Genomic DNA, 144,179 nt, shown 5'->3' on the forward strand with positions numbered 1-144,179 from the left:
TGATGCCTCAACACATGTCATACCAACCGATCCCTTCTTCTAGTCAAGTTGTGCCACAAACTCCTCTTCTCCCCAATCCTATTCAATACTTCCTCATTAGTTATGTAATCTACCCACCTAATCTTCAGCATTCTTCTGTAGCACCACATTTCAAAAGCTTCTATTGTCCAAATTATTTATCGTCCATGTTTCACTTCCATACATGGCTACACTCCATAAAGATACTTTCAGAAATGACTTCCTGACCCAGTCAAAGTATCACAACCTTAAAAAGAGGGAGTATTAAAAGAGGGAGAAACGTCCACAGCCAAAGTTCTACGACATAGTGTGCTCTTGGTATTGCTGCATAAATATCATCAGTGTCTTAAACTTCAAGTTTAGTGATCGCTGGATGACATATTTCATATGAATGAGCATAACCAATGAACGGTGAGGGAACGTATGACAGAATGTTGGCAAGTAACAACAGATTGCTCAAATTCTTCGGTAATTCAGAACGAAAGTCAAGATAGTACATTGTTCATCATAGTAATTATAAAGTATTTTCTTCGCTGAATCAGAAAACTGTATCGTAAAAAGAAATCTAAGATGTTAGATCTGCACAAACAGTTTCGTAAAATTTTCTGGCATATGAGAATGTTATTCCGTCGAAGCAATAGACTTGAAAATTGTACAGAGACATTACGAAGTACGAGTGGGCCCTTTGAATCCACTGAAACACAAATTCTCACTGCTTTCTTGATTATTAAGGCTTTCCCGAGATATCTTAAGGGATGACCCATATTTTCTCTCACTGAAGTAGGACAGTCTCTCCTTTTTTGGATTCCAGAACTAGTTTTACAATTACAGTAGCAAAAATTTCTTTAATAACATATAAATACACTGGAGTGGTAACAGCTAAAGAGGGTAACACGTAAAACATGAAAGTATGTGCGTTTGCAGCTGATGTGCGAATAAGTTATTTGTTTCGTGGCTCGCTAGTTAGCTCATTTGTAATGACAATTTTAAAGTCACTATACGCCCACCGTACAACTGACCTTAAATTTTGCACTTTAGACACCCACATGGTGGCATTAGACCTAATGGCCTTACTCGAGTAATCAACGTGCAGGCAACTTAAGATTGCGAAATGGCATCTGAGAACTTATAGGAGTGTCTTACGCAATACAGTAAATACCATATCATGTACAGATAGAGCAGATAAGCAGTATCAGGTAGCGGAGAATGCAATATACGTTTACTATTGCATCATTTTGTGCCACTATTATCATTGCCGCCACAGTTGCTACCTGAATGCCCCTGCTCTGAGTATTGGATTTTGTGAAACATGTTGAGAAATTAATTGAGCGCGCTGGATCAACAGGATAGTAAACTCATTGCACTAACAGAGCATCTAGGAGGGATGTTATACTCTATAGCAGAATGGAAGCTGTAGCGATAGACTAAAATTGTGTGTCAACCTTGGATTCCGTGAGCAGCAAAGGTTCGTAACGTTTAAAATTCACAATCACACAACGTTATAGAGTTCGCTTCATTTCTTCAAGCGACAAACATTTCTTTGCTACTCATCTAGACATTGTAAGCGTACCACATACGCTCCCTCTCGTACACTAGGTTTTATCGCTGGAAACATTCTCTCAGCTGCCGTATGGCGGTTGTGAGCTATTGGTATTGTCTTTGAAAGTGTGAGTCAGTGATACGTAGTAACACTACGAGGTCAACATATCGGTAATGCACATACGAGCTAAGAGTGCTGGTGTTATGTAGAAATTTGCGTTTCACTAAAGCCTAGTTTTCTGCTGAGAAGGACTCTACTAAGAAATGGGATGTATTGTGAATTATTGTGGAAACACAGTTTTTGGAATTGCTTGGAATTTCATTGATGCGTTTAGATAATAATCCTGAGTGTTGATCGTAATATGAATACTTACAATAGAACTTCCGGAGGTAATCAAATTATTTAGAGACGCGAATGTTGTAGCAAGTAATCTGGATGAACAGCTAGATTTATGTATCTAGTAAATAATTAATTTGCGTGAAAGGCCTAGAGCGTTCCGAGCTGCGAACTAGGAGAGAGAGCAGCAGCAATAAGTTAAGTAACTTTTGTTATTTTCGCAGAGAATAACGCCATCATTTTCATGAGAAATGACTGTGGGAGGACATGTTTACTAATCAACATCCATTACATGTTCTGGCTTTCTTTAGACTGATACTTAATTGATATACCTGTCAGTTCAGCGGGGAAGCATGCTAATAAGTTGGCGTAGATTTTCTTCAAGGAGACCACCAACTGGCCTCCCCTGTCCCTTGTAGGGTAGGCCCTTCTGAAAAACAAAACAGTGATTTACAAATCGAGTGCGCCTGGACTCAACCCAGTAGAGATATTAACTTCGCAGTACTGAAAATGATAAACTCTTATGATTCCGTAATCCCCAGTAATCTACTGTAGTAATCTGTTCTGGAATTCTAACCGGGATCGTATTTTGTTTGATTCAAACGAGTCACTCTTCTATGCAAACAAATTTCAACAATTTGAGGCTCTCTAGCAGTTAATCATCCGAAGCCTAAATTTCACAAACTGTGATTTGAAAGGACGCCATACACGGCATTGACAGTAGAAATTGTTTATTTCGGCGTTAAGGCTATTATCAAGTGGTAATTGTGCTTCAGAATATGTTAAACTTTAAAATTCTGCGACATGTAGACATGTTATCATGAGAATTGAGCCTTTTCACAAAAAGAATACAGCAAGATCAAACGAGTGTAAAGCTCCATACTTCGTGAAATGGTGTAAATTACATGACAGTACCAGTGGTGTAAGTGACATTTCATAAGAAAATGACCTAAGTACACATTTGTAGTACTGAAGTGTAGATTTCTTCACAGTATAAGAACTACAAGGCATTTCCTGTGTAATTCTGCACTGTTTAGTTCTGGCTCTAAGCCAGTGTCTGGACTGCATTTAGAATATAACTAGTGCAAGTGAAATGGAGGCGAAAGGAGAACTGTTGCTATCTTCGATGAAGCTTCATATATGCAGTTTTTCAAAGTAGAGCAGCACCCTAATGTGTATGCTCTTAAGATTATTTACAGTAATATTTAATGAATATTTACATAGGCTCTGTTTTGATATAATCTACACCCATTATATAATGGGTGTAGATCTTTATGCAAAATCAGCATACTGACAACAGATCACAATTTCCTTGAACATGGCCATACCTACAAGGAAAGTGATAATGCAAAGGAACACTTTGTACGCCAAGACAGGATGGAAGCAGTGAAGATGACCTACCTAAAGTTGTCCTTAGTGGAAATAACAGGAAACCTTCTTTGAATTAAAGCTATGGAATATTTAATGAATATTTAAATAGGCTCTGTTTTCAAATAATGGGTGTAGATCTTTATGCAAAATCAGCATACTGACAACAGATCACAATTTCCTTGAACATGACCATACCTACAAGGAATGTGATAATGCAAAAAAACACTTTGTACGCCAAGACAGGATGGAAGCAGTGAAGATGGCCAGTCTAAAGTTGTCCTTAGTGGAAATAACAGGAAACCTTCTTTCAATTAAAGCTGTGGATACCACAGCAGGGACAAAGTTGTAAAAGACTGTTAAAAAATCACAATACAATGGAGAAATATTAGTAGAATCAGAATCAGCAAAGAAAATCCTCTAACAATACAATTCAGGTAGTCACTAAAATATGCTCTTGAGTTTACTGAAGGGGATTTTACGTGACACAACACTGGTCTCCTATCAGTACTTCTGCTGCGGGCTTTGCAGATGAGTACGAAATATCTCTGAGAAGCGGAAAAAATCGTCAGGAAGTAAGGAACTACAACCGTCCAATTTAACATGAGTTCTACAATATATTCCGTCCCAGGCAGCCGTTACTATGTGTGTAAGAAGAGAGAGTGGAGAAAGAAGAAAACGTGCTTAAGGAAGGGGACAAAGTAGGCTGAGAAATGCACAACGCAGTGGTACAGCACCGATTATTACCCGAGGATGGACGTTCTGCAAGAGAAACGACGGCAGGAGATCATTCCGATTCTATATTAACGCACTGACTGTGAGAGACTTATAGAAAGCGGCAATGAACAATTTGTCGTAGGTGTTCGAACCACGACAGTATAGTTTCATTTTGGTATTTTTATTTTATTTGCTATTTAAGTATTTCAATTTATCATAACAAGTTTGCGTTAGTTATACACTTACTATGTGAAAAGCGCAAATGTGAAACAAATAAATTGTACAGTCAACGGGGGCTGTGATTTCCTTTAAAAAATTCTACATGACTGTGAACCCCAACCATGAGGAGTTAATAGATGACAACTGACAAACTGTAACAGTGTTTTTTGGGAAGGGAGCTGACAACTTCTCACTGCACTTTCCTGAGTTAGCTTGTCTGCGAGTTCATGGCAATGAAGGGTTGGACTACATCCTAGTGCCTGTGGACCGATAGAAACCTTCAGCCAACAGCGGAGTGTTCGTTGTAGTGAAAATGATATACCTGATTAAACTTGTGTAACGGGAAGCTTCTTCTACAAAAGTATTCTTTCACACATCTGAACACGTTCAGTGTAAGTGATGTATAAAATAATTATTTTGTTAAAGTAAACTGAATGAAGTAAGTGTCCGTCATTATCAAGGACTGACGTATCGAGGAACATAAATGCAGAGGAAAAAATTTTTATTTTCCCGCTGATACATAATCGTCGGGAAAAGTCTCTGTACTTCAGTTCGCCTATCTTATGTTAGCTGCAGAGACATATTTGGTTATTTGTTATTTATGTGGACGTAGCAGACTAGGGCCTCAAAAGCAAAGTCGTAAGGTATTGCTGGCTGGGAGACCCCAAACGGCAGGTTCAGCAGCCGAAATGGAAAGATTTGAATTTCCTTCACTCTCAATGAGACCTTTTCTCCGCGAAGTATGAGAGCTGTGTGTCCAAGTCACAATAATGTGTGTGTGTGTGTGTGTGTGTGTGTGTGTGTGTGTGTGTGTGTGTGTGTGTGTGTGTGGTACCATGGCTGCATTTGTATGAAGATGAGAGGAGGAAGAGGGTGAAACCTGGTGCTGGCACATAACCTATTTCTCTAGAGTAGCAGCGAGGTGGCCGCTGAGTTTAACGTCCCCATTCGACGAATGGATCACCATCAACAGTATCGCCCCACGAAATTAACAACACACAGCAAATCGATGAGCCTGTGGAGACTCTCACAACTGCCGTCCAAGACGCAGTGACTGACGCCATTCCATATACAACACCAAGACAACTATCGACGGCCCTGCCTCAGGAGATCCTGGGCCGTATCTCAATGAGGAACCGCCTCAGGAGATACTGGCAGCGTACCAGGCGCCCGTTCTATAAACAACGGACTCCAGGGGATAATACAGAATAAAATACAAACATTCAAAAACGAACAACGGGGACAGAAACTCGGTGAGCTAGATACCATACGTCCTGGCGTGTGGAAGCTACCCAGACACTTCACCAGGGAGAAACATTACATTCCCACGCTACAAGGACCAGACGGCCCAGCCTACTCCGCGATGGAGAAGGCAGAGCTTATGGCCACAACACTTGCAGCGTCTATCATGCCGAATCTGGTTCCCTCAGACCCAGTATTCACACTTGAAACGGACAAGGAGGTTACACGACTTGTAGCCCAGACCGTGTACAACGAAATTAGACGCACTAGCACAAATGAAATCACATGGGTTATCAAGCACACCGACGCTAGGAAAGCCCCTCGGCCTCATTGCATTCAAAACCGTGTCCTCCGGAGTTTACGAATAGAGCCGTAGAATACCTTACACACTTAATGATGATGAGGTCCCATACGCCGATGCGGAAGACCCGCACCGCTGTACTAGGCAAGGTCCTAGTGGAGGTGGTTTGCCACTGCTTTCCTCCGACTGTAATGGGGATGAATTATGATGATGAAGACTACACAACAACATCCAGTCATTTCGAGACAGGAAAAATCCCTGACCCCGCCGGGAATCGAACCCGGGACCCCGCGCGCGGGAAGGGAGAACGCTACCGCAAGACCACCAGCTGCGGACTGGTCGGAGCGAAAAGAGTGGGGATAATATGTTGTACTGTAGTCTTGAATAAAACTAACCTGCTTTCACAAAAAAAAGTGCTGCAGTACTTACTGAATGCCCGTGGTAGTGGTATAGAGATGATTCTGGTGTTATGGCCGTTGTATCGAGTACAGAAATACGCCCCACCGCTCGCCACGGTGCTGTTCGGATAAGGGTGGGGCTATTGTGCAACGAGCGGAACAGCCGCGTGAGGCAGTGAGGTGCTGCGGATCGTGTGAGGTTTATGGCCGACACGGCTCGCCGTCAGAAACGACGGCCGTGGGGAGGCTGAGCGGGGGTCGCAGCCCCACTGTGCGGGCTGTCTGGCGCACCGCCAGGTACCGCCGGGCTGCCAACGCAACGGCTTATTGCGTTGCGCAGCACATCCCTTCACATGGCGCCAGGATTAGCGGCGAACAGAATCCCCGGCACGGACGCAGGCTGGCAGCCGGCCGCCGTGCTTCGTGCTGCTCTATTGGATCCAGATAAGCTTGGTTTATGAAGCACCTGATTTCTTTAACACTGGTTTGGCACTTCCGTAGCTATTAACAACTTTTCGCAGAGCATTACGTGAAATAGGACCCCATTCAGTCGCAATGAGACGCTTGTAAGTGAGCGGAAACGGCCGTAAGTTCAAATATCACTCTTACAGAGAAAAAATCTATTTCTTATTCCCGGAGAGAAATGTTGTGCCTCCGATATCAGCTTCAAATATCAATCGAAATAAATTCGTTCTCGGCCTTGATACGCCTGGGCATTGAGTCAAACAGAGCTTGGATGGCGTGTACAGGTACAGCTGCCCATGCAGCTTCAACACGATGCAACAGTTCATCGAGAGTAGTGACTGGCGTATTGTGACGAGCCAGTTGCTCGGCCACCATTGACAAGACGTTATTAATTGGTGAGAGATCTGGAGAATGTGGTGGCCAGGGCAGCGGTCGAACATTTTCTGTATCTAGAAATGCCCGTACAGGACCAACATGCGGTCGTGCATTATCCGGCTGAAATGTAGGGTTTCGCAGGGATCGAATGAAGGGTAGAGCCATGGGTCGTAACTCATCTGAAATGTAACGTCCACTGTTCAAAGTGCCGTCAATGTGAACAAGAGGTGACCGGGACGTGTAACCAATGGCACCCCATACCGTCACGCCGGGTGATACGCCAGTATGGCGATGACGAACACACGCTTCCAATGTGCGTTCACCGCGATGTCGCCAAACACGGATGCGACCATAATGATGCTGTAAACAGAACCTGGATTCGTACTGTTTTTCCATGGGAGATATGTCTTTATGCAATCTTTCCCTGTGCTGGTGTGATACTTAGTTAAAACTCTATGGGAAAATGTCACCGAGACAGACCAGGAAATGTACACTGCACAAAAGAATTAAGGCATCACTTCTTCTGCGAAAGTGCAAAAGCATGGGGCCCTGCGATGTCATCCTAAGGCTCGACCAGGCTTCAAACTGCAAACTCATACGAAAGAAAGCCACAGCTTAGAAGTTCATGTGACGAGTAAGTGGGTTAATGATGTAACATCGGCACCAAAAATGAGGAACGCGCCTACAAATTTTTCCCTAAGGGAGGGGGAGGGGTAGTAGGGGTGGCATATATAAAAAATACAACGCCTGAAAGGCAACAGAACAGCAACCAGAACTAAAATGTTTTCTAGAAAGTACTCAGAGTACAAGGGAGGTGGAACAGGAAGCCGGAAATGCTACGTAGACTCATGAGGTGTCACGTGAGCTCAGTAGGCGCGGCACTGCGTTGGCGGTGAACACACATGGTCACAGACTAGGTCCCCGCAGGGCGGATGCCGGAAGTGCCAATGTGGAAGCGGCGCGTGCACTACTGCACAGTTATGGCGTGTATGGTTTGATTGCTTTTTGTACAATTTGAGCAAGATTACAATAAAACTAGTTACTTATTATTAATGTAACATGTGGTTTTATTTAATCACTGCTTTTCTCGGCTAAAGATCGTTATTTTGTTACAGAAATCTCCACATGGGAATGTGTAGCGATGTTGTTTGTCCAGCACTGTTAATGACACTGAGTTCATACACAAACTTTATCATATATAACCAGCAAACAAGCTAAATGTATGATAAGTAATCTGACCTAAACAAGAGTAATGATACGAGGTGCAACAATAAAGTAATGAGACTGATTTTCTTTGCAAGATGTGGCAAACATGCAGGCCTGCATAGGCACAATATCTTTGACCTTGGTCTATAAGCTGCTTCTAGTCCAAGCGGCACATGGATGCAACTTGTTTGTGTCTCTCGTCGCGGAAAAGGAACCGCATAATATTGCGCAACGATATGCCATTTCTTTTTGCATTAAATTTAGTAAGCTTCAGAAGGCTTTTGGAGAGGGGGTTATGTCAAGAGCTCAAGTTTTTTGTTGGCATAAAATGTTTAGTAAAGACAGAACGAATGTTGAAGATGAAGACCGCAGTGAACGATCATCAACCTCACGGACGGACTCGGCCAAGGTGCGTGAACTCGTACGATCTGATCGAAGATTATCTGTGAAAATGATTGCAGAAGAACTGAACACAAATCGAGAAACGGTTCGTCTAATAATAACTGAAGATCTTGTTATGAGAAAGATTTGTGCAAAAATGGTCCAAAAATCTCACTCCACAACGGCGAGAAACACGGAAAAATGTGGCAGCCGATCTGTTAAAGCAAACAGAAATCAATCCAGAATTGTTGAGCCGTGTTATCACAGGTGATGAAAGTTTTTTCAGTGCGATCCAGAGACAAAACGCCAAAGTACACAATGGTTCTCAAAGGGATCCCCCTGACCAAAAAAAGCTCGCATGTCAAAGTCAAAAGTGAAATGCATGCTTGCCGGCCGCGGTGGCCGTGCGGTTCTAGGAACTTCAGTCCGGCACCGCGTGACTGCTCCGGTCGCATGTTCGATTCTTGCCTCGGGCATTGATGTGTGTGATGTCCTTAGGTTAGTTAGGTTTAAGTAGTTCTAAGTTCTAGGGGACTGATGACTTCAGATGTTGAGTCCTATAGTGCTCACAGCCATTTGAACCATTTTTTGAAATGCATGCTTGTGTGCTTATTTGATTTCAAGGGAATTGTTCATAAAGAGTGGGTGCCTCCTGGACAAACAGTTAACCAATATTACTGAAAAGAAATTTTAGAAAGACTTCGTAAAAGAATTCTTCGTGTCCGTGCCAACATTGCTGATAATTGGATTCTGCATCACGATAATGCGCCATCCCGTACTTCTCTGTAAATACAGCAATATTTAACCTCAAAATAATTTCAGTACTACCACAGCCACCTTATTCACAAGATATCGCTCCGTGTGACCATTCTCTATTTCAAAGAGACAAAACGGCAGTCAAGGGACACCATTTTCAAACAACACAAGATGTCCAAAAAACTGTGACGAGGGTCTTGGAGGATATTACAGAATATGAGTTCTAGAAATGTTACCAGCAATGGCAGAAGCGCTGGAAAAAGTGTGTGTAATCAGAAGGGGACTGCTTTGAAGCAGACAACACTAAACTTGACTAAAACGGTAAGCAACATTTTTTTTCACATCAGTCTCATTACTTTATCATCGCACCCCGTATTTATTAATTTTCAGTGCTGCTGTATAATAGTCTCTTTACTGGTTGCAGATATGAAACTTCCTGGCAGATTAAAACTGTGTGCCGGACCGAGACTCGAACTCGGGACCTTTCGCGGGCAAGTGCTCTACCAACTGAGCTACCCAAGCAAGACTCACGCCCCGTCCTCACAGCTCTACTTCTGCCAGTACCTCGTCTCCTACCTTTCAAACCTTCCGAGTCTCGGTCCGGCACACAGTTTTAATCTGCCAGGAAGTTTCATATCTGCGCACACTCCGCAATCTCATTCTGGTTGCAGATATGTTTATCGCATTTAACGCTACTGTTATTCGTGGTGGCAACCCTTTTCTTTAAGAAAAATCTAAACTTTGTCACACAATACCACACACACACAACATTAATGTATGTTTTCCTGTCAAAATATTTCATAAAAGTTGTTACGAAATAACCAGGCTTCATACATCAGCAGATAAGAATTTATATCACGAAAGATGCTGTTTGCATTCATAGAAGTTTACTGTTTTCACAGTCTAACTGGAATTTATTACCTCACAGTGGGTTCTGGGCCACTAATTCACCATTATTAGCGCAAATATGACCAACAACATTTATGTCTGTATAGAAAATCATTTTAAAACTGCCGCTGCAATATTTGACTAAGATGTCGGCTAACATAAGACAATCACTTATCGATTCTGCTACAGGCCCTGTCTTACTACTAACAAATAATATATACTAAATCTTTTTGCACTTTCACTATATGCATTAGTAGATAGCGATAATGGCTGCGCTCTTTTGAAGCTGAGCAGAAAACTTAACATTTATATGGGATGAGAATTACAATTAAATAAAACTCCAAACGAAGATTCATCTCAGTGACATAGCTACATAATACAGTTTTTTACAGACCTCTGTGTTACAAGACACCAATCACACCCTATCACTACGATAGTTCGAACAAGAAGAAGTATTTTCCTAGAAGAGCCATAGATAACAAAACATTGAGATTTTCATTATCTTTTTCCATGGGTATTGTCTGAGATATAATTTTTCACAAAATACTAAATTATGTCATTGACAATGACCATTTATTTTATTAACGATGAAGTCCTTTTTATTAATATCACCAGAATACGATCAATGTTCACTCACATTCCACGTACAATGCTGTCGTGAATATTATTCTGAATGAAATATAGGCGTGGATATTACACGCTCCAGGAGGGACACCTGTTCAGGTCAGGTCCGGAGTCTGGCTCTGCTAGCGCTCGTGTATCCGCGGACCACCCTCCGTGGGATTTTCCAATCAGGAACAGCGTAGTTTCATTCAAGTAGTTATTCAATTCTTGCTCAGACAACAATTAAAATTGCTGTTATTCAAGTCTTGTCTTTGATCGATTGTTTCCCGACCGAGTTACATAACTCTTTCAAACTTCTAGCTAGCCATCTCCACGTTGGCTGCCTGGATGGAGCTCTTCCAGTCTCCAGAGTCATTGAGCGTCTAGACCGCTCATTGGACGCAACAGACTCAAGTCAGCTTCACCACGTGCCGAGGCCGTGCAAGAGCACACGCCAGAGGTCAGATAACACATAGAGAGGCTATATAATTTTGGGGCGATCTAATGTTTCAGTTTATAATATTGTAAGCAAAGATCGCTTGACGTGGAATACTTTATTTCATGACCAGTTTAGACAGGACATAGCTGTCATCCTCAGACTCTCAGGTCTACAACGCACAGATAGAATAATGTTAATATAATAATCTGAATTACAGTGCAACAGTTATACACAAAGAACCATATTATCTGAATAATAAAAACTACTTACATCTCAAAAATAGTTACACACTGTGTCGTCGACATACAGAAAACATGCTCCAGGTGTAATACACTACTGGCCAGTAAAATTACTACACCAAGAATAAATGCAGGTGAAAAACGGGTATTCGCTGGACAAATACACTCCTGGAAATGGAAAAAAGAACACATTGACACCGGTGTGTCAGACCCACCATACTTGCTCCGGACACTGCGAGAGGGCTGTACAAGCAATGATCACACGCACGGCACAGCGGACACACCAGGAACCGCGGTGTTGGCCGTCGAATGGCGCTAGCTGCGCAGCATTTGTGCACCGCCTCCGTCAGTGTCAGCCAGTTTGCCGTGGCATACGGAGCTCCATCGCAGTCTTTAACACTGGTAGCATGCCGCGACAGCGTGGACGTGAACCGTATGTGCAGTTGACGGACTTTGAGCTAGGGCGTATAGTGGGCATGCGGGAGGCCGGGTGGACGTACCGCCGAATTGCTCAACACGTGGGGCGTGAGGTCTCCACAGTACATCGATGTTGTCGCCAGTGGTCGGCGGAAGGTGCACGTGCCCGTCGACCTGGGACCGGACCGCAGCGACGCACGGATGCACGCCAAGACCGTAGGATCCTACGCAGTGCCGTAGGGGACCGCACCGCCACTTCCCAGCAAATTAGGGACACTGTTGCTCCTGGGGTATCGGCGCGGACCATTCGCAACCGTCTCCATGAAGCTGGGCTACGGTCCCGCACACCGTTAGGCCGTCTTCCGCTCACGCCCCAACATCGTGCAGCCCGCCTCCAGTGGTGTCGCGACAGGCGTGAATGGAGGGACGAATGGAGACGTGCCGTCTTCAGCGATGAGAGTCGCTTCTGCCTTGGTGCCAATGATGGTCGTATGCGTGTTTGGCGCCGTGCAGGTGAGCGCCACAATCAGGACTGCATACGACCGAGGCACACAGGGCCAACACCCGGCATCATGGTGTGGGGAGCGATCTCCTACACTGGCCGTACACCACTGGTGATCGTCGAGGGGACACTGAATAGTGCACGGTACATCCAAACCGTCATCGAACCCATCGTTCTACCATTCCTAGACCGGCAAGGGAACTTGCTGTTCCAACAGGACAATGCACGTCCGCATGTATCCCGTGCCACCCAACGTGCTCTAGAAGGTGTAAGTCAACTACCCTGGCCAGCAAGATCTCCGGATCTGTCCCCCATTGAGCATGTTTGGGACTGGATGAAGCGTCGTCTCACGCGGTCTGCACGTCCAGCACGAACGCTGGTCCAACTGAGGCGCCAGGTGGAAATGGCATGGCAAGCCGTTCCACAGGACTACATCCAGCATCTCTACGATCGTCTCCATGGGAGAATAGCAGCCTGCATTGCTGCGAAAGGTGGATATACACTGTACTAGTGCCGCCATTGTGCATGCTCTGTTGCCTGTGTCTATGTGCCTGTGGTTCTGTCAGTGTGATCATGTGATGTATCTGACCCCAGGAATGTGTCAATAAAGTTTCCCCTTCCTGGGACAATGAATTCACGGTGTTCTTATTTCAATTTCCAGGTGTGTATATTATACTAGAACTGACATGTGATTACATTTTCACGCAATTTGGGTGCATAGATCCTGAGAAACCAGTACCCAAAACAACCACCTGTGGCCGTAACAACTGACTTGACACGCCTGGGTATTGAATCAAACAGATGGCGTGTGCAGTTACAGCTGCCCATGGAGCTTCAACACGATACCACAGTTCATAAAGAGTAGTGACTGGCGTATTGTGACGAGCCAGTTGCTCGGTCACCATTGACCAGACATTTTCAATTGGTGAGAGGTCTGGAGAATGTGCTGGCCAGGGCAGCAGTTGAACATTTTCTGGATCCAGAAAGGCCCGTACAGGACCTGCAACATGCGGTCGTGCATTATCCTGCTGAATGTAAAGTTTCGCAGGGATCGAATTAAGGGTAGTGCCACGGGTCGTAACACATCTGAAATGTAACGTCCACTGTTCCAAGAGCCGTCAATGCGAATAAGAGGTGACCGATATGTGTAACCAATGGCACCACATACCATCACGCCGGGTGATACGCCACTATGGCGATGACGAATACACGCTTCCAATGTGCGTTCACCGCGATGTCGGCAAACACGGATGCGACCATCATGATGCTGTAAACAGAACCTGGATTCATCCGAAAAAATTACATTTTGCCATTCGTGCACCCAGGTTCGTCGTTGAGTACACCATCGCAGGCTCTCCTGTCTGTAAATCTTTAACATCATGCAGCACGTCAGCAACCGTATATGTATAGACAATAAACAATTTTTTCAGCCTTCAGTTGGAAGGTAATTTTTGCTCGTTTACCTAGGTTTCGACTCCAGTAGTGGAATCTTCTTCAGAACAAAAAAAATAAATTATTTTGAGAGCCAAACACTGGCCAAGTCACAGATTAAAAATTAAAACAATAAAGACGCATAATCATAAGATTATGTCTGTCAAGATTAAAACCATTAAAGCGAACGTAGACGGAGCTACGCCGGCCAGAAATAAGGACCACATGTCAGCGCCGAAATTGCAATAGTGGAAATAAAATGTTTAACAGTCACTGGCGTAAAAACGACGTCTTTCAAATATTTTTACATGACTGTGAATCCCAGGTATGAAAAGATAATTAGTATCTGCAGAATCCCCCCTTTGTCGCCCAGACCGAACTCCCACGAGTGCAATGATCTCTCTGGAATGTTTTTGAAAGCTTTCGCCCAACAGCAGCTGCAGCGTAGACGTTAAATTTAGCTTCCATAGTAATGGCACGTTGTCCGTTTTGTGTAACCATTTCTTGTTTAGTAATTTATTAACAATGCCTGTTTCCCCGTCCACCTTCTCAGAATCTTAATTTATCAATTTAGCACCCACTGCAAGTAGGGAAGAACTCGACTGCAACTGCAAATAAAATATTTATTGTGTTTATGCGTAAGTGCGAAGCGTTTTTCCATAAAATTGACAAACACGACAGATACGCATAACAGAGACTTTAGTCATCAACGACATCTACACTCTGCCAACACCGGCGTAACTTTTCGATTCCGCGACCGTAGAAATAACGTAGTTTTGAGGGGAAGAATTCCTACAACCATGTTCGGAGCGTATTTTCAACCGGGAAAGAAGTTCCCTGAAGACTGTTCGATAGAGGGTGGAAAAGGTGATAATTTGAGGGCGCAAGATCAGGTGAATAATGTGGGTGCGGAATGACTTCCCAATCCAACTCCTGTATAGAGCTTTTTGTCAGCTTAGCAGAAAGTACGTGGGCGTTATCGTGGAGTAGCATCACTTCACGCACTCTTCCTGGTTGTTGTTCTTTTACTGCGTCTGCGATTTCTCAGTTGTTGACAATAAACGTCACCAGTAATGGTTACATCTCGGGGAAGCGATTCGTAGTAGGTACACCATACCATCGCTGTTCCACCAGATGCGTGCCGGCCGAAGTGGCCGTGCGGTTAAAGGCGCTGCAGCCTGGAACCGCGAGACCGCTACGGTCGCAGGTTCGAATCCTGCCTCGGGCATGGATGTTTGTGATGTCCTTAGGTTAGTTAGGGTTAAGTAGTTCTAAGTTCTAGGGGACTAATGACCTCAGCAGTTGAGTCCCATAGTGCTCAGAGCCATTTGAACCGCCAGATGCGTAAGATTATTATTTGTGGATGCGCCCGAGTCTTTTTATGCGGAGTTGCTGCTTTATTCAGGCTCAGCCATTCCTTTATTTCTCTTACGTTAGCATGAATGGTTCAAATGGCTCTGAGCACTATGGGACTCAACTGCTGAGGTCATTAAGTCCCCTAGAACTTAGAACTACTTAAACCTAACTAACCTAGGGACAACACACACATCCATGCCCGAGGCAGGATTCGAACCTGCGACCGTAGCGGTCGCGCGGTTCCAGGCTGTAGCGCCAGAACCGCTCGGCCACCAGCGGCCGGCGTTAGCATGAATACACCATTTCTCGTTACAAGTAATGACACACGGTAGGAATGGTCAGTGTCCTTGTAACAACAACAACGCTGTACTATTGTACATATAAGTAATTTTTTTTCCATCTGAATTTTCGATAAACTTGAGTAATTGATGTTCTGCTTTCATTTCTTTTTTTTCATGTCATTATGTTAATGAAACTGTAAACAAATTTCAATGTGAATATTAATGCTTATGTCAAATGTCAAGCAATATTGTAATAGAATTGAAATGTAACAAATGTTGAGACTGTTGTAACATGTTTAAAATTGTAACTGTGCGTCTGGTCCATACGTAGACAATGTGTTAGGATATGTAGAATGCAAAACCTCGGGTGAATACTCTGTCTGTAAGGAAGCGGTAAAAGGTGGATGGATGGTGAGCGCGGAATAATGCACGCGGGCACTGCACGGCATAACGGGCTCAGCAGTAGTAGTTGGAGTTTGGCATTGGTCTGAGCAACACGTTCTGGAGCGAGGAGGCTCTCCTGGAAGACGTAGTTTCATTGAGCCTCGGGTATGCCGTTCCAACGCCCATACAGCATGGCAAAATTCCATAGGCACTAAACGGAAAAGTATTGCGACGCTATGAAGAAATAAAGTGCCGGTTCGTCAAGAGCCATAGCTGTGGTTGTATGTGTGCTCTGTGCCTCGCCATCTCGCCTCTTGCCAACCGCCGCATCGATCCAAACAGGTTGAAACTTTTAGTACTGTATTCGTATGGACCAGTGTTACTTTTGTTCCATACTGTTCAATAACAACTTAAATTTTACCAGAACTTTCCTATCATTTAATTATCCTCACAACTAACCTAGATAGAGTCCTTTCCAAATGTTGTGCAATCCGAGTGTCTCGAAATGAAAAATTAAGTTTTGTGTTAATAATAATTACTTGCAGACCTAACTATGTAAGAATGGTGTTCAAAGAACTGTTTTGTTAATGAAACAGTAAATGAATAACGAAGGTTTGATAAAGTTGGAAGATGACTTTAATATTGATTTAGTAATGAATTATTTTGAGACAGATATAAAGGTATTTAAATGAGTAGGAAATAAGATAAAGAGAGTAGTAACTCATATATTGGAAATCTTGAGCGCATAATGGTGTCAGTAATTAGTTTTTTTAATACAGTTATCATAACAGTTTCAGGGTCCACCCCCCTTTTAATTCATTTGAATTCTGAAGTGTTCTAAATTGATTTGACCAGCAAAAGTTAAAGTCAATATAAAAGCCAAAATTTATCAGTGTTTTATCTTTATTAAAATTGACATTTTGTTTGTGGCTCGAAATTACTATTTCTAGGGTAACCTATGCCCGATTTTAATCAGATCAATAGACAGTACGAAGTTTTGTAGTATACATTATAGTGTAGTGTTATGTACTTATGGTTTTTCCATATCAGTACAGAACGTGAGACTATCAGTTCAATAGATTTTCTGGTTCTAAAATTTACTATATTATGCAGTGTTACTACGTGTTGTTTTGCATGAATATACACTAACTTGTACAGGAAAGAAACTTAGTTAATGCCTAATTAGGCTGGCGACCGTATTATTAACAAATTGGTAGCATCTGCTGTGCTTTCTTTTGTCCGTCCTGACGTGTAGTTGCATTTCGAACTTACTTGACGTATCATTGTTATTACCGAGTGGGTGTAAGTCTGATTTGCCTCCATTCAGGTACACGCGGTCAATATCTATACAAAAATCCTGTCTCGTAAGGTAAACCCCACTCGCTTACCATAGTACAGGCTTTAATGAGTATTGTGTGCCCCACGCGCACGTTACATCCTCATGGAGTCAATTGATGTCGAGCAAACAGAAATGCATGTCACCCGCTGATTTTTGTGATTTTGCCTTAGAGCGTGCGGTGCCCAGACACCTCATTTTTGATGTTGATGGGATGATCACAGTTCATCACATTTCCCATTTACCAGTTCTCGAGTACGCTGATGTGGATCATTGTGGATTCATGTGTTTAAACGATCTCCATCAAACACCGAAGGTTTTTCTGAACGTGCAGAGTCACTTAAGTCAAAACGATCCTCCTTAAAACGAGAAACCTATTTTCTTGCCGCGCTGTGTGCAATGGAATTATCCCCATACGCTGCGCAAATGTTTCTAGTTGTCCCCGCTGCTGTCACCCCTATTTCACACACAAACAGAAGGTTATGTCGGCAATGTTCTGATTTCTCCACTCGACACTCCATTTTCTAGCGTCCACAGTTATACTCACTATCGATAAATGGCAAAACGATAGTCTGTAAATTCATATAGCGACAAATGTAGCGACAAATGAAAAAAAAATATAGTCGATAAATAAACCCTTAACAACAGGAATACCAACATGCAAAACAAAAGGGTTCGAACCACCATAATAATTTTTCCACGGTCGGGGCACAAATTGAGACATTCCCCTCCCCTCATTTAAACAGAGAAGCTCTCTGTTCAAGTCAGGTTACAAGTTTGAAACGCCACAGGCTGGCCAAAAATGGTTACGGCGCGTTTGGCACTGGAAGATATGCCCATTTCACTCACCGCCGGGACGAGGCAGCTGGCTACGAAGCTGAATCCTTCTCTACATGCGAACGATCCACGCTCACGAATTCCGTGCGATTCAGCATTCACTACTCGCGAGTTTTGAACTATGACGGGCTTCGACCACAATAACTTCACTTTGTACAAGAACCAGTAAAACTCGGGAATACCCAATGCTCGCTCGCTTCATGAGAAACTGGACGAGGATGCAATTGTTTGGTGGTAATCGTGGATGCTATAGTCCATGATTGGCAAGATCTGAGTTAGAGTTGTTGCGCAACATAAGTAGTTGCTAGCTCAGTGCCTACAGCTGGGACACCAATATGGCTTATATCAATTGATTATAGAAATTAATTAATGAAACCATAAATATAATAAATCAAAAAATGTTATAAGTAATACAAAATGAAAGAAAGGCTTACAGATGTACAATATAACTACAGGTTGCGTGTAAGAGCTCGTGTTGTACTGTAGATGAGCTGCAGTGCCTCGTCGACGTTATTATCGTCGGCGTTTGCGGCACTTTCTGCCAGAGTATAGGTCTTTGAAAGCAATAGACATTGACCTTATTGGCCAATTCAATAAGCAGCAGCTTATTGGTGGTCCAAATGTCTTTCGTGGACTTACAATGCAGTTCACGTGTGATGTTTCAGCTGTGTTTGGAGTTAACACATGGTTCACCTTGGCTGTTGTATGGGGGAATCATGCAGACTAAGGTGGCCTTTAAGGTTTCCCCGATGCGAATATTCTCGCCTGGAAGAGCTGGAGTATAACAGAGAGTACGGGACTGTTGGCTAAGATTCCGTATGGTACCTTGGTTCTAGATAAGCCGTTTATTTTGTCTACCGGGAGAAAGAAGAAGTTGAACTCTGATGAGTACTTATTTATGATAAAGTATTATTTATGATAAAGAACGAGTCAGGCTGATTTAAAAAATTATGTGCCCAATGACATCTGGGGAAAAATTAACATGTCAACATCATAAAAGCTACACAGTTCAGTGCATTCAAAATATTGACATGTTTTTGCCATAAGATGATTAGTGTCAGGACATTGTATGTTTTACCAATAACAAGCTAAAAATAATATTTGGTGGTTTAAGGACCACTTGAAAATTGTCTAATGTAAAAGCCAGGTTACAATGTAATTCTCAACAAAAACTGGAGCGTTTAAATTAATTAAACAAGCAGTTGCGGAATCAGGAAATCAGCAAACCCCCACAACATGGAGAAACTAAAATAAATGTCGTGTGACTGGGGCCTCCCGTCGGGTAGACCGTTCGCCGGGTGCAAGTTTTTCGATTTGACATCCCTTCGGCGACTTGCGCGTCGATGGGGATGAAATGATGATGATTAGGACAACACAACACCTAGTCCCCGAGCGGAGAAAATCTCCGACGCAGTCGGGAATCGAACCCGTGCCCTCGGGATTGATATTCTGTCGCGCTGACCACTTAGCTACAGGGAGCGAACGTGGAGAAACTAATCGTTAGGGATAGTCTGACTGCCTCTCCCCATGAACCATGGACCTTGCCGTTGGTGGGGAGGCTTGTGTGCCTCAGCGATGCAGATAGGTGCAATCACAACAGAGGCGTATCTGTTGAGAGGCCAGACAAACGTGTGGTTCCTGAAGAGGGGCAGCAGCCTTTTCAGTAGCTGCAGGGGCAACAGTCTGGATGATTGACTGTAAAACTAACCAGAAAGGCCTTGCTGTGCTGGTACTGCGAACGGCTGAAAGCAAGGGGAAACTACGGCCGTAATTTTCCCGAAGGCATGCAGCTTTACTGTATGGTTAAATGATGATGGCGCCCTCTTTGGTAAAATATTTCGGAGGTAAAATAGTCTCCGGGAGGGGACTACTCAGGAAGACGTCGTTATCAGGAGAAAGAAAACTGGCGCTCTATGTATCGGAGCGTGGAATGTCAGATCCCTTAATCGGGCAGGTAGGTTAGAAAATTTAAACAGGGAAATGGATAGGTTAAAATTAGATACAGTGGGAATAATGAAGTTCGGTGGCAAGAGGAACAAGGCCACTGGCAAGGTGAATACAGGGGTGTAAACACCAAATCAAATAGGGGTAATGCAGGAGTAGGTTTAATAATGAATAAAAAACAGGAATGCGGGTAAGCAGCTACAAACAGCATAGTGAACGCTTTATTGTAACCAAGATAGACACGAAGCCCATGCCTACCACGATAGTACAAGTTTATATGCCAATTAGCTCCGCAGATAACGAAGAGATTGAAGAAATGTATGATGAGATAAAAGAAATTATTCAGATAGTGAAGGGAGGCGAAAATTCAAGAGTCATGGGTGATTGGAATTCGATAGTAGGTAAAGGAAGAGAAGGAAACGTACTAGATGAATATGGAATGGAGGTAAGGAATGAAAGAGGAAGTCACCTGGTAGAATTTTGCACAGAGTATAACTTAATCATAGCTAACACTTGGTTCAAGAATCATGGAAGAAGGTTGTATACATAGAAGAAGCGTGGAGATACTGGAAGGTTTCAGATAGATTATATAATTGTAAGACAGAGATTTAGGAACCAGATTATAAATTGTAAGACATTACCAGGGGCAGATGTGGACTCTGACCACAATCTATTGGTTATGAACTGTAGATTAAAACTGAAGAAACTGTAAAAAGGCGGGAATTTATGGAGACGGGACCTGGATAAAATGATAGAACCACAGGTTGTAGAGAGTTTCAGGGAGAGCATTAGGGATCGATTGACAAAAATGGGGGAAAGAAATACACTAGAAGAAGAATGGTTAGTTTTGAGAGATGAAATAGTGAAGCGAGCAGAGAATCAAGTAGGTAAAGAGAGGAGGGCTAATAGAAATCCTTGGGCAACAGAAGACATACTGAATTTAACTGATGAAAGGAGAAAATACAAAAATGCAGTAAATGAAGCAGGCAAAAAGGAATACAAACGTCTCAAAAATGTGATCGACAGAAAGTGTAAAATGGCTAAGCAGGGATGGCTAGAGCGCAAATGTAAGGATTTAGAGGCGTATATCACTAGGGGTCGGATAGATACTGCCTACAGGAAAATGAAAGAGACCTTTGGAGAAAGGAGAACCACTTGCATGAATGACAAGGGCTCAGATGGAAACCCAGTTCTAAGCAAGGAAGGGAAGGCAGAAAGGTGGAAGAAGTATATAGAGGGTCTATACAAGGGCGATGTTCTTGAGGACAATATTATGGAAATGGAAGAGGATGAAGATGAAGACGAAATGGTAGATATGATACTGCGTGAAGATTTTGACAGAACACTGAAAGACCTAAGTCGAAACAAGGTCCTGGGAGTAGACAACATTCCATTAGAACTACTGATAGCCTTGGGAGAGCCACCCCTGACATAACTCTACAATCCGGCGAGCAAGCTGTATGAAACAGGCGAAATGCCCTCAGACTTCAAGAAGAATATAATAATTCCAATTCCAAAGAAAGCAGGCGTTGACAGATGTGAAAATTACCGAACTGTCAATTTAATAAGCCACGACTGCAATATACTAACATGAGTTCTTCACAGACGAATGGTAAAACTGGTAGAAGCCGACCTCGGGGAAGATCAGTTTGGTTTCCGTAGAAATGTTGGAACACGTGGGGCAATACTGACCCTACGACTTATCTTAGAAGCTAGATTAAGGAAAGGCAAACCTACGTTTCTAGCATTTGTAGACTTGGAGAAAGCTTGTGACAATGTTGACTGCAATACTGTCTTTCAAATTCTGAGGATGGCAGGGGTAAAATACAGGAAGTGAAAAGCTATTTACAATTTGTACAGAAACCAGATGGCAGTTATAAGAGTCGAGGAGCATGAAAGGGAAGGAGTGGTTGGGAAGGGAGTGAGGCAGGGCTGTAGCCTCTCCCCGATGTTGTTCAATCTGTATATTCAGCAAGCAGTGAAGGAAACAAAAGAAAGAATCAAAAAATCGGAGTTTGAATTAAAATCCATGAAGAAGAAATAAGAACATTTAGGTTCGCCGATGACATTGTAATTCTGTCAGAGGCCGCAAAGGATCTGGAAGAGCAGCTGAACGGAATGGACAGTGTCTTGAAAGGAGGATATAAGATGAACATCAACAAAACCAAAACGAGGATAATGGAGTGTGATGCTGAGGGAATTAGATTAGGAAATGAAACGCTTAAAGTAGTAAATGAGTTTTTCTGTTTGGGTAGCAAAATAACTGATGATGGTCGAAGTAGAGAGGATATAAAATGTAGATTGGCAATTGCAAGGAATGCGCCTCTGAAGAAGAGAAATTTGTTAACATCGGGTATAGATTTAAGTGTCAGGAAGTCGTTTCTGAAAGTATTTGTATGGAGTGTAGCCATGTATGGAAGTGAAATGTAGACGATAGCCGGCCGCGGTGGCGGTGCGGTTCTAGGCGCTCCAGTCCGGGGCCGCGCTGCTGCTACGGTCGCAGGTTCGAATCCTGCCTCGGGCATGGGTGTGTGTGATGTCCTTAGGTTAGTTAGGTTTAAGTAGTTCTAAGTTCTAGGGGACTGATGACCACAGCAGTTGAGTCCCATAGTGCTCAGAGCCATTTGAACCATTTTTTTTTGTAGACGATAAATAGTTTAGACAAGAAGAAAATAGAAGCTTTCGAAATGTGGTGCTATAGAAGAATGCTGAAGATTAGATGGGTAGATCATATAACTAATGAGGAGATAGTGAATAGAATTAGGGAGAAGAGAAATTTGTGGCACAACTTGACTAGAAGAAGGGATCGGATGGTAGGACATATTCTGAGGCATCAAGGGATCACCAGTTTAGTATTGGAGGTCAGCGTTGTGGGTAGAAATCGTAGAGGGAGACCAAGAGATGAACACACTAAACAGATTGAGAAGGATGTAGGTTGCAGTTGGTACTGGGAGATGTAGAAGCTTGCACAGGATAGAGTTGCATGGAGAGCCGCATCAAACCAGTCTCTGGACCGAAGACCACTTCAACAACTGACTGAGCTTGGTTTGCAATGGAGTGTATAATGTTCTTGGAGTGATAGAAGTCGTCCTGTCAGATCAGACAAAACAATGATGGTCAAAGCACACGCTTGTCTCCTACGTCTTTGACGTATCTTGCCACAGTCTTCATAAACGGTGATATTACTTTCAGACTGAATCGGGGTTCAACGCTTTAGAATCCTACAGTGTTAATTTGTTTGATTATCAGAAAGTTAGTTGTGGCTCCGTTTCTTTACAGAGGCCAGAACAAAGTAATGGGTTTATGACCAATTATAAGCCCATTTTCGCCAACTCTTAGCGCCAGCGGCTCGAGTTGAGGGCAAAGTTGGACCTCATACAGCAATCGCCAAAGATGTTGACATGGGGGCATTCTGCAGCCACACTGGTGGTTTTCCTCTGCTCGTTAAGAATGGACATCTTTAGAAGGGCTTGGTGGACAAAGAGAAACATGCCGATAATTCCTGGACCCCTGTAGCCTTCAACATAGAGTGCAGACACAAAAAAGCGAAGAATTCACACATGTAGGTGTGTGAAACTACTGAACAGTGGAAGAAGAATTATCCTCCTTAAAAAGTGTTTGGCGGACCACAAGAAGGTTCTTGTGAATCACGAACGACAGCAAATTCTTAGCCGAAGCGCCAACGGAAGACTGTTCAGGTCTCATGCAGACACAGCCACCACAAAAATGTGTCACAGCAATCAGGGCATGCGGAAAAAAACTGGGACAATGTTCGACCAACGTTGGGAGCAGCTTTGACAGTGAACATGTGATGAAAACGCAAGTTCTTGAGACACACACCAGCTCACGATGGAAAATTTCCATGCTTCTCTGGGAGGGATTGTCAAGAAACTACGATCAGTCATTGGGTGGAAGTGGAAATTTAGTCGCCAGTGGCAACGCCAAGAGGACGAAAAATTAGAGGCTGCTATGAGATAATAAAAATGATGGGAAGTGAAGCGTTCGTTGGTGAGACGGCGCGAAAACAAGAAGACGTGGAGGCTCTTCCACCCGTCGTCCACTTAGTCCCCTGAATTTGATTCTGATCCTACCATCCTAATGTTCACCCCACTTTGTGACTTCTCCTTTTCCCTCCATGTTAAATGACGAATCTTTTCGTTCCAGGAACCGCAACCCACGGCGAGAACTCACTGTGGAGTCCGGTCCAGGACGCCGCCGCAAAGCCGCGACACCGATGGGAACCGCCGACTCCCACCGCTCAGCCACGAGGCGACACACAACAGCGACCCAGTGTCTGCAGCTGACACCACCAGAAGACAAACGACTACAAAGAATGCGGAGACGTAACATTCCTCTCCCCCCTCCCCTCTCTTAATAAATGAGTCCTCTCGAAGCCGAGACAAATCGTCTCCGCGATTGGTTATTTTGCGAGAAGATCTTGTAATGAAAGGAAACATGCCACGTTTTTGTCCTCTAGCTAATCTGTTCCATTCACATACAAATCTCTTAATCTCATAACCATTTTTTGTATAATTTCACTCTACGATAGTGGTAGTTACTTATTTATTGACTCCCAGGATGCGGCGATTTCATTAGTAATCTGCATGTCATTACATGTCAGAGGTGAGAATTTTCAGTTCACTACAGTATGCGGCCGTAACAAGTAACTCAGATAGGTAGGAGGCGAGGTACTGGCGGAATTAAAGCTGTGAGGACGGGGCGTGAGTCGTGCTTGGGTAGCTCAGTCGGTAGAGCACTTGCCCGCGAAAGGCAAAGGTCCCGAGTTCGAGTCTCGGTCCGGCACACAGTTTTAATCTGCCAGGAAGTTTCATATCAGCGCACACTTCGCTGTAGAGTGATAATTTCATTCTAGGAACTCAAATATAAATCTTCGTAACTGTGCTTAAGCAGTTCCTCCTTTCGAGAGGATATCATAGCTCTGCAAACGTCTGTGGAGTTGGTAAGACTAGGAAATAAGTACAGGCAGGTTATTATTTGAGTCAAGATATGGATGCCTTTCTCGTTCTCACAGATGTGGACCTGGGAACAGCTCGTTCGCCGTTGATCTTCTGCAGTATCGTAATCTCCATGACAAAGCACTCTCAAACAATCTAAGGGACAGTTCAGGCTCGGATCTCGATCCAACTGAAAGTGCAGAGTCGAAGAATTGTCCGAGCCACAGCCCATACTCTGAGATTACGCAGTTTTTGTCTGAAAGGATAATTTTTTACAGATACAGAAGGAAATAGCGATCTGTCTGATAGATAGAAGATAGGGTAATTAGCTTTTACTGTTTACAATATACGAGTACATACTGGTTAGTACGCTTTTTCAATCTCATTTTATTCCGTCCAGAGTTTGCAGTTTTTGTGTGTATGACGATTAACATATAATTTGTCTGCGGCACCATTTAAGGACGGGATACAAAACTGGTCTCACTTCGCAGACGAAATTAATTGAACGCGATAAGTGAGTTAAGCGCTACAAGAAGTCAGGCATTGTTAGTGTGTGAGTGTGAGATATCTTATGGGACTGCTAAGGTCATCAGTCCCTAAGCTTACACACTACTAACCTAAATTATCCTAAGGATAAACACACACACCCCTGCCCGAGGGAGGACTCGAAGCTCCGCCGGGATCCGCCGCACAGTCCATGACTGCAGCGCCCTAGACCGCTTGGCTAATCCCGCGCGGCCATTGTTAGTGATAATGTTAATTAAATACTGATAACTGCATGTAACAACAAATCTCTCACAAATGCAAACGACGGGTACAGCAGGAAATGTGCTCGAAAACTAAGATAAGCTACTATAGTGCTGATATCTGACGACCGAAAGTGTAAGCTCATCGTAGCTTCTGGGGTATCGTAGTGTCGACAATGCGTGTTTTTCTTTATTATTTTAGCGTGTGTGTGTTTTCTAATATAGCAGTGAGCTGGGAGTACGGAGTACAATTTTTAAGTTGATCAGAGCTAAAGAAGTAGCTTTACGTGGAACATTAATGAATTTGAATTTGAAACGTGTGACTAAGGACAACGGCGGGTAAGGCGGCAGAAAAGGGTGAGACGAAGACATACAATTAATAAGAAACTCCTACTGCCAGAATAGTGTCAGAAACAGAAGTAATTCATCCACTATCTGCCAAAATGTAAGTGGCATATCACTTAACCAAAGATATCTATACCAAAAATCAGTTTCCTCAAACTTTAAATCTGGAAACTACACAACAGCAATCATTCTGGCAGGTTCTCATGTTACAGATTGTGATTTACGAAACGAGAAAATGACAATGGAGGATTGGGAAATCACTGAATGAAGCATATTAACAAAAATATTAGGCCCACTTCAAGATGGAAGGTCATACGGAAGAAGTCATTATTGAAACAATTTCTCATTTGCCCTGACTAGTGGGTCCTATTCTAGACCATTCTACCACAGATTAGTCTGACGTCGTAAGAGTCTGGACCATCATGTAAGTAATCATTACAACCAACTAAGTAGTTCACGGGGTGGAGAAGGGTATTCATAACATTTCTACAACCATACAGAATTCTCAATAGCCAACGATCTGAAACATGTGTTGCGTCTCATTCCTGTCCTTGCCGGTCCGTTTGCCTATAAAGTGAACTATACCGAAATAGATGACAAAACATAGCGATATTGTGTAACAGACTGAAATCTTAAAAAAAAATAGTGTAAGGATCTTGTTTTGAATTCCTGTGCTCTGGCGTTCATAATTTAGCGGTTCGTGAGAAACGCTCATATCACACGAAATAAACAGGTTTGAATTTGTGTGTCTAACTGTACAGTTCTGTATTGCGTCGTTTACTTAATCCAGTTAACCCACTGAGCCAACGGCCTTGCCGCAACTGTAACACCGGTTCCCGTCAGATCACCGAAGTTAAGAGCTGGGTGATCATCCCCACTGCCGAGCGCTGTTGGCAAGAGGCGTGGACTCAGCCCTTGTGAAGCGAAATGAGGAGCTACTCGATTGACAAGTAGCGGATCCGGTCTCGTAAACTGACATACGGCCGGGAGAGCGCTAAGTTGACGACATGCCCCTCCATGTCCGCATCCGGTGACACTTATGGGCTGAGGATGACACGGTGGCCGGTCGGCATCGTTGGGCCTTCATTGCTTGTTGGAAATTTGTGGTACGGTGTTATGGGACCAAACTGCTGAGATTATCGGTACCTACACGGTATGTTCGGGGGAGTTGGGTTTTCTAGTTTTTTTTTTTTATCCCCATCAACTGCCATGATCTCCATTTGGGGATTGACTAAAATATAGCGTTTGCTTCAAGGTTATTTCATTTTTTTGTTTTGTTTTATATTCATTTTCTCAATGTCTATGTCAGTCAGGTAAACCGAAAATAAATGTAGATTGAAGAACAATAATTTGGTCTCTATGTCAATCAGGTAACCCAGCAACAAATGTAGGCTGAAGAAAAATAATTTGGAGTTTCTTAGTTATAGGGGACGTTTAATCAACGCCGAAAAGAGTTTCACCAGTGTGCTTCGCATTGTCTATTGCTGTTTCCATTGGATCATGTCACCAGACATGAGATATGCCAATGACTCACGCAAGTAAACCACGTCATTATAAGTAGCGATGTTAATTCATCTGCAGTGTTTCGAAAGCACAAGTACAGACTTCACTTTTCCTATTTGTCCAAGTATACCCTGAGTATTGCAACATTACATTTTCGGTCTCTCACGATTCTGAAGCGTTTTAACCCTCGTCGCTTCCATTTGCAAGCATTACATTCACTGTTTTTCGCAGATGGTACAAATAAAATGTAATTGAAGGACATTCGACTGTAAGTAGTTGGAAAGCGCAAGGCTCAGCAAGTAGTCTGTGTAGATATTCCGACTGAGAGCTTAGTGGTCACGCCGCTGAGCTGAGCTTGTTACGCCGGTGCCTGGAGGCTAGAAAGACTTTCCCTTTTCGTCGGTGGCTTGACATCCGGGTCTGGCCGGCCGTAATGGAAAGAAAATACGGCAACTGAATTATTCATGTAGCCTGTTTGCATTTAAATCTCGCGCAGCTAACTCGACGTCTGACCTCAGTAACGGAACCCCACGGAGCGCACTCAAAGGAAGTAGCTTGGAAAAGTATGAAAAACTAATTTGCGCGGAAAAACCACCTACCACACTTTTTTCCAGAAGTTCTACGGCCGTGTAATGAGGGTGAGGAAAGAGAAGAGGCAAGGTGGAAAAACAGCACGGCACCTGTCCGCTTCAACGTGCCTTTAGTAAAATAACCCGTGTTCCACCGGTACCGATTGCTCACGTGTGGTGACAAATTCTTTTGCGTTTTCAAAGTGCGTATCAGGTTTTATTATACTTCGCCCCGCCCTCCCCCCCCCCTTTCCGCTCCCCCGTAGCAATCGACATGCCGCAGATCCGAGTAATCGATGGGCGGATTTATAGCACGCACCGCTCATCCAACTCACTTCTCATATCGTTCTCCAAATGACTTGAGGCACATGCCAAAATCCTTCATACAGCACAGTTACGACCGATGCACCTCGTGATCCCGTGAAGTTAATGAACATTAAGTTTATGAGGCTACACACATAATAAGAACATACTGATCTACAAATTCAAATAAGGAGAACTTATGTAACTTTTTATTTCGACCACACACAAACTAAACGCGAAACTATGAGAAATTTCAGCACTATAGGTGGCCACATAAAAATGTTTTCATCTACATCTACATCTACATTTATACTCCGCAAGCCACCCAACGGTGTGTGGCGGAGTGCACTTTACGTGCCACTGTCATTACCTCCCTTTCCTGTTCCACTCGCGTATGGTTCGCGGGAAGAACGACTGTCTGAAAGCCTCCGTGCGCGCTCTAATCTCTCTGATTTTACATTCGTGATCTCCTCGGGAGGTATAAGTAGGGGGAAGCAATATATTCGATACCTCATCCAGAAACGCACCCTCTCGAAACCTGGCGAGCAAGCTACACCGCGATGCAGAGCGCCTCTCTTGCAGAGTCTGCCACTTGAGTTTATTAAACATCTCCGTAACGCTATCACGGTTACCAAATAACCCTGTGACGAAACGCGCCGCTCTTCTTTGAATCTTCTCTATCTCCTCCGTCAGACCGATCTGGTACGGATCCCACACTGATGACCAATACTCAAGTATAGGTCGAACGAGTGTTTTGTAAGCCACCTCCTTTGTTGATGGACTACATTTTCTAAGCACTCTCCCAATGAATCTCAACCTGGTACCCGCATTACCAACAATTAATTTTATATGATCATTCCACTTCAAATCGTTCCGCACGCATACTCCCAGATATTTTACGGAAGTAACTGCTACCAGTGTTTGTTCCGCTATCATATAATCATACAATAAAGGATCCTTCTTTCTATGTATTCGCAATACGTTACATTTGTCTATGTTAAGGGTCAGTTGCCACTCCCTGCACCAAGTGCCTATCCGCTGCAGATCTTCCTGCATTTCACTACAATTTTCTAATGCTGCAACTTCTCTGTATACTACAGCATCATCCGCAAAAAGCCGCATGGAACTTCCGACACTATCTACTAGGTCATTTATATATATTGTGAAAAGCAATGGTCCCATAACACTCCCCTGTGGCACGCCAGAGGTTACTTTAACGTCTGTAGACGTCTCTCCATTGATAACAACATGCTGTGTTCTGTTTGCTAAAAACTCTTCAATCCAGCCACACAGCTGGTCTGATATTCCGTAGGCTCTTACTTTGTTTATCAGGCGACAGTGCGGAACTGTATCGAACGCCTTCCGGAAGTCAAGAAAAATAGCATCTACCTGGGAGCCCGTATCTAATATTTTCTGGGTCTCATGAACAAATAAAGCGAGTTGGGTCTCACACGATCGCTGTTTCCGGAATCCATGTTGATTCCTACATAGTAGATTCTGGGTTTCCAAAAACGACATGATACTCGAGCAAAAAACATGTTCTAAAATTCTACTCATTCTTATGAGATTTGAATATCAGCGAGGAAAAGTCATTACTCATGAAACGTTAACAAAATATTTCTGTTAGTAATTGTACAACAGAAACATTGCTTCGCTCAGTGCATGTAGAACACGTTTTTATTTCCGGAGGTCAACAGGGAAGTAAAAACTGAAGAAAAAAATTTCACATTACGCCTAAAAATAAATGGCAGAAAATTTAAAGAATTTAATACGGAAACATATGTCCCAAAAAAGTAACGTTGCAGTGTTCCATCTGAATTTCATTCAAATCTTCCGAAGAAAAATACACAAGTGGATAAGTTACCAAATTTAAAAGAACGCAAAACCCTCGAGATTAGCGAAATTTTACAGAAGGTCGAAATATAGCACGAACTTCAATACGAGATGGTTTTAATACTTTCCACAACGAAAATATGTCTCGAACTCTGGAGGTTCTGGAAGAATGTAAAATACACCTGTGGAAAGACACAACCAATACCTTCACTGCGCGATAAGAATGGTGATGTTACTGAGGACAGTGCCACAAAAGCAACTTCGAATTTGAACCAAGAACAAGTGCCAACATGAGTAACGTAGAAGCGGGTATCTTCAGTGTAGTAAAGCAGCCTAAATCACTCAATAAAGGTAAGGCCATCGGCCCTGGTTGTATACAAGTCAGGTTCCTCGCAGAGTATGGTGATACAATAATTCCCTATTTAGCAATCATATAAAACCGATCGCTCGTTGAAAGGTCCATACCTAAAGACTGGAAAGTTGGACAAGTCACATCGGTACCGGAGAATGGAAATAGGAGTAATCCGCTAAATTACAGACGCATATTGCTAATGTCGATTTGCAGTAGCATTTTGGAACATATGTCTCGAAGAAAACGATTTATTGATAAACAGCCAACACGAATTCAGAAAATATCGTTCTTGTGAAACACAACTATTCTGACGAAGGAATGAGTGCTACTGGCAAGGGATGTCAAATTGATTTCACGTTTTTAGATTTCTGGGAGGCTTTTGACACACAAATGGCTTCTAATCGAACTGCGTGCCACAGTTGTGCGACTAGATTCGGATTCCCTGTCAGAAAGGTCACAATCCGCAGTATTTGACAGAAAGTCATAGAGTAAAACAAAAGTAATATTTGGTGTTCCCGAAGAAAATGTTATAGGGTGTCTGTGGTTACAGATCTACATAAACGAGTTAGGAAGCAATCTGAATAGCGATTGGAACGAGGAAAAATTCCGGAACCGCGCTGCTGCTACGGTCGCAGGTTCGAATACTGCCTCGGGCATGGATGTGTGTGATGTTCTTAGGTTTAAGTACTGGTAGTTCTAAGTCTCGGGGACTGATGACCTCAGATGTTATGTCCCATAGTGCTTAGAGCCATTTGAACCATTTGAACCAAGATTGAACCTGTGACTTCCTGGGCTAGAGTCTGGTGCTCTCCCTGTTAGAGACCATAACAGACAGCTATTACGTGGAATATTCAGTATGCCCTACTGCTTATGATATCGTTGTCAAATGTTCTTCCACCCTGATTCAAGAAACGAACTTAAAATGCTGTATATAGAATGTAGATACCTAGAATATTCCCGCTTTAGCCCCTACAGTTTCATAAAGTTTCGATAGGTACCGGCGCTACACGTAGTCTCCAAAATGGAGTCTGTAACGGAGGTGCTTACCAAGCAGAGAGCTGTTATTGAGTTCCATTTGGCAGAATATCAGAGCTTCAGAGATATTCGCAAGTACTTGCAGAATGCCTATGGAGACCTGGCAACGAACAAAAGCAGCGCAACAAGGTCGCGCAAAAATGTCCGATCTCCAGCGTACCCGCCGGACGCACACAGCTGTGACTCCAGCAATGTTGGGACGTGCGGACACTGTAATTCGAGGTGATCGGCGGATCACAATAACACCTCGCTGCACACCTGCACGTCTCTGTTGGTAGTGCTGACACACCTATTCACCCGTTGGGGTACTCAAAGCTGTGTGCCCACTGAGTTCCTCCCCCCCCCCCCCCTCCCCCAACAGGAGACTACAAAAGAGCAACGAAAAACCATTTGTGCTGAAATTCTTGCGTGTTACGAGGCTGATCGAGACCATTTTTTACCGAATACTGCTGCAGGCTATGAATCACGGGTTCATCACTTCGAACCAAAACGAAAAGAAAATTATGGAGTGGCGCCACACCACCTCTCCTCCGTCCGCCCCCAGTAGCTGAGTGGTCAGCGCGACAGAGTGTCAGTCCTAAGGGCCCGGGTTCGATTCCCGGCTCGGTGTTGTGTTGTCCTAATCGTCATCATTGCATCCCCATCGACGCGCAAGTCACCGAAGTGGCTTCATATCGAAAGACTTGCACTCGGCGAACGGTCTACCCGACGGGAGGCTCTAGTCACACGACATTAATTAGCCTCTCCTCCGAAGAGAAAGTGCAAAGCCGCAAACACATCCGGTGAAGTCACGGCGACGGTATTCTGGGGCTCTGAAAGGGTTATTCTAGTTAATGTCCTCCATCATGGTACAACGATCAACTCTGAAGTGTATTGTGCTACCTTCAGGAAATAGAAGAAACGACATCAGCATGTTCGTCGTCACAAAAATGCAAACGAACTTCTCCTTAACCGTGAAAACGCAAGGCCTCACAGAAGTACGCGCACTCGAGAGGAGCTTACGAAATGTCATTGGACTGTTCTTTCTCATCCACCGTACATCTCGCATCTCACACCTTCTGACTTCCATCTGTTTGGTCCAATGAAGGACGCATTCCGCAGGAAGCTTTAAGTGAATGATGGGGAGGCTACTGATGCGGTAAGACGTTGCCTTTGACGTCGACCAGTGGATTGGTAGCATGCCGCCATACAGCCCCTCTCAGTAAGGTGACGTAATGCTGTCGTATTCAAAGGAGATTATGTTGAAAAGTAGAGTTTTGTAGCCAAAAGAATTGGGAATAATATGGGGTAGTGGAATCCTGAATAAAACCAACCTGTTTCAAGAAAAAATTGTTGTAAGATGGACATGTCGTTTTGTTTATTTTATATTAGCGATGGGCATGTCAGAAGGAGAGCAAGTTACGTTACTGTTAAACAATCTTTCGTTTTGTTGTGGCACAATCTTGACCCCTGCGCAACCTGATATATTCTTTAGTTGAAGTGTGGTGGGTGATGGACGTATTTAGTAGTGCTGTGTTGACCTGTGCTGGTATGATGGTATCTGTTAGATAAGGAAAGATTTATTGTAGAGGACAGCAAGGATGAGTACGATGTTGTAAGACGTGTATATTTCTATTGTTTATTGTCAAATCACAATTTATGGAAAGATCTTAATATTTTATTAATAGGATTAAGTAGGAATAATTAATATTTGTCATGTTGGAAATAATTGTGGTAGCAGGAAATGTTTGCACCAAAGTATTGATGACAACAGAGACCGCACATTGATATAATTTTAAAAAGGGCGGGAGAGACCGCGTATGGATACATTTTAAGAAAAGAGCGGGAAAGACCGCTCATTGATACATTTTGTAATGGTAGCAGGGATTGTCTGCACCAGAAAGCATTGTTGGCAGGAGAGACCGCACTTTAGCGTTCGTAGGAAGTCAGTAGTAACCGAGATGTGAAGCGAGTCCGTAGCAGCTCTGAAGCGAGAGGTTGAGAGGAGCGGTGTGCCTGCCAGCCACTAGCTATGATTTACAAGAGATTATAAACGGATGTACAGAGACATCAGCTAACTATTATCATAAGAGGAACTAATATTATTGAATTATTTTTTTGAGAAACTCAAGACTACTGAAGGTATGTTTGCGCAATGCTAGTTGTAAGATTGTTGTAAAAAGTAAGTCCCATTTGAACGTTTGTAAAATCGTTTCATTACCAACAGGAAATATTTGAAGCGTTTTCAGAATATAATTAATTTTTGCCGGCAATGTTGCGTTACTGATTATAATCCATCCCAAAAACCATCAACGTACAATTTTATTTTTGTCAAGAAAAAGTTTAACTATGAATTACGTAACTTCAGTCAAATTAATTAAAGAATAACCTCAGCTTTGCTGTTAAAGAATAACATCAGCTTTGGTAATAAATACAGCCACTTATTATGAAAGTCCACCAGCAGCTAATAGAGTATAGTAAACCAGAGTAAGTATATTCATGTCGCAGTTCGATGTAGCAGTCAGATGGCGATCCCGTAACAGTAAAAAAGGTAAGGAACAGTTTTGGGCTATTGCAGATAATGACTGAGGGACACGACGACGACACATTCTATGTTTCATCGAAATAATCAGAAAATCACTTTTAATAAGCTGCAATTAAATTTGTATGCGAAGATAGAGAAGAGAATAAATTTCAAATGGAAGATTTCATTTGTTATTATTAAGCAAGAGAAAGAAATCCTAAGAAAAGGTTACATAGTTTGTTCTAAAAGGGAAGGTTATCAATAACAAAAGAGGTATAGAGGAGACGGGAAGGTTTCAATGTATATATTGGAAAACTAAGGGAAAATAAATTTTAAATAACGATAATTTTTTTTGAAGAGAAGAAATTTTCTGGTAATACTGCAGCACTGCCCATCTAATTTGTAGAAATGATTATTTGGAGCTGGTTAACTTGGTTCACTTGCTCAGAGGTAAAACAAAGACCACCCCACGTCCCTGACTCATGCATTAACATATTAATTGATTAAGCTGTCTGATTTTCATAGAAAATCTCTGTTGTAGTCTTTTTAAATCATTGCTCACATTATTAAGTATAGTATTCTTCAGTCCTATGTTATGTGTCAAGACCACGCGAAGTTTTATTGTGTCATTTTGAATACATACTGCATTCTAAAATGTTTGTCATGGAATATCATTGCATCGGAATACTGTCCCCACCCCTCCGTTTATCATTACGTATCACCACATACGCAACAGTTGGAAGTTTTATTTAGAAACAGAAACCTAGCTTAGCCGCTGCCTGCTTGCTGTGTGCTATTGTGCTTTCGAGAAATCTGCAACAATGTTGTCAAGACGCGAGGCAAGTGAAAATTTTGTTTAAGGCGAGATAGTGGTTTTACTTCGGTTGCGCATTTAATGTAAGACAAGCTGCATTCGAATCAGTTACAGTTGAGTTCAAATTAGGTCCTGTTTAGTCAAAAGTTGGAAAAGGAGTTTAAGTCTGATAATGATAACAGTTTGTGGGGTCAGAGTTGTGGTAGTGTGTAGACTTTTATAGGGGGGGGAGGTGAAGTTGTCCAAATTCCATACGGAAATAAAATACCGGGTGATCAAAAAGTCAGTATAAATTTGAAAACTGAATAAATCACAGAATAATGTAAATAGAGAGATACAAATTGACACACATGCTTGGAATGACATGGGGTTTTATTAGAACCAAAAAAATACAGAAGTTCACAAAATGATCGACAGATGGCGCTTCATCTGATCAGAATAGCAATAATTAGCATAACAAAGTAAAGATGATGTTCTTTACGGGAAATGCTCAACGTGTCCACCATCATTCCTCAACAATAGCTGTAGTCGAGGAATAATGTTGTGAGCATCACTGTAAAGCATGGCCGGCCGTGGTGGCCGAGCGGTTATAGGCGCTACAGTCTGGAACCACGCGACCGCTACGGTCGCAGGTTCGACTCCTGCCTCGGGCGTGGATGTGTGTGATGTCCTTAGGTTAGTTAGGTTTAAGTAGTTCTAAGTTCTAGGGGACTGATGACCTTAGAAGTTAAGTCCCATAGTGCTGAGAGCCATTTGAACGATTTGTAAAGCATGTGCCGAGTTATGGTGAGGCATTGGCGTCGGATGTTGTCTTTCAGCATCCCTAGAGATGTCGGTCGATCACGATGCACTTGCGACTTCAGGTAACCCCAAATCCAACAATCGCACGGGTCTGGGGCCTGGGAGGCCAAGCATGACGAAAGTGGCGGCTGAGCACACGATCATCACCAAACGACGTGCGCAAGAGATCTTTCACGTGTCTAGCAATTTTTTTGGTTCTAATAAAACCCCATGTCATTCTAAGCATATGTGTCAATTTTTACCTCTCTATCTATATTATTCGGTGGTTTATTAAGTTTTCAAATTTATACTGACTTTTTGATCACACGGTATAGTGCGGGGTTACAATGTGTTGCATTGCTTATGGAAAAACTGTCGTAAAAGTTGGAGTCAGGCAAGGATATGAACAGCATCACTCTTATTCAACATAATAATACAGGAAGCTCTCGATGCAGCAAGTGATGTAGAGTGAGTTAACAGAGGAATAAAAATGAAAGTTCTGGGTATTGAAGAATATGGAGCATTAATCGCTGTAAATCTAGATGACTTGAGATTACTGGCTAGAAAGCTATTTCAAACAGCAAATGAAGTTCGATTAGAAGGAAGTGACGGAGAAACAAAAGTAATAAGGGTAGAAAGAAATTAAAGACGAAAATGCGCTGCCTTCTGACGTGAGTAATCTTTCGGCAACTTGTCTTACAATAGACAATGTATGTATGAGTGTTATCTTGACGAAGAACCCGTGACGTGGGTGCCGTACGAGCTGCAACCTTGTGTGGTCCTTTTTTTTTTTTTTTTGGTCATCAGTCTACTGACTGGTTTGATGCGGCCCGCCACGAATTCCTTTCCTGTGCTAACCTCTTCATCTCAGAGTAGCAATTGCAACCTTGCAACCTACGTCCCCAATTATTTCTTGACGTATTCCAATCTCTGTCTCCCTCTACAGTTTTCGCCCTCTACAGCTCCCTCTAGTACCATGGACGTCATTCCCTCATATCTTAGCAGATGTCCTATCATCCGGTCCCTTCTCCTTATCAGTGTTTTCCACATATTCCTTTCCTCTCCGATTCTGCATAGAACCTCCTCATTCCTTACCTTATCAGTCCACCTAATTTTCAACATTCGTCTAAAGCACCACATCTCAAATGCTTCGAATCTCTTCTGTTCCGGTTTTCCCACAGGCCATGTTTCACTACCATACAATGCTGTACTCCAGACGTACATCCTCAGAAATTTCTTCCTCATATTAAGGCCGGTATTTGATATTAGTAGACTTCTCTTCCGTCCGTCATTGGTTATTTTACTGCCTAGGTAGCAGAATTCCGTAACTTCACTGACTTCGTGACCATCAATCCTGATGTTAAGTTTCTCGCTGTTCTCATTTCTACTACTTCTCATTACCTTCGTCTTTCTCCGATTCACTCTCAAACCATACTGTTTACTCATTAGACTGTTCATTCCGTTCAGCAGATCATTTAATTCTTCTTCACTTTCACTCAGGATAGCAATGTCATCAGCCAATCGTATCATTGATATCCTTTCACCTTGTATTTTAATTCCACTCCTGAACCTTTCTTTTATTTCCATCATTGCTTCCTCGATGTACAGATTGAAGAGTAGGGGCGAAAGGCTACAGCCTTGTCTTACACCCTTCTTAGTACGAGCACTTCGTTCTTGATCGTCCACTCTTATTATTCCCTCTTGGTTGTTGTACATATTGTATATGACCCGTCTCTCCCTATAGCTTACCCCTACTTTTTTCAGAATCCTAGTGCGTGCGAATTATTGAGGCGGCACAGCTGTTGCTGTAGTCGCGCAGTGCCGTCCAGACGGTTATGGGGCTAATGTCCATGTCACGAAGTGTTTGGCGCAGGGTAGTTCTGGTACCACTGACTGACATCCCTCACCCCCTAACGCTGTTCCATTTGCGAATGGCGTGTGGGAACAATGATTGTGGGTAAACGTCTGTATTAGCTCCAATTTCCCTAATTTTCTCGTTGTACTCATTTCGCGATCTTGGAGGAAGTAATATATTACCTGACTCTTCCCAGAACGTACTAAACCTAAGTAGGGAAGCTGTCCTTGCTTCACACTACCCCTCTTGTACCATCTGCCACTGGATTTAGTTACGCGTTTCTGTAACGTTCCCGCGTCGACATAACGATCGCTTGCCGATGCGCCGTCTTCTCCGTTGGGTCCTCTCTATTGCCTTCTGTTGGTTCTACCTAGTGAGGGTTCCAGAATGATCAGAAATATTCAAGAATATGTTTTGTAAGCTACTTTGCATTGGTGAGTTACATTTGTTTAATATTCGTCCTATGAACTTCAGTCTGACATTTGCTTTTCCTGGTAATTGTTTCACGTGGTCATTCCACTTAATGTCGCTGTGGGTAGTTAATTCTAGATAAATTAGGATGGATACTGTTTCCAGCAATTTGTCGCCAATAATGTAGTTGTACAGTACTGGATTTCTCATCCTATGTACGCGCAATATGCTACAATTATTTACGCTCACGGACAACAGCAACTGCCAGTACCATCTGTCAAAACCATGCAGGCATTTTTGTAAATCTCTAGTCTTCCAGCGTTGCATCATCTGCGGACAGCCTTACAGAGTTTTCGACATTTTATATTACGTCATTTATTCACGTTATTGATAGTAACGAACGGTCTTATCACACTACCTTGGGATGTTTCTGATAATACCTGTACGTCTGCCTATTTTGTTTCGTTAAGAGCAGCGTGTTCAACTTTATAAGCAAAGAACTTTTGAATCCAGTGTCATAGGGCCAATACTCAGAAAGCTAGCACGTTTTCCTCTAATCGGCAATGAGGGACGGTGTCAAGTTCCTTGCGAAGTCAAAGAACGTGGTATCAGCCTGGATGCCAGTGTTTACAGGACAGTGGGTTTCATGGAGAATCAAAGAGAACTGAGCTTCTCATTATATCCCTTCGTGGAATCAATGTTGATTTTTATAGGAGTGATTTTCGTTTTCCACAAACGTAGGTGAGCAGATTTACATCGGCGATACAGACCTATAATTATGTGCATCTGTCCTGCGACACTTTCCGAAAACGGGTATCCTTCTTTGGTCTAGCTACTTACGGTAAATTTTTGCTAGAAGGGGAGTAAAACATAATCTTTACACAGTCTCGTAGGTTTCTCATCTGGTCCCGACGTCTTTCCGCAACTAAGAGGTTGTAGTTGCTTACATCTACTCACTCTTACAATTCTGTACAATATGTGATGTCGTGGAAGACCGGTTCTGTATTACGTGGTGTATATTTCATAAATACGATAATGGAAATGAAATGTACAACAGAATTTACTCTTAGCTGAGTATTGGGGCTTCAATAGCAACCTACTCTGATTGAGTGTCACCAAACAGTTTTGCCCAGTGAACACAATACACCTGATAACTGCCAGAAAAGTTACTTTTGTTTGAAGATCGGTAGTTCTTCTGAGCTTTTTCTCACTCGTCCTGGTATATCGTAAAACATGAACATCCCGCTCAATTAAACTTAACGTTAGAACTAGAAGAAATCAGCCTGGGAGAGCTAAACACATCGCAAATGCGAATGAGATTGTCTGCTTGCACACTACAACTTTTGTGTTTATTTACATTATCAATCTAGATTGCAGGCGGTTTTGATTTTGAGGCATCTGCTCTTGAAAGTAAACCAGCATGAAGAAGGACACAGTGATACACAGAACGTGCTAGTAGCTTATCTGTCTATGTGGAACACTTAACATCTGCAAAGAAACCACACCTGCGGTCAGCTAGCCGAGAACAGTCTACAATTTTGCCTTCTAAATCGGACGAAACTAATGCTCGCACACCTTTAATTGATACGTAGAGACATGGTATATCCTCCATCTCAACCTTTCTTATAATTTGTTTTAGCTACGGCTTAACCAATGTAACTGGGTAAAGATTTTGCAACATTTTGTTTACGATTAACTGTTGTTATAAACCCTAAACTACTCTCCCTTAATAATGTAGTTCTGTGTGATTAAACGTTATTATGTCCGTGACTGATAAGACACACCACACGAGTTTCCCACAACGAATCCGCTTTGGAAAGCTGTTGCTAATCTCTAAATACCGAACATTTTCTTCGTAAGTGCGGAAACTGGATAAGGTGACAGTTTTCCACACAGTAAATTCACGCAAGGCATGAGAAGATCCAGAAACGATGGCAGAGGGCTCCGAAGGAAGTCTGCAGATTACAATGGAGCAAAGTTCAGAGCGGCGCGGGGATGCTCCTTCATATCTGACTCCGTTCGCGTCCCGCCCAGCGGGAAGATTTAATTAAACTCCGGACGCTTGTTGAGTGGCTCTTGTATGCGAGCATCTGCCACCAGGCGGCCATGCACCGGCTCCAGGGACAGAATGACGAAGAGTCTCACTTGTAGTTGAGATGCACGTTGAAAAATGGGCCAGCAGCGCCGCTCGCTTATTTAACCCTTCAGTTACGAGTAGTTGTGAAGTGTTGTTCTTGTCAGCTATAAAAGGTGTTTTATGACTTTACCTACAAAGGTAAAAAAAAAATTAGGTCCCTATCAGAGGCAAGGTAGCTAGCTCAGTTCGTTGTTTATGAGTTGATCTTTTGAGGTGCATTTCTCATGATGTTCAAACGTTGTTTCTTTGCTTCTGTATCGCTAATATTCCTAACAAGTCGTCATTCGATTGTAAAGTTCTCAATTCAACCTGCACCACAAATCGTTTGAGGTCGCTGACATGGTGACGTGTTTGGACAAGGAGAGGATAATTAGAAAATGCGTAAGTTGTATCCAATTTTTCTTCTTCTGAACCGTGAGTGTGCCTAACTAGTCGTCGTTTAATTATAAGGTTGTGAATTCAGCATCCATGAAAAATTAATCTCGCTGATACGGTTGGGTCTTTTGACAAGGAAAGAACAACGAGGAAATGCATCCATGCTATCTTCGACCATACATTTCCTTACAGAGAAACAGACTCTTCGTCCTGAGCGTCTTGGGAACAGGCGCACTGAAATTACAACAGATCTATAGAATGCCGTGATAGAGGGACTTCACTTTCAATTTGTACGTAAACCGTGGCACCTGACATCGGCGTAAGTCCCACAACGGTTTGGACGGCACTGCAGGACCACTGCCAACAGTTGTGCCGCCTCAGTAATTCGCACTCAATGGTACCAAGCAAGGTTTCACACCGTAAGGCACCTGCGTCACGGTTTCTTCATCAAGATAATGCTCATACTGCAATCCGTACACATGTGTAGTTCACAGACGTGATCTATTGTACACCTGTTGTTATTTTAAAACTGGAAATTATAGTAACTGGAATTACTGAGACGTCAAAAGCGGTTACTGTTGGGTGTCACCAACGAAGTTTTACAGTGAAATCGCAGTGGTTTGTGATTGTCTTGAAGGACAACTACGTTTCCCAGATGCCTGTCCGGACCAATTTTTCTTGCACACTAACTTAAATCCTCGAGACATTACCGCATATTTCGGAACTGATGCTTAAGCACAACTAACAGTAAACGTTAGAGAATAGTGGATAGGTTCAGCATGGCGATCTTCACTTGTCAACACTGACATCTGTTTTGTCGTCTCTCTGTATTTGGCATTTGTTACTGGAGGATTGTTATGAGCGCAGCGTACATTACTTACTGTACAAGGTAATTTTTTCCACCCTAGGGATTGATCAATTATATGATACAGAACAAAAAGGGTCTAATGAACTTATGTCGGGAGAAGCACGATTTCCATGTTAGGGACCATTTATTCAATCATACATTATTACAGAGACTGCGGTCTAATACACGCTGTACCATGCAGCCACAGTTGCATTATATGTTGAAAATTGTTTCCTTGTGCCACAGCGCATGCTTGTATGCGCAATAGCTTCTTCTATCTCAGACGTTCACATCGGCCAGGTTGCATCTGAACAGTGTCAAGGGTAGCATGAATTTTCTGCTCTAGTGTCCAGATCTGGAATGGACTCTGCATACATCTGAGATTGCACCATAACCACAAATCACACGGTTTGAGATCCGGTGAACGAGTAGGCCATGCAACTGTACTCCCTCGTCCGATCCGACCCATCATCCAGGGAAGACACGATTGAGCGTTAACGGTGAAATGGGCTTGAGCACCATTACGTAGCAACCATATAACCCTTCGAATCATCAATGGCACTTCTCCCGGCAGGGGAGGCAAACTCACTAGTAACAAACGCCAAGAGTTCCGGTCTGTTAGGCAACGTAGAAGAACAGTGGTCCCAAAATACGGTTGACATTTATCCCGGTCCACACATTCCTGCTGCACCGATGATGATGATTCGCTGTCACCATACCATGGGGCTTCTGCATACTATCTCACAGATGACTGTTACGAACGTTGAAGATACCACTCCACGTAAAGGTGGTCTCATCTAGGAATAGGATGGATGACACAAATCCCGGAATCGAGGTTGCCTGGTGAAAAAAACCAGTGATAAAACTGCTCAGTACCACCCTCTAGCTGGAAACCATGCATACTATAACTGTGGTTGTCTCTGTAACTGTCTCTGTAACAAAAGTATGAGTGAATAAACGGTCTCTAGCATAGAAAACATGCATTTTCGGACATAAGTCCATTAGACCGTTTTGTTCCTTATCCCCTCATCAACTAATCCCCAGAGTTTGTACATGGTGGAAAAAATCTCGCTGAATATTCACTCTAGAAGTTGCAACATGTACAGCGCAATTATTATTATGAACGAAACAAACGAAGTTTTTTCTTTAATGTGGAATAATTTTCATCACCATCCTATCCGCTGCCGCCACCATCCCTCCAGGCACACATACATCTCCCTCAATTAACAAATTGACTATTATTTTATGCCACAGAATTCTCCATATCGACCGATGCAAGATGACCGTAAATTTCTCTCTGATAACGTTTTAATAGTGCCTGTGAAAAGAATCTTTAAAATTTTGTGACGTTATTTACGTATTTTTTGTGTAATTCTGTTTCATGTAATACACAGTATTTCATATTTGGTAGTTACAACGATACAGAGTTCTGGAAAGTCGTATCATCCCTGGTCTTCACTGAAGTACGATACATGGAAACTTAAGTAGAAATAAGTGTTGGAAAAAATTAATATGTGCCACTATGTGGATGCAAATCAGGTTTGCTTTAAATTCAAACTGTAATGGTAGTGAGCGTTGGCTACTTTGAAATGGGACACGATGAACTGGTGTTAGACAAAAATGCCTTTAAAGCGACAAACACACCATTAACAACACCTCACTGAGTATGAACGTGGTCGTGTAAAAGGGCTATGAGAGGCTGAATATTCCTTCTGTGATACTGCACAAAGACTTGGCAGGAATGCTCAGTCGCGAGGAGACGACCCCGAGACAGTATCGAGAGAGAAGATCATCGTGTACGGCTTACGGCTGTGGGGCTCCGTACTTCATTTTCAGCAGTAATTTCAGCAGCAGTCGGCGCCACAGTGGCACAACGAACTGTTACATCTGTTACTTCAAGGACAGCTCTGGGCCAGACGCTCTGTAGCGTGCATTGTACTGACCCCAAAGCGACGCCATTTCCGACTTCATTGGTGTCAAGCGAGATCTCACTGGAGGACAGGGAGGAATTTTGTTGCGTTTTCTGATGAAAGCTGGTTCTACCTCGGTGCCACTGATGGTGATGTGCTGGTTAGAAAGAGGTCAGTTGAGAGCCTGCATCCAACCTGTCTGCGTGCTGGACACACTAGAGCTACACCTGGCGTTATGGTCTGGGGTGTGATTTCGTATGACAGGCAGGAGAACTCTCTTGGTTATCCAACGCATCATGACTGCAAATTTGTACGTCAGTCTGATGATTCGACCTGTTGTGCTGCCATTCATGAACGGCATTCCCGGAGGTGTTTTTCAACAGGATAACGCTCGCCCACATCCCGCTGTTGTAACCCAACATGATCTTCGGAGTGTCAACATGTTGCCTTGGCTTGTTCGATCACCAGATCTGTCGCCTCTCGAGCACGTAAGGGACGTCATTGGACAACAGCTCCATCGACATCCACAACCATCATTAACAATCCCTGTATTGGACGACCAAGTGCAACAGGCATCGAACGCCATCCCACAAACTGACATCTGGCACCTGTGCAACACAATGCATGCACGTTTGGATGCTTGCATTCAACATTCTGGCGTTTACACCGGTTATTAATGTACCAATATGTCACATTTTCAAGGCTTATCTCGCTCTTATATTAACCTGTGATCCTGCAGTGTTAATCACTTAAATACGTCACCTAGAAATTCCGAAATTTCATTACTCTACATTAATTGCTTTTAGTGTTGCGACTTTTTCATCAGTGTATGTATTCTGCTCTTTTAATGTTATTATGCGATACGACAAAGGATATGTGTTTGTTAGTATGTTGGAGAGTAGCGGAGGCAGAAGGACGAGTCTTCGTGTCCAATGGTTGATTTCGTCGCCGGTTTCCGGTTGATCCCGATTCGACAGCCTCTGCCGCGCGGAGTGGCCGCGTAGTTTGAGTCGCTATGTCACGGACTGCGTGGCCTCTCCCGCCGGAGGTTCGAGTCCTCCCTCGGGCATGGGTGTGTGTTTTGTTCCTAGCATAAGTTAGTTTAAATTAATGTAGGCAGTGTGTAAGCATAGGAACCGATGACCTCAGTAGTTTGGTCACGTAGGAATTCACACACATTGGACATTTGACAGTCTTCTACCGCGGAAGACAGCTACGTATGATCTAATTTTCACCGAGCTGTGTTACTTGCCAATGACACATCATACGAAAGATACTTTTGTCCTTCAGTTTTGCACACCAGTGTATTTGCTAAGGAGTCTTATAGTGCGAGAATAAATGAGATTACTGTATACGTTTATGCATTACGTTTTGTTTCAACAATGAAACTCACGACTCTACGACTTTAACCACTTCACTTTGTTACACTACAAATATACTATTACTCGTCAAATCAAAGTGGTAATCTGGCTTTGGTGGCAGCACCGTCTTGCTTAGACCCGAGATGGCAGATGGGGACGAAGGGGTGCGGGGGAATGGAGACAGGACGAGTTTAACCACAATGTACAGTGCTCCTACAAACGGAAGCTTCTTACACGGTACGTGTCCTCACGTGTCACTGAATGATGTGCCTATTTACAAAAGCAGAAAGAGAACGTACAGTATATATCACCCTAGCTGCTCATGATTCTTCTCTGGCAGCTAGTAAAAACTACCTTCGCAGGAGATAGCGCTATTTTCAGCAGCAGTTTCTGTTGACTCGTCATGTGCTGTTTCAGTCGAAGATGATAATGCCGACTCTTTGCATCCATTCCAGCTGATGTTATATGTTCAGTTTCCGCGTGCGGTGATGGTGATGATTCGGGTTTTAGGCTACTACATCTGAGGTCCTGGAATCGATTCGAAGAATCCATTTCTTTACCTGTTGCAAATCTCGGAATGGAGATACACTTCACCTTGCGAGGTGTACTGGGAAGTATCTCGAATAGTGATGTGCAAGTGACAGAAGTAGCGTTACACCGAAAAGCCTGCATCACGCAGGGTGACACAGGATGGTCGTTTATTAGCAACAAAAGCGTCGACCATTATTTATCCAGCTTAGAGACTGAAATGCTTAACGTATTAGGGCTGTCTATACGATTCTTTTGAAGATTCCAGACCCGTTCTGTAGGATTCAGCTTTAGATGGTACATCAGCATTAGGCAAGGAACTATCTTCTTACGAAACATTGTCAATGGAATAAATAGGAGAGGGTTTTGGAACTCCTTAATTAATACCCAGAATTTCATCTTTAATGGTCTATATGTGTTTTTAATTTCATTGTGTCTATTTCTACACGACGGTCTGACGTGACGTTTTCTTGTTATAGCCATGGAGTAGAAACGATCACGAACCGAACCTGTGCAGTCATAGCACTGAAATTTTGCCTGGCACTGTTGTTTGGCAATGCGTGTCGGAAGCTGTCGTTCTTCAACACTTATTCACAGTGTAGTGTGCATGAAAAATACACGACTCGTCTATTCAGGCACCTTTTACAAGCAAATCCCACAGGTGGAATAGTTTTTTCCATTTTCTTTGCTACCCTCTAAATCCAGTTTAGTGCGGCATCCTGTCTCTGTTTCCGTAATGTGCACACCATTGAACTACTTAAGTTTTGCTTGTGAGCATTTGCTTACACTTCCTGTCCCACAATACCAACTAATTTTTATCGTTCTCATCGACAGTAAAATTAATTACGTTAACATCAAGTTCACGTGGTTGCCCATGAACGTATTTTCCCCAACCGCTTTTCGAGCTTAGTTTATCCCTCTCACACCGCGAGGTAACAACGTACGCTACTTTGAATTTGAAATTAACTGTACCTAGTCACATTACCGAGTTAGTTCCTGCTACAGCCGAGTTACCACTACACCTAGCCGACAGTGGCATATCGAACATAACTGGTACCCGATGCACGGCACCTCATTGATGCCCCGCCCCATCCACCAGAAACACATATAGTAATATCATATACAGAATTTACTCTAATAATAACATGTTTTCCGCAAAATCTTATTTGTCTTGGAGATCATTTGGCGCCCCTCAGCACGTGGCACTCGGGGCATGATAAACACCCTGGCTCCTCCCTCGCCACTGCTTGTCGAGTAATACGTTTATATTTGTACGCTGAAGTCACCGCACACTGAGTGGTGAAACGATATATACTACTGGACATTAAAATTGCTACACCACGAAGATGACGTGCTGCAGACGCGAAATTTAACCGACAGGAAGGATATGCAAATGATTAGCTTTCCAGAGCATTCACACAAGGTTGGCGCCGGTGGCGACGCCTACAACGTGCTGACACGAGGAAAGTTTCCAACCGATTTCTCATACACAAACAGAAGTTGACCGGCGTTGCCTGTTGAAACGTTGTTGTGATGCCTCGAGTAAGGAGGAGAAATGCGTACCATCACATTTCCGACTTTGGTAAAGGTCGGATTGTAGCCTATCGCGATTGCGGTTTATCGTATCACGACATTGCTGCTCGCGTTGTTCGTGATCCAATGACTGGTAGCAGAATATGGAATCGGTGGGTTCAGGAGGGTAATACGGAACGCCGTGCTGGATCCCAACGGCCTAATATCATCAGCAGTCGAGATGACATCCATCTTATCCGCATGGCTGTAACGGAATGTGCAGCCACGTTTCGATCCCTGAGACAACAGATGGGGACGTTTGCAAGGCAACAACCATCTGCACGAACAGTTCGACGACGTTTGCAGCAGCATGGACTATCAGCTCGGAGACCATGGCTGCGGTTACCCTTGACGCTGCATCACAGACAGGAGCGCCTGCGATGGTGCACTCAACGACGAACCTGGCTGCACGAATGGGAAAAAGTCATTTTTTCGGATGAATGAAGGTTCTGTTTACAGCATTATGATGGTCGCATCCGTGTTTGGCGACATCGCGGTGAACGCACATTGGAAACGTGTATTCGCCGTCGCCATACTGGCGTATCACCCGGCACTTCGAACAGTGGACGTTACATTTCAGATGTGTGACGACCCGTCGCTCTACCCTTCATTCGATCCCTGCGAAACCCTACATTCCAGCAGGATAATGCACGCCCGCATGTTGCAGGTCCTGTACGGGCCTTTCTGGATACAGAAAATGTTCGACTGCTGCCCTAGCCAGCACATTCTCCTGATCTCTCACCAACTGAAAACGTCTGGTCAATGGTGGCCGAGCAACTGACTCGTCACGATACGCCAGTCACTGCTCTTGATGAACTGTGGTATCGTGTTGAAGCTAAATGGGCAGCTGTACCTGTACACGCCATGCAAGCTCTGTTTGACTCAATGCCCGGGCGTATCAAGGCCGTTATTACGGCCAGAGGTGGTTGTTCTGGGTACTGATTTCTCAGGATCTATGAACCCAAACTGCATGAAAATGTAATCACCTGTCAGTTCTAGTACAATATATTTGTCCAATGAATACCCGTTTATCATCTGCATTTCTTCTTGGTGTAGCAATTTTAATGGCCAGTGGTACATATATGGCCAGTAGTACATATACGGTAAAAAAATCGCAACACCAACATGGGTTTGTGCGACATAAATGATTCTTGATAGGGGTGTTTCTACATGTGAAACACAATTTTTATTCAGATTGCGTCTCAGTGGCGTAAGAGTGGAGATGGTGGTGCCACTACGAGTATGCCAGTCAGGTCTGCTTAAAATAGACGCTTTGAGATTGGACGTGGTTAGTTGATGTCAAGAATGCCTTTATGGCAACAAAGACGCCATTATCAACAACTCATTGAGTGTGAGCGAGGTCGTGCAACAGGGCTATGAAAAAAGACTTGGCAGGAATGTAGCCACTGTACATGACTGCTGACTGCGGTGGTTACGAGAATGTACGGTCGCAAGAAGACCGGGCTCCGGGCGGTCGCATGGCGCTTCCGACAGGGAAGACCATCGTGTTCGGCGTGTGGCTCTGGCGCATCCTACTGCATTTGCAGTGGAAATTTGGGCGTAGTGACACAACGAACTGTTGCAAATCGGTTACTTCAAGGTTATCTCTGAGCTCTGTAGTGAGAATTTCACTGAGCCCAAACCACCACCATCTGTAACGTAAGTAGTGTCAAGTGGGAAGTGGCAGGGTGATGGTCTGTTGTGTATTCTGATGACAGTTTGTTCTGCCTCGGTGCTAGTGATGGCCATGTGTTCCTTGGAAGGAGACCAGTTGAGAGACTCAGGCAAACCTGTCTGAGTACTAGACACACTGGAGCTACACCTGGGGCTGTGGTCTGCTGTCGTATGAAGGGAGGTGCACGCTCGTGTTTATCCCATGCTGGCTGAATGCAAATTTTTGCTTCAGTCTGATGACTCGACCGGTTGCGCTGCAAATTGTGGTGTGCGTACTGTAAGACCTTCGGTACACACACCATCAGGTTATTTGACTTGTCGTTCTAGCGAAGTAGGCGAGTGTCAGCAATATGTCTCGTGGTCTTATCGTGGCGTGTTTATCTTCTGCCGTTAGGTCATACGATAGAAATGCCACTTGCACGCATAGAGTAGCAGATTGACGGTGACAAACTTTCAACAGAACTTGATTAATTTTCACAAACATTTATTAAAATAATAAAAATCATATACATTACGTAACTTGATTCTGGATGCTGTTTACAATTGACAATCTGAAATTCCTTTGGTCTTGATACGTTAATTTTACTCTCACATATCTCTGATACTTGACAAAGTGTCTATACATTTCTCTTCATGGCTATGTACAGGAATATGATAACCTTATTAGGCGCAGACTGAAACTTGACTACAGACTAATGCAGACTAATGCAGACTGACTAATCGGAGGTCTGTACACTCGTTTTAATACCTCGCGCGTTTATATATCACTGCGCGAGTGTGATCCGCGAGGAGAAAAGGTTCTACGTTAGCAGCAATCTCATTGGCTGCGTTACATACTAATACGCGGATCGGTGGAAGCAGAATTTGGTCCGTCTTTATGGCAGCGCCATCTCGTAGTGCGGAGACGGACGAGCGCTGCGCCTGCGCTGTTGTTCTTAGCGGGGCGCGCTCTATTGGGAAAGTTGTGTGCGCGCTGACTACGCTGAACTATGTACACAACACAAATCGTGAAAAGCGTTCCAGGGGTGCTTTGCAGTAGGGTAACGCTTAATCATATACCGCTATTTTAACCCAATACGCTCTCGATATGTTGCCTTGGCCCGCTATATCACCTGATCTGTCTTCAATCGAGCACATATGGGACGTCATCGGACGATGATTCCAGTGTCAACCACAAACAGCATTAACCGTCCCTGCATTGACGGATCAAGTGCAAGAGGCATGGAACTCGATCACACAAACTTACATCCGGCACCTGTACGACACAATGCATCCACGTTTGCAAACTTGTATTCAAAATTCTGACGGGTACCCCTGTTATTAACGTAACGCAGCATTTGACATTTGCAATCGCTTATCTCGAGCTTAAGTTAACCTATGATGCAATCTTAATCACTTAAATATGTTAAACAGATAATTGTATTCCCGAAATTTCATTACTCTATATTAACTATTTTTTGGTGTTGCGATTTTTTTCGTCATTGGGTAACACAATAACTGCTGGAATCTTGGTGAGGCAGATGAGTCGAGATTTACCGGAACCAGTCCACAACAGTTATACAACCAACAGGAGTATTTTGCAACAGCCCTTTACGAACGGAGGCGACCAGCGCTTCTTTTAAAAGAGCAAACGATCTATTTTCTGAGTCGTCGTGCACGATGAAATTAACTGGATGGCCTCGTCGCTAACGAGAAACTTGAGGAGCGGTGCGCTGCTAACGATAAGTCTCTTTAACAAACGCACCTCTACCTCCCAAATTAATCGACTGCAACTGCGAGTATACAAAGCAGAACAATAAACTGCGTTGTAAACTGTTTGCGTCTAAATGACAAAAAATTGTATACACCGAGCCCAGTGATCAACTAAACTACACCGCTGCACGGAAAGAGTTAACTGCACTTCAGAAGTCAGTCCTTATTAAGTACAGAGTATTAAAGCAGAAAGGACGATACCGTCAATGCTGCACAAAAGAAATTTGCTGCTACAACAGGGATCGATAATGTACAAGTCGCTGAAGCGTGCAGCATGGCTTCATACAGACGATGATTCTACCACGACAAATGTACGCTTATGATCGATCAAAGTAATTGGTGTGACCGAAAGCTGTCAGGATCTTTTTTTTTTCTTTTAAGTCATCAGTCTTCTGGCTGGTTTTAAGTTGCCCGTCACGAATTCCTCTCCTGTGTCAACCTCTTCATATCAGAGCACTTGCAACCTACGTCCTCAATTATTTGGTAGATGTATTCCAATCTCTGTCTACCTCTACAGTTTTCACCTTCTGCAGCTCCCCCTAATATCATGAAAGCTCTTCCTTGAAGTCTTAACAGATGCCCTACCACCCTATCCCTTCTTCTAGTCAGTGTTTTCCGTATATTCCTTTCCTCACCGATTCTGCGGAGTAACTCCTCATTGCATACCTTTTCAGTCCACCAAATTTTCGACATTCTTCTGTACCACTACATCTCAAATTCTTCAGCTGTCTTCTGTTCCAGTTTTCTAACCGTCCATGTTTCACTACCATACAATGCTTTACTCCAAACTCACAATTCCAGAAATTTCTTCCTCAAATTAAGGTCTTTATTTGACTCTAGTAAACCTCTCTTGGCTGTACTCATTTCTACTACTTCTCATTACTTTCGTCTTTCTTCGGTTTCATTTCAGTTCATATTCTGTACTCAGACTGTGTTAATTACATTCAGAAGATCGTGTGATTCTTCTTCTCTTTCAATGAGGATAGCAATACAATCAGAGAATCTTATAATTGATATCCCTTCACCTTGAATTTTAATTCCACTCTTGATCCTCTTTTTAATTTATTTTTGTCACCGCACATTCGATTTATAGATTGAACAGTAGAGATATTAAAATGTTTTGATTTTAATGCACGGGGTTGTTTGGAAAAAGGTAAAGGGGATTTAAGACAATGTTGGCGTTGCTTGCATATACGCCGACGATAATCCAGGTTCCTACGCAGGCACAAATATTAATAAAAATGGGTACAGTTTGGTTTCTAATGGTTTAGTTACGTTATCTAAACTCGCGGCTAGCTCAAATGTAATCATAAGTACCACGAAATTATTATTGTTCTTTCTCGTTAAACTAAATCTTGCGAAAAGAGTTGCGATATAACCATCCACATAAAGATTTCTACTAGCGATAAATAATTTCATTGATATTACACTGGCTTCATTTTAGTTTAAGCGTTTCTTTGACGGAAACAAATTTAACTGCAATCTCAAACATACCGCGAAGCAAACTTAGCCTTGTTGCATGCAACAGCTAAATCTGTTTACGCATTTCCACAAAAATTCTGATAAAATGAACTTTGCAAATATTTATGTTTGAAAATTGTTATCAATATTCAAAGTATTTATTGTGTTAACTTCAGGGTGAGGCCCAATATTTAATATTTCTATTAAGTTCCACGAAATGGCCGCCTGTGCGCCATTACGACAAAAGAAACGCAGATGGTCAATCTGCTACACAGCTTAATCTAAATAATTATTTATCACTTAGCTACTTCCACGGGGAGGGAGAGGTTTTAAATAAAAACAGGATAAATACCCTTTTCACTATATATTGCAACAAAAAATACGTTCATCAAAAACTTAGTGCGTCAGAACAACTAAGCGACTTAATTCTTCGACAGCAGAGACAAAAGTAGTATTCGATCTTTGAACCAAGTCTTTTTTTAACCCGAATTAGATAAGACGCTCATGGTTGCAAAGAATGTCTTTACATTGTATACTTGCTCTCTGCCACTAAAATACATATTTTATTAACATTTGTAACACAAGAAAATCATATTAACGAGTTATAGGTCCTATTGTTTTCTGTTGTATTAGCTACTGTCTTTATCGACAGAAAGACGCTCTGTTTTGTACTTTGTTTACACTTCACACTTACACGTCTGGTATATGTTTAATTTTTATAGGGCTCTCTGCCACTAAAATACATATTTTATTAACATTTGTAACACAAGAAAATCATATTAACGAGTTATAGGTCCTATTGTTTTCTGTTGTATTAGCTACTGTCTTTATCGACAGAAAGACGCTCTGTTTTGTACTTTGTTTACACTTCACACTTACACGTCTGGTATATGTTTAATTTTTATAGGGCTTTCCACGAGACGTTACACCTTACACCCATTTTGATCCGATGCTTTGTCTTCCTTTGTCTTTCATTCTTATTGTTCCCTCTTGGCTCTTTTACGTATTATATATATTACCCGTCTTTCCCTATAGCTAACCCGTGGTATAGGAACAGCCGGCGCGGTAACTCAGCGTGTTCAGTCAGTGTGTTAGCTGCCCTCGATAATAATAATAATAATAAAAATCTGAGTGAATGGATCAATGACGAATTTCAGCGGGTGTCATGAGACGGCGCCCCGAACAAAATCAACGAACAATAGCGAACAAATTAAGATTAATAGAAATAAAAAAAAGTAGCGACTTCGATTAGTAATTAAAATGTCCTCGGTCCCGGATTCGAAACCTGCCACCGCTTAGATTTTGATTAATGATTGGCATTGGCGGCCGAAGACTTCCGGCATACAAAGTCACTCTCATTCTGCCAACGGCTTTGTCAAAGACGGCAGAGTAGCTGAAGATGAAGATAGAGAGAAAGTATACGTATAGGGAGATGGAAACCTAATAGTCATGGAGGACTGGAAAACAGTTCTAAGGGAAGGAACAGAAGGAAAGGTTACAGGAGAATATGGGCTTGAGGAATGAGACAGGAGGATGACGGATTGAGTTCTGTGACAAATTGCAGATAGTAATAGATAATTCTCTGTTTAAGAATCACAAGTGGAGGAAGTATACAGGGAAAAGGCCGGGTGATACGGAAATATTTCAATTAGATTACACCATGGTCAGACAGAGATTCCGAAATCAGCTACTGATTGTAAGGCATAGGAGCAGTTATAGACTCAGATCACAATATAGTAGTGATGAAGAGTAGGATTAAGTTCAACAGATTAGTGAGGATGAATCCATACGGAAAGAAGTAGGATACAGAAGTACTAAGGAATGACGAGATATGCTTGAAGTTCTCTAAGGCTAAAAATACAGAAATAAGGAATACCTCAGAAGGTATCACAGAGATTGGAAAGAAAAACATAACTACAAAGAAGGTAACTGCGAAGAAACCATAGATAACAGGAGAAATACTTCAGCTGATCGATGAAAGAAGGACGTACAAAAATGTTCAGAGAAATTCGCGAATACAGAAATGCAAGTGGCTGAGGAATGAAACAGGAAGGACAGGGAAGCTAAGACGGAATGGCTGCATGTAAAAGGTGAAGAAATCGAAAAAGAAATGATTATCAGAAGAACTGACTCAGCATATAGGAAAGTCATAATAACCTTCATTGAAATTAAAACCAAGTGTGATAACATTAGCCGCGCGGGATTAGCCGAGCGGTCTCAGGCGCTGCAGTCATGGACTGTGCGGATGATCCCGGCGTAGGTTCGAGTCCTCCCTCGGCCATTTGTGTGTGTGTTTGTCCTTAGGATAATTTAGGTTAAGTAGTGTGTAAACTTAGGGACTGATGACCTTAGCAGTTAAGTCCCATAAGATTTCACACAAATTTGAACATTTTTTTGGTAACATTAAGAGAGCAATTGGATTTTCACTGCTAAAAACAGAAAAGGGAGCGGATGGGTAGAAAGAGTACATTGAAGGCCTCAGTGAGGGGAAAGATTTGTCTGATGTGATAGAAGAAGAAACAGAAGTCGATTAAGAAGGGACGGGGAATCCAGTATTGGAATGTAAGAGAGCTTTGGAGGACTTAAGATCAAATAAGGCCTATGGGATGGAAAACATTCCGTCAGAATTTCTAAAATCATTGGGGGAAGTGGCAACAAAACGACTATTTACGTGCGTGTATAGAATGTATGAGTCTGGCGGCATATCATCTGACCTTCGGAAAAATACCATCCACACAATTCCGAGCACTGCGATATCAGACAAGTGCGAGAATTTTCGCACCATGAGCTTAACAGCTCACGAATCTGTGTTGCTGACAAGAATAATGTACAGAAGAATGGAAAAGAAAATTGTGGACGTGTTAGATATCGATCAGTTGGGCTTTAGGAAAGGTAAAGACACCAGAGAATCAGTTCAGACGTTGCGGTTGATAATTGAAGCTAGACTAAAGAAAAATCAAGGCACTTTCCAAGGATTTGTAGACCTGGATAAAAGGTTCGACAATGTAAAGTGGTGCAAGATGTTCGAAATTCGGAGAAAAATAGCCGTAAGCTATAGGGAGTGACGGGTAATATACAACATGTATAGGAGCCAAGGGGGAATAATAAGAGTTGACGACCAAGAACGAAGTGCTCGGATTAAAAAGGGTGTAAGACAGGCGTGTTGTCTTTCGCCTCCACTGTTCAATCTGTATATCGAAGAAGCGCTGATGGAAATAAAAGAAAGGTTCAGGAGCGGAATTAAAATGGGAATGATATCAATGATACGATTCTCTGATGGCATTGCTATCCTGAGAAGAATTACATGACCTGCTGAATGTAATGAGCAGTGTAATTTGTGCAGAGTATAGACTGAGAAAGACGAAAGTAATGAGAAGTAGCAGAAATGAGAACAGAGAGAAACTTAACATTAGGATTGAAGGTCAAGAAGCAGATAAAGTTAAGAAATTCTTCTATATTGCACCAGAATAACCAATGACGGACGGAGCAAGGAGGACACCAAAAGCAGACTAGCACTGGCCAAAAGGGCACTTCTTGCCAAGAGTAATCTACTAGCATCAAATATAGGCCTTAATTTGAGGAAGAAATTGCTGAGAATGTGTATGTGGTACAGGAATGTATGGTAGTGAAACATGGACTGTGGGAAAACCGGAACAGAAGAGAATCGAAGCATTTGAGATGTGGTGCTACTGATGAATATTGAAAATTAGGTGGACTGATAAGGTAAGGAATGAGCTACACAGAATCGGAGATAAAATCTCTGGCCAGGAGAACGGACAGGATGATAGGACATTAAGGCATCAGGGAATGACTTTCATGATACTAGAGGGAGCTGTAGAGGGTGAAACTGTAGGGGAAGACACAGATTGGAGCACATCCACCACATAATTGAGGACGTAGGTTGCATGTGCTACTCTGAGAGGAAGAGGATGGCACAGGAAGGGAATTCGTGGCGGGCCGCCTAAAACAAGTCAGATGACTGATGACTCAAGAAAAATCCTATTTTTCTCAGAATTTCGAACATCTTGCACCATTTAACATCGTCGAACTCTTTTTCCAGGTCGACAAATCCTATGAACGTGTCAGCATGAAGCAGACTATGAAATCTTCAACTATCAAAACAATTTATTTTGGAAAATAAACTTTATCTTCTGTGAATATTATGTTCTCTATTAATCACTGCTGATTTAATGTGTTTAGTTATTAGTGCGCGTGAAAGTACTAATGCAAAGTCAGATGAATAATGTATAAATTTTCAACAGGCAAGGTGGCTAAAATCGCTTATTCATATAGATGATCGGCTCAAGTAGTTCACTGATTCCATCGTCGGTTCTGCAAAAGATGGGACTGAATGCTAGGGTACAGCACACATAATTATATCCAGACTTTGCAACACACGAAATAGAGATATATCTATGTGTCTATTGAAACTTCTTTATTTAAATGAGTGTGTCTGTACTAAAATTGCAGAAGGACGGAAAAGATGAAACTTCTACGTTTTTTGATTATGAAAAAGCTGAGTAAAACTGAACGTACTGAGCCTACTTCCTCTTTACTTTTTCTTATCATGTCAGCACTGACCCACAATGTTCTAGCGCAACGCAGTCTGACCGCTCAAAAAAATTGCAACCTGACTTCAAATAATTAATTCAAAAGAATGGCCCTGACTAAAAAGAAATCTTAACAATCATCTATACATTTCATTAAGCACTTACCTCACAAAAATCTTCATTACGCGAACCATTGCAATACATCGAGCGTCAATACAGCCAGCTAAGTAAAAGATTCTAAGTACTAAAGCCACTAACTACTGATAGTCATGTGGTTAGCAAGGGAAAGATTTAGTTGCAAACCAAATAATGTATTTTTTTACTTTAATAATGTGACATCCAGTTCCGTCACGAATATAAATCGTCATTGACATCAAGTACAAAGGTATATAATCATGAATAACATTCAGTCTCCAAGTCGAACATATACAGATCGTTAGCCTACGCTAACACTTCAGACCTCTACCCTCCATCAATGCTAACTTCTCACATCTAACATCCATCACTGCTGGCTGTTCACCTCCAACTGCCCAACAGTACTTCCATCACTGCTGGCGACTAACTTCCATCTGCCCAACAGTACTGGCGATAACTTTCAACGAGTCCAACCAGCCAAAAGGTGTCTTACAAAGAAAACGCAGTCAGAGATCCAATGCAAAGCGCTACACAGCGCTGCCAACACAGAAGCAACCCACTTACACTATCCTTACACAATCTCCTACTTCCGTACAGTAAGTGGTGCTAACGAATGGATGTCCATGTTGGTATCGTCAGTTATAGTATAAGTTGGCGTCTCAGTTTAAAACAACAACTATATACACACATATTATTACGTCGATTAGCTCACATTCATCAGCAATTAACGACTGACAGACCCCAGCGTAAAAATTCTTAGTGACACATAAGTACATCAGATGTCGCAATGGGGATGCAAATCGATACTACCATCTCCCTACGTTAAATATGGATCTACGATTCCATATAATAGCTTATGCCTAAATTGTTATCGTAACAATAAAACAAGAAAGTACTCTACATTTTTAAAAGAACTGTCTGCAAAAGCATTTGTAACATTCATAAAACGTAATTTATACTTAAACTTTTTATATGAATTAAGATTTTTTAAAAAAACATTCAATTTAAGGTAATAAATGAGTATTATTATGCGTGTCAACTGAGTATATGGCAGCGTGGGGACTGCGTCTGTAGCGAGAGAGTATCATATGCCCCGGGGAAATTTGTAATGTGTAATTCGCCATTTTATTTTTCTCAGAAATTCTGAGAAAAATAGGATTTTTTTTTTGGGAAACAAGAAACATCTTACGTAATTCACATGTTACAAAAGAGAGTTATTTTGATATTACTGGGTTTTCTAAATTTGTTTGCTTAATAAACCTCTCATAAAGCTATCAAGTAGTGATTGGTGCAATGTAACAGACGGGGGAAAGCGCGGGGTTATGCTTATAGATCATTGGCTGGGATGTTTCGCAGCCAATGGAAAGAGAGTACATTAGCGCGTATTATGTGGGCTAAGAGATTGCTTTGCCAAGTCTAGATTGAGTTCGGACCTCAGCTTTCACCATGTTCGGACGCGTTCATTACATATTCTGAATAAATGTGAACTTGCCTGTGGAGTCCCATAAAGTGAACGCGAACGAATGAAAAAGACGAATATGGAAATTCCAATTTTTCTGTGTAAACTTTGAGAATCGATTTCACTAAAATCAGCGTGGCATGTTAAGTAAATTTTGATGGAGAACTAAAATTTGAAAAGGATTTGGATAAAATTAGAGCGAGCATTCTGTCACAGACAAGACGATTTCAAGTCTTTACGGTATCAGATTCGGTTTAATACCACAAGTTGGCTCTAATGAGTGACGGTGTTTGCATGTAAAGGTCGGAACTGCAACTTCAGACTGGCATAGATTTGGCAGTGTTACGTTTAAAAGAAGTAGTGTTATATCGAAGTTTCCACTCAAAAACTACCTTTGATTTAAAAACACAGTAATCGTGTAACTACAATGAATCGCCAAATAAATTGTATAGTCATGCGTGTTCAAATACAGCGCTGAAGTCGGCGATGGGACACACCATCTCCTAGGTATTGATTAAGTGGGGATTTTTCCGTACGACCACCCTACGAGTGTACAGTGAATATCAAGAATCCAGTAAGACATCAAATCTCCGTCATCTATGCGGCCGGAAAACGTGACAGAAGTGCATTCCTTCCGCAAATTGCTGCAGAGTTCAATGCTGGGGCATCAACAAGTATCGGCGTGCGAACCATATGGATTGTATCCTGGTCGGACGAGTCTCGTTTCAAATTGTATTGGAGACGGTCGCTGTGACCGAGCGGTTCTAGACGCTTCCCTCTGGAACCGCGCTGCTGAAACGGTCGCAGGTTCGAATCCTGCCTCGGGCATAGATGTGTGTGATGTCCTTAGATTAGTTAGGTTTAAGTAGTTCTAAGTCTAGGGGACTGATGACCTCAGATGTTAAGTCCCATAGTGGTTAGAGCCATTTAAACCATTTAGAATTGTATCGAGCGGATGGACGTGTACAGGTACGGAGAAAACCTCATGAATTCATGGACCATGCGTGTCAGCAGGGGACTGTTCAAGCTGGTGGAGGCTCTGTAATAGTGTGGGGCGTGTGCAGTAAGAAAATTTTTAAAAACATGCAATGTAAGGCAATAAGTGAATATTGTTATTCCTATTAACTGATACACCGAGATACGAGTCTGACAGATGGCTCGTATGTAAGCGTCCTGTCTGATCACCTGCATACTTACATGTCCATTGTGCACTCTGACGGACTTGGTCATTTCCAGCAGGACAATGCGACACCCCACACATTCGGAATTGCTGCAGAGTGTCTCTGTGAATACTCTTCTGAGTCAAAACACTTCCGCCGGCCACCAAACTGTTCCGGCATAACGTCAAGTGCCGGCACATCGATCAAGAACATCAGAGCAGAGAGGGGTCAGCCAATAGTACGCTGAACGACCACTGTCAAGGACGACACCGAGACGGTAGCGCCTTTTAGACGAAGAGGACATAAACTTCACGCCGCCTGGCCGCTGCCCATTTGAAGTCTAGCCGTTCTACGAACGCTACAGCAGCGGCTTAGGATATGTATTGTTTCACTGTATTGTAATTCCAGAATGAGATTTTCACTCTGCAGCGGTGTGTGCGCTGATATGAAACTTCCTGGCAGATTAAAACTATGTGTATTGTAATTGTTTACAGGGTTGTCCATTGATAGTGACCGGGCCAAATATTTCACGAAATAAGTATCAAACGAAAAAACTACAAAGAACGAAACTCGTCTAGCTTGAAGGGGGAAACCAGATGACGCTATGGTTGGCCCGCTAGATGACGCTGCCATAGGTCAAGCGGATATCAACTGCGATTTTTAAAAATAGGAACCCCCATTTTTATTACATATTCGTGTAGTACGTAAAGAAATATGAATGTTGTAGTTGGACCACGTTTTTCGCTTTGTGGTAGATGGTGCTGTAATAGTCACAGACGTATAAGTACGTGGTATCACGTAACATTCCGCCAGTGCGGACGGTATTTGCTTAGTGATACATTACCCGTGTTAAAATGGACCGTTTACCAATTGCGGAAAAGGTCGATATCGTGTTGGTGTATGGCTATTGTGATCAAAATGCCCAACGGGCGTGTGCTATGGATGCTGCTCGGTATCCTGGACGACATCATCCAAGTGTCCGGACCGCTAGCTGGATAGTTACGTTATTTAAGGAAACAGGAAGTGTTCAGCCACATCTGAAACGTCAGCCACGACCTGCAACAAATTATGATGCCCAATTAGGTGTTCTAACTGCTGTCGTGGCTAATCCGCACATCAGTAGCAGACAAAATGCGCGAGAATCTGGGATCTCAAAAACGTCGGTGTTGTTACATCAACATAGATTGCACCCGTACCATATTTCTATGCACCAGGAATTGCATGCGACGACTTTGAACGCCGTGTACAGTTCTGCCACTGGGCGCAAGAGAAATTATGGGACGATGACAGATTTTTTGCACGCGTTCTATTTAGCGGCATAATATGCACTATTGGGCAACGGAAAATCCACGATGGCTGCGACAAGTGGAACATCAGCGACCTTGGCGTGTTAATGTATGGTGCGGCATTATGGAAGGAAGGATAATTGACCTCCATTTTATCGATGGCAATCTAAATGGTGCAGTGTATGCTGATTTCCTACGTAATGTTCCACCGAAGTTACTATAAGAAGTTTCGCTGCGTCACAGAATGGCGATGTACTTCCAACATGATGGATATGCGGCACATAGCTCGCGTGCGGTTGAAGCGGTATTGAATAGCATATTTCATGACAGGTGGATTGGTCGTCGAAGCAGGAGAGCTTCTGTAAGGTTTGGAAGGTAGGAGACGAGGTACTGGCACAAGTAATGCTATGAGGACGCGGCGTGAGTCGCGCTTGGGTAGCTCAGTTGGCAGAGCACTTGCCCGCGAAAGGCAAAGGTCCCGAGTTCGAGTCTCGGTCCGGCACACAGTTTTAATCTGCCAGGAATTTTCATATGAGCGCACACTCCGCTGCAGAGTTAAAATATCATTCTGGGAGTTGAAGGATATTTGCTATCGTGATCGACCGACAACGCCTGACAACATGCGTCAGCGCATTGTCAATGCATGTGCGAACATTACGGAAGGCGAACTACTCGCTGTTGAGAGGAATGTCGTTACACGTATTGCCAAATGCATTAAGGTTGACGGACATAATTTTGAGCATTTATTGCATTAATGTGGTATTTACAGGTAATCAGGCATGCGTTCTCAGAAATGATAGGTTCACAAAGGTACATGTATCACATTGGAACAACCGAAATAAAATGTTCAAACGTACCTACGTTCTGTATTTTAATTTAAAAAGCTACCTGTTACCAACTGTTCGTCTAAAATTGTGAGCCGTACGTTTGTGACTATTACAGCGCCATCTATAACAAAGCTAAAAAAGTGGTGTAACTAAAACATTCATATTTCTTTACGTACTACACGAATATGTAATTAAAAATGGGGGTTCCTATTTTAAAAAAACGCAGTTGATATCCGTTTGACCTATGGCAGCGCCATCTAGCGGGTCAACCATAGCGCCATCTGGTTTCTCCCTTCAAGCTAGACAAATTTCGTTCTTTGTAGTTTTTTTCATTTGACGCTTATTTCGTGAGATATTTGGCCCAGTCACGTTGAATGGACCACCCTGTATGCTGAAGAGACTTCTTATTTGTCTGTCGCCATTTGCTTGCGACACCATTCTAAATTGTCGAAGTTAAGTATTGTCATTTTTCTTATTGTAACAAATATCCATTAAAATGATTTGCATGAAATGTGTAGCGATCCGAGGAAGCAGGTTTCCTGGGCACCCTATATTAGACGAGTGGGCAGGACACAACACGAACTCCGCAGACATGAACATTATTGAGCATATCTGGGATGCCTTGCAACGTGCTGTTCAGAAGAGATCTCCACCTCCGCGTACTCTCACGGATTTATGGACAGCCCTGCAGTATTCATGGTGTCAGTTTCCTCCAGAACTACTTCAGACATTAGCGGAATCCAACCACGTCATGTTGCGGCACTTCTGTGTGCTCGCGGGGGCCCTACACTATATTAGGCAGGTGCACCAGTTTCTTCCCTCAGCGTAACTCATACCATGTGTTCCGGTCTGCACTCAGGTCATACCTTTCCATTTTACTAATGTTATTGACCACAAACCACTACATCACAAATGTTGCTCTATGGCAGGGTGCATTGTCATGCCGATGAAAATAATCGTATTCTCCGAACTGTTCCTCTGCTATACCCTGTACAATATACTGTAAAATGTGTTCATATCATTCCGCATTTAGTGATTTCTTAAGCGCAGTAGGAGAACCGTACACTAACGACGAAAAACAACCCCTTTTTGCAGGCTTGCCATCTGCATACTTCAGCATTGGCATGAAACATGATGGCAGGTAAAGGTAACCATACATTCGCCAAAACCATTCCGTCGGATCACTACGGGGTATAGCGTGATTGATCGCTCCCAGTCACTGGTTGACATCAACTTCTGTCCAGTGACTTCGCTCTTTACACACACGCACACAAAAAGCGTGGCTTAGCGCCGACTACAGAAATGTGTGACTCATGAGAAGCTGCTTGATGGATTTACCCCATTCTTTTTAAAAACCTACGCACAGACATTGTGCTAGCTGCTGATAGCACTTTGGAACTCACGAGTTATTCCTTCCAGTGATTTCCCGTGATTTTGTACTACCAGTCACTTCAGTGCATGATGGTCCCTGTCCGTTAGCACAGACATCAAAAAGGGTTTTGCATCACCTTGGTTCCGAGAGTTCCGGAACCTCTACAGGAAATTGGAATAGAGATCGACATAAACATCATTTCCGCCCTTTTTATTCCTCATGAAGACTACACTTTGTATGGTGTACCACCGTTCTGCGAGACCTTCAGACGTGGTGGTCCACACTTGTACCTCTAATACCCAGTAGCACGTCCTCTTGCATTGATGCATACCTGTATTTGTCGTGGCATACTCTCAACACGTTCATTAAGGCACTGTTGGTCCAGATTGTCCCACTCCTCGACGGCGATTCGGCGTAGATCCCTCAGAGTGGTTGGTGGGTCACGTCGTCCATAAACAGCCCTATCCAATCTATCCCAGGCATGTTCGATAGGGTTCCTGTCTGGAGAACGTGCTGGCCACTCTAGTCGAGAGATGTCGTTATCCCGAAGGAAGTCACTCACATTTGTGCACGATGGGAACGCGAATTGTCGTCCATGAAGACGAATACCTCACCAATATGCTACCAATATGGTTGCACTATCGGTTGGAGGACGGCATTCAGGTATCGTAAAGGCGTTACGGTGCCTTCCATGACCACCAGCGGCGTACGTCAGCCCCACTTAATGCCACCCCAAAACAGCAGGGCGCCTCCACCTTGCTGCACTCGCTGGACAGTGTGTCTAAGGCGTTCAGCCTGACCGGGTTGCCTCCAAACACGTCTCCGACGATTGTCTGGTTGAAGGCATATGCCACACTCATCGGTGAAGAGAACGTGATGCCAGTCCCTAGTGGTCCATTCGGTAGGTTGTAGGGCCCATCTGTACCGTGCTGCATGGTGTCGTGGTTGCAAAGATCGACCTCGCTATCGACGTCGGGAGTGAAATTGTGCATCATGCAGCCTATTGCGCACAGTTTGAGTCGTAAACACGACGTCCTGTGGCTTTTCGAAAAGCATTATTCAACATGTTGGCGTTGCTGTCAGGGTTCCTCCGAGCCATAATCCGTACGTAGCGGTCATCCACTGCAGTAATAGCCCTTGGGCGGGCTGAGCAGGCGCGTCATCGACAGTTCCTGTCTCTCTGTATCTCCTCCATGTCCGAACAACATCGCTTTGGTTCACTTCGGGACGCCTGGACACTCCCCTTGTTGAGAGCCCTTGTTGGCACAAAGTAACAATGTGGACGCCATCGAACCGCGGTATTGACCGTCTGGGCATGGTTGAACTTCAGACAATACGAGCCGTGTACCTCCTTCGTGGTGAAATGACAGGAACTGATCGGCTGTCGGATCCCCTCCGTCTAATAGGCGCTGTTCTTGCATGGTTGTTTACATCTTTGGGACGGTTTAGTGACATCTTTCGTCAAAGGGACTGTGTCAACGTCTGTCCGGAGGTCTGGGAACAGGGGCGATGCAAAACTTTCTTTGATGTGTTAATATGAGGTCTGCTTAAACTTGGTTTGGCTGTGGTTGTTCATCCTGGTTCGCATTTCACAATCGTGTCACCAATCGTCAACTCCGTCACCTGTAAAAGGGTTGAAACGTCGCTGGTAGATTTGTTACTCGGCTGACATTCAGTGCCTGCCGTACATTCCCAGTCACTGAACTCTCCTGTTGTTGTTGTTGTTGTTGTTGTTGTTGTTGTGGTCTTCAGTCCTAAGACTGGTTTGATGCATGCTACTCTATCCTGTGCAAGCTTCTTCAACTCCCAGTACTTACTGCAACCTACATCCTTCTGAATCTGCTTAGTGTATTAATCTCTTGGCCTCCCTCTACGATTTTTACCCTCCACGCTGCCCTCCTGTACTAAATTTGTGATCCCTTGATGTCTCAGAACATGTCCCACCAACCGGTCCCTTCTTCTTGTCAAGTTGTGCCACAAACCCCTCTTCTCCCCAATTCTATTCAATACCTCCTCATTAGTTATGTGATCTACCCATCTAATCTTCAGCATTCTTCTGTAGAACCACATTTCGGAAGCTTCTATTCTCTACTTGTCCAAACTATTTATCGTCCATGTTTCACTTCCATACATGGCTACAGTCCATACAAATACTTTCAGAAACGACTTCCTGACACTTAAATCTATCCTCGTTCTTAACAAATTTCTTTTCTTCAGAAACTCTTTCCTTGCCATTACCAGTCTACATTTTATATCCTCTCTACTTCAACCATCATCAGTTATTTTGGTCCCCAAATAGCAAAACTTCTTTACTACTCATTTCCTAATCTAATTCCCTCAGCATCACCCGATTCAATTCGACTACATTCCATTATCCTCGTTTTGCTTTTGTTGATGTTCGTCTTATATCCTCCTTTCAAGACACTGTCCATTCCGTTCAACTGCTGTTCCAAGTCCTTTGTTGTCTCTGACACAATTACAATGTCATCGGCGAACCTCAAAGTTTTTGTTTCTTCTCTATGGATTTTAATACCTACTCCAAATTTTTCTTTTGTTTCCTTTACTGCTTGCTCAATATACAGATCGAATAACATGGGGGAGAGGCTACAACCCTGTCTCACTCCCTTCCCAACCACTGCTTCCCTTTCATGCCCCTCGACTCTTATAACTGCCATCTGGTTTCTGTACAAATTGTAAATAGCCCTTCGCTCCCTGTGTTTTATCCCTGCCACCTTCAGAATTTGAAAGAGGGTATTCCAGTCAACATTGTCAAAAGCTTTCTCTAAGTCTATAAATGCTAGAAATGTAGGTTTGCCTTTCCTTAATCTATTTTCTAAGATAAGTCGTAGGGTCAGTATTGCCTCACGTGTTCCAACATTTCTACGCAATCCAAACTGATCTTCCCCGAGGTCGGCTTCTACCAGTTTTTCCATTTGTCTGTAAAGAATTCGCGTTAGTATCTTGCAGCTGTGACTTATTAAACTGATAGTTCGGTACTTTTCACATCTGTCAACACCTGCTTTCTTTGGGATTGGAATTATTATATTCTTCTTGAAGTCTGAGGGTATTTCGCCTGTCTCATACATCTTGCTCACCAGATGACTGGCTCTCCCAAGGCCGTCAGTAGTTCTAATGGACTGTTGTCTACTCACGGGGCCTTGTTTCGACTCAGTTCTTTCAGTGCTCTGTCAAACTCTTCACGCAGTGTCATATCTTCCATTTGATCTTCATCTACATCCTCTTTTTCATAACATTGTCCTCCAGTACATCGCCCTTGTGTAGATCTTCTATATACTCCTTCCATCTTTCTGCTTTACCTTCTTTGCTTAGAATTGGGTTTCCATCTGAGCTCTTGATATTCATACAAGTGGTTCTCTTTTCTCCAAGGCTCTCCTAACTGACCCATTCCGCTCTCACTGCTTCTCTACTGGCAACACAGCACTCACTACCTCCTTTTATAACGGCGGGTCCGCCTCTCAGGACATCTGGTGGTCTACTTGGCAGTACATAGGGGTATTCGGATACTTCTTGTCGGACAGCGTATGTGCCAGATTGGGACTCGATCCCATAGTTCCATTAGTTCCATCTTTTGCTGGGAACGATCTTCCAGCGAGAGCCTTGTAGATACTCGTCAGCATCAATTCTACCGTAACGAAGGTTGGAAAGTACAGGAGAGGTACTGCTAAAATTGCAGCTGTAGCGTGCCGGTTATGAGTCGTATCTGGATAACTGACTCTGTAAGAGCACCGCGCTTAAACGGCAATGGTCTGGGTTCGAGTCCCGGTCTAGCCCACAGCGTTTATTATTATAGTTCTTACCGTCAGGATGCCAACGTTTCGGCAGAATTTGATTTAGTCACGTAATGCAGGACGTAGTCTTATGTTACCTAGCAGTTCTGTCGATTCTGCACATATTTGACACGATATACAGTGTGACCACAAGCACTGTATCCTTGCCGACGTGATGAATTTGCGAGTGCTACTATCAAGTGTAGAACCTAATCTGCTTCAAACAAGTTAGGTCAAAATGGTTCAAATGGCTCTGAGCACTACGGGACTTAACTTCTGAGGTCATCAGTCCCATAGAACTACTTAAACGTAACTAGCCTAAGGACATCACACACACCCATACTTGAGGCAGGATTCGAACCTGCGACCATAGCGGTCGCATGTTTCCAAACTGTAGCGCCTAGAACCACTCGGCCACCCCGGCAGGCTAACAAGTTGTGTAATATGATTTTACAACTAAACGTTATTGACGGTGTTTCACTCGAACTCTGTAGTTATCTGTTATCTAGGCTTCTGTTCTAAGCAGTAACGCACGAAGCATATGATTCTGTAATCTTCTCAATCTGTAATCTTCACAAATATCAAATATATTCATTTTTATTCCTTACACGTGTCTCACATTCTCGCCCTGCAATATATTCCAGAGATAACGAAGTTTCGTGTTGAAGTCGCCAGTGCATTTCATTACATGCAGTTACATAACAGAACACTTACATCTGACCCCGGCCTTGTGATAACGAAATCGTCTTATGTATTGAATTTAAAAATTATGCCTATGGCACTAATTATAATGTTTTCATAACAGTTTAATTAGCTTACTTAATAATTAGGTTATTGATAGGCGCTACTGAGCGGTAATTAAAATGTCAAACTGGTAGTTAAATTTTAAACACATATCTGCAGCCGCCGTTTGGGGAAATGCACGCAAATAATATTTTGTTGTGACAATAAAAGGACACAAAATTGCATGTGACGCTTCATTTTAATTTGTCGAAACCTCTACACCACTAAACCAATTGCGAGTGCCACCAGATTCTCAACCACCGTATGTTGCCTGAGATGGAATGTTGTGTTATGTAAGTTGTCTCGTTTCCATATTCTACCATTCACAACACTGAATCGAAATTTATTGATTTATTTGGGTGCCTGTCTTTTATAGTTTCGTCTCTTTGCTGACTGTTCTTAAATAATAATAATATTAGTAGTAATAGCTCAGTAACCGTGTCATTAAGAGGAGGGCCTAATTGCATCAACTGGTAGTAGTGGCTTTCGGTTTCTTTTTTTTAATGGTATGTGTCTGATATGCAAAATCCAAATTCTCGGCTTCAGCAGCCCCCGGATAATTTTGAGTATTTTAAAAGCTACTACATTTTCGCACTTTTTGGGATTTTTCCCAATTTGTCCATGAAGACAGAGACCACTTGAAATATTTTTCAACTAGACTGAATTTGCTACAATTTGAGACTAAACTGGGCTTGGAAGACCTAATGGTTTTGTGATATAGAGTGTTCAAAGTTTGGCAAATTTACAAACTTGAAATTTTAAGTTAACATTCATTCCCAGCATCGTCTGTAAACAGGCAGAGTCGCGAAATGCGTGGACCTTTTATTTCGTGTACGCATGGACAAACCGTAGCGATGTAGGAAAATGGGGAAAGTACGTCATTCTAAAATATTTTGGAACATTTTTCTAGGAAAAGAGCAATCTAATAGTATTATAATTTATCTAGTAATCACAGTCGTGGTCACACGTAAGTTGTTATTTTTTATTTTTAGATGACCGGTTTCGATCTACTACAGAGATCATCATCATTGGTGACAATAGGAATCGCTAGCATGGGGCAGGCCGTCCACGTCAGCGATTCCTACTAACACTGAAGTATCTTGATCTGCTGATGATCTCTGTAATAACAACTTACATGCGACCACAGTTGTGTTTACTAAATAAAGTACATCATTCTGTTACTCGATTTACGCTGTCACCTCAACCGAGATATTGAAGAGAGCACAAGATTTTAAATGGAAAGATATACATTTTTATAGAAATTAGAAAGCTCTAGAACAAACAGAGTGATATGGTTCTTTTTGGTTTTGTTTTGGGGTCATCAGTCTCCTGACTAATTTCGTGCGGCCTCCCACGACTTTCTCTCCTGCGCCAAACTCTTCATCTCTGAGCAGCACTTGCACTCAACGTCCTCACTCATCTGTTAACTTCTCGAGGGTGGTTTGGTAAGTCTGATAAACAGCAAGAAAAATGTTTGGTGAGCAACTCATCTTACTTCTCCAGATATTCTTCTTTGAGGAATATACGCTTGGTTCAGCGATTTTCTTGCTTTTTCATCCCATCGGAAAAAAGGTTCTGTCAAACTCCGCAAAATACTCGTTGACTGCAAAGATGACTTCCTCATTTGATGAAAACTTCTTCCCAGCAAGCCAAAGTTTCAAGTTAGAGAACAAGAAGAAGTCACTTGGGGCTAAGTCAGGTGAGTAGGAGGCATGAGGAACCAATTCAAAGTCCAGTTCATGATCTTTCTTTATTGATACCCTTGACGTGTGGGATGGCACATTATCCTAATGAGACAGCACTACTAAACGAGCCAAAGTCCGCCCCCGGTAGCTGAGTCGTCAGCGCCACAGAATGTCAATCCTAAGGGCCCGGGTTCGATTCCCGGCTGGGTCGGAGATTTTCTCCGCTCAGGGACTGGGTGTTGTGTTGTCCCAATCATCATCATTTCATCCCCATCGAGGCGCAAGTCGCCGAAGGGGCGTCAAATCGAAACTCTTGCACCCGGCGAACGGTCTACCCGACGGGAGGCCATAGTCACACGACATTATAGCGTGCCAAACTTGTTTTTATTTTTTTTTTTATTTTCAGCCAACGCGAGTTTCGAACTATCAATGAACCATAATAGAGCCGAGTTATGGTTCTGCATTTTTCCAAGTAATTGATGAGGATTATTCCTTGGGAATCTAAAAAAAACAGTGACCACCACTTTACCAGCTGACAAAATAGGCTTACCTTCTTCGGTACACTTTTACCAGCCTTTTTCCGTTGTCTTGACTGCCGTTTCGACTCTGGTGAGTAATGATGGATCCACGTTTAATCAATAGTCGCGAAACTGCGAAAAAATGTTGCGGATTGCGTCATTCTGTTGACCCCCGTCCGGTAATCATGATTTACGTTTTTCATGATTTCCCTAAATCGCTTCATATAAATGGCGGGATGGTTCCTTTGAAAGTGCACGGCTGACTTCCTTATCCACCCTTCCATAATCCGATGGAACCGATGATATCGCTGTTTGGTCGCCAACCAACACTGTGCTGAAATGTTGTGCTGGATGCGCTTTTGGTCGACTGAGAGCAATCGCGGCTACCACTGCACACACACCTTCGTCGTGAGCCGCCTATTGTCTCAGAAGTCTCAGCAATTGTTGTTCGGCAGTCCTGCCTCACCACATCGTCAGTGGTTTCCTTCGTGGTGACAACTAAACTCCCAGAGCGCATTGTTTTATTCATTGTTGTTCCAACCAACTTTAAAATCATTACTCGAAGAGTAAGCAGTCTTCATTGATTATGGCAGAGGCCTCGCGAACTTCATCAAATTCTGTTCTGACTTGTGAAGCAGTCCAACCCTTCGAATGGAAAAGTTTAATAACTGCAGGAAACTCTGTTTTCTCCATTTTCAATTACATTCGAGACACTGACCATTTCAGACGGCTGTCGACAATCAACTGTACGAGTACACTATTGAAATTATTTGTACTTATACAAGCCTTAGAACAATGAAGCTTACCAAACGTGAAGGCGCGACAAAAGTGTTCAATTCTTTCCTGGAGATTTATTAGAATGGTTCAAATGGCTCTGAGCACTATGGGACTTAACATCTATGGTCATCAGTCCCCGAGAACTTAGAACTACTTAAACCTAACTAACCTAAGGACATCACACAACACCCAGTCAGTCATCACGAGATTTATTAGACTTGTCAAATCATCCCAATATTCGAATGACTGGCTCCTCCTGCAATTTTTGCCATTTACAGCTATGTTTCGTACCATGGAAGTTATTTCCCAAGCTGGAATACATCTCGTATCTTCCTACCTCTTGAAAGTGTTTCACCCATGTTTCTTTCCTCACTGACTGTGCAGAAAAACGCCTCCTTTTTTACCTTGCCAATCCATGTAACATTTAACATTCTTCTATAGCGCCACATATTAAACGTTTCTATTCACTTTTGTTCCGATTTTCACAATGACGTACATTCTCAGAAATTTCTCCCTAAGAATAAGGCCTCTTTTTAAAACTGGCAGACTGCTTTTGGGCAGAAATTGCTACTTCTGAACTGTAATTTATTCTATTTTTTCGCTTTATACATATGTATACTAGCTTAGCGTCCACCCGCTTCGCTCACATAGATTGTATGGTCTGCACGGATTTTTCTGTTTTTATTTCATCGAATTTTTATATAGTTCACAGACTGCAAGACTTTCCAAACTTTTCACTCTAATTAAGGTCATATAAGCATGGTCGTTTCCAAATGTACTTATGACCAACACGCTATTCTGGTAGCTGAGTCGAAGGTTTTTGTTAATCATGCCTTTTGCGTTCCTGTGGTGATATTTCCATAGAATCTTTCATCTTCTGAGCCATATTTCGTTATACCTAACCTTGAAGTGGAATGCCACTTTTCGTAGATTTGCATAAATAACGAATTATTTTCTTAAAAATTTTCATCCTCTGTTTCATCCCTTAGGGCTCGAATTTTCAAAACCACTGAAACGCGTGTCTTTTTATTTCTAACTGAAAAGTCAAGTACCAATTTTCATAGATGTATCTTTAAAAATGATTTCGTATTTATTCAATAATGATTTATCAAAAAAAACTTTCACCTACTATTTTGCCCGCTTAGTGGTTGAATTTACAAAAATTTTGAAACACGAATTTCTTTACTTCTGACCGAGAACCAGTTTTCGTAGGTCTAGTTTCAAGACTGTCTTAATAGCAACATATTTTTAAGAAACCTTTCAGCCCCAATTTTATCCCTTTAGCGGAGGAGTATCAAAAAACCTCGTCTTAAATGACGCTTGCAGTATAAGATCAACACCATCTGAAAATTTTAGGATTCTATCCTTAGTGGTTTGGAATGTAGGGGGCGAGGTACTGGCAGAAGTAAAGCTGTGAGGACGGGGCCTGAGTCGTGCTTGGGTAGGTCAGTAGCCGGCTTTTCAGTCTGCTTTCGGCTGCGGTGGGGCGAGGACGTCCGCTGCGCCCCGCCGTGAGCGACCGTGAGTGCTTGCTTGTGTTTACCTTCTCGCGGCGCGAGTTGTATTTGTTCCAAGTTCAGTGCGACTATGGCACACACATGGCGCCACGATACGATCAAAATTACTTTCCAACCAGATCACGCGCGTCCCCGAGCCTATGAAATAGAACAGTTCATACGCGACGATCTACGTTTAGATCCGGCGACTGTCGTCGGAATACATTTTTCTATAACGGCGAGCGTGGTTTATGTTAAAATGACCAGTGCAGAGGTCTGCGCGACAGTGGTTTCTAAATACTCGAACTCTCTCAGATTCAAACATTATGACGGGTATATCGGTGCAGTGACGGTGGATCATGCAGGCATGGGCCTAAGGACTGTAAGGGTTTTTGAGCTCCCCTTCGAGGTCCCAGAGGAAGTTGTCAAGGACGCCTTCCGGCCATATGGCAATGTTATCAGCCACGTTGCAGAAAAGTGGCAAACTTTCTCGACGTATAAGGTCCACAATGGTGTGCGCCAAATTAAACTTGAGCTCAAGAAACATGTGCCGCCCTTTTTGAACATCGGTGGCTGTCGTGCAATTATCATGTACGACGGTCAACCGCGTACCTGTTCCGGATGTGGGCAGGAAGGCCATGTTCGATCGAACTTCTTACAACGTAGAATTACGCCGATACCAGTGGGAGACTCCGTTTCCCCGACGGGGACGACAATCCTGTCCCGCCCGTACGCTCAGACGACGATGCGCACCATAGTTGAGGACGAAACGGGCGATCAGACACATCCATCGACGCCAGAAGTACCAAGGGAGGAAGAGGAAGGAGCCTCGGTGCCAACCCATATGTCACCCCCTCCACAGCAACAACAGCAGCAACAGTCCCACGGACTCCAGACGCAACATAACATTCAGAACGCGATGGACGTGGACGCGAACATTGTCCCGACCGCGGCTTTCCTAGCGGAAGGTGATACGACGCTGGATTGCCTCCCACATTCGGATACGGATGTCCACGTTCTAAAGCAACGTTTGCCTCGACGTCGGCGGACCCCTTCTGACGATTGCCTCCTACACACGGCCGGTCAAGAAGGTGACATCTCATCAGACGGCATGGATGCTGCGCCTGCTGAGGATCTAAGTGGTGTAGACGGTTCACTTGCCCATACTACGAGTGCCCAGTTACTTCTTGCAGGTCGCGTCGATGGATGGCGCTCCGTCTACCTCTACCAAAGACGACGCACGTGAGAGAGATTTTGGTGCCGATCAGCTACACAGCATCGTGTTGCACCCACTGTGGTCGGACGATGTTGAGGAACTTCCTGAAGAGGGCACGGGTGAGAGGGGAGGGGGCGGCATTGGGGATGCCACTACTAGCGTGAAAGACTCATAATTTGTAACGGGTTTGGTGGGTCCGGCATCTCTTGCGGTTAGCTTTGATTGCCACGGCGTCTACCCTAGGTGAAGAGGCTAGGCAGCACACCTTTCGCCTTGCCACAATCAATATCAACGCGATAATGGCACCACACAAACTGACAATGCTACAACGCATGCTTGATGCGGCGGACATCGACGTGACCCTCTTACAGGAAGTATGTGTCGCTAGTTTCCCTGACTTCTACGTATATACCGCCCACATCTCCCACGCCTCTTCTACCGATTGTGATGTGGCTGTTCTGCTACGGGACGGTTTGGCGGCTACGGACGTACTGTACTTACCGAGTGCAAGAGCCATGGCAGTAACTGTCAACGGTGTACGACTCATCAATGTATATGCCCCTTCAGGATCAGGGAGACGGAGAGATCGGGCCCGCTTTTTTTCGGAAGATATTACGCGTCTATTTATGGGCCGCATAGACGATATGGTGATCGGAGGAGATTTTAACTGTACATTATCTCCGTCTGATCAGCAGCCACATCACGTCCCGTGTGCGGAATTGGAAATGCTAGTGCGTGACCTCCACCTGATTGACACGTGGCGCCACATCCATGGCCCAGCTCCTGGTTACACCCATTATACAAGCCATTCATCAAGTCGGTTGGACAGGATTTACGTCACAAGTACAGTTTCGACGGCGACGAGAGGAGCAGAGCTCTGGCCCACTGCATTCACCGACCACACAGCCTATATTTGCACCATTGCCCTCCAACCTGCAGGTGTGTGGCGCAGTAGGCCCCCCTGGAAACTGAACGTCGCCCATCTGGACGAGCCGGCATGTAAAGGTGCTGTCGAAGAGTCGTGGAACGCGTCCTTACAGCGTCGTGGTCGTTACCGATCAACCCTCAGATGGTGGATTGAACGTGCGAAGCCTGCTCTTAGGCGCACCTTCATGGCTTACGGCCGGGAAGCAGCGGCATGGAGGAGGAGCACGGAAAACTTTTATTACACCGTCCTACGGGAATGTCTTGCTATGGAGCCCTCACCTGACAGGCAGATCATAGTCAATCGCGCGAAAGCGCAGCTCGTCTCCTTAGCACGCCATCATTTACAAGGCGCTGTTATACAGTCGCGTGCTCCAGACATGATACAATCAGAAAGGCCATCTATGCACCACGTGCTCCTAGAACGCAGGAGGCGCCGTAGGGCACTGGCAACCGACATGATAACCGACGACGGTCGACACGTGGTAGAACAAGCAGATATAGCAGAAGCCTTCTATGGGCATTACGCTCAACTTTATTCAGCAGTGCTCCCTGATATGGCGACGGTAGACACCGTTTCAGCACATGTCCACGGTACAGTTCCACCAGACTTTACTGGGAGAAGTGACAGAAGAGGAAGTGCTCGACGCCATTGGTAAAGGTGCTCCCCATAAATCACCAGGAATCGATGGATTACCATTAGAGTTCTATCGAGCCTTTAAACAACTGTTGCTACCGTGTTTGATTGAAATTTGCCAGGAATTGATGTCCGCGGGAATAACATTGCCTGCACCATTCTTGGAAGGTCTGATTGTCCCCATCCATAAGCCGAAGGGACGGAATAATGTCCGCGATTGTCGTCCCTTAACGTTATTGAACAGTGACTTCAAGATCTTTTCGAGGCTGCTATCAGAACGTATTCGCGGCACACTATTGCACGTCTTGTCCGGCGACCAGACGTCCTTGGGGGGACCCAACAACATCAGAACTGCGTTATGTCGTTACAGAGATCTCATCTCCCTTGCAAGGGTGAGATGTTTCCCGGCAGCCCTCGCGTCTATCGACTTTAGCCAGGCTTTTGACAGTGTGGGTCATACTTTCCTCACGGCCGTTCTACGGCGCATGGAATACCCCGACCCCTTTATCACAGTGTTGACACGCCTACTACATGGTGCAACTTCTCGAGTTCTTGTTAATGGAAGACTGACGGCACCCATGCCGATCCGCCGATCAGTACGACATGGATGTCCATTATCAACATTGTTATTTGCATTGGCCTTAGAACCTTTGTTGTGTGGTCTCCGAGACAGGCTCACTGGGATACAGTTCGGCGGCTCCATCTATCGTTGCACCGCATATACGGATGATTTGATGATCGTCATACGTGGAGCTGACGACATGGCCGCGGCTTTGGACTGGATTGCAACCTACGGTACAGCTTCTGGTAGCCAAATCAACGTTGACAAGTCCGTCGCCTTGAGCATCGGGATTGGGCTACCGCAGGAACACATTGCCCCCTTACGCTTCAGTGATACTGTACGCTGCTTGGGCTTAGATTTCATGAACGACATGCGACGCGCCACGACGCTCAATTATCGACGCCTTCTTAACCAAATTAGGGCCGGAATTGCAAATCTGCGCTTGCGATCCCTCAACATCGTTCAGCGGGCGTATTATGCCAATGTATACCTTGCATCCCGCATTCCGCATGTCGCCCAAACGCTACCCATTCCGAAGCCCTTAGCTCGTAGCATTATGGCAGCGCTGGGATACTTCGTCACCGCTGGTATGTTACTGAAGATCAGATACGTATCTCTTACCCTCCCCAAGGAAAAAGGTGGTCTCGGCCTAGTTAACGTCCATGATAGGGCCATTGCCCTCTATGTTAGCTCACATTTATGTCTGCTGCGCCGTTGTCCTACGAGCCTCACGAGTCTGCTTCTGCTACGACCTGCTTCACTAAGAGCGCCGGTGCCACTACAGGACAGCCCAGCGACCCTCTTTTATATAGGACGTTTCTATTTAGAACAAAGTTATTGCAGTGTCGCGCTCACGACACCACAAATAGCCACAACTCGACGCCTATATCATGACATGCTGCAACGCCGCCCCCTAAATGTGGTCGAACTAAAATATCCTGACGTACGGTGGCGCGTGGTGTGGAAGACTGTACACGATGCCATGCTTGATTCCGATGTCGTTTCCCAATGGTACGTAGTCGTTAATGGAAAGCTGGTGACGCAAGAACGTCTCTACAATATCCACATGGCAGAATCTCCCATTTGTGTGGGTTGTAATACAGTAGATTCTGACGAGCACCGCCTCAGCTGTGGAGAGGCGGAACCGGTTTGGCACCTAGTGCGGCAGATGCTGGCTTATCTCTTGCGAGTTAGGCCGGAGCATATATCTGCACGCACGTTATTGTTTTCGGATGAGACAGTTTACCCCAAGACTCTAACCAACTCTGTCACCTGGATACGTGGACATGCAGTCCATTACTTCTGTCGTGACGGACACAAGAATTTCCTTGACTTCTGGCACTATTTGCAAGAAAGACATCATGCTATTTCCGGGCATACCAGATATCGACAGTGCTTCGCAAACTACCTATGGAGTGCCTTTCACAGCCCGCCGTGTAGCTGGAATGTTCCAGGCAGTGGCAGATGAGGTCAGAACGAACTGCAAACGACCATATATTGAACAATCTTATCAGTGGGCGCAGTCGCTGGGAAGCCTCACTACGACGTGGTAGCTTTCTTTCCATGTTATTTATGTTTCATATCTTCGATGGCGTCTTCATTCTGTTTTAGTTTTCCAGGCTTGATTAACTATGACTGTTCGCACATTGATACCTATATAAACAAAAAAAAGATTTAAAAAAAAGTGGGCAGGAGACCTGCGTTCGACTCCAAATAAACACAAGAACAAAATAAGAACAAAATGAACGACAAATAAAATATAGTAAAGTGTTATACCTGTTCCTTTCTCCTTTTATTTAATTTTTTTATACAAAGTTCAGAGGCACAGTTAATTTTTGTTCGTTGGCGGAACCTGAAGTAGTGGCGAACGGCCGTCCTAGTTAGCTTTAGGATGAAAGTGGCGGTTTTTGTTTTTAGGCTAGATAGGTTTTTGGGGGTAGTATGGGTGATAGGGGCCAACGCCTGAAGTGGAAGAGGTAATTTTCTTTCTTTATTAAAAAAAAAACAAAAAAACGAAGAAAACGAACAAAATGAGATTTTTTTTAAAAAAAAGAGTGTTTGGTAAAAAAAGAGTGTAGGCTGAGGCGGTGGTAAATTTATTACAAAAAAGGGGGTAAAAAAAAGGAAAAATAAGAAAAAATAGAAACAAAAAATATAAAAAAGAAAAAACAAAAAAGAAGAAAACAATAAAGAAGAAAAAAGTGGTAAAGAAAAAAAAAGTTGGTACAGCACTTGCCCGCGGAAGGCAAAGGTCCCGAGTTCGAGTCTCGGTCCGGCACACAGTTTTAATCTGCCAGGAAGTTTCATATCAGCGCACACTCCGCTGCAGAGTGAAAATCTCATTCTGGGAACGTAATAGAAGCCTCGCCATGGGTTTAACCTAGCATTTTATGAACCTCAACCGCTGAGTTCTTCGTGTTATAGCAGGAAATTAAAACTTCCCGCAAATGACGAGAGCTAGGCTAGTAAGTCGACACATTCAATCGAGAATAACTTCATGATCCAATAACAAAACGACTTATGTTTTGATGGCGTTGTGTTTCCAAATGTCTAAACTTATTGTATAACGCGACCCACCACCTGCACCAACACTTGCCTCTACTGCCATCTATTGGAAAACAGCGGAAGCAAAGTTGTAGACGTAATATTACCGCCCAGCGGGTCCTGCACCAGGCAAAAGAATGTGGCAGTTGCAGATAATCAGTGACGGATCTACGATAATCTCACTGTCACCATCGTCAACCAGCCTACAAAGTCGCGCACCGCCTCCCACGCACAGTTAAGAAACTTTAATTGAAGCTCTATTTTTATCCCTGTCAGGACACGAAAAGCTGTTTCATTCAGTTCAAATGTAATTTCATTTATTTTTGTTGAAAGTTCTATTCAGTGTTTGATATCTGTGGATTAATGTAATTCATAGCGAGTGGACTGAAAATTTCCTTGGCATTGTTTGTCATAGCATTATTTCTCTACCGTTACTGTTTGCAAACCCGCCTTTCTCTTCCTTGTCATTTGGTAGCCGTTGAATGTATTTTCTGCGTGTCTTTCAGGGGATGAACTTTAGCATATCCGTGTGCAGTATTTCTGTTACGTAATTTTACGTATGCAAATGTAGGTAGGACGCACAAATTTGGCGGCCGCCATTGGTTTCCATGCTCCAACCAATAGGAATAAACCAAGTCATTTCTCATTGGCGCAAGGGATAATGCCGTGAGAACATTCAAACTGACAGCTGCAAGACAACAGGAACTACGTTTACATTCAGAAACTTTTCATATTACAACACTCTCAACGCCATGAACGAGTTTACTGGGTTTGTAACTGATATTGGGAATTCTGAAATCTGTTTGACCATTTCTTCAGAAGCATTCATAGCGAATTGTGTAATTTATATTCTTTGCGGCTTTGTTTATAAAACTCGAACGTGAATTTAGAATAAGACTGGTAGCAAGACGATTTCTTCTAAATCTAGACTCATTGAACTTAACATTACTACGTTTCATGGTTACATATTTAGATGCATTCATGGTCAAAATACGATATTTAAATCTTTTCAGGACGATTTTCTTTACAATGTGAGCTAGTCTGCTTTCCGTATCTTCATTCATCATGCGTTGATTTGCTTGCAAGGCGCGAGAATTACTTCATCTTGTCTACTTTGTGGTCCCCAGTTTTTATTTTAAGTTCACCTTTAACTCACTCCTGTTACTTTTTACTACATTTACTGATCCTTCGGTTTAATTTATTTAATATTATGTTGTTCTGGAAGAATATCTTCAAACTGGTTAAAGTAAGTGCCGAATTTTGTCACTAGTGGTAAGGTAATGGAATTAGCGGGAGTATACGTATTCTGCGAAGTTATTAGCCCTGAACCCGCCATTTGACGTTTCCTATTCATGCTAAGTTACTGAACGTTGCTTCATTTCACCTTCCCTTTGGCGACATGAATGGTTATCGGCTCGTCCTTTTTATAAAACAGTCCTGGATCTCGTCCCTAATTTCTGTAACTTTTATGTGAATAACTTCATCATTGCCCTCTAAATTAGATTCTACATGTTTAATCTTGGTACTAATTAGTACTTTTTCCTTAGTTTCTGTCAGTGTTATGTGAATTACAAGAGAATTGTCCTTGAAATTAGATGTGCTTCAGAAAGTTTCTCTGTTTAGTATGCTTCCTTTAGTGCTTTGCTGTGCATGTTTCAGTGGCTACAATTTCTTCCTCAGCTACACGTTTTGTTTCAGTGTGTGACATGATAATGCTGACCTTATGATTTACAAGCCGTTAATTACAGATACTTACTCTTACAGCTAGCTCAGAGTGAATTTAGTCTTACTGCCTATAACGTACTAGAGATAATATTTAATTTCTACACAAATTTCATCTTTTAGTTTACTAACTCTATTTTTTAGTTCATATCCCAGCTGGCAAATACTTCTGTTAGTCGTTCCGATAGCAGAGCAGATTCCGTTATTACTGGTTTTGTTAGTATTTAGCATCCCATTCATTAGAGACTCGAATGTGTTCTATTCAGTGTGTTCTCCAAAGCTATTCTGGTTGGTGTTAGATTCAACAGGTATTGTGTTAGCTGAAAAGGTGTTATGGCTTAGCGTGAATGAATTATCGAGAGACTCATTTGTAATGGCGACATCTACGTTGCTTCCCTGAGATCATCACCTGAAAGAACAGACATCATTTTGATCGTGAAGCAGCTATGTATCAAGGCACAAAGGATTAATGACTTTAGCTGCCAGTAGGCATTAATTTAAATCAATGGGGAAAGTTGAACATTTTGTGCCAGAAGGGATATCAAATCAGATGGCCTGTTTACTAGGCAGATGTACTGACCACTGCACCACCCGGACACAGCAGTCATCGGAACTGCACAGACTATCCAAGGACACCTCCCATCAGACCCAAATTGTCAGCTTATCCTACTGATGTAGTGCCCTTGCCCATTACCACTGTTACTCGTTGCATTTAGCTGATACCCGTAAGAGTTCAAATGTGGTATGCATCCGCGCTGAAGTGATCGTTGGCCATCCTCGTCTAATTACACGTGTGGTCTCCGTGAACGTCCGAAAAAATAGATCATACAGCCGCTATGTAGCAAGACACATGTTCATCAGTAGTCATTGCCATCTGTCATCACGCGCTGCAGTGAGTGACCAATTTTTGTTGGCCGTTTTTCTTTTTCTGTAGTTTGGGAGGCCGTGTTGTGGCGGAAGAATCTGCACAGTAACTTCAAACTGACATCATACAGGGTGTTTGGGGAGCAAAGGTCAATATTTTACACAGTGATAGTATATGTAATTCTGAACAAAAAATGTTATATGAACATAGATCCGCAAATGCTTCGTTAGGGAGGTATGGGTATTGAGAGGAACTTTAATTCTGCAAAACTGAAGCCGGCCGATGTGGCCGAGCGCTTCTAGGCGCTACAGTCTGGAACCGCGCGACCGCTACGGTCGCAGGTTCGAATCCTGCCTCTGGCATGGATGTGTGTGATGTCCTTAGGTTCTTTAGGTTTAAGTACTTCTAAGTTCTAGGGGACTGATGACCTGAGATGTTAAGTCCCATAGTGCTCAGAGCCATTTTTGAACAGAATTGAAGTCATTGGGGATTGTCGCCAACGTGGAGATTAAGGACACGCTGTATGTGAAACTGATACAGGCTTTCCGCATTTAATGTTTCCCATGCACGTGTCTGTGGGACATTCATACGCGGGGACATTCTTCGTATGCCATTACCGGGACTTCGCTCAACACTGGCGATAATTTCTTCCTGTTCATGCAAAGTTTGTTGACGTGCACCCTTAGACGAAAAATGTCTACTTGCAAGACAGCGAGTTTCAAGCAAAGTGGTAAAGACGTTGGTAAGCACCCTGCGATCTGTCAATCGTCGAGTCGGAAAGCGCCTGTGGTATTCTTCTATTGCAGCGGTAGCACTACCGTTGCAGAAGCCATAAACATACACCATATCTGCGTATTCCTCATTACTGTAGACGTGTGGCATTGTTAGCAGCGCTTGTACGAACTGATTTAACACCATTCACGACACAGCTAAACGATCCGTCGCCGGTACGCTGGACTATGCGGCTTACACGGCACAACTGCGCAAACAACGAGTGATTGTATTACGTACTACGTACGTCACATGACCATACTACGTGGTAGATAGCATAGCGTGAACTAGGCATGTACCAGTGCATTGTTTGCAAGAACACCACGTTACAGCCCAGTTGTATTGCGTATAAGTTCACGTAGTGCGCATCAATTTTGCAGAATTATAGTTCCTTTCAATACCCATACCTCCCTAACGAAGCATTTGCGGACCTATCTTCATATAACATTTTTCGTTCAGAATTACCTATAATTTCACTGTTTAAAATATTGACCTTACCTCCCCAAACACCCTGTATAAGCCACAAGAGCCTGCACACCTATCACAGTTCAGAAGTAACTGTAGGAAAAAATATTTATGCCCGACGAAATACCCATCCTGTAGTTCATCAGGGCACAAGTTGCCATGTTCTAAGGCAGTGCTATTACAGTGTGATATCTGTAGACGATATGGTCATGAAGCATGGCAGTGAGTCTTGCTAGGCTATGTTACGGAGAAAAGATTAGTATTGCCGCCCAGAGTGGCCGAGCGGTTCTACGCGCTTCAGTCTGGAACTGCACGAACGTTACGGTCGCAGGTTCGAATCCTGCCTCCGGCAAGGATGTGTGTGATGTCCTTAGGTTAGTTAGGTTTAAGTAGTTCTAAGTTCTAGGGGACTGATGACCTCAGATGTTAAGTCCCATAGTGATCAGAGCCATTTGAACCATTTTTTTACATTAGTATTGTTATTTTTGCTTGTTGATATTGTGGCGGTATAACGTGATCCCACTTGTTCTGAAGTGCAGATCAGAATAGAGGATAAACAACGACCAGAATTTTTTAGTGAAATATTTGAAGTTCTGAAAAACGCGGTTGCTAGATTACTTGAGGAAATAGAATGGAGTAGAGCTGGTGCAGGAAGGTAAACGGAACTAGACGCATTACATGCAGCAGCTGGGCAGATGCAAGCTCAAAGACGGGATACAAAGGTAGAAATTAGTGTAACTGTTCCATCTGTTGATCCTATGGCCACTAGTTTCATTATACCTTTCCCTGGGAAAGCATCTAAGGCTAAGTCAGCTTTTCTGGATGATTGCAAGGAAGCAGCCCTGTCAGGGAGTTGATCAGATACAATATGTCCTTCTATGGCTAAGGTATGGTTGATGGTGATACTGAAACGTATGTCACATACCATGAAACCCTTGGTGAGTCACAAAAGTTTGAGCAGCTGGCTGAAGAACTAACTGAAGACTATCGTAAGCGAAATAGTATTATATTGTTTCAGAGAAAAGCTGAAAGAGTTATAAATATGATGGATCAGCTGACGCATTCTTCGACAGGATTCGTAAGGTGAACTGGCAGATCTATGAATTAATGCCTAAGACAGATAGAGTCTCCTTGAGGGCAGCACGGAATAGGGACTTGGACATATTTCTGAAGGGTATTTCAGCTAATATCTTATACAGAATAAAAAAGGAGAATGCTAGTGATTTTTCCTCTTTTATCAGAACTGTCACACAGTTAGAGGATATAGATTTTGTGACTCGGAAACAGAGTGACTGAGGTGTTTTCTTCTCTGATGTATAATGCTGCACATGTGGACAAATGGGTCACGTGTAGAGGCAGTCTTAGCAGAAACAGTGCTTTGAATGTGGTAAGACTGGACATAAGGTTAGTGAACGCAGAAACAGTAAACAGGAGAAGTACAAAAGAAGAAGCATTCACTAATGCAAAAAAGTAAACAGCAAGGACGAGTGCAGAGACGGATTGTTTCTTGATTGGAGTTGTAGGGAATAAGAACCATAAACTCTTGGTAGACATAGGTGCACATGTATCAAGTGTTAGTCTGGGCCGCTTACTTAGGAAGAGACTTCAGTCTACATGATAAAGCTTATGTGGTGTAGCTAACAATGTGGTAGAATCATTGGGAACAACACTGCTCACTTTTAGCATCGGGACTGAGGAGGAGGATATGTAACTGTTGCCACAAATTGGTGAGGGGTACTGTACAAATCTCAGAGTCAGTTTTCCGAATATACATCGCACATCATTGATCTTTCGTGCTGTACAATTGAACTTGCTGGTAATTTATTTGTATTAGAGGAGAAAGCTGTCAGTGAAACAATAAAGCAAGATGCACATGGCATGAAGTTAGTTCCAGTTCAACTGAGTACACGTATACTAAAGCTTCATTCATGGCACAAAGCATCAGAAGATACAGGAAAATTAATCTTGGTTAATGTAATATGGAATTACCAAAGGAATAGCTGTGCATGGTAGAGCCATTGTCATGCAACGAAGAGTTAGATAAGTCACATTGTATGGTTTGCAGGAGTGTAGTTTTTATTATAGATATAGATGGACAATTTATAGTTCTCGTGAATTTAGACAGTTTTGGCATAAATGAGCCAAGTCTACCCAACAGCCTAATTGTAGCCAGTTTGAGTGTCTTGGGAGAAAACGATACTGGCATATCGGGTTACGACCATAACCGTAAGCTTACCGTGAACAATTCTCCACTATGTGACAAAGTTAAACACATGCAAGGGGAAGATAGATTTGTTGAATCCAGTGGGTCCATTACGAGTGACACTGTATACATCAATAGGACACCAATAGGAAGCAATGCTCTCGTATATAAGGAACCATACAGGGTAGTTACAACCACTAATGAAGTAATTCATTGGCGAGCAGTTTACTAATGGAATCACTCAGGACAGTGAACAGCCTGGAGTGCAAATATTGTCATTATGCACAAAACTGCATCAGATGGTATCAAGAAAATATAGGTTCCGTTGTGGTTATCGCTTCCCAAATGCAAAATCTATCACTGATGCATATCCCCTCCCGAGCATCACAGAGATATTTAGCAATATGGTTAATGTAAATGCTTTTTTACTATGGATTTGAAGAATAGCTACCACCAACCTGAAGTGGTTCTGGAAGACAAGCCAAAGATAGCTCTTTCCACACCATGGGGACATTTTCAGTTTTGTACAACGCCATTTGGACTAAAAAATGCACTGGCTACGTTTCAGAGACTCTTAGATGGAGTGCTTCACAGATTGAAACCTAAGAAAAAAGTGGTGTATCCTGATGACATAATAGTATTCTCAGTGGATATGGAAGAAAACATGAAATAATTGGAAGGTGCCTTAAAAGGACCGCAGGCAGCACACTTAAGATTCAGAGCTGATAAACGCCATTTTACTGAAATAGAAGTAAGTTATTTAGGATATGTAATTAGCCAGGAAGGAGTAAAGACCTGTCCACATTGAACATCAGCAGCTTGTGATTTTGTACCACCACACAATCGTTTGTATGCTTTTGCAATTATTACAGAAAATTTATAAATGATTTCATGAAAATTTATGACCATTTGAATTGTCTATTAAGGAAAGGAGTAAAATTCGAGTGGTCAATAGAGAGTCAAGTCATGTTCAAGAAATTGAATCATATTTTAGTATACAGTCCTGTGATGGTATTTCCTAGCTTCAGACAAGAGTTCATTATATCCTGTGATGCAAGCAACAACACAGTTGGTTGTATTCTGACCCAATTGTGGATAATAGTATACAGTCCTGTGCTGGTATTTCCTAGCTTCAGACAAGAGTTCATCATATCCTGTGATGCAAGCAACAACACAGTTGGTTGTATTCTGACCCAAATTGTGGATAATAAGGACCATCCAGCGGCTTATGCATCGAGAAACTTGAATAAAGCAGAATGCAATTATTCAGCAATAGAAAAAGATACGTTACCTGTTATTTATGGTGTAACCTAATTTTGATTTCAATTGTACAGACTGATATTTAAGGTAGGGAGTGATCATCTTCCCTTATGTGAATATAGGGCTTCCAGTAGGTTAACGTGGTGGGCATGTGAGTGAGTTTAATTATGAGGCAGTTCATAAACCTGGGGAAGTGCACACTAAGACAGAAGGGCTAAGTAGAAAAACTGGAGCTATACAAGCACTACACAAAAGCTTGTCAGAATGACAGAAAGCATAAGCAATGGACAAAGATTGTCGAAGGTTTTCGGTCACATTTTGTGACACATGACAGTCTACTGTGCAGAAGTACAAAGTGTGGGCACATGTGGTAGTTCCTTTGTTGTTTGGAAACAAAGTGTTGCAACAGGGCCCTGATCACTTATTAGTAGGTCATGGAGGAGATAGAATGAGAGACAGATGCGCAGCAGAACAGTTCTGTTGGAAAACCAGAAAGTAAGATGTTGATCAGTATGAGGAACACTGTGTGCTATGTGTGCAGAGAGTAGATCTGTGTCACTACAAAGATTACCAGAAGTGAAAAATTTTGAAATGCTTGATTTCGATACTCTTGGATATTTGGAACTTTCAATAGGATAGCGGAGCTGCTGACACTTTGCCATAGATTCCAGCACCACAGGTGATACGGAAAAAATTATAGGAGGACGAAGAAGCCAGTTCAGGATTCACGTAGTATGCCATATGCATTGAAATCATATGTTTAGGTTCCTTATGTTAATTGTATACTTTTTTTTTCAACCATTGGGGTCAGCGTTACTTTGTTTAGGAGGTTTTCTTCTTGTTTATGCTAGGTAGATTCAAGAGTTTGTATTGTGCAGTATTCAGTTGGTTTTTTTTTGTGCACAAAAACGCCTGGAAAGGGGGGGGGTGGAAATGACGAGAAATTTCTTTATCTCGCATGGTGTTCCACCATGGGCAGCCTCATGCAGTGGAGGGATGGAGGGTTAATTACAGAATCAGCCTTTTGAATCTGGAGTTGTATTCTCAAGACAACCTGTCACAGTGTTAACTAGTCATCAGTGGATGCTTGGTTTAACTCTGAATGTATGGAAGATGAGAAGTAAGGTGTGCATGCTAGGAGGTGCCTTTGGAAATTACTGAAAGAACCAGCGAAAAATGGAATTCTAGCGAAATATTTAGGAGAAATACATTGGATTTTAGCTCTCTTATAATAAGAAATTGGGGGAAGAGTAATCGACCTGGTGTCAAGAACATTGATTCTGAGAAAGAGAGGATGAATAAACACTGATGGAAAACGTTGGAAGACAGTATTTGGAACAGCAGATTATGAAGATATTTGAAATTTAAATAATACACTAGTAGTAGGGCACTGTGGGTTCTGGCAAAGAATGTGCTGACATCAGGTCAGCGCTTTCTTGACTATGGATTCATATTACAGCTGAGACAACTGTGCATGTTATATTTTGTTGACAGCAGCATCAGCACTTCCTCGCCTCCTAGGCCATATCAGGAACCACGATCCTAGGTTAAGAAGGGGATGGGAGTGTCTGGGCGTCATCCCCCTCCCTGCACTTCTGCTATTTGTATGAAGAACCTCATACCCCAGTAGCCACCAATTTCAGCCAATGGCATTGTAGTTCAACTCCCACTCCTTGAGCATTTTCTTTTTATAATAACGCTTTTGTGTGTGCAGCATCATTTGCTGACCAGAACGGAGCGCTGCAAGCAGAAGCAACAGTAGTCAACTGGGAAGAAGAAGATGGTAAGTATGTATTACGTCAATCCATCTCTAATTATGGTTTTTGTTATTATTAATTATGAATTCCTCATTACACTCTTTTTACTATTGTTGTTACAGACTATGATTCAGTGCTGGATGAGGGCATTCAGCCATTTCCTGCAGCACCACAGCAGCCGCAGCAGACGAGATAACTTTACCAACTTGTTGGACCTAGTGTCGTTTCCAGAATGAAATTTTCACTCTGCAGGAAAGTGTGGACTGATATGAAACTTCCTGGCACATTAAAACTGTGTACCGGACCGAGACTCGAACTCAGGACCTTTTCTACTGTTGTTTCACTCTGTCATTGTGTTGTCACAGCAGCAGCTGCAGCAGCCAGAACCTGAGTCTTGCAGCTACTACTGTTCACCAATACATAAAATTTAACTGACAGTGGGTTTGAACATGAAACTGTCGGCGTAGCACCTCACAATGACTTTGATGTTGTGATATAAGTAGAGAACATTCAGTGTCTTGGTACCAAGGTGCAGCATTCATAACATGAATTGGACAGTCTGTGTAGTATGATAGAACTCATAGAGAGAAAGATGACAACTGAATACTTTCCATCGTATATTCCTATTGAAATTAGTATGTTAAAGGGTGAGGCATCATTTATCGAAGCCAGTTTTTGAGTTAAAATCTGAAGATGCAAGCATATACCGTACACATTCTAGAGTGGCAAATTTAAGTAATCGGTACAATGCTTTATTCACTGCTGCAGACAGACTGAGCTGCTGATGTCCAAGTGTGAGAGGGACATACTCTGAATTTGTTGAGTATTTGTGCAATGACAGTGTAAATATAAATCAAATGGAGAAATGCATAAATATGTGTACTCCTCGTTGCACCAGAGTGTGAAGGTAGTCAGCCTGTAACTATAAAATCTGTGGTGGCTGAATGTACTGAAGGAATGCCCATGAATGTAATTGCAGCTGTAGGCTTGAAAACGATTCGTGCTGAATTCAAAGGATATAAAAAAAACAATTATTTGGATACTTCTGTAAAACAATGATTGTATGTGAATATAAACAAGTGGTATGTCATTGTTCTTATTTCCTTCCCCTCTTAGATAACTTAAATTGTGACAGGATCAAATAATAGTATCGCAGATACAACAAATTAACTCATTATTCATTATCGGAAACAATAAATTTTTTCTCAAGAAAAGATGGCACAAATGGAGGATTATATTATTTACAAAACAGCATAACAAATACCGATAAAGTATACACTACTTTACAGCAGCCGAGATACATTATACAAGTAACAACATATTTTTGTTTCCAAAAACAGATTGCATAGCGATTTTATTTAAATAACAGCAACTCATATGAGTTTATAATATTTACTGCAGCAGAGATATGTTATACTAACAGAGGAAGAGAATGATTTTATTTATTTACAGTATTTACAGTTTAAAAGGGCTAGCAGCACCAGGGAAAAAAAACCACATATGTACACACACACACACACACACACACACACACACACACACACACTACTCAAGCGAGTAGTGTTCCAATACAATCTGCACATATGGACTAACCATCAGAAAACCGACTCACCTCACACTCTTCTATTGTCAGTGCCACACGATGCTCATCCTCTGACCCTCTGTCGGTGCACATGCATCTACACTCCTGGAAATGGAAAAAAGAACACATTGACACCGGTGTGTCAGACCCACCATACTTGCTCCGGACACTGCGAGAGGGCTGTACAAGCAATGATCACACGCACGGCACAGCGGACACACCAGGAACCGCGGTGTTGGCCGTCGAATGGCGCTAGCTGCGCAGCATTTGTGCACCGCCGCCATCAGTGTCAGCCAGTTTGCCGTGGCATACGGAGCTCCATCGCAGTCTTTAACACTGGTAGCATGCCGCGACAGCGTGGACGTGAACCGTATGTGCAGTTGACGGACTTTGAGCGAGGGCATATAGTGGGCATGCGGGAGGCCGGGTGGACGTACCGCCGAATTGCTCAACACGTGGGGCGTGAGGTCTCCAGAGTACATAGATGTTGTCGCCAGTGGTCGGCGGAAGGTGCACGTGCCCGTCGACCTGGGACCGGACCGCAGCGACGCACGGATGCACGCCAAGACCGTAGGATCCTACGCAGTGCCGTAGGGGACCCCACCGCCACTTCCCAGCAAATTAGGGACACTGTTGCTCCTGGGGTATCGGCGAGGACCATTCGCAACCGTCTCCATGAAGCTGGGCTACGGTCCCGCACACCGTTAGGCCGTCTTCCGCTCACGCCCCAACATCGTGCAGCCCGCCTCCAGTGGTGTCGCGACAGGCGTGAATGGAGGGACGAATGGAGACGTGTCGTCTTCAGCGATGAGAGTCGCTTCTGCCTTGGTGCCAATGATGGTCGTATGCGTGTTTGGCGCCGTGCAGGTGAGCGCCACAATCAGGACTGCATACGACCGAGGCACACAGGGCCAACACCCGGCATCATGGTGTGGGGAGCGATCTCTTACACTGGCCGTACACCACTGGTGATCGTCGAGGGGACACTGAATAGTGCACGGTACATCCAAACCGTCATCGAACCCATCGTTCTACCATTCCTAGACCGGCAAGGGAACTTGCTGTTCCAACAGGACAATGCACGTCCGCATTTATCCCGTGCCACCCAACGTGCTCTAGAAGGTGTAAGTCAACTACCCTGGCCAGCAAGATCTCCGGATCTGTCCCCCATTGAGCATGTTTGGGACTGGATGAAGCGTCGTCTCACGCGGTCTGCACGTCCAGCACGAACGCTGGTCCAACTGAGGCGCCAGGTGGAAATGGCATGGCAAGCCGTTCCACAGGACTACATCCAGCATCTCTACGATCGTCTCCATGGGAGAATAGCAGCCTGCATTGCTGCGAAAGGTGGATATACACTGTACTAGTGCCGACATTGTGCATGCTCTGTTGCCTGTGTCTATGTGCCTGTGGTTCTGTCAGTGTGATCATGTGATGTATCTGACCCCAGGAATGTGTCAATAAAGTTTCCCCTTCCTGGGACAATGAATTCACGGTGTTCTTATTTCAATTTCCAGGAGTGTACATGATATGCTAACATCTCCGATCTGAGCCTTACAAACTCAACAATATGTGAGCTGTTCACCTCGTCCTTCATCAGGTAGACAACTCTTTTGTTGCGAGATGATATGCCTTAAGAATTATAACCCACGTATCTAGATATGTCTAATTTCTTGGAATTACACCTAATAGCTTCATATGGTCCACAGCCTTTCACCCAGTAAATGAAACTGTTTCCACCCATATAAGGAATTTCGCTTTTCACATTTCAAATGGTTCCACTACATGTGGAGTGGTCTAGAACACACATACCAATACAGACAGGCTTTGTGAACTCCACTCAAACCTTAGCCATCTTCGCAAAGACTAGTTCTCCAGTGGAGATTAGGACTCGAATAAAATTTTGCTTGGTGACGTCATGTCTTGCACAATATCACCCATTATAACGGTAAAGTAAATGAATATCGCCACGGCTTCTCCCATTCACCATTACGCATTAATTTATCAGTGTCTTGTTCAAAATCACCCACCACAAAAGCCCTCCATTTGGTGTTTAAATCAAAATACTCCTCCAATCAAAGACGATGCTCTAAGGAGACACTGCGGACGATTTTAAGAAGTCGCATTCCCAACCTGAGACACTGCTGGAAGTTCTTATAATGTAGAACTTGTCTCTGCTTATTCCCCAGTTCTATCATCAGCTTGGTGACAGAATCATTTCTCGCAACTAAGTGCTTCGAAAATAATGGAAACTCACTGTCCTCATCATGAAAATCCGTGAGATATTCCCCACATGCCTTCAGTATACATTCCAGCATCGGCACCCACATCAAGAATTCACTGTAGCGATTTGTCTATCAACTATCAGCTATCAGAAACCTCCAATTGGCAGTGTTTGTTTCTTGGCTTGTCTGTAGAGATTGCATACATCCAAGTAAAGGTTATAACTGAAATCGTCAGATCGCCCATACTCCTCCTCATTCACTCAAGGCTTATTTGCCTTGGTGTACATGTAGACACAGTGGCTAAGTCCACCGTGAAACCTTCTTTCGAAAAAAAGGAATATATCAACATTGGCCAACAGTTCATGGTTGATACAAGTCTTTTTTAATATTGTGTCCCAAGGAAGATCAAATATGGTGTAATAAAAGGAAGAATCCAGAGTGTGTGCGCCCACGTATAAGCCTGTAAAACAGAGATTCTGAACTCCTGCCAAACATTCACCACACGCTTATATTCCGCATTCTTTGCGGCAATGCCTGTGAGTTTGCTGCTGAAAGAGGTTATATCGAGCAACGTGATTTCATCGAGTCTCCTTATCGAATCGCGGTATTTGTATGAAAAGACTCTCTTCGTCGTTACAAGCTGGAACTTCGTATCGTCGGAAAATACAGCTTGAGTTATATGCACATCCTCTCGACACATATCTGGAAGCTTATGAAAAGGTGCCCTCAAGAATCACAGTGAACCCAGGAAATGGAGCGATATTCTTGGAGGATGAAATGTGTTTTTCTGTATTGTCAGGTATGACAATCATTCTTAAACTTGGAAGGACCCAAATACTCAACAAGAAAGTGAGCATCATACCCGCTCTAATTATGTAAGAAGATAGGTATGTCATGGTAGCTCGTGCTTAATGTTGTATGTGTTGTGTACTGTACGCCAAAACTTCTCCGTTAGACAGTAGTGGTCTCTATGTGAAGTTTCCTGTTTACTATCCAAAGGCACTTCACAAATATGACATATAACTACCTGCTAGCATAAGTCATAATTCTGCTGCAAGTTGTGAGCCTGTCTCCAGAAGCTTCCAATACTCCTTCTGCAACGAAATGGGAAGTGATATTGATTACTATGGCACTGGAGAACGCAAGTAATGCAACATCTTTAAACAAAAATCGTATGCACTCATCGTAAAACACTCGGGTGTCTGCAACAATATTTGCTCTTTGTAACAGACATGTATACCCACCTACAATAATTAATTTCTGGTTGTTATGTCAAGGTTCAACAACGAAAAGTAATTTTAGCAACTCATTTTCGTCCTTATTATTAGGTGAAGTATATTCTAATATTTTTCACTTTTGCTCGATTTACACTTCCCTTCCAAAATCAGCGTCAAGTACATCTAGAAAAACAGAACAACCTGCATGCAGGCATAAAAAATTATTATTACTATAGACGGAAGAAGCACTACTACTTGTACTCACGTATCTGCCTCTAAGAGACTGGCGTCATTCCCCATGAGTTCTGACTAGAAAAAAATTGCGTCGTTACTTGTAGTAGCTCATCCACAACTTGATCGAAAACCCGTGAGCTCTGAGTGGAAAATACATTAACTCCATGTCGATAGCATTTATCTGATCGTAAAATAAACAACTGGACTGAAACCCCATGAGCTCTGTGTGGAAACGACGCGGTAGACGCTTGTTGTGATATGTCGATATCGATCTATTCACCTACAGCAAAAACAGAGAAACACCTAAGTATCACAAGCAAATGTGAAAAACAAATTACATATATATAGAAAAAACCTCCCTATGTTCGCCTTCACGTAAGTGATCCGAAAGAAATGCCATTGTCTCATCATCAAAAAGTGGTGACGTTATGCTTGGAACCAAGTTGTCAGTGCCTGGCGAACGAGCACACTTTTTGTCATCAGCTTGTGCAGAACGCTTCGCGGTTGATCAGAGTGTAATGAGAAGGAACCATTAAGCACTGATTATTTATATACAGGCGCCACGCGCATTTTGATGTGGGTACGTTTGTACTAAGAGAGGAAGAAGTCGGTGTTCGTGTGAGTCCATCACAGTGCTGACATTCGTGCTTTTCACAACATATGTAGCACATGTCTGCACCTACCATTACATTCGGCCTTTTCATGAAAGTGGGAGTTAGCTGTAGTTCCCACACATACCTACGTTAAATTCAACACTGCCAACCGGTACAATGCACACATTTGTGGCACCCGTAAACCACTGTACCTGCAATGGTAGTACACGAGTGTACGTGGTACAGCACTTGACCGTTGCTATTTCTGCCTGCCAGTGCCTTGGGGCACGGCGTCCCCTGGTTAATGATACGCCTGCTCACAAGGATCCCTGGTTCTTTATATTCTTCTTCTTCTTCTTCTTCTTCTTCTTCTTCTTCTTCTTCTTCATAAGGTGTACAGCAGAAGGCATAAATTAGATACTCATCTGAAACACGTAAGTGGGGAGATAGAAAACTCAAAGTGAATAAATAAATACAAAATAATCTCTTCAAAAGAGTAAAATTTATTTTATTAGTAATCCAACTTGGGATGGTTGTACGTTTTCTGAACCGTTCATGAACCCATGTTAACCATACCTCTGCTGGAAATGCTTAAGAGCAGAACGTCCTTCTGTTTCCAGATTATGGATAGACACACATTTATAAATTTCTTGAATCCAGGAAATTTTCTCACGATCTTTGATAAAAACAATGCTCTCCCTATGACCATAAATTTAGAGCGATAACACAGTATGTTCATACGCCATCCCTTCACTGTCCAAACGACTTGTGTGGTAAAATCGGGTTAACCACGCTGCCGTTTTTCGAATTTTAGTACATTGCACTTAGCTAACGATTTGGTTGAAGCAACGACTGTGGAATACGTTGATGGTACTTGCCTGCCACTGGAGAACGCAAGGAATGCAACATCTTTAAACAAAAATCGTATGCACTCGTCGTAAAACACTCGGGTGCCTGCAACAATATTTGCTCTTTGAGACATCGTTGTATAATGCATTGTATGTTGCCAAATGCATCTACATTTATGCTAAATGTTCTACAATTCCTGTTAGCGGTGATTAGTTTAGGAGACTGTCATGTACTTATAATTTTTATGCATACGCTACAGTGCCCACAGAGAAGTTTTCGGATGACACATATTCAACAGACATGACCACAGTTACAGTATTCACTGCCTCGTTTTGATTTAATCAATCTATCGCCACTGTAGTGATAATTTCTCAAACTGAAGGGGGCTAAGTGGGCACCTGAAAGCATCGTCAGTCTCATAATAAGATGTGTGAAATCTTATGTAAATAACTAGGAGTTTATGAATACTCTAGCATTGGTTAATTTACAGTTGTCAAATACGCTCAAATCCTTTCTGTCTGTCTGCAGCGCCAGAATAGCAAATTGAGGCGTTTGTAGCTGGATGGAAGTCTTAAGAGTCCATTCTTGGCGAGATGACTTTGGAAAGATCGGATAATCAAGCAATTCCTATGTGCATAAAGTTGAGTGCAGTTGCACTGATGAATCCGAAACAGGTAAGAGCTCAATTCTCTTCATCTGAAACAGATAGGTGCAGTAGTTTCCACATCAATTTATACAGCACAACTCACGCGCTTCTCCTTCTCCTACAATATACGAGTTATCTATAGCGCTTCAAACTAGAATCAGCTCCTGCTTAACGTTCATAACAACACGACTGCTGTCTTCAAACAACCCCATTACAATTTTGACTGAAATGCACGCACTTAAGGATTTATGTATCCGTTCATCTATGAACCATCTTGCGTTTTATAGGATATTAAGATCCGATGTTGATGCAGATTCATATGTTTTAAGAGTCGATGGGAACCCGGTCTACACTCCTGGAAATTGAAATAAGAACACAGTGAATTCATTGTCCCAGGAAGGGGAAACTTTATTGACACATTCCTAGGGATCAGATACATCACATGATCACACTGACAGAACCACGGGCACATAGACACAGGCAACAGAGCATGCACAATGTCGGCACTAGTACAGTGTATATCCACCTTTCGCAGCAATGCAGGCTGCTATTCTCCCATGGAGACGATCGTAGAGATGCTGGATGTAGTCCTGTGGAACGGCTTGCCATGCCATTTCCACCTGGCGCCTCAGTTGGACCAGCGTTCGTGCTGGACGTGCAGACCGCGTGAGACGACGCTTCATCCAGTCCCAAACATGCTCAATGGGGGACAGATCCGGAGATCTTGCTGGCCAGGGTAGTTGATTTACACCTTCTAGAGCACGTTGGGTGGCACGGGATACGTGCGGACGTGCATTGTCCTGTTGGAACAGCAAGTTCCCTTGCCGGTCTAGGAATGGTAGAACGATGGGTTCGATGACGGTTTGGATGTACCGTGCACTATTCAGTGTCCCCTCGACGATCACCAGTGGTGTACGGCCAGTGAAGCAGATCGCTCCCCACACCATGATGCCGGGTGTTGGCCCTGTGTGCCTCGGTCGTATGCAGTCCTGATTGTGGCGCTCACCTGCACGGCGCCAAACACGCATACGACCATCATTGGCACCAAGGCAGAAGCGACTCTCATCGCTGAAGACGACACGTCTCCATTCGTCCCTCCATTCACGCCTGTCGCGACACCACTGGAGGCGGGCTTCACGATGTTGGGGCGTGAGCGGAAGACGGCCTAACGGTGTGCGGGACCGTAGCCCAGCTTCATGGAGACGGTTGCGAATGGTCCTCGCCGATACCCCAGGAGCAACAGTGTCCCTAATTTGCTGGGAAGTGGCGGTGGGGTCCCCTACGGCACTGCTAGGATCCTACGGTCTTGGCGTGCATCCGTGCGTCGCTGCGGTCCGGTCCCAGGTCGACGGGCACGTGCACCTTCCGCCGACCACTGGCGACAACATCGATGTACTGTGGAGACCTCACGCCCCACGTGTTGAGCAATTCGGCGGTACGTCCACCCGGCCTCCCGCATGCCCACTATACGCCCTCGCTCAAAGTCGGTCAACTGCACATACGGTTCACGTCCACGCTGTCGCGGCATGCTACCAGTGTTAAAGACTGCGATGGAGCTCCGTATGCCACGGCAAACTGGCTGACACTGACGGCGGCGGTGCACAAATGCTGCGCAGCTAGCGCCATTCGACGGCCAACACCGCGGTTCCTGGTGTGTCCGCTGTGCCGTGCGTGTGATCATTGCTTGTACAGCCCTCTCGCAGTGTCCGGAGCAAGTATGGTGGGTCAGACACACCGGTGTCAATGTGTTCTTTTTTCCATTTCCAGGAGTGTATTTCAGCCCCATTAAGTTAGTATCTTATTTCTTGAAATAGAAATTCGAAAGCATTACGTGTAATGGGCGGTGTTACTGATGTCACAGAAGTCTTGTTGCGTGCAGACATTCCCTCCGGATATAGCAGGCTCTTGCTTGCAAGTGTTAGTCCAGCTTGATGCTGAATAATAATTCGTACCTCGTCATTATTATTAAACATTACTGAGGCAAAACGTTTATGGGAATAATATTCCTAGCTAATGATACGCTCATCGTGTTGAACTGGGGTTGTTAGATTGAGTGACGTCGTTCCAATCCAACGGATCTAAGAAACTCAAAAATCTCGTGTGTTATCGCGTTCTGTTACCACTGTAAAATGGTCTTCTAATCGCTGGGTATGCTATATTTATACCTAATAACCAAAATTCTGTTTCAGATGGATACCTACTATGATTTTCATGCCGCGTAAATCAACAAGATTTGACTTTTCAGCTACGAAACTCAGCTCCAGGTAGTCTAATGTCCGAACAGTCGCAAGGAAATACATTGGATTACTGAGAAAACCTCTAATTTTATAACCAGGACCCAGAATACAAAAAATGTGTGTATAGCATGGACTAATTTGTCGTTGAGGTACAAATTCGTCGCGATATACGCTCTACAAAAATCTTACTGACTGGCAGTATGTGTACTGGCTGATTCGATTTGTAAATTGTATCTGTATTATTGTACAGCACTTATCCCACCAAGGAACGTAGTAGCGATCCTGAATCTTTGTGACTAAAGTGCACTGTCCTCCTGTTTTAAATGCATTAACGCTTACATGAAATTCAAATCCTTTTACAAATTGTTTTATATATGCATTTAAATCATCAGTGTAGGAGGCAGGAGATATTGCCATTGCTTCCCCAGTCCACAGATGAGGTATTATTTCCCTCGGTGGCATTAGCAATGCGATTATAGGTTTCTAAACCAATCACTGCTATAATGCACTTATCTTTTCTCAGGTCTATTGCTAGAAAGTAGTTCATTTTAATATAGACAGATATTCTTTTCGAACAGAGTGAATGACTTCACATCTCCACCTGAAATGATGCAATGACAAACATACTGCTTGTTTTTCAGGAATTTTCGGGCGTAACAACAGGCAGAAAAGTCTGCCAAAAATCTCTGGTATTGACAGGACCCTGGGCATTTTAATAACTCTTTTCCTTCCTCCTTCCTGCCTCAAGACACCTGTCTCCGCTGTCACCGCTGACTGGAAGCGACTTTTTAAACATCCCACAGTTGTTTTCTCCTTTAGAGTGTGACGAGCTGCATTCATTATTTGCTTGAAGGATTCCAAGACACAATCCAGTTTGGTTTCGTTACTGACCAAGATTTATCTATGTAGCCCCATCAGTTAACATTTGGTGTTTCTTCTTTTGCAGAGTATGCATGGCGTGCTCCTTGCATGATGGTCTAGGATATTAATTCCCTTAGCACCATGAGCTAGATGCTGTTCCTATTGTATCCTGGGATATGAATTTCGAATGATAGATACTCGAGAATACCCCCACCGCTGTTACTGTTGATACAATTCCTTGAACTCAAGTCATGCTGCTGTGTGATCTGCGGACCATGTGTCCTGTTACATAGCAAACGGTTGTGATCTGATAAGAAGCCAAGCCATTTCACCAGTGCCCTTATCCCTCTATGTCTTATAACCCGCTCTGTGAGAAACACGTTTGGTATAGAGCTTTTCAGTAATTCCTTTGCTTAAAAGCTCGCTGTTATATCTTAGCCATCAAAGTCTTAAAATGTTCTCAGGTTGGAAACCATAAATATTCCTGTTAACCAGTTCGGGAGGTAGAACTTCTCAAACACGAATTTGTATTTGGAATTACGTACCAAATCATCAATGCTGGGCTTCTGTTTGCGTGGCTGCACCATATCCTATTGCTTCCCAGTGTTGTGTACATGTAACATGAAGTTTAACTTAAAATGCAATCAAGCAAACTAACTAGACAAAACTCGTAGATGTTCTACAAGGCGTTCACAAGTTCTCTGCCTATGTTTTCTATATTTCACTATTAGTCAAACACTTCGCAAAAAACGTAAATTACTAGAAGTTTCACGTTGTGCGTGTGAAACACTGGAAAGACATAAGTTAACATAGTCGTGTACTATATTTAGGACTCCATTACCACAGACATCAATAGGCTTCACATTAATTGTATGGTGAGTAGTGCTGTTATATCCATCACTGATCTGTGGCTGGATGCTTAACCATTTGTACATCCTTTGAGGATTAAATTGCTTCCACATCCGGTTTTTGATCATCCTGTAACTGGCGGGAGGCGGACGAGAACGCCTGGCCTGAGACCGCGTCTCTGGCTTTTTCATTTTCAGAAGACTGTCACAGATTGCCCATGTCTCTAGATCCAGTTAAGTGAGCTGTGGAATTCGTCGTAGCAGATTGTCAGCGTATGGAAGACGATGTCCCACAGGGTGATGCCAGATTGCCTGTGGTTGAGACCCCCGAGGAGTGGGCAATCTTGTCATAGAGACCAGAGACCTCTTGGTGGTCTCGGGCCCATCATCCGTCCGTTGACCTGGGCCCGAGAGCTGACCACTGCCAGAAGGCACTGCAGGGTGTCTACGAGCCTGGAGGGGAAATCCCGTACAGTCCATCACCTATAAAAGGAAGTCTACGGAGACTATCGCCGCTCACAGGCGGGTCGCGGAAGGCCGCTATTAACTCCCTGCAGTCGCCGGTGGCGATTTATATGTTGGCGTCTCCCCCTGCAGAGTCTGTTGAGGGCCGAGAATCACTAGCGAAGCGTTCTTAACGTTGCCTCCCAACAGCCTGCCGAAGATCTGGTAATCGGCGCTAAACATTGAAAGTGGCTGACAGCCTTGCCATATTGGTCGTGTAGTGAAGTCCTTCGACGAAGGAAGATGGTAATATGCCGTTCTGGAACATAAGTCCTCGGAATACTGTAACTCAATAGGGCATCATTATATCACGGAAGGTCCAGTCCGTCTGGCCCTGGAGACTTACTGACCGCATCTTCGTGCAAGCCATCCTCCACACCTCCTCAGACAAGACTTCCTCCATCAATGCCATTGCTCTGTCGATGGTATCACCTGTTGCGCAATGGCCTCGTCATCTGCAGCCCATTCCTGGTATGGAAAGGTTGCTTGGGTGATACAGAAGTGACCTTGCGTCGTAAGGCATGTGATTAACTTTCGACGGTGTTGGTACATGTCCGTCACAATACGGTGCATGATGGGGACCTCTGCAGCTATTCGTTCGTGTCGTCACGAGCGGACTACGGCACCTTCTAAGCAGTGCTTCGTCAAGCCTTGATTCAGAACGTTCTCTTTGTCCGTCCGGCGATGGGGGAAGAGCGTCACAGTCCTTGATCGCAGCATAGTAAACGTCCACGCAGTCATGTCCTTGCCAGACTGCACAAGTGTCTTGCGGAGTGCCAGTTTGTCGCAGAGGAGCCATCACCATGCAGCAAGCCTGGTGGTGCGGTAGTTGAGCAGTGTTATCGACGGTGATGGTGGAGAGACGCAGACCTTGCGAGTGACACCACATTCCGCCGACCGCTATTCTCCTGGTGTTGTTCAGACCTCGGGAGGCTCATGATTGTAATCCTGCTCAGTCTCGAGGCCCTCGACACACGATGTGTTGCGTAAGGTCGTGGTGGTTGATGGGGAGGGACCGAATGGCTTCGCAGCCGGCATTGGAACGTTCCTGCTGATCACTGTTCGCCGCAGAGGACTGGCAGCTCCTCCGCCTGTTCTGCAGGGTCGAGGTCACTGGCAAAGGTGTGACTCATGGTCGGCACCCTGCAGGATCAGTTCTTCTTCCGCCTGCGAACGGGAGCTGCCATGTTCCGACGTGGTCCTACGGCATCGCTTTCGGCGTCTAGGACACCGCTGTCTTCGTGTGTCTCCTTCCGTGTCGGACGATGGCATTGACTCATGCCTTTCCAGCATGAAGGCTTCCATTAGTACGGTAAGTGTATCGATTGCCATCCTGCTGTCGGCGGTGTCCGCAACGTCCAGTGGTGTCGATGATACTGGACGGAGTTCTGCCACTAGACAGTCTGACTGATCGGTCTGGTGTCGGACTGTGGAGGGTTGTTCTGGTACTGGAACATCGGTTTGTGTGTCTGGACAGACGGAGACGTTGTGAGCGGTGCCGCGTTAGTTACTGTGAAGATGGTCGGCGTCGTTGGAGGTGCCACATCCTGCTGTGGAAGTTGTATGATCCAACGTTGGAGGCACTCGAAACGTAAGTGATGTTCCTTGCCGTATCCAGAGTACGTCCTACACTAGCTGTCATAAATAACTATAAATCGGCAGCCTCCTATTTGAAAGTGTGATGATAGGTGCCATCGGAGTTCAATCCACATCGAGTGTACTCCGCTGAGGACCAGAAACGTTTTAAACTGGGTCTACTTTTCTGCCACGTGTTTGTATACTGTACCGTAGGGGCGGATTGCCGTCACGACATCTGCTGCTCAGGGTTCAAAGGGTGGTTTCGAATATGTGTATAGTCTGCAGGCCGAGTCCAGCATGAGCAACCTCGACGTTGCCAACATTTCCTCCTGCATGACAGGAAAGTAGTGCTTGTTTCATGTCTCAAAGAACCCTATCGGGTGTAAAGTCGTTAATAAGTTTCACATAGACTGCGTCACTTACGACCGAAAAGTGCGTGGCGGCAGTTAGGATCTTGACTTCTTACCTTAAAAAGCGCTCGACATCGAGTGCTGTGGCCTAGCACAGTCGTGTCTGAAAGCGAGTGTCAGTGTTGACTTTCTTCATCTTGTCGCTCTACGGCGTCACATTAGTGTCGGCTGAACGAAGGAAACTGGGTGAGCGTACTCGCGCTGCAAGTAGAAACACACAGTACGTCCGCTCTCCTCGGCCGCTAAAGCCGTACTGACCGCTAAGCTGCTCGGACACAGTGGTCACTGCAACCGCATGGGCTACCTCAGCACGCCTCCCGTCAGACCCAAATTCTCAACTTACCCACACATTACTAATGTAGTGCCCCTTGGCCACTGTCCTCATTACTCACGGCATTTCGTCGATTCATTGGTCGTCTTGCCGTAATTACACAGATATGATTTCTTTTCTTTCTGACATATCCGAAAAAACAAACACCACATATTTACACATTTAAGAATAGCCTACACTGCTGAAACTAGCCCTGAACAAATAAAATTAACACAGAAAAAGTGAAAAATGGAGCCTTCTATTGTATGAAAGTGTTTTCGGAGGGCGTGGGAATAGGTTTAGCGATCTGACAAACCATGTGAATAGAAGCATGAAGATGCACTTTTCAAGTCCCTGGAATATTTTTCCTGAGTGGGCCCCAAGAAAAGATAGACCGCTGTCTAAAGATTTAGGACAAGGAGATTTTGAGCAACGACTCCCGTAATGGCGCCGTAGAAAAGTGGATACGAGCTCAAACTCGCAATTCTGTGGCTTAAGTTCAGTTCCTGCACTTTCCATGCTTTTTCTTCTTTCATTTATTTCTGACGATGTTAAACGATTATTTATAAAATTTAAATATATTTAAACAGTTCAATTCATATACTTAAAATTAATAATAAATTATATTTAATATAGTTACAGTTGCAAAGCATATAAGTCGAAAGGCTATAGCCCACCAAATTGTCACACATTGATAAAATTTTTCACGAGCCGCCACTGCATCACACTTAGCATGATTTTCGAGTAGAAGAACTCATCTGTAAATGTGTAATGGCCAACTCACATTTGAGTCGATAGGAAGACGAATGATTCGATTTCTTACAGTATTAACAATCATTTGTTTTCAAATGCTTCAAATCAGGTGCCGAAAGAAAATCGGTTTCTTTGTACCCCTTTTTATTATTAATACTACACAGTAGTAATTTAACAGAAATTTCGGTTTCCCTTGCGTCAATGTGTTGCCCTCCTTTTTCAGAGAAACTTCATCAACTGCTCGCCGGTGGGTACGGCCGAGCGGTTCTAGGCGCTTCAGTCTGGAACCGCGCGACCGCTACAGTCATAGGTTCAAATCCTGCCTCGGGCATGGATGTATGTGATGTCCTTCGGTTAGTTAGCTTTAAGTAGTCCTAAGTTCTAGGGGACTGTTGACCTCAGATGTTAAGTCTGATAGTGCTCAGAGCCATTTGAACCATTTCATTAGCTGCTAGCAGTTTTAGTAGCATCCACATTTATCCTACTGTATCTATGGTAGATCTTAACTTCTTTTTCTCCAACAAAGTATGAAAATGCTCATTATTTGTATAGTAACATACACGTTGTAATTTCACTTACGTCTTTCTAGACCTGCACAACATATACTCTAAGCTACTGGTAAGAATGAAGTTACAGTGTGACCTTATACTACATAAATATTACCTTCCACGTGTGACAAGGTATATACGTTTCTATTCTCTTCTATTTTGTACCGTTTTCGTTATGTGGGTAACAAGAAATCTTGCTGTTTGTTCCAGTCTGTCAATATAACTGAAAGAGGATCCCGTTTCTTCGCCTCTTCATTTAACCTTAACACAGGAATGAACAATAGTGTTCTTGTCCCATCGACAACAAAGGAAACTCCCGGAGTATTGCCCCAATTTAATTCTCGCACCACTGCAAGGGTGAGTGAGATATGTATTAGTGTCAGTGATTTTGAGAAACAGTTGAAATCGCTATAATTGACCAAAACTCCAGGTCCCGACGGAATCGCTCTCAGTTTCTATACCGATAATGAGGTTGAGTTAGAACTGTCTTAACCACAATTACTCGATAGCAGTGGCCTGGAAAGCTGCTAGTGACACTGGCTTCTCCCATGTGTGAGTGCACCCTTGGTGACAGCGACAAATATGGATAAAAACAACTAAATGTGAACAGAAAGTTCTCCTGGATGCCAACCTTGTCAAAGCCATCTCGCACTTTTCTCACTACTTTCTGAAAGCTTCAAGGCGGTCGAGTAGATGTAGTGTGCCTTGATTTCGCAAAAATATCTCTCGCAGTACCACAGCTACTCTCACTCGAATAGGGACGATGCAGCATGTTATCATGTCGGGGGATTCATTGGCAGATGAAGTAATTTCAGATGTACCTCAGGGATGTTTGTTTGGGACCCTCCATGTCCATGTTCTAAATTAATGATCTTGCAATATTAACAGTATTAACATCAATCTCAGATTTTTGCACACAGTGCAGTTATTTATAATGAAGGACTACCTAATAAATGCTTCACAAATATGCCGTCAGGACTTGATAGGATTTCAATGTGATGAAATGTTAGCATCTTCTTTAAACGTTCAGAAAGATGAAACTATACACTTCACACTACAGCTACAATATCAGCAAGTCACAGCTGGAATTAATCACCTCATACAAATACCTGGGTGTAACAGTTCATTGGCATATGAAATGGAACTATCACATAGCTCAGTCGTAGGTAAAAGATATGACGGACTTCAGTTTATTAGGGTGACATGCTCGTTAAAATGACCAAAGATTTGAAAAAAGTTTCTTGGTCTATAGAAAAGAGCATGTCATGCTGATTTAAAAAATGTATAGTTTATAAGCATTACCATTTTCTGTTCGTTCTAAAATTGAGGTTGAACGTAATGTTGCACAGGTGCCACGCCAATCTGTCAGTTTGAAGTGCGTCAGAACACGTGATGCATTATTTTGTTCTTCCGTTTTTTCCTTCGTTAGTTACGGATCATTAGAACAGGTGTATTCTAGACGGCACTGACTCCCATAACCAAAGTGCAGGCATGTCTAGAAGGCTATTGTTCGAATGTAAACAAACATCTGAGAATATATGATTTCTGAACTTCATACGCGTGTGGTTTTGTAGTTAATGTGTGTTGTTTAGTTCCTGTGTGTGTGTTTTCTGTGCCACGAACGCCGAGAGTAAAGAAATTTAGCCCCAAACGAAAGTTTCGCGACAACCAGTTCAAAACAACCGAATAATACACATCAGTTGCTTCAAAAGTCGCTTGCGGAAACTGCTTCTAGACGTAAACTTTCGCTTTCTGAATGTCATAAGAACAAGCCTACCGGTATTGTGAGCAGCAATAACGACAGAAATCTTATTGGGAACCTAAATATGCTGTCAAGACTTCTGAAGAGTGCTGTGAAATGTAAGTACTGCAATTGTGAAGACGTTTCTGAGGATATTTCAGCAAGGAAGGAGCTTTCAAGTCGGTTAGTGATTGCCTGTAACTCGTGTAAGATGCACAGTGATACTATGACATTGCCAGTAACTGATAGTCTACATTACAGTGTAAATATTCAGCTGGCTTGTGCAATGCGATGTACTGGAAGGGGAAGGAGAGCTGCCCAGACTTTTTGTGCAGTGATAGATTTGGTTTTACTTTGACTGAGGTTTGACAGATACAATAAATTAATACATAATGCTTTATGCGGTGTAAGTAAACATTCAATGGAAAGAGCAGTAGAAGAAGCTGTAGCCTTGTCTGAGAATACAGACATTGTAGCAGAATTTGACGGATCTTAGCAGAAGAGAGGTCATACTTGTCTGAATGGGGTTGTATCTGCCACATTGAAATTGGTAGGATACTAGATTATGAACGTCTAACAAAGCACTGCCAGGGTTGTTCAAATAAAGTTATGTTTGTGTAAAGACAGTTTTTCAAAGAACATTCCGCACTGGCTGTATGAATGATTTTTATTAAATCTGCGACCGGTTTCGCACCACTTATCGGTGCATCCTCAGGCAATCTGTACAAAAAATACTATGATAAGAGCTCATATAAACTATTCGATCCCCCAATGCTGAGGTGTAAATTAAACTTTTAAATAGCCAGATTTTTGAATGAACATAATAACGTTGAATGAACTTTGTGTAGAGAACTTCGTGTAAAGAGCTTTGGTGTCCCAAGTGGAAACATGGAAACCAAAGGGGTTCTAAACATTTTTAGAGGATCAGAGGTCAGTCGTGGTGTGAGGTACGTAGGCTAGCTTGGGGATGGGGACTGTAAAGGGCAAACTACTGTTGATAATGACAGACCATATGGGACACTGATAGAAAAGCTCGAATGTGTTGGGCATGTACAAGAATGAATGGGAGCTCAGCAGAGAAAATTATGTAAGGACTTCAGTGGAAAGTAACTGTCAGACGGAAAACACATAGGTGGTCCAGGTCGTCTTACAAAAAGTGAAACTGATTCTTTGCCTCAGTATTATGGACTAGCAATAAGAAGAAATATAGGAGATTTGTGAACATGAGACGAACTGTTTGGGCAACATGCTTTCACAGAGTGTCAACAGATGAAACCACACGGTATGGTTTGAGTCCAAATGGGGAAAATTCTTGGTGCAAGTACTGATTGAGCAATGCTACAGGCATACAATCTACCCACAAGCATTCCTTACCACTTGCTGCAATGGAGGCAATTAAGCCTATATATTGGGATCTGACAAATAAATATCTACTTAGGAAATATATGCATGGTCTCTCTCAGAATGAAAATGAAAGCTTCAACAGCTGTGTATGGGAGAGAATACTCAAAAGTGTATTTGTTGGGCTTACAGTGTGAAGATTGTTGTAATGGATGCAACAATAACATTCAATGATGGTGCAATTTCAAGAATCAATGTTACGAAGAAATTGAACATCCAGAATGGAAGGAATATGGCTTCAGCAACGACTGCTATTGACAAGCGGCAGGTAACCGAAGCAGAGACAGCTGCAGAAGCTGCTACCAAGAAGTCAAGGATAAAGAAAAAAATGAGGAGAAAGAGTATGGAGGCTAAGGAACTAGGACGACAACTGGAGTATGCAGCTGGAATGTTCTAAACGAACATAGTGGTAAGTTAATAAATCCGTAAATCTTCTTTTGCGATTTACCGAAAAATTGAATTTTCATCATGCAGGTACACTTTTCTCCTAAATGACTGAAGTTAAACTCATAAAAATTGGTACAGATATTTAGAATGACCTCCTCTACCTCCTTTGCCTACTATTTCCTGAAAAATTTATAACATTCTTATGATGTCGGTGATATTTGAGCTACATTTTTAAATTTTTTTCATTATAGTAAAATAAATTACTTGTCTTTTTCACAGATTAGCATTGGGGAAGGAAACTGGACGCATAAACACTTATGTGAATGTTGTCTGTACTCCCACTATTTTCCAAGCTGTGCAGCCTGTGGCTCCAAAGTAAATTGTACCGCAGTGAAATAGTGATCGGTTTTTATAGTATTATAAACATCGTTGTCAGTACCAAAATATAATAAATATCACAATAATTATTTGGGAAATGCTTTGACTGACGAACTTAATACTATGTAAGAATTTTGAGTTCTCTCATTTATAGATCAGTTGCACCATGAGGGTGAAGGCAATGCTAAAATTGCAGCCCATTCAGGGATTTGTCCCTTTTAAGTGTTGCTCTCACAACAGAAGTGTTATCATTTCAAAATTTAGTACCCACTATTCGGTAAAGTTTGGACTACCACTACATCACAGTAGCGAAGAGAACGACTACCAGATATAGGAAACGCACATTGGCATCACCATGAGGTAAGATGTCACCAAAGTACCTCCCCCCCACCCCCATTGTTGGTCGTTTCTGATGCTTTCAGCTCCCTGTGTGATACTTCCGAGCTATCAAGAGATCAAGGGATATATTAGCAGTGTAGAAGTAGAATGATGGTACTTGTTGTCTTCCACGCTCTGTGACAGTAAGTCAGCCCGTAGTTATGAATATATTGTATTTTTATGCCAGCCCGTTGTTATGAATATACTGTATTTTTATTCCTGTGCTAACTTCTTAGTATCAGTGCCAATGTCGCCTCTTGTGAATGTTGGATCAGTGCATTAGTGAAGGCTGCTCTTGGCTTTGTGAATTGATTTTATTTTAATATATGTTAATTCACTACAATAGACGGTTTGCAGTGTTGTAAACTGTGTCACACTCCTCAGTCTCCTAAGTTGTTATGTTGGAACTAACTGGGGGTAGATGTGAAGAAAGAGATGCTCACACGTAGTGGAAATTATGGCGAAACCGGACGGAGTGAGCAAATTAAATAATGTACAAAGATCGTTAACACAGAAAATTAAACCTGGTTTTATGGCATCTTGACGAATAGCATGACACCCTAAGTTGATGCAGACGGTCTCTGAACAAAATGTGTGTTGAAGACTTTCGTTCAATTGTTCAAAGTCAGTCTCTCTCTCTCTCTCTCTCTCTCTCTCTCTCTCTCTCTCTCTCTCTCTCTCTCTTCTCTGCGATGCAAATAGACTGCATTCGCGAGAATGTGCTTGACTACCTTCATTAGAAGCACAGTGCACCCGTCAGTTCTGAAGACTTAAAAACTTCCTCTTACTCTATTTGCCAACTGCATATTCTATCCCCTCAAGATAATCCACACTCAGGGTATCTTCTAGTAGTGCATATATTTGCATTAAACAACCATCCTGAAATTACCAAATCTTATGAATCAATACGTATAACTGCTTTTTGGAAAAGGAAGTGTGTATAACAGATATAATGGTAGTAAAGTATTTACAGAGTCTACTGACGCATAAATACAAAATTCTGACAATGAGACCTGCCGTTGTGTGTGTGTGTGTGTGTGTGTGTGTGTGTGTGTGTGTGTGTGTGTGTGTGTGTGTGTGTGTGTGTTTTAAATTACCCTCTATGTAGTTCCAGAATCACTGCCCGTTTAAATTATAATTGTAACATCCTGTTCTTTTAGTCATCAAATTTCGGACATGACATGTTACTCACGTTAACACTTTATTCTCGTGTTTATCTTGTGTGTTTACTTTGGCAGTGCAAAGATAATATTTATGAAGGATCTAGCGGAATGTGTTCTATTTCATAAGCTTTTAATACTACACTGAAAAGCTTTGCAGCTCCTAAATCCACCAGTGGTTTAAGTAGCTCTGAAGGCACATTTCCTGGACGCCTATTATCTTGTATCACCTTCAGTTTATGAGGGCTCTTTAAGATTTGGAGTTCAGCAAATGGCCATGTATTTCATCACTTCCATTTATCACACAGTTGCACAGCTTTGCCTCCAGTTATCTATCTATCTGAACTGCTTTCTACAGTTGGCAGTCTTACGTTACAGGCACAAATAATAGTACCATGTTTCTTTATCACCTCTATGAAATGGCGTTTATTCGTCATGAACAGAGTCAGTACTTTCTATACTCATTCGTCTTTTAGGTTGAACCCACTACAGGGAGTAAGACTGCTAGCAGGAATGTTTTCAGTTTTTAGTCTTTAGATACATAATTTGTCAACATGTAATAATATCGGTGATAAACCGTAGGTAAACAACATACTAGTGCCTTTCTAGCGCTCAGCTCACTAGAGACGTGAATATCGATAGTCACCTCCTGTTCTGAAATTTGGCATGAAACTTTATTTCGGCTTAAAGTGAATCAAGACAAAAAGGAGTTCATGTAGTTACGACGAAGACAGGAGAAGCAAGAATTTCTTGAGATAGATGGCATGAGATTCAAGACAATTCACCAGTTCAAATACTAGAGATGTTGTATTATCTGCAACAGTAGCATAGAAATGGACATCAAGGAAATAATAACAATGGGAATGAAATACATGTATTCCCTTACGGAAACGTTCAGTTCAAAATCGATAACAGCGAATACTAAGACGAGGATCTATAGCACAATGACACGCTTAGCAGTTATGTAAGATTCAGAAACTGGAACATGACAAAACGCGAAAAGCAAAATCTGTTAATATCTGAAAGAAGAATAATGAGGTAGATATGAGGACCATTCTCAGAAAAGGAGAAAGGAGAATGAGTCCGGAAATCTACCACTTAATGCAACAACCAGCAATACTACATAATCTGGAGAGCAAAAGAGTCCAATGGCAGCAACTATAGTGCGTATACTAGTCGAAAGACAAGCAGAAAAAGCATTTGAGGGGAAAACCAAAAATGGCAGGAACCATAGCCCGTATTCCAGAAGAAAGACAGGCAGAAAAAGCGTTTGAGGGAAAACCAAACACCAGATGACCCATAGAACGACCATAGAACGACCATAGAACGACCATAGAACGACCATAGAACGACCATAGAACGACCATAGAACGACCATAGAACGACCATAGAACGACCATAGAACGACCATAGAACGACCATAGAACGACCATAGAACGACCATAGAACGACCATAGAACGACCATAGAACGACCATAGAACGACCATAGAACGACCATAGAACGACCATAGAACGACCATAGAACGACCATAGAACGACCATAGAACGACCATAGAACGACCATAGAACGACCATAGAACGACCATAGAACGACCATAGAACGACCATAGAACGACCATAGAACGACCATAGAACGACCAAGGCAGCACTGGATGGACGAGCTGGCGAAGCACCTGACAACCCTGGAAACTGAAGAAACGTGGAGGAACCGGGCACAAAACAGAAGGGAATGGATGCAGTTTGTGGAAGCAGCGCGTGGTCTGCAGAGCCTTTGGCCACTGAATATGTATGTAGGTAACTTTATCCATAAAGTATATTGCCACACACTTCCGAAACTCTATATGACTAGACTGAAGTAGTTTCCGTTGTTTCCCCACCCAGAATTGTGGAGGTGAAGTTGGAAAATCAACGGGAAATAAAAATTTCCTAGTTGGTAAAGAAGTATGCCAGATCTACAGTTTGAGGATTATCGTTTAAAGTAAACTGGTATCGTCTTCATGTCAGAAGATCTGATATAGAAGTAAAATCTTCATAAGTTAGCAATAAATAGTAAATATAATGGACATAAATACGGAAATATTGTGTCAGATGTCTTCAGCAAGGACCTCGCTGAACAATACTTTCATTTCCCTGGCATGTACCAGATAAATACGACAAACAAAGAGATTTGTTGACCATGTCACACGCAGATCAGCACATTCATTGTTAAAGAAAGTTACATTGACTGGAAGGTTTGCTCTCGTCTTATTTCTTTTTTGAATGATTTATTAGTATCCATTAATAAACTGACTGAAAGAAAACAAAAACTAAATAGAAAGAACATGGTTATCTCTATAAAAGATTGTTAAACAGTATGTTTTGTCTGCTATATGCATCTCACACATCTCTCAGAGGCACTCACAGTATGTCACATGTATTCTACATCTACATACAAAATCCACGTTGTGGCACTACTAGTCATTTCTGTTTCTGTTGCAATCGCAAACAGAGCGAGAGAATAACTACTATCTATATCCCTCCGTACGAGAATTTAATTTCTCATAGCTTATATTAGTGGTTCTTACGCATGTTAATAAAACTTGCGTGTAAGCCTCCATTACCAAGTTAATTATTCCATCATTTATGGATGCCTCTTGATGTATTCTTGCGTAATCAGTGCCATTAAGAGTTTTTCAAACCTTCTTAATTTATTATTCGATATATCTATCATGTTCCCCATGATACTGTAACAACAATCCAAAAGCTCCTCTTCCCGGCTGTTCTGTTTATCATCGAAGTTTCACTTCCATATAAAGCTATGTGATGAAAAAATGTTTTCTGGAAAAACTTGTCAACACTTAATTTCATATTGACAATTTTCTCTTTTTCGGGAAGGCCTTTCTTTCTGTTTTTATATATTTCTTACGTCTGAGGACGTTTCTTATTGTGTTGCTCAAAAGGAAAAGTCGTCAGTTACTTTCAGTGTCTCGTAATCTAACTCCCTCAGAATTATCTGATTTATTTCTACTACATTACGGTACCCTTGCTTTAATTTAGTAGCTGATCACCTTCCATTTTCTTTCCAAGAACCTATCAATTCCCATAATCTGATCATTCAATCCTTCTGACGCGTCTAGCATAACTACTGTATCGATGGCAAGTTTAAAGTTTGTAAGTCTTGTCCCTGAACTTTAATTCCCCTTCTAAATTTATCCCTGTTTTCTTTTACTGCTTGCTGTATGAAAAGATTCAATAATGTGGGGTAGAGGCTACAACACACTGTCACTCCCATCTGCTCTACTGGCCTGCAATGGACTCATGTAACTGCAGCATGGTATCTGTACTTTCCTCTCTGTCAGATCAGGCCTGGGAAATCCCAACGGTACCGACCGGCCGCCGTATCATCATCAGCCCACAAGCGTCACTGGATGCGGATATGGAGGGGCATGTGGGCAGCACACCACTCTCCCAGTCGTATGTCAGTTTATGAGACCAGAGCCGCTACTTCGCAATCAAGTAACTCCTCAGTTTGTCTCACAAGGGCTGAGTGCACCCCACTTGCCAACAGCACATGTCACACTGGATGGTCACCATCCAAATGCTAGCCCAGCTCTACAGCGCTTAACTTAGACAGTATCTGTACTAGTTAGGAATAAATCTTCGTTCACTGTCTTTCTTCTTGTCTAACGTAATGGTTGTCTGCCATGAACTGAATAGTTACCAACGTTAGATAAACAACAATTTCAGTTCTGTTCTTGCCTTCTCTACGTAACATTGGTATAAAATCAGTTTGTTTGCCTCCCGTTTTCCGTTCGCTGTCCGTAGAAACACACCTTTCACTCAACTCCTATTCACCTCACATTTTCATTTGTACCTTCTACATGTAACAGGGTAAAAGACCAACACTATATGGAATTCAGTATACATATGTTAGTATTTTTACCCACAGCTTCGCTCATGTATGTATGTGGCACTTATATTGCTCACATCTCTTCCTTGACCATCTGATCCTCCTACCTCTCTCTGTCCATGTCCCCCTCCAGTTTCTGTCTGTCTGTCCACATCCTCCTCCTTTCTCTGTCTGTGACTCCTTCTCTCATTATCAGTTTCCTTCTCCCCCTCTTTCTATTCAGTCATGTTCATCTGCACCTATAGCGCCTAGAATGCATTCCGATACTACCTGCGCAACATACGGGTCATGCAGGGCAGCCTGTATGTCAGGTTACCAATACTTTTCACCCCCACCCCCACTCCTATGGGCGTAATGTATTTATTACCCCCACAGCACTTTTTCCAGATGGCAGGTAGTATGTGTGACAAATTTGTTTGAAATCGATCTAGTAGTTTAGGAGACATGAAGTTTTCATACACATATATAAATCTAACCATTTATGCATAATACATAATTTATACACAATTTGAGCAGCAATCCCTGTTATCCTGCAGCGGATAATTTGTGCAGGATAAGTGTGGTAAGTATTGCCTCACGCTGAATCCCAGGTGATCCCATCTCAAGTCATCTTTTACATGTCCCTTTACTGTTCTGTTGATAATTCGTGTTAGTACTTGGCAACTATGAATTTTTCGAACTGATGGTCTTCCAATACTGACATTTGACAGTACATACCACCTTCATCATTCAACTCTATGTACTACTGTTGAGCTCATTCCATCATCAGTGTGACTACAGTTGTCCAAAAGCACATCATATACTTCTCACCTAGAATGTCTAGCAGTAGATGGCAGGCTAGAGATGGCAATCACAACGTAAAAAAAATGCAAAAAAGGGCAATATTGCTTAGAATACTAAATTAGAATAAGATGAACATAATACACCACGAAATATTTCTCATCCCTGTTATGGATATAGAAAACACAAGCATGTTCAGGCAACTCAAGTGACATCTGGAGAGACCAGAGTGGATGCTATGCATACTGCCATAGAGATATGCCCTGAGCCATTGGACCCATGAGGGAAGGTGTTCAAGATTGGAATTCCGATGAGGCCAGCAAATACCTCCCTAAATTATTTAATTGCAAATTATTGCAGTAAAATCTTCTCAGTTTATAAGCCATATTACTTGGAACAAAATACTCGATCTTTCAGTAGCTGTTTCCCCTATTGTCATGAAGAGCTGCGAGGGCTGGCACCGTGTCCTGATTATGTAATGGCAGCATCTGGAACCTTCCAGAGGGGCCTGGGTGACATATACTCAGAAGGCAACGACACAAATCACAATAGGCCACTGACGTTTTCACGAAATTAACTGGAGCTGTGTCGTACACCAAGACATTTTCTTTCACATAAAGAGGAAGATATCTGTTTAAAGTTAAACAATGAATATCTTGTTAACACCACAAATGTAACTGAATATATCTTCATTGATAATAACTCGTCGTAGGTTATTGTAGAACTAATTGTAAGTGGGACAGCATCTCCAAACTGCGGAAAGACAAGGGTCCCGTAATTTATATACACTGTACGTTCTTAAGAACAACCTCTGGTAAGCAATTAAATTACATGTGTGACCTGACACCCTGGGTCCTCACGATCGTATATGACATAACGTCTTTGGCTCAAAAGCAGCTATCATGGAGAAAATCGTGTAGAAGTGCAGAACAGATCCCATCTTTAAAGTTCATGAGGTTTATTTACAGAGCTTGTTAAAAGTAGAGTGTATATATTGATTACACTAGATGACACTGTAGATTGATTCATTTTGCATTGCTTATTTAAAAAATTGCAGGTCCGTTTATGGCTAGAAACTGTGGAGACAGCAACATATGCTGGCAGTCATGGCACACAGTGCTTCACTAATATCTCAGAAAATGTTGAAACATATTCATTTCTTCCCCAATTACTCCTTTTGTCATCGCACTTGACTAAAATTTTAGGGTTTGCTTCAAAGAAACATCTAAATTCCATACCGATTTCTCTCTCAAAAGTTTAGCTTTCGTAATTAAAATTCCCTATGATGAACCAATAGTAAATCACTTAATTTTTCACATGTTTCTCCTGTATATCATCACCATGACCATAAATATGTTCATTACTTCATACACTCTACTGAATATTTTTTTTTTACCGCACAAAAAGAGTGTGAGTGGTGGTCTGCGTTTGTGTGAATTTCTGCGCAATGGAGGAGGACAGTACCTGTAAGTAGATCGACAAAATAATTATTTCCTGCCATTAGCACCTCAAGAAAAATCTCAAGATTTATTTCGTCTCATTTCCCAACTACAGTATAACTTCAAAAATACGACTAGGGTGCAAGAGCGGCAGAACAACACCCACACAATCACCAAACAAAATACTTTTGTAAATATTTGCACTTGACAAAGAGAACATAATCTCGAAACGAGTGTGCTAAGTATGATATAATACATAACTGGTACAGTGTTGCATTATTTAAATCATGAATGTCACACTTGCAGGTTTTACCTGAAAAACATCGATTATGATTAATGAAATTAAGTTTATAGCTTCGACTAAGAAGAGCTAATTATTATTTGCTTGTAATTTGTGCTACTAATCACTTTTATTTTTTGTTTTATGTTTAATCTAATGTACTACAACGCGTTTCAAACATGTTATGTTCATCATAAGGCGTTTATACATACAGAGAAATGTTGCTTAAAAATAAATTGCCTTAAACTGAATTAACCTATGATGATGAACAGAACATGTTCGAAGCGTTAGGTTAAACATAAAATAAAAGTGACTGGTAGCAGAAATTACAAATAAATAATTATCCCACAGAGTCACGGTTCAAAAACGTAGGCATTATGGCTGAAACTAATGAAGAAGAGCGACTTGTCCGTACTGTGTCCCCACATGAAGTCTTCACTCCAACATCTCCCAATTTCACTCCACCATCTCCCAGCACGAACTGTCATATTTCTTCCTCAAAGAAGAACTCTCGTCCTAATCTTCAATCCCGTGCGTTCCCCCGCTGCCGCGGCTAACTAGCGTCTCATCGACTGACGCTTCTACTGCCTCCTTTCAGCCTCGATGTCACTAGTGGCGTATCTTAGCACGACATAACATTTTCAGTTATCGAGCATATTGACGGATTTACAGAAACGACGATTTGTGCTGAAATGCACGTTAATTTGGTGTTACACACAACGTATAAATATGTAGTTATTTTTCATATAATGTTAAAACGGCAGTCTGCAAGTAGTTCCTAAACAGTCAACTGAATCACAAGAAATTGTTAAAGCAGTTTATTACTAGACATTTATGCAAGAATTGTGCCCAGGTTTTACATTCGCATAACGGAGGCTGGAAAAGGTAGTTCCCATTTTTGCATGTGACATGGTCTGTTTTATCCAGCGGATGTGACAAGGGGCCGCACGAACTTCCTCTCAACGATTTGATTCATTTTGACAGGGTGTGCAGGGCATGACTAGGTCTTCCACAAATGCAGACAGGAAGACGCAACTCCCAACCGTTTTCGAGGAAATATAGTATGAAAATTTTATGCATGCTTGTACACTTTGTGTGGTCGCTATTACATCCAGGAGAAGCAGTCAAGATTCCGCGCGAGATGTGTGAATCGAATCTTGCTGTCGGTATTTCATTTTTTTCGATTCCCGAATAATGCTAACAACATTATTTTTTACGAGTGCGTAAACTGCCGATATTTATTGATTCATTTATTATTTTCATAATCTTTAGCTTGGAAAAATAGATTTCTTATAACGAGATTGGAATAAAAATCGAATCACAAGAATTTTTAGTCAATGAGTACTGCAATTTTATTCATAGTATTGCATGCATGTTTGTAGAGAGATTAATATGTAACCTGCAGAGTGCTGCACGAATGAGGATGATATTGATCATAGAAACATAACAAATAACAATTACTGCCTCATACAGCACATGTAAACCGAATTTTCACATATGCATGGTTTTTTCCAATGTGCTTATTGCAAAACAAACTTGGTTCGCGGTCATGGCACAATTTCGTCGTGTACCACGCACATCTGTTAGAAGTACGGTGAAGGAAAATAATACCGCGAGCGAGTTTCGATCGAGAGACCTGGCGATGATGCAATTAAGCGCTTACTTGTTCGGGTGCACACTACCTGAACAGTTGCTACCATCATACGAATTATATAAACACGGCTACAATTTTTAAGCTCAGTTTTCTCGGAAACAGTTGAGAGGTGCGTCTCCTCTTTACAAACCATGAAATCCTAGTCGTGGGCTATACAACCTATGAAAATTAATGAAATCGGTGTGGGTGAGTTTGGACGGTATCACTGTTAATGAATTCTTTTTATCTCCTCATGCTGGTGACTTGAAATCTCAATTTTTATGTGTGCAGTGCATTGTCGCAAGGGGCTTCTGTGTCACGTTGGCCACGCCAGTATACTACAGCCGCTGGCCGCTACGGTACTTTCTGCTCCAGTTTTTAGCACTTAACGCAGCGTTAAGCCATCTGCTGTTAGGTGTGTAATGGGACAGAGGGTAGGACTAAGGAGTTGGCATCCATGATGAATATTTTGAAGCAATATCAGGAACATATGTTAAGCAGAAGTCATAGTGTGCCTTGTGATTAAACTGACCATGTTCCGAGTGCCGCAGTGCAGGCTGTATACATCGTAGAACGATTAATCGGCGCGCTGGCGCTGTAAACTGAAAAACAGTAGTTCTACTTTCTGTCACCAGGTGAAAGTATGACACTGTTAGCAGTCAGAATTTGGTGTGGGTGCAGGAAAAGGCGGGGAACGGTCACACGCATGATAATGAAGGTTCTGGCACGTTCCTTAGCATATAGTCACAAGTTATAACTTTTGTTTAATACCGTCTGCCAACTCAGCTACATGCAGCATACATAACACGGCATAGTGGACAGATACACGTAGCATACCCGTGGTAATCAGGAAGATACATCGTGTGCTACCCTTAAGGATAGGAAGAGTCCAGATACTTACCTGATAGACATAACCTTTCAGCTATCTCCACAACCAGAAGGTCGCAGATGATCCTGTCATTCGGCAGGTTTCTCGAAGTAAATCTTTCACTTAGCAAGTGACATGTGGTGTAGTCCCAAAATAGTGGTGTGAACATTGTTGCATTCCTGAAAATCTCGAATCACTTGTTGCACAAGGAGATCCTTATAAAGTGAAAATGTCACTGTACACCTAACACGTACACCTAACATCTTCTCGAAGAAAAACGGAGCGAGAATGAAGGAAACTGTAAAACGACATTCCACACTCACTGCAGTGGATGTTCCTGCACAACATGTGGCGGAGCAGAACCCCATATGCGACAGTTCTATGCACTCACGGCTCCGCGTCCATCCACAAAATGTCATCCATTTCCATTCATGTCAAAAACGAAGGGCAAAGTCACGGCGGTGTAGGGGATTCGTTTGGTGCACACTCTGAATCTTGTAGGGATACAATAGTAAAACGCACCGCAACTGCTGACATGGCGAGAGAATTCCTGTGACGCAGCTCAAGTACTGGCTACACAATATCACGCATGTGCAGCACAGTCGGTTATAGCTATAACTACGGGAAAAACTGCCATGGGAATGGACTACCTCCCTCTCGCTGTTGCAGCACCTAGATTTTTAGCCCATTTACTGACATTGGGCCTGTTCTCAGCAGTTTCTATCGGCGATATTCCCGCAGTGCTACTAATGCTGCCGTTCTGACAAAATATCTTTAGCAGCAGTGCACGGTATTACTTGTCAATAGCCATTGCATTTTGTACGAAAAACTTAGACATTCTTAACCCTTTACACTAACAGTCACATCAAAAATGAAATCAGCATGCGTCGCCAAGTGACAAACAGCATACTGAAGTCGAAACAGGAAGCATTTCACATGCTGACTGCTTACTGCGCTGTATTTTCACCTGTTGGCAGAAAGTGCAACTATTATGTTTTTCAGCCTACTGTGCGAGCGCACCAGTTAATTAACATACCTATGATGTTTCAGCATTCTGCGGTGTATACAGCCCGTACTGCAGCACCTAGAACACCTGCAGTTTAATTACAAATGGTTCAAATGGCTCTGAGCACTATGGAGGTCATCAGTCCCCTATAACTTAGGACTATTTAAACCTAAGTAACATAAGGACATCACACACATCCATGCCCGAGGCAGTATTCGAACCTGCGACGGTAGCAGTCGCGCGGTTCAGGACTGAAGCGCCTAGAATCGCTCGTCCACCGCGGCCGGCGTTTAATTACAACCATACGGTGCTTCGTAGCTTGAGATGCACAGAGTGCGCCTAGGGAGTTGAGTAGGCTGCCAGCACTCAGCTAAAGCACAGTGATGGAAGCGTAGAAGGATTGCATGTTGTCGGGTTTCAGACTGAAGGCAGAGGGGGGCAGAAGTCATGAGTCCACCCCCTGCCTAGAACCTGCCGAAACACGTGACATCCTCCCACATTTCTTTTTGATGCCTCGCTGAAGGCGACAGTTTCTAGCGTGCCTCGCCAGAAACCTCCTTGTGAAGTACGCATGGGCTGCAACATATGACGTTTCCCTAGTTTTCAGGTCGTGGGAATGCTCTCACAAACATACTACAGCTTCTAGTGCGAAAGAAAGAAAAGTTTTTGAATTCATAGTTACAAATGTAGTCTCCCCTAATCCCTTCAGTCAGTTGGGCGCCTGCACAACTGCTGGACTTCCCAATTTCCATTTATACACCCGCTTGAACATCTCGTTAGTGTTCTCTGCATGGATATTACTGTTCTTACTACGTTAAGCTTCTTCTAACTGGACTGTAACCTCAGAGTTAAGTGATTCTGCATCTGTGTACAGCTTATCTTACTAGAAATTCACTCAATACTGAAAGCTAATTCAGTTGTTGACACTGGTAAATCCTCTCACAGGCCAAACATTCCGGCACAACTCTACAATATTGTCCAGCATTTAAGTTTCAAAGTGGTGCTACCTCGCTCAATTACATGCAACAACTGCAGGTGTAAGACTGCCGCGTCACATGTGTGCAGTCAGTACGTCCACTGCATGTGTACATCCGGCGACAAGTAGCTTTTGTTCGGCAGTGGAAGTTCAAAGCTGCAATCTTCTTCCTGATCAGTGTAGGAATTCAAGTACATCTATCATCGTACACAGCTCGAGAAATGAAACGACCTCTGCACTTTGTCGGCTACGTAGCATGCCTCGTTGTTTGATCGACCTTCGATAAACTACTTCTACGAGGTCGACCGATTCTGCTGATATAGCGAGACATTTAACACAGTGGCGTCAACAGATACTGTACAGAGCGACCGTTTTCTGTAAAGTAATTTCTAAAAACCACAACTTCAAATTTCCAATTCCTTATAGGTAAGGCACTTAATAATTATTTATGTTACTACTGAAAATGGCATGTACTTCGTCACACACTGTCATCGTGTCAGCTAATTTAGCGAAAGATATTAAACGAAAGGTCCACTGATGCTTATGTAAACATATCACTTACTAAGATGAAAATCACTTTTAAGCGCCAGTACAAATCACACTCTCGCCCAGTGATCGATTATCGACCTTTCAACTTATACTGTGGTGTATATCGGTGTGAAGTTCATAAGGTACCTCAGGGTGATTCTTGGATCGTCTGTTGTTATACTGGTGTGCAAAACTTAATAACGAAAGTAACTTCCACACTATGTGTCACTGCCAGGTAACATAGCCCGATGAAACGTGAAGCACAGAAAGAACAGATTCAGTATGGTACAGACGGTAACAAACAAATACGTAGTGAGACGAACAGAAATGGCAGTTTTGTTAAAACACAATAATTACACTGATGTCATCGCGATTATCGATGGTTTGGCTCTGAGCACTATGTGACTCAACTGCTGTGGTCTTGAGTCCCCTAGAACTTAGAACTACTTAAACCTAACTAACCTAAGGACATCACGCACATCCATGCGCGAGGCAGGATTCGAACCTGCGACCGTAGCGGTCACGCGGTTCCAGACTGTAGCGCCTATAACCGCAGATTATCGATGGTACCTTGGGTACTACAAAAGGCAGTACATGGATATTAATATGGTGTGTGGTTACCGCGGAATGCAGTACATGGTCTGCAACGTGCTGCCGTGCTGCACACAACGTTGCTAAAGAGCTCTTGTGGTACAGCGTTCCATTCCTCCACCATAACGGTTCACAAGTGCTGGAATGTTCTTGGCGTATGTGGAAGTGCTACGATACGTCTCGCCAACACATCCTACACGTGCTGGATGAGATTTAAGTGGAGGAACAGCCAGGTCACTCCATTCACGGAATATCTTACCGTCCCGCGAGCTTCTCCATCAGCTCTGTTCGATGCGGTCGGGCAGTGTCATCCATAAAAACGAAGTCACGGTCGGACTCACCTGTGACTCACATGGAGAAGGTATACAGCGCCCAGATAACTCTGACGTGAGTGTACCGTCTTCAAAGCTTTTGAGCTCAGTACGCCCGCGCAACGGTATGCCTGCCCACAGCATAACACCTGGAACACAAAAGCGACCATGTTCGACCATGTTCCTCAGCGCATTACATGTTTCCACCTCTCACTGTATGAGGGTATGGCTAACAATACCGACCATGGTAGTTTTGTTGTTCCAGATGTTGTGATGTGCGATGGCATAATGTTGCATGGGCGAACTCAGCTCCTAATCCTTGAAAAAGGAACACTCATCGATCAACGTTATTTAACAGGCTATATCTTCTCCACGTCCATCTTTTCATGATTGAATTCGACCTTGATTTCTTTTTCATGGGTGTGTGCGATCACATGGATCAGCGCAGATGTAGAAGATCTTGCATCGAGAGGATATTTAGCGAATGGAGCGGTCTGCCCGTTCCTCGGAATTAAATCTCATCGAGCACGGATGAGATACTGTGAGAAGGCTTACTGCAGCACGTTCTCACGCACCAGCGACCATCCAGCAGCTGTCAAACGCACTAGTGGAGAAATGGAACACAGTATTACAAGAGATCCTTACTAATATTTTGGCCAGCATGAGAGCACGTTGTGGAGCATGCACTTATATCCGCAATCATAACACGCCCTATTAAGTTCCATATCCTACCTGTTTTAATGTACACAGGTCTATTAGGAATCGCTGTGACTTCAGTTTAATAATGGTGTTTGAATAAAAGTGTCATTTCTGTTCGTCTCATTGTGTGTTTCTTTCAGTTACGTTCTGTACTATACTGTAGTAGCTCTTTGTATATATCGTCCACATTACCTGTGGCACACAATGCGAAAGTTACTTCCATCCTTACGTTTGGCACTCCAGTGTGCTTTAATGTAAAACGTAACTAACAATGTAACTCACCGGACGGTTGCGGAGTTTTGTTAAAGTGTGTAGTGTGGTACGCATTAAACATACTTCAGTACCTAACGTCACAGCTTGCACAGGTACTTTGAGATTTAAAACTGCTGAATCATCAATCAAAACACTAACACAGTTTCTAAATTGTCTTTACGGAAATTACTAAAGAAACGTTGAAATGTGACAAATATCGACGTGTTGTTATTGTGTAATCAAATGTAAACGTAACTAAAAAAGAAAAGGAATGCCCTTAATGCGACTTTTATCATACTTAACTTCGCAAATAAAGCCGTCTAGATCCCTTTTATATTTACAATTATAGCGAAATTTCGGATAGTGCCATGATCAGTTCAACACACGGAACCAGTTAAATATCCGGGCTGTTGGAATTTGGCGCCCCATCTAGGCGTAGTTTTTATTAAAACTGACATTTCAGTGGTACTGTGGACGCCAGAGAAACAGTACACAGGACTAGTTCCTCGCAATTTCCTGTGTCATAAGGATGGGTGACAATTGTTCCGACCAGGCAATGGGATACTGATTTCCCTGGAGTCCATAGCGACATCCTCAGAAACTTAGTAAATAGGGAACTTGTAGTTTTGAAGATGCCTCCACATACTTGTTAATCTTATCTTAGCGTATGATACGAAGTGAGCGATGTAGAAATACACTTGCACATATCTGCTACTTAACCAAGTTTTTGTCCTTTTCACGCACTCAAGTCTTAATGGACTTATAATCTCCACTAGGCACTAAGCAAACGGAGGTTGAGAGATGGTGGTGTGATCTCTTTGCATTTAGAAAGTCAGAGGCTCCAATAGGACAAGTGTGTATTGTGATTTGGTGCACCGGTTTTGTTAATCTTACACACACACACACACACACACACACACACACACACACACACACACACACACACACTGCGCGCGCGCGCGCACGCACACGCACGCACGCACACTGACAAACGAAACTTTGATCTCCTGAAGATTACCTATTTTAAAGCGACAGAAAAGAGTTTCCAGACTCTGTAAGGAAAAAGGTTAATAACAATTACCTATTAAGTCACAAGCGACAACTCTGGAGCTGGTTTCTGCAGTCTACTCGTATGAGATTCGACGCTGATGATCAGGAGGAATGGGTTTCTCTGTCCTACGAGACGCGAATTCATTTTCGGCAACCATTGGTATTTTTCCTTTGTTGCCGGCATCGACACTTGACTGAAAACTAAGTTCCCGTGGACGACATTGATTAGGTAGTGTAGACTAGCGTGTGTTCCTGACGACAAGGGATGATGGAGGTGGTGGATCCCAATGCCAGCATGTAATCTCCCCGTCTCTTACACCTTAAAGGAGAGTGAAATGTATGAGAGACATTCATTCTCTAAATTAAGATATTGTCTGTGTTTCAAAATTAAGTTGGTGCCACTATTCTAACGAGGAGCTTGTAAGAATCATCGTTTTTTCGTTTTACGTCTTTCCTTAGTTGCTTCAAAATTCATGGAGGTGTATTCACACACACATATTGATCACAAAATGAAAAGGGCAAGTGATGTCTTATAACAAATGTGGGTATAAAAACGCCAGAAAGCCTCAAGCTGGAGGATGAGCCCGAAGGAACACATCTCTGGCACCACACAAGTGGACTAACGACCCTGGAAATCGCCGCTGAAGATGCTTCATAAATAACAGAAGCGAAATGCATACGGCAAAAAACAAACTGCCTTCTATTTAGATGCATAGACAGAACACACCTCCATGAATTTATTCGCATACACGGAACACGCCCCCATGAAGGTTGTAAGAAGTTTCAGTAAGAAACACTTCCTAAACCAGATGTTTCCGGCCTTTTAGTGAAATGAAATTGCGAAAATATTTAGAGCCCAATCTCTGCCATATCAGTGTGTTACAGATATGTCTCAGCACTTTTAACCCAACTCCATTTGGTAAAATATATATATATATATATATATATATATATATATAAGAGTTGTCCAGAAAGTAAGTTCCGATCGGTCGCTAAATGGAAACCACAGTAAAAATTAGAAACATTTTATTTGCTAGAGTTTGCTACACTTTCCAGATACTTCTCTACATAGTCGCTGCTCCGACTTAGAGATTTATCGGAGCATTATACCAAATTTTCAACATCACCGTCATAGAAGGCTTTGCTTTCCGATAATTCTCTACGCTGGCGTACAGCGCGAAGCCTGCGCCCAACCGTTGTCTTCGTATCCAGCGTTTCATGTGAACAGAGATAATACTCAGGACGAGAAAATTAGGGCTGTGTTGTGGGTGATGGAACATTTCTCATCGAAAAGGCTGCACGAGCGTTTTCACTGCCCCTGCAGAGTACGGCTGAGAATTGCTACGAAGAAGTGCGTGGTAGTTGTGTTACGTGGGTTGCATTCATTAAGGCGAAGCCTCTCAACAGACCCTCCTACTTGGCGGGAGACATCGTTGTTCTAGGCACCTTTGCTCGCTCACAGTGCACTCAAAACTGGAAAGAGGTCTTGATGCGATCGACGGTCATACTAGAGACACTACCCAACACATCCGTGCAAAGCCTTACCGGGTTTTCACTGTGGGGTACATTTTGCGACCGATCGTAACTTACTTTCTGGACAAAAAAATGGTTCAAATGGCTTTGATCACTATGGGACTTAACATCCGAGGTCATCAGTCCTCCAGAACTTAGAACTACTTAAACCTAACTAACCTATGGACATGACACACATCCATGCCTGAGGTAGGATACGAACCTGCGACAGTAGCGGTCGCGCGGTTCCACATTGTAGCGTCTAGAACCGCTCGGCCACCCCGGCCGGCCTTTCTGGACAACCCTCGTATATATATATATATATATATATATATATATATATATATATATATATATATATATATAATATTATTTTAGAAATTGTAAGATCACGAAATGTCTAATGTCTTGTAAAAGAGATCCACTGATATACTACTACTTCTTATGCGCTGCACAACACAGCTTGTCACCTTTCTAAATCCAGTGAATGACCCCCTGCCTCAAGCAGAATTTTGAAATTTGGTTCAAAGGTGCTAACAACCTTCCTCTGTAACGCTGCAATTGTATGCCGCCCTGAGACGTCACCCTCGGACTTGGCGACGCTTCAAACAGCAAGGTGTCGACCCCCACGAAATAAAAGACAGATCTTAGAGGTTCATGTGAGATGCAAGGTTGGTTAATGTCACGTTGGCACCATATTTCATCGCAATTCTGCACGACGCCACAGTGGATGCGTCACACGATGGGAAAGTCGTCACACTCTCTCTTACCCACATCTCATCGCTTCTGTTTACGCCTCTGCGATAGAGGTCAGAACCGTGATGCCGAGTACTTCCTTCACTTGGAGGCTTGAAACTTCTTCATTTAAATGTGTGTGTCTGTACTTAAATTCCTGAATGACTGAGGAGATGAAACTTCTACGTTATTTGATTCTGAAACAGCTGAATAAAACTGAAATTACTGAGCCTACTTTCCCTTTACTTTTTCTTATCATGTCAACACTGATCCACAATATTCTAGTGCAACGCAGTCTGACTGCTCAAAAAATTACAACCTTTCAAATAATTAATTCAGAAGCAGGGCCGTAACTAAAAAGAAATCTTAACAGTAACGTATACATTTCACTAAGCACTTACCTCACAAAAATCTTCATTACGCGAACTACTGCAATACAGCGAGCGTCAATACTGCCAGGTAAATGAAAGATTCTAAGAACTAAAGCCACTAATTACTAATAGGCATGTGGTTAGCAACGGAAAGATTTTGTTTCAAACCAAATAATGTATTTTTTACCTTAATAATGTGACATCCAGTTCAAACACGAATATAAATCGTGATTGTCATCCATACAAAGATATGTAATTACGAACAATTTTCAATCTCCTAGTCGGATACTTCCAGATCGTTAGCCTACGCTAACACTTCAGACCTCTACCCTTCATCGATGCTAACTTCTCACATTTAACATCCATCACTGCTGGCTGTTCACCTCCAACTGCCCAACAGTACTTCCATCACTGGTGGTGACTAACTTCCAACTGCCCAACACTACTGGCGATTAACTTCCAACAAAGAGTCCAACCAGCCACAGAGTCTCTTACAAAGAAAGCGCAGTCAGAGATCCAATGCAAAGAACTACACAGCGCTGCCAACACAGAAACAGCTCACTTACAGGCCCTTCGATGTGGAGAATGCAAGTGGTGCAAGTATTTTCATTTTGGCTTAACGGAAATATAGATACACTCATGGAAGTCCGTATCCAGTTACAGTGTTTACCGCACAGTTTTTACTATACGCAAATGTAAATCCTGGTGGGATTCAGTTTCTCATAAATGTCTCAGTAAGTTCAAACTAAGAATCGCTAAAACACGGTACCAATCAGCAATATTCGGCGAACGGAAATCATTAATACAGTATCCTTACCTCAATGCAGAATGCGAGGATCAGTGGAGGAAAGTAAAACTAAGCTTACTCATCCTTTGCGTTGCCAATTCATCGTCTGTATTGTGTGTGGGGAGTGCATTTGCTACAGAACAGTTGTAGAGAGCTGCAGTAGTGACTGGCTTGGTGTCGTTGAAAACTGTCGAGATGGCATAATTACCACGCCGTTGCCATGGGCGTTGTTTGGGTACGCGGGTTGAGTGGACATATGTGTTCGTAGCTGTGTGTGTTTAGTAATAACGTCCAATCAGGCACCGAGTGCCTGCTAGCTGGACAGTCGCTTGTAGCGCTGGTGCAGTCATTTTGCGAAATGTACGATGAAATGTGCTCTGCGAGACTCCGAGACAACTTATGATGTACAGCTTAGGTAAATGACGAAAATTCGAACACGAATCCGTAAGATGTTGCTGCTTTAAAAAAATATTTCTACTGTATACTGTAAGGATACAGTCTCTTACTCTCGAATAATCTTCGGGAAGAGAAGCTACACTGCTGCAGCGGTCTTTTATAGAAGGTTATTTTTTGATGGTATCTAAATACATCTCTTATGCCCCGCGTCCTTATACCTAATGACTGATACCGGCGAACATGGAAACGTTAATACCAAGCATACGAGGAAACTCAGTGAGGCAAATTGCTGTCTACAGTCGTCTTTCTCATATAAATCGTATACAAGTTCCAGTTTATGTAGTCTTATAACCCAGATCATTTTCCAATGCCTAGGCCTCTAAATCTGACATCAGTTTAAAAGTTTCCACCGTAATAATCGACTATGACTTTCAGCAAATGAACTAAAGTTTCATGTTTCGGTAAGTGAGACATACAAGACGTTCATAGTGTATCTTTGCAGTGCTTTATGAAATAAAGTTGAATTAGTTGATCAGTGCAGAAAGCTGAAAATAATGACTCACGTTGAAGATTTCGAAGTAAGAAAGAGAATTCGTGATACCATAAACAGGAAATTTTGCGTTTGTTCGAAGTCAGGAAGACGTTGCTCCAATTCAACTTTTACAAGTTCATGAAAGATATCTTTGTGAGACAGACACTCCCGAATCAAACACTCGATTATTGCGCGTACCCAGGCAGCAGATGTAGACTCATCTCACACTTTATTAACGAAAAAAAAGTGGATTGATGTTGAACAGAATCGTCGGCAAAAATCAGTGTGGCAGAAGGTAGAATGCTGAAGTACTCCGAAGTGATGAGGTGCCTTTGAAGTTCCATCGAACTGTAGATACTGCGTTAACGAATACTACATTACGCAGTTCGGTTCAAGAGGAGTGGATGTCACTAAACTGTCAACGACACAAGCTGAACTGGCAGACACTGGTACAAGAAATGTAACTGCGAAGAAATCTGCGTAACAGATTACATAATTCAGCTGATATAAGAGAGGAGCAAGTCCAAAACTGCTCAGAAAAGGACAGGAATACGGAAGTATATGCCACTTGGGTGTAAAACAAACGGGAAATGCAAAGAAGACGAGACGAAGTTGCTACAAAAAAATAAAAATAAATCGAAAAAGAAATCTTAATCGGTAAAACTGATTCAGTGTACAAAAAATTCAAAACAACCTTCGGTGAAATTAAAGGACATCACACACATCCATGCCCGAGGCAGGATTCGAACCTGCGACCGCAGCAGCACCGCGGTTCCAGACTGAAGGGCCTAGAACCGCTCAGCCACAACGGCCGGCTCCACACGCCTAACTATAGGCTTACCCAAGCTAATGACCCATGAAAGTGCTAACGTTTAACACCATGACATTGGCAACTAAGACTGAAGTGAGCACGTAGAATCGGCACTGGACATCAGCTCAGTGACAGAGCGTGGCATTGTCTGATGAATCCCGATACTTTCTTCATCATGCCGATGAGAGGGTGCGAATCCGTCGTCTTCCAGGGAAACAACTCCTGCACACCTGTACTGCGGGACGGAGAAAAGCTTGCAGCGGCTCCTTTGTGCTCTGGGGAACATTCGCTTGAGCATCCACGGATCCGGTAGAGCTCGTGCAAGGCACCATGAAGGCCAAGGATTATCGTACACTGGTTGCAGAGCACGTACACACCTTCGTACCGACCATGTTTCCCGACGGCAGTGACATTTTTCAACAGGGTATTACACCATGTCACAAGGCCAGGTGTTTGATGAGGTGGTTCGAGGAACACAGTGGCGAGTTCCAGCTGATGTGCTGGGCCTCCAACTCGCCAGATCTAAGCCCCATCGTGCACATATGGGATGTGATTAGACGTGACATCTGAGCTCATCGCCCACTGCCCGGACTTGACGGAAATTATGTGACTTGTGTGTGGAGATGCGGAACCAACTCCCTCCAGCAACCTACCAAGGCCTCATTGCTCCCACGTCACGATGCGTCGCCGCTGTTATCCGTGCCAAAGATGGACATACCGGCTGTAAGGTAGGCGGTCATAATGCTCTACATTATACACATCAGCGTATAATGTACACAATACAGTGCGGACGAGAGTGGCTTGTTTTATAAGTGCCTTCCCGAAAAAAAAATACGCTCAGGGGGGAAAACTAGAAAAACATGTTCAAATTATGTCTCTCTCTCCTCGTTTATCCCATCGCACCAGATTCGCTGTTTACATGATAATTAAAGTTATCTTATTTAATTTTTTGGTTGTATGCCAATCCTGCGGCCACTGTTGTCTCTTGACCTACGGGACGGAGCTCGCGTTGCCATCTGTCTGTGAACCATGCAAACTTTGTTTTATGTGTTAACGCCTTCTAACTGCAACGTATTTTCTGAGGCAGAGACTGAGAATCAGGCAAGTATTTGCCTAAAAGCGCGTGAAAAATCATTGAAAAATCAGACTGATTTTAGGTGAGGTACCAGGCCAACAGTCGTTAACCTGACACGACGATTCCATTTGGTACGGCTCACCTACCTATCTCACAAGCAATAAAGGAAGAGATAGATAATTTTGGAACTGGAATAAAAGTTCGAGGGCTATACACATCGCTACGAATTTTTGGCATTATGCTAGAACATGAGCGTATGTGCTTCGTTTAAAAAAAATCAGTTCAAACTGCATTTTTTTACAGGTGTTAGTTTCCACAGCCAGTTATTTATAAAATAAAACGTAACGACTGTGGAAAACAGTATGTATGTCATTAATTCTGCTTTAGATTAAAATGAAATACTATGTAGTGGACATTAGTAATTCTGCCTTTGAGAACTATCTTACAAAAAGTAAGCACTCAGTACGAAGCAAACGAATATTTAACAGTAATTAACAAGTCCGACTTTGGACAACGTATTTTAAACAGTAAACACTCGATAGGGAGTGTCAACGACAATTTAAAAATATTGTATAAAGCATGCTATTAGAGGCATTGGAAGGGATAGAAATTTTTAGTCACAACAAGGATTCACCACGAAAGTTGGTAAAAGAGCAAACTGAATTCAAGCAGAAACACTTTATGACCTCTTTTGTCTCTTGATAAGATTGTGACAAACAGCTATTATGTTTGTATTCTAGATATGTCGTATAACAAAATAATGTGATACACGAAAAGCAGCGCATTATCAACTACATCATTAATCACAGATTTTTGCGTGCATTATCTTTTTACTTCATAAGATATTTTTAACGATTTGTGTTGAGGTGCGTGATACTTTCATTGAGGTTAGTTTACTACGATTCCTAAGTGGGAATAGTTAATAATTGACTATTGTTTTCCTGAATAATTTTGTGTTGTATAGTTCAGAATATGGTCTGATAATGATTGACATGCAGCGAAAATTGCAACCACAAGCAAAACTATTATTTACAATTATCAGAGCTAAGGTTCACAGGCGATACACAGTGCATATCCTGACTAGATGTAAGGAAGACTCACGCCCTCAAAATTAATGGAGAGCAATACTCATCGTGGAGCACGGCTTAAGGATTAACAGAGAAATGACAAAGATGCTGAATATAGGTGTAAAACTGATTAATGACTTGCTTACATTCTAAACTGCTAAGAACGCAGTAGTGTAAGAAGTGGAAGAAGCGCCTATATAAGACTAACAGTACTCATAAAGCGCTGAAGCGAGGAAGGTATCAGTAGCAGACTGGAGCAGATGAGGAACGCTTTTTTCAATAACAGAGCTTTACTGATATCAGATGTGGAAACGGAAATGAAGATGTCCATCAAAAGTGCATATCTGGAGTACAGGATTGTACGGCAGCGAAACGCGAACAGCAGGAATAACGAAGAAACCCGAAGCGATTGAAATGTGGTGCTACCGAAAAATTTTGAAAACTAAGTGAAAAAATGAAGTACGAATTGAAGAACAACTAAAAAGAATTGTTGAAGTTAGAACTGTACGGAACATCCTTACCACAGAAAGGAACAGGTTAATAGAACATCAGATACCGTATTCAGGAATAGGTTTGCACTGGAAGGAGCAATAGAAGGGGAAATGTAGTTGAGATAGATCAAGAAGAGATTTGCAAAAAATTGGTTATAGATGACGCCTGACTTACGTAGAAGTGAAAAAAGTGCAAAATAGGAGGAGAATGGGGATCCCTTCATGTTAGTCGGAAGACAGACGACGGAAAAAAATCTCTCATCCCGCTAGAAAGAAAATACACTCCTGGAAATTGAAATAAGAACACCGTGAATTCATTGTCCCAGGAAGGGGAAACTTTATTGACACATTCCTGGGGTCAGATACATCACATGATCACACTGACAGAACCACAGGCACATAGACACAGGCAACATAGCATGCACAATGTCGGCACTAGTACAGTGTATATCCACCTTTCGCAGCAATGCAGGCTGCTATTCTCCCATGGAGACGATAGTAGAGATGCTGGATGTAGTCCTGTAGAACGGCTTGCCATGCGATTTCCACCTGGCACCTCAGTTGGACCAGCGTTCGTGCTGGACGTACAGACCGCGTGAGACGACGCTTCATCCAGTCCCAAACATGCTCAATGGGGGACAGATCCGGAGATCTTGCTGGCCAGGGTAGTTGACTTACACCTTCTAGAGCACGATGGGTGGCACGAGATACATGCGGACGTGCATTGTCCTGTTGGAACAGCAAGTTCCCTTGCCGGTCTAGGAATGGTAGAACGATGGGTTCGATGACGGTTTGGATGTACCGTGCACTATTCAGTGTCCCCTCGACGATCAGCAGTGGTGTACGGCCAGTGTAGGAGATCGCTCCCCACACCATGATGCCGGGTGTTGGCCCTGTGTGCCTCGGCCGTATGCAGTCCTGATTGTGGCGCTCACCTACACGGCGCCAAACACGCATACGACCATCATTGGCACCAAGGCAGAAGCGACTATCATCGCTGAAGACGACACGTCTCCAATCGTCCCTCCATTCACGCCTGTCGCGACACCACTGGAGGCGGGATGCACGATGTTGGGGCGTGAGCGGAAGACGGCCTAACGGTGTGCGGGACCGTAGCCCAGCTTCATGGAGACGGTTGCGAATGGTCCTCGCCGATACCCCAGGAGCAACAGTGTCCCTAATTTGCTAGGAAGTGGCGGTGCGGTCCCCTACGGCACTGCGTAGGATCCTACGGTCTTGGCGTGCATCCGTGCGTCGCTGCGGTCCGGTCCCAGTTCGACGGGCACGTGCACCTTCCGCCGACCACTGGCGACAACATCGATGTACTGTGGAGACCTCACGCCCCACGTGTTGAGCAATTCGGCGGTACGTCCACCCGGCCTCCCGCATGCCCACTATACGCCCTCGCTCAAAGTCCGTCAACTGCACATACGGTTCACGTCCACGCTGTCGCGGCATGCTACCAGTGTTAAAGACTGCGATGGAGCTCCGTATGCCACGGCAAACTGGCTGACACTGACGGCGGCGGTGCACAAATGCTGCGCAGCTAGCGCCATTCGACGGCCAACACCGCGGTTCCTGGTGTGTCCGCTGTGCCGTGCGTGTGATCATTGCTTGTACAGTCCTCTCGCAGTGTCCGGAGCAAGTATGGTGGGTCTGACACACCGGTGTCAATGTGTTCTTTTTTCCATTTCCAGGAGTGTACTTTCTGCTGTCAGGATGCAGATTGAGTCGAAAGACGAAGACAGTAGCTTTCTGGTCTATCTAGCGCACATTATTAATTTTTTCTGTTGTATTTTTTGGCTTGTGATTGATGGAAGACTATATGAGATTTGTCAACGATGAACGATAGTCCTAACACGTAATGGTAACATTGGTCGTGTTATTCTGTCAACTGAAAAAATTGTTCTTTACAGCGAACGGTGAACGATACATATGTGACATGTAATTTTGCTTCCAGACCGCCTTCACAAACAGTTCTGCTAGCAGAACTCTCTTGCGGCTGCCGCAAGCGCAGGTCATGAGTGATGTTTGGTCATGACAGCGCGGTTGGTGTACACTGCGAATTACACGTATACCAGACAATAATCGATTTTGAAACGAATGGTTCAAATGAGTTTCTAACGCACGGGAAATGACTAGAATGTAACTCACTTGAAGTCACAAAGTGGTTTAGTACGTACTTTGTGCGCCGTACATCAGACTCAAACACCGTTAATATGAAAATAATTACAAAACACCTGCACGGTATTAAGGAGCCAATCGAACATCGTAACAGCATTCGATTTCACAAATCCGTGCATCCTACAATGGGAAAATAGACAAACATAGAAATTAAGGGTGAAATTATATGTTACCTATGTGACCGTCGCAAAAATAATTTCAGTTACTGTCTCACAACAGAAATGATGAATTTCAAGGTACGTCTTTTCGACTTAACGTGAAATTTTTGTCGCACAGAATCAAATGTGCATTTGGGTTTCTTACCAGAATTTTGTAACGTGAACTTAGGTATGATTCCGCATCAGGATTGACATACCTCTCAATAACTTAGTCTCTTAACATAGTGGCAAACTTTTCATTCCACGCAGGAGCACGCAATGCCAGCTTCGAATGAGGTCTCTCGGACTACTAATGTCAAACCTTTATCGAATTTCTAGAACAATCTTTGTACCATGTTGTATCGCTTTTCCTCACCAGATAAATGGCTCCGAGTAAATTACTGTAAAGTACAAATTTCGACACCATTTAATATGGCTTACTATCTTTCAATTGATAAGTACTCGTACGTTTCAATAACAGGAAATACCTACTGATATATATGATTAGATAAACAGTTTTTTTCCACAGATGACTATTTTCCGTTCATGAATCAGTTATGAAGAGTTGCGCAACGCTATCTGCCATGTTTGTAGTAAATGAAAAAATGTGCTAAGGAAAGTGCACAGCACTTCAGAAATCCTAGTACTGACACAGCCGTCGTTGCTAAACGACAGAAGGTATATACGGGAATGGCCACAAAAAGCAAACGGAAATGACAAATTCTCCAGCTCCCTGTTAAGTATTATTGAGTTTAAAGGCATTGACTATAATGTTAAGGAACAGTAGAAAAAAAAAGAAAATTCGGGGATATTTTTCACGCATAAAGTACCTTAACAAGAGCAATGCTTGACAGACAGATTAATCTTCATATATTTGTGAAAACACATAATGTCAATATTTATATAAAATGGTCCAACAGTTATGTATGCATGCCAGCACATCCAAATCCTAAAAAACAGTTTAGAGAAAATGTTTTAAACTGAAAACCCGACTGGCAAGATCCAAAACGTACCTAAAAGATGGCCAAGCGTATAATCTGTTACTCGATCTTCTTACTCGACCTCCAAAATTATCATCATTTAATTTCTTTAGTTCCAACCTCCTTTATTACCCTCATGTCAACTTTTAGCACCCTAGCTCGATCAACATTTAAGAGTATTTTTACATTTCGCGACCAGATATCATAATACTTTAACCACACTTGTAGTCCCTTCATTAAATCTAAGTACAACAACAATAACATCTGTTTCTAAAGAATTAAATCGTAGAAAATAGTTTTAGTTAAACGACACCAGATCGCTCTATTAAGTCTTCCACGTACATTTAGCATGACTATGAATAGTCATTCTGCGTACATCTTCGTTACCTACACTCCTGGAAATGGAAAAAAGAACACATTGACACCGGTGTGTCAGACCCACCATACTTGCTCCGGACACTGCGAGAGGGCTGTACAAGCAATGATCACACGCACGGCACAGCGGACACACCAGGAACCGCGGTGTTGGCCGTCGAATGGCGCTAGCTGCGCAGCATTTGTGCACCGCCGCCGTCAGTGTCAGCCAGTTTGCCGTGGCATACGGAGCTCCATCGCAGTCTTTAACACTGGTAGCATGCCGCGACAGCGTGGACGTGAACCGTATGTGCAGTTGACGGACTTTGAGCGAGAGCGTATAGTGGGCATGCGGGCGGCCGGGTGGACGTACCGCCGAATTGCTCAACACGTGGGGCGTGAGGTCTCCACAGTACATCGATGTTGTCGCCAGTGGTCGGCGGAAGGTGCACGTGCCCGTCGACCTGGGACCGGACCGCAGCGACGCACGGATGCACGCCAAGACCGTAGGATCCTACGCAGTGCCGTAGGGGACCGCACCGCCACTTCCCAGCAAATTAGGGACACTGTTGCTCCTGGGGTATCGGCGAGGACCATTCGCAACCGTCTCCATGAAGCTGGGCTACGGTCCCGCACACCGTTAGGCCGTCTTCCGCTCACGCCCCAACATCGTGAAGCCCGCCTCCAGTGGTGTCGCGACAGGCGTGAATGGAGGGACGAATGGAGACGTGTCGTCTTCAGCGATGAGAGTCGCTTCTGCCTTGGTGCCAATGATGGTCGTATGCGTGTTTGGCGCCGTGCAGGTGAGCGCCACAATCAGGACTGCATACGACCGATGCACACAGGGCCAACACCCGGCATCATGGTGTGGGGAGCGATCTCCTTCACTGGCCGTACACCACTGGTGATCGTCGAGGGGACACTGAATAGTGCACGGTACATCCAAACCGTCATCGAACCCATCATTCTACCATTCCTAGACCGGCAAGGGAACTTGCTGTTCCAACAGGGCAATGCACGTCCGCATGTATCCCGTGCCACCCAACGTGCTCTAGAAGGTGTAAGTCAACTACCCTGGCCAGCAAGATCTCCGGATCTGCCCCCCATTGAGCATGTTTGGGACTGGATGAAGCGTCGTCTCACGCGGTGTGCACGTCCAGCACGAACGCTGGTCCAACTGAGGAGCCAGGTGGAAATGGCATGGCAAGCCGTTCCACAGGACTACATCCAGCATCTCTACGATCGCCTCCATGGGAGAATAGCAGCCTGCATTGCTGCGAAAGGTGGATATACACTGTACTAGTTCCGACATTGTGCATGCTCTGTTGCCTGTGTCTATGTGCCTGTGGTTCTGTCAGTGTGATCATGTGATGTATCTGACCCCAGTAATGTGTCAATAAAGTTTCCCCTTCCTGGGACAATAAATTCACGGTGTTCTTATTTCAATTTCCAGGAATGTATATCACGAAACATTGGTTTTGTAACAGATAACGGCACAACAGGATAGAAGTGTATGTGCTGATGGGCAGGTCTCCCTTCAAGGTTTCTATACCAACAACTTGAATCTAGACTCCTTTGGCATGATGTGTAATGAAGACACTCTACTTGACAATTTGTGGAAAACGGTTACCGAATCAGCTGTAGTTATAGTCTCCAAATCCCCGCAGTTTCTACTGATAGTTAATCCATAAAATATATTAAGTTTGTCTGTTTCAGCATAACTCTAACAACGATTTCCGAAGAGTGGTTTACCCTCAGAAACTATGTTTCCCTTTCATTTCTTTCTAAGATTACGAAATGTAACGCCGCAAGGACAGAAAACCCCAATTAACAAACTTTGTGGAAAGTTAAATTAGGGAAGTGAGTCATCTTGATAGTGACGGCTACTATTGACGATTAAATCTACAATGGTAATATTTTGATTAATACCTATGTTATTCAAATACTGAGAATAGCATGCAAAAAGGAGAGATAAAAGAAAAGGATTATCCTCGATTCTTTATCAAACATCTATAGAATAAATTCAGAATCATATGAACGAAGGTTAAATCCAAGAAAGTAATTCAGCCAAAGATAACATTTACCATGGAAGAGAGTTGTAGCAGCATCGAAAAGGAAATTCGATGTGACTAAAATGCAACTCGGATATGGAAATGTTCAGTTAGTTGCTCTTGAGTCGCTCTAGAGTACATTTGCGATAGTTGTCTGGGCACAAACGCTATTAGATTGTTTCAGTTTTGGAAGTTCGTTAATTCATGAGGTAGAGACTGAAGTAATGCTGAATCATTCGACTCATGAAAGTTAATCTTTACCGTTCTCAACGCGACGGTATAGTAAGACGAGTGTAAGACTTTAATTGAGTGATATTGGTGTATCGGACTAAGCCTTCCTACTGATTAACAGTTACAAACCTTGAGAGCAATTCGTAGTCTTGAGTAGGACACAATAAAACGAAGGCACGAAGAAATACAAGTACGCCGATTAGTCAAAAGTTGTCGTCAGCGGCACGATTATTGAAATGAACAGAAGTTAATCTCGAACGACATATCGGTGTTCGTGTGTTGCAGGGACAAACAATTACAGAAAGAAAAATAAAATCTGAATCTAAAGATAAATCTTACCTGTCGCCTAACTCTTTAAACATTTTAATTGACTAAGTGAGTACATTAATAACGGACAGTGAAGAGTGATTAGCTTAAACCAGTATTACGGCGTATTAAAAAAATTACTCCAACATAAGTTATCTTTAGAGTTACGTTGCACCGTTGTTAATAAATGGGCGTACCAACGGCGTAGCAACTGAACAGTAGACAGAAAAATTTCATCCTCGCTATGTATGATGTGAAAAACGACCGTAATGATGAAATCAAGAATCAAGATTTTATTTCATCACGGATCTAACCGGGCATAATGATAAACCATTGCAGTTTACCAGTTCGGACAAGCTGAGAAGACTGTTGCGGGCAGATAACAGAATATTTCTAAACCACGCGAGGAGTTGTGTTCTTAGGAGAGTTACAGGTGCTGTTGCACGTCACACCGACAGGGACGAACATCGTTACGAGTCGCGTCTCCTTCCGGCGAGTGAAGGAGGGAAGGGACGTCGCAGAAACAAGGCATTACGTGTCGACCAAAATATAGCTACAGCACTATGAGCTTCCTAGCCTTCACTGACTGATGCATAACTTTTTGAACACTTATGTACAACAATATCTTTCTATTAACAGCGTTTGAAGTACTTTGCTAGGTATTCGGTAACCACCACGTTATCTGTAGAAATTGATGCTGTTGCAGTTCCGTTTGCAGATGTGTCAATTTTTCATTTGCCAAGTTAAATAAAGCACTATAACGAATTTTATCAGAACCGTTTACACACACACACAGTCATCCCCTGCCTTTATCAGAGACAGCTCACAGAACTGTTTGAATGATATTTACAGTACATTGGTATAGCTACGTAGTCTAACAGTTGACGGATTGTCTAAAACTGCATACAGTACTTTTCTAGCCCATACAAGCCTGGTGCCATAAACTAATTTAACATTATTGTCCTAACTATCTTCAGATACGCTCAAAGATGTAGATTCTGTACTTTTTTCGCAATATGTACTCTTTAACATAATCCTGAAAGACAGCATTTACCTGTACTGTGAATCGCTGAACTTACAGTCATTTTAATCATAAAATTCACAGGGTGCATGTGATGGAGTCACATCTGGACTGATTTATTTATCGACGTATCGAGATGACAGAATACGTAAAAACATTTCACTTCAGAAAGGCGGTACGAAGGGAAGTGAATACTTTCTATGTTCTCGAGTAATTGTTGAAATACTGTCGAGGCAAAAAAAAAACCTGTAGTTCAAGAGAAAAATGTAAAATTTATTATTGTTTTTTAATGGTCTGTAGATAATCATTTACAGTAGATGCTACAAAGACAGTGCTAGGAGAATACTGTGCCAAATATTTTCCGAGATACTTCTAGTGACAGACTTCGTACCATCACAATCTCTCTTGATTCCAGTAATATGGCGCGAAATATAACAGAAATGTCATTGACAGAAAAATACTGAAAATTAATTTGAGTTCCGCGTTCAGTTCACAGCCAGGATCACAACGCATTTATCTAGAAACAGATCAAGTCTATCTTCTGAAGACCTTGTAAGTCTAAATGTAAAACGAGCGAGAGGGGCAGTGGTCAGCACAATGGACTCACGTTCGGGAGGACGACGGTTCTAACCCGTCTCTACCCATCCTGATTTAGGTTTTCCGTGATTTCCCTAAATCGTTTCTGGCAAATGCCGAGATGGTTCCTTTGAAAGGGCACGAACGATTTCCTTCCCCATACTTCCATAATACGAGATTGTGCTGCTCCTCTAATGACCTAGTTGTCGACGGGACGTTAAACACTAATCTCTTTCTCCTCTAAATGGAGCATCGTAGCGATACTAGCTTAAGCCGAGCTATCATTATCTAGCCAGCTAACATTTCTTTTGTTTTCGATGTAAGTAACTTGATACGTTAAGCTCCATTACATAGCGTCATTGTGGATAAAGAAATATTTTTCTTCTTAATTGTTTCGATGTAATCTCTGGTGCTAATACAAAATTTATTAATATCGTTTTTGGAAAAATCCATCAGCTTTGTAGATAACTTTTACGTATAATATGGAAGGGTAATTTCGTTCACTTAAAATTACCTGAATATTTTAAAATTTGTCATGAAATTTTCACTAATAAAGCTGGTAAAGCTGGTCTCAGTGTAACGTTTGGTACGAACACCTCACTGCTTTGGTACTTGATATGTTATTACCTTCGACTGCAAGCGACGGTGCATTCCATCTCCTAATAATTCATTATCAGAAAAGAAAGCAGTGGTAAGCAACAATACAGTATCCTAGGATTGCCCCAGACTATTGGCATTACAGTCTGAAACAATAAACAGTTGTATTTCATTTAGTTACATTCAGTTCCAATTTCGAGTTACAAAGGTACTTAGGAAGTCGGGATGACGGGTACACGTAGCATGGAAGAACAAGGCCCCTACTATGTCACTCCTTAACACAACTAGCAAATTAATTACTCCGTGTGCATACCGGGGGGAGTCATTCCAGATGTGGAAAGGGTCCTTCCGGATGTCATGAAGGGTACAGGGTGCACCCGTCTGCAGGTGGTCGCTCATGTCGGCACCAATGATGTGTGTCGCTATGGATCGGAGGAAATCCTCTCTGGCTTCCGGCGGCTATCTGATTTGGTGAAGACTGCCAGTCTCGCTAGCGGGATGAAAGCAGAGCTCACCATCAGCAGCATCGTCGACAGGACTGACTGCGGACCTTTGGTACAGAGCCGAGTGGAGGGTCTGAATCAGAGGCTGAGACGGTTCTGCGACCGTGTGGGCTGCAGATTCCTCGACTTGCGCCATAGGGTGGTGGGGTTTCGGGTTCCGCTGGATAGGTCAGGAGTCCACTACACGCAACATGCGGCTACACGGGTAGCAGGGGTTGTGTGGCGTGGACTGGGCGGTTTTTTAGGTTAGATGGCCTTGGGCAAGTACAGAAAGGGCAACAGCCTCAACGGGTGCGGGGCAAAGTCAGGACATGCGGGGACCAAGCAGCAATCGGTATTGTAATTGTCAACTGTCGAAGCTGCGTTGGTAAAGTACCGGAACTTCAAGCGCTGATAGAAAGCACCGAAGCTGAAATCGTTATAGGTACAGAAAGCTGGCATAAGCCAGAGATAAATTCTGCCGAAATTTTTACAAAGGTACAGACGGTGTTTAGAAAGGATAGATTGCATGCAACCGGTGGTGGAGTGTTCGTCGCTGTTAGTAGTAGTTTATCCTGTAGTGAAGTAGAAGTGGATAGTTCCTGTGAATTATTATGGGTGGAGGTTACACTAAACAACCGAACTAGGTTAATAATTGGCTCCTTTTACCGACCTCCCGACTCAGCAGCATTAGTGGCAGAACAACTGAGAGAAAATTTGGAATACATTTCACATAACTTTTCTCAGCATGTTATAGTCTTAGGTGGAGATTTCAATTTACCAGATATAGACTGGGACACTCAAATGTTTAGTACGGGTGGTAGGGACAGAGCATCGAGTGACATACTGAGTGCACTATCCAAAAATTACCTCGAGCAATTAAACAGAGAACCGACTCGTGGAGATAACATCTTGGACCTACTGATAACAAACAGACCCGAACTTTTCGACTCTGTATGTACAGAACAGGGAATCAGTGACCATAAGGCCGTTGCAGCATCCCTGATTATGGAAGTTAATAGGAATATAAAAAAAGGGATGAAGGTTTATCTGTTTAGCAAGAGTAATAGAAGGCAGATTTCAGACTACCTAACAGATCAAAACGAAAATTTCTGTTCCGACACTGACAATGTTGAGTGTTTATGGAAAAAGTTCAAGGCAATCGTAAAATGCGTTTTAGACAGGTACGTGCCGAGTAAAACTGTGAGGGACGGAAAAAACCCACCGTGGTACAACAACAAAGTTAGGAAACTACTGCGAAAGCATGGAGAGCTTCACTCCAAGTTTAAACGCAGCCAAAACCTCTCAGACAAACAGAAGCTAAACGATGTCAAAGTTAGCGTAAGGAGGGCTATGTGTGAAGCGTTCATTGAATTCGAAAGTGAAATTCTATGTACCGACTTGACAGAAAATCCTAGGAAGTTCTGGTCTTACGTTAAATCAGTAAGTGGCTCGAAACAGCATATCCAGACACTACGGGATGATGATGGCATTGAAACAGAGGATGACACGCGTAAAGCTGAAATACTAAACACCTTTTTCCAAAGCTGTTTCACAGAGGAAGACCGCACTGCAGTTCCTTCCCTAAATCCTCGCGCAAACGAAAAAATGGCTGACATCGAAATAAGTGTCCACGGAATAGAAAAGCAACTGGAATCACTCAATAGAGGAAAGTCCACTGGACCTGACGGGATACCAATTCGATTATACACAGAGTACGCGAAAGAACTTGCCCCCCTTCTAACAGCCGTGTACCGCAAGTCTCTAGAGGAACGGAGGGTTCCAAATGATTGGAAAAGAGCACAGATAGTCCCAGTCTTCAAGAAGGGTCGTCTAGCAGATGTGCAAAACTATAGACCTATATCTCTTACGTCGATCTCTTGTAGAATTTTAGAACATTTTTTGCTCGCGTATCATGTCATTTCTGGAAACCCAGAATCTACTATGTAGGAATCAACATGGATTCCTGAAACAGCGATCGTGTGAGACCCAACTCGCCTTATTTGTTCATGAGACCCAGAAAACATCAGACACAGGCTCCCAGGTACATGCTACTTTTCTTGACTTCCGGAAGGCGTTCGATACAGTTCCGCACTGTCGCCTGATAAACAAAGTAAGAGCCTACGGAATATCAGACCAGCTGTGTGGCTGGATTGAAGAGTTTTTAGCAAACAGAACACAGCATGTTGTTATCAATGGAGAGACGTCTACAGACGTTAAAGTAACCTCTGGCGTGCCACAGGGGAGTGTTATGGGACCATTGCTTTTCACAATATATATAAATGACTTAGTAGATAGTGTTGGAAGTTCCATGCGGCTTTTCGCGGATGATGCTGTAGTATACAGAGAAGTTGCAGCATTAGAAAATTGTAGCGAAATGCAGGAAGATCTGCAGCGGATAGGCACTTGGTGCAGGGAGTGGCAACTGACCCTTAACATAGACAAATGTAATGTATTGCGAATACATAGAAAGAAGGATCCTTTATTGTATGATTATATGATAGCGGAACAAACACTGGTAGCAGTTACTTCTGTAAAATATCTGGGAGTATGCGTGCGGAACGATTTGAAGTGGAATGATCATATAAAATTAATTGTTGGTAAGGCGGGTACCAGGTTGAGATTCATTGGGAGAGTGCTTAGAAAATGTAGTCCATCAACAAAGGAGGTGGCTTAGAAAACACTCGTTCGACCTATACTTGAGTATTGCTCATCAGTGTGGGATCCGTACCAGATCGGTCTGACGGAGGAGATAGAGAAGATCCAAAGAAGAGCGGCGCGTTTCGTCACAGGGTTATTTGGTAACCGTGATAGCGTTACGGAGATGTTTAATAAACTCAAGTGGCAGACTCTGCAAGAGAGGCGCTCTGCATCGCGGTGTAGCTTGCTCGCCAGGTTTCGAGAGGGTGCGTTTCTGGATGAGGTATCGAATATATTGCTTCCCCCTACTTATACCTCCCGAGGAGATCACGAATGTAAAATTAGAGAGATTAGAGCGCGCACGGAGGCTTTCAGACAGTCGTGCCCTCCGCCACACACCGTTGGGTGGCTTGCGGAGTATCAATGTAGATGCAGATGTAGTATATTCAAAACAAGCTTTTATAAAACAGGTTAGAGACAATCAACACGTGGCCGTTCTTAGTACAATACCAAAGTATACAGTTACAACAACTTACTTAAAAGATGAGTCATGGAGATTTCAAGACATAAGCGACAAATTACAATGTGGAGGTGATTTTAAAGGTGGCACAGGTAGTTTCCTTTTTTTTTTAAGGCAATAATCTACAATATGGAAATGATTTACAACACACACCTGTTCTTTACGAACCCAAATGACACAAGGAGCACAAGTTAATTAATACAACTGATTCCCAATTAAATTAAAAAAACCTTTTTTACATATACATAAAATAGGTTCGGTAACTACCAAACGGGCAGTGACGCCAGGCTGTCCTGGGTAAAAGGTGACTTAACTTAAAATGCCGGAAGCAGCAGACCAGCCGTCCGAAACAACACCTAAACGCCGGGGCCCAACCAGGAATCACTTCACATTAGACGACACGTCGCAGCTTCTGTGCACCGAAGCGAAACTTAACGCCGCTACTACACACCCCAACTCGCAGAAAACTGGAACACAAACAGACCGCAGAAAGCACGGGAAACACCAAGCAAACCTAGATTAACGTAAGTCAAGAGATCAATAAACAATATAAACGAAGAATCCATAAATTCTTTCATTAAAAGTGAGTGAAATTTTTCAGCAATATCAATGTTGTAAAACATTTAAACTAAGAACTGTACACAATTCCAATGCTTAAAATATAGTATCAGACCTTTACACTCTCATACTTTGTCAAACAAAATTTACACATATGATTAAGGGCGACAATGTGTACAAAGATTAAATGTAAATAATTTCAACGTAAAATCACGTTATTCAAATGCACAACTTCGCAATGATACTAGGCTGTGCACTTCAATTTCTTTTCATACGCCTGCGATGTAGCTGACAATTATGTAAGCTTGGCATGCAGAAAATTACAACTAGACTATTACCTACTATTTTGAATACTTTACAGTTACTACATCTTTTGGGAACACTGATATTTTAAACGAGGTAGTAACTGCTGGTTTCCATGTGGTCACACACCTTGCCGTCTGCTCTTACTTCAGCAACACGAACATTACGACAACGAACCAACAAGTACACTCGCTGGAACGCAAATCGTTCAACGAAACGAAGACACCAAAACCACTTACACGTACGATGGAGAGCGTTGTTCGAGATGATATCGAGGGATGGGTCTCTCCGAGAAAACAGGCACCGAAGCAATGCGACGAGCAACGGCGAGAGTTGACGTGAGGCAGGTCCCCCACAAACTCGCGCCCGTCTTGCAAGGTAGACCGGCCGCGCCGCTGGTGACTGAGCCCGCGTGTTTTCCTCCTTCGTCCCCGCGAGCACGTCCTTCCGCCTCGAAGCGAGTCCGGCCCCGACTCTCCGACTACCAACACAACAGGGGCAAAGATCGTAGTACAGCTGGCTAATCGAGAGTCACGTGCCAAAGAGCTGGTGTGCCAGAAAAATAGGCACCACGGCCCAACCTCCTCCGTTCAAACCTGACCAGCGCCCGCCCCCTCCCCCCCCACTTTTGTCTTTTTTTTTTTTTTTTTGTCATCAGTCTACTGACTGGTTTGATGCGGCCCGCCACAAATTCCTTTCCTGTGCTAACCTCTTCATCTCAGAGTAGCACTTGCAACCTACGTCCTCAATTATTTGCTTGACGTATTCCAATCTCTGTCTTCCTCCACAGTTTTTGCCCTCTACAGCTCCCTCTAGTACCATGGAAGTCATTCTCTCATGTCTTAGCAGATGTCCTATCATCCTGTCCCTTCTCCTTATCAGTGTTTTCCACATATTCCTTTCCTCTCCGATTCTGCGTAGAACCTCCTCATTCCTTACCTTATCAGTCCACCTAATTTTCAACATTCGTCTATAGCACCACATCTCAAATGCTTCGATTCTCTTCTGTTCCGGTTTTCCCACAGTCCCTGTTTCACTACCATACAATGCTGTACTCCAGACGTACATCCTCAGAAATTTCTTCCTCAAATTAAGGCCTGTATTTGATATTAGTAGACTTCTCTTGGCCAGAAATGCCTTTTCTGCCATAGCGAGTCTGCTTTTGATGTCCTCCTTGCACCGTCCGTCATTGGTTATTTTACTGCCTAGGTAGCAGAATTCCTTGACTTCGTGACCATCAATTCTGATGTTAAGTTTCTCAACATTTTCAACATTCGTCTATAGCACCACATCTCAAATGCTTCGATTCTCTTCTGTTCCGGTTTTCCCACAGTCCCTGTTTCACTACCATACAATGCTGTACTCCAGACGTACATCCTCAGAAATTTCTTCCTCAAATTAAGGCCTGTATTTGATATTAGTAGACTTCTCTTGGCCAGAAATGCCTTTTCTGCCATAGCGAGTCTGCTTTTGATGTCCTCCTTGCACCGTCCGTCATTGGTTATTTTACTGCCTAGGTAGCAGAATTCCTTGACTTCGTGACCATCAATTCTGATGTTAAGTTTCTCGTTGTTCTCATTTCTACTACTTCTCATTACCTTCGTCTTTCTCCGATTTACTGAGAGGAAATCGGAGAAAGACGAAGGTAATGAGAAGTAGTAACGCATTCTCCATTCTTCTGTATATAATTCTTGTAAGCAGCTTCGATGCATGAGCTGTTAAGCTGATTGTGCGATAATTCTCGCACTTGTCAGCTCTTGCCGTCTTCGGAATTGTGTGGATGATGCTTTTCCGAAAGTCAGATGGTATATAGCCATACTCATATATTCTACACACCAACGTGAATAGTCGTTTTGTTGCCACTTCCCCCAATGATTTTCGAAATTCTGATGGAATGTTATCTATCCCTTCTGCTTTATTAGACCGCAAGTCCTCCAAAGCTCTTTTAAATTCCGAT

Source organism: Schistocerca piceifrons, chromosome 8 (assembly GCF_021461385.2).
Source record: "Schistocerca piceifrons isolate TAMUIC-IGC-003096 chromosome 8, iqSchPice1.1, whole genome shotgun sequence".
NCBI classification, from domain to species: Eukaryota; Metazoa; Arthropoda; class Insecta; order Orthoptera; family Acrididae; genus Schistocerca; species Schistocerca piceifrons.